The 144,179-nt window shown below is 42.8% G+C and overlaps 4 protein-coding genes across 11 annotated transcripts in view; 1 reads left to right on the top strand and 3 right to left on the bottom strand.

Annotated features, from left to right (window-relative positions):
• The window catches only part of LOC106595257 (serine/threonine-protein kinase B-raf), a 64,800-nt gene extending 4,429 nt beyond the window's left edge, over positions 1-60,371 (bottom strand). The window contains exons 1-19 of one of the 2 annotated variants that reach the window (XM_082964344.1): positions 60,173-60,371; positions 54,377-54,478; positions 50,497-50,784; positions 32,730-32,833; positions 31,606-31,708; positions 30,077-30,225; positions 27,079-27,198; positions 26,515-26,674; positions 23,585-23,624; positions 22,843-22,971; positions 18,773-18,909; positions 17,998-18,200; positions 16,705-16,881; positions 12,391-12,437; positions 10,855-10,973; positions 9,927-10,058; positions 9,573-9,707; positions 5,859-6,009; positions 1-1,883 (exon numbers count right to left, since the gene is read on the bottom strand). The exon at positions 1-1,883 is cut by the window's left edge and continues 4,429 nt beyond it. In XM_082964344.1, the coding sequence (XP_082820470.1) occupies positions 1,861-1,883; positions 5,859-6,009; positions 9,573-9,707; positions 9,927-10,058; positions 10,855-10,973; positions 12,391-12,437; positions 16,705-16,881; positions 17,998-18,200; positions 18,773-18,909; positions 22,843-22,971; positions 23,585-23,624; positions 26,515-26,674; positions 27,079-27,198; positions 30,077-30,225; positions 31,606-31,708; positions 32,730-32,833; positions 50,497-50,784; positions 54,377-54,478; positions 60,173-60,328 (2,475 nt within the window). In that variant the 5' untranslated portion in view covers positions 60,329-60,371 and the 3' untranslated portion in view covers positions 1-1,860. The remainder of the gene's footprint in view (positions 1,884-5,858; positions 6,010-9,572; positions 9,708-9,926; positions 10,059-10,854; positions 10,974-12,390; positions 12,438-16,704; positions 16,882-17,997; positions 18,201-18,772; positions 18,910-22,842; positions 22,972-23,584; positions 23,625-26,514; positions 26,675-27,078; positions 27,199-30,076; positions 30,226-31,605; positions 31,709-32,729; positions 32,834-50,496; positions 50,785-54,376; positions 54,479-60,172) is intronic. The other variant, XM_082964345.1, reaches the window with a different exon arrangement.
• Positions 60,372-65,069: 4,698 nt separating this feature from the next.
• On the bottom strand, positions 65,070-82,092 carry LOC145850206 (small ribosomal subunit protein mS33). Of its 2 annotated transcripts, none has more exons than XM_082964347.1 (3): positions 81,889-82,092; positions 72,054-72,256; positions 65,070-70,519 (listed from the first exon to the last, which is right to left on the bottom strand). In XM_082964347.1, the coding sequence occupies exons 2-3, from the start codon at positions 72,248-72,250 to the stop codon at positions 70,414-70,416; spliced, it is 303 nt and encodes a 100-aa protein (XP_082820473.1). In that variant the 5' UTR covers positions 72,251-72,256; positions 81,889-82,092; the 3' UTR covers positions 65,070-70,413. The 2 variants fall into 2 exon arrangements, with proteins under 2 accessions (XP_082820473.1, XP_082820472.1); XM_082964346.1 differs by having other exon boundaries at positions 72,036-72,256; positions 81,889-82,088.
• A 15,252-nt stretch (positions 82,093-97,344) lies between these two features.
• Positions 97,345-114,510, top strand: LOC123728303 (uncharacterized). Of its 2 annotated transcripts, XM_082964336.1 has the most exons (11): positions 97,345-97,562; positions 97,935-97,996; positions 98,549-98,697; positions 98,892-99,020; positions 99,184-99,295; positions 99,482-99,548; positions 99,644-99,690; positions 109,414-109,595; positions 109,736-109,849; positions 114,010-114,294; positions 114,426-114,510. In XM_082964336.1, exons 1-11 carry the CDS (start codon positions 97,555-97,557, stop codon positions 114,465-114,467), a joined length of 1,197 nt encoding a protein of 398 aa, XP_082820462.1. In that variant the 5' UTR covers positions 97,345-97,554; the 3' UTR covers positions 114,468-114,510. The 2 variants fall into 2 exon arrangements, with proteins under 2 accessions (XP_082820462.1, XP_082820463.1); XM_082964337.1 differs by lacking the exons at positions 99,482-99,548; positions 99,644-99,690 and having other exon boundaries at positions 97,353-97,562.
• A 15,885-nt stretch (positions 114,511-130,395) lies between these two features.
• Positions 130,396-137,329, bottom strand: LOC123723791 (small ribosomal subunit protein mS33). Of its 5 annotated transcripts, none has more exons than XM_082964341.1 (3): positions 137,258-137,329; positions 133,534-133,754; positions 130,396-132,618 (listed from the first exon to the last, which is right to left on the bottom strand). In XM_082964341.1, exons 2-3 carry the CDS (start codon positions 133,746-133,748, stop codon positions 132,513-132,515), a joined length of 321 nt encoding a protein of 106 aa, XP_082820467.1. In that variant the 5' UTR covers positions 133,749-133,754; positions 137,258-137,329; the 3' UTR covers positions 130,396-132,512. The 5 variants fall into 5 exon arrangements, with proteins under 5 accessions (XP_082820467.1, XP_082820469.1, XP_082820468.1 ...); XM_082964343.1 differs by having other exon boundaries at positions 133,552-133,754; XM_082964342.1 differs by having other exon boundaries at positions 133,552-133,754; positions 137,114-137,315.
• Positions 137,330-144,179: the final 6,850 nt, after the last annotated feature.

The raw sequence follows: 144,179 nt of genomic DNA, 5'->3' as shown, positions 1-144,179 counted from the left end.
TCTTGTTTACAGGTGCAAACAGGTGAATTGAGCTTCTGCTTCCTGTGTCTGTGATAAAAAAAACAATATCAAAGTCCACGACAAGAAGAGAAAGTCTCGTTGGTAGGTTATGACATGCACTGCCCAGATAGCTTTTCACCAACAGAATCAGAGGTGTGTGTGTGTGTGTGTGTGTGTGTGTGAGAGATCGGATCGTGTTCTGTGAACATAGCCAAGCTGAGAGGAGAAGCCGAGTCTCGTTGAGGGAGAGCAGTGAAACTTGTAACAGCACAATGCAATGTAAAACCTCAGACTACAAGCAGCTGCTATCTAACATGTAGACTAAAGCAGAACCCTATTCAATCGTTCACTTCCGAGCGGGAATCTTGGGACGTAGCCTGGGATCTTCCTTCCTTCAGACTTCACTCGGACCTTCAGATAGAGGGAGTCCCATTGTACGGTGTTCTTGTAGCTTCCATCCTTCCTCGTACAAACTCACTACAAAAAGTCCGTCCCCCCCCCTTCTCCAAAATAAAGATGGTCAAACGTGTGGCATGTCGGTCAGAGAGACTCCCCGTCCTCCACACCCCTGTAGACTCCGTAATCCCCCCAAAACACCAAGTCTAAAGAGGCACTGGCAGCCATCTTAGATTCACACAGTTTCTTTCTAACAAACCTGTTGATAAAAGCGATGTGCTATCCCTTCAAAATAACAATCCTCGGCTGATTTAAAAAAAAAAAGGTTCTTTATGACGCTAACGTAGCGAGGGTGAGTTCCCCCACTTCTGGTTTTCAGGGGAAAAGGAAGTTAGGTTGAACATTACTGTATACCTGAAAAGCTGATGCTGGCGTTTTCTGGTCGACTCCACATCAGCTATCAAATGATCCAAAACAGGGGTTAAAACATGGAGTTTTGTTGAGGCAAATGACAAGGCAAGATCACGGAGTCTGGCAAAAATGTGGAAAGGGCATCCTTCATTTCGAAAATGGACAGATCTGTGAGAGGCGAGGGAAAGTCTCAGAACCTCTGTCCTTTCAGTGAAGCTTGAGTCGAGTGTATTCGCGTGTGGCCTATCACCGGGTAGGAATGCTTTGTAGTGACAGTAAAAACATTAACGATCTCGCCAACAAAGAAAAGCTCAGAACAGCATCCCCCCCCCACCAATATCCTTAAAATCCCAAAAACAAACAAGAACTGGGGATTTATTTTCTTCAATAAATTAATCTTTCAAGTCCTCTTCCCACAGGGTCGACTCCACCCCCGTGAAATCCAGCTTATCAGCGATTGGCTTAGACCTGGCCCCTTCATCTCAGGTAACCAATGAGCAGGCAGGGAAGAAGTGTGGTTTCCTGTGCCTGTAGCGCCGCCCCTCTTCGTCAGGGAGGGGAATGAGAAGGGGTGTACTGCCCAAACCCTCAACCTCTAACCTCTCTTGACCCCCTAACCCCAATCCTGTCCTTGTGCTCTCAGTTACACTCCTCCTTCATCAGACCTACAGTCAAGAAGTGCTGTTCTCTCCTTTTGCACGATTCCCTTCTTCCTCTGGTTTGGTTTAACATTTCTTCAGTGTGTCTTCATTTGTGTATCTGCTATATGTGTCATTCAAGTTTTTCCTATTTTTTATCAGATTTTGTAAAAGTTTTTTCGATGTGGTGATTCCCCCAGCAGAGAAATCATCTGTAGAACTCCTGAGACGTGGAGCGGAGAGAGGAAGAAGCCGTCTTGTCTCTTCAGGTGTGGGAAGTAGAAAACAGCACGTTCTTTGAGACTAGTATGTTGGTTTTTGGTTAATGGATGAAGAAATCCACGGCAGGAACACAAGACTTGTTGAAGAGTGACGAGGGATGGACTGGCTGACTGGTGGAATCTGGATCAGCATCTTATTTAAATGCTGAAAACTCCCCTGGAAGGAAGAGACCAGAGATACGATCAGTGTGGAAGGAAGGAGAGATATGATCAGGTTGGAAGGAAGGAGAGATATGGTCAGTGTGGAAGGGAGGAGAGAGAAGATCAGGTTGGAAGAGACGAGAGAGACAGCAGCAGTACAGCGTGGAAGGGAGAGAGGAGAGAGACAGCAGCAGTACAGCGTGGAAGGGAGAGAGGAGAGCGACAGCAGCAGTACAGCGTGGAAGGGAGAGAGGAGAGCGACAGCAGCAGTACAGCGTGGAAGGGAGAGAGGAGAGACAGCAGCAGTACAGCGTGGAAGGGAGAGAGGAGAGCGACAGCAGTACAGCGTGGAAGGGAGAGAGGAGAGCGACAGCAGTACAGCGTGGAAGGGAGAGAGGAGAGCGACAGCAGTACAGCGTGGAAGGGAGAGAGGAGAGAGAGACAGCAGTACAGCGTGGAAGGGAGAGAGGAGAGAGAGACAGCAGTACAGCGTGGAAGGGAGAGAGGAGAGAGACAGCAGTACAGCGTGGAAGGGAGAGAGGAGAGAGACAGCAGCAGTACAGCGTGGAAGGGAGAGAGGAGAGAGACAGCAGCAGTACAGCGTGGAAGGGAGAGAGGAGAGAGACAGCGGCAGTACAGCGTGGAAGGGAGAGAGGAGAGAGACAGCGGCAGTACAGCGTGGAAGGGAGAGAGGAGAGAGACAGCAGTACAGCGTGGAAGGGCGAGAGGAGAGAGACAGCAGTACAGCGTGGAAGGGAGAGAGGAGAGAGACAGCAGTACAGCGTGGAAGGGAGAGGAGAGAGAGCAGCAGTAAAAGGGAGAGAGGAGAGAGACAGCAGTACAGCGTGGAAGGGAGAGAGGAGAGAGCAGTACAGCGTGGAAGGGAGAGAGGAGAGAGACAGCAGTACAGCGTGGAAGGGAGAGAGGAGAGAGACAGCAGTACAGCGTGGAAGGGAGAGAGGAGAGACAGCAGTACAGCGTGGAAGGGAGAGAGGAGAGAGACAGCAGTACAGCGTGGAAGGGAGAGAGGAGAGAGACAGCAGTACAGCGTGGAAGGGAGAGAGGAGAGCGACAGCAGTACAGGGTGGAAGGGAGAGAGGAGAGAGACAGCAGTACAGGGTGGAAGGGAGAGAGGAGAGAGAGACAGCAGTACAGGGTGGAAGGGAGAGAGGAGAGAGAGACAGCAGTACAGCGTGGAAGGGAGAGAGGAGAGAGACAGCAGTACAGCGTGGAAGGGAGAGAGGAGAGAGACAGCAGTACAGCGTGGAAGGGAGAGAGGAGAGAGACAGCAGTACAGCGTGGAAGGGAGAGAGGAGAGAGAGACAGCAGTACAGGGTGGAAGGGAGAGAGGAGAGAGAGACAGCAGTACAGCGTGGAAGGGAGAGAGGGACAGCAGTACAGCGTGGAAGGGAGAGAGGGACAGCAGTACAGCGTGGAAGGGAGAGAGGAGAGGGACAGCAGTACAGCGTGGAAGGGAGAGAGGAGAGGGACAGCAGTACAGCGTGGAAGGGAGAGAGGAGAGAGACAGCAGCAGTACAGCGTGGAAGGGAGAGAGAGACAGCAGTACAGCGTGGAAGGGAGAGAGACAGCAGCAGTACAGCGTGGAAGGGAGAGAGACAGCAGCAGTACAGCGTGGAAGGGAGAGAGAGACAGCAGTACAGCGTGGAAGGGAGAGAGAGACAGCAGTACAGCGTGGAAGGGAGAGAGAGACAGCAGTACAGCGTGGAAGGGAGAGAGGAGAGGGACAGCAGTACAGCGTGGAAGGGAGAGAGGAGAGGGACAGCAGTACAGCGTGGAAGGGAGAGAGGAGAGGGACAGCAGTACAGCGTGGAAGGGAGAGAGGAGAGGGACAGCAGTACAGCGTGGAAGGGAGAGAGGAGAGGGACAGCAGTACAGCGTGGAAGGGAGAGAGGAGAGGGACAGCAGTACAGCGTGGAAGGGAGAGAGGGGAGAGACAGCAGTACAGGGTGGAAGGGAGAGAGGAGAGACAGCAGCAGTCCAGCGTGGAAGGGAGAGAGGAGAGACAGCAGCAGTACAGCGTGGAAGGGAGAGAGGAGAGAGACAGCAGTAGTACAGCGTGGAAGGGAGAGAGGAGAGACAGCAGTACAGCGTGGAAGGGAGAGAGGAGAGAGAGCAGCAGCAGTATAGCGTGGAAGGGAGAGAGGAGAGAGAGCAGCAGTACAGCGTGGAAGGGAGAGAGGAGAGAGACAGCAGCAGTACAGCGTGGAAGGGGGAGAGGAGAGAGAGCAGCAGTACAGCGTGGAAGGGAGAGAGGAGAGAGACAGCAGTACAGCGTGCAAGGGAGAGAGGAGAGAGACAGCAGTACAGCGTGGAAGGGAGAGAGGAGAGAGACAGCAGTACAGCGTGGAAGGGAGAGAGGAGAGAGACAGCAGTACAGCGTGGAAGGGAGAGGGGAGAGAGACAGCAGTACAGCGTGGAAGGGCGAGAGGAGAGAGACAGCAGCAGTACAGCGTGGAAGGGCGAGAGGAGAGACAGCAGTACAGCGTGGAAGGGCGAGAGGAGAGAGACAGCAGTACAGCGTGGAAGGGAGAGAGGAGAGAGACAGCAGTACAGCGTGGAAGGGAGAGAGGAGAGAGACAGCAGTACAGCGTGGAAGGGAGAGAGGAGAGGGACAGCAGTACAGCGTGGAAGGGAGAGAGGAGAGGGACAGCAGTACAGCGTGGAAGGGAGAGAGGAGAGAGACAGCAGTACAGCGTGGAAGGGAGAGAGGAGAGGGACAGCAGTACAGCGTGGAAGGGAGAGAGGAGAGGGACAGCAGTACAGCGTGGAAGGGAGAGAGGAGAGAGACAGCAGTACAGCGTGGAAGGGAGAGAGGGGAGAGACAGCAGTACAGGGTGGAAGGGAGAGAGGAGAGACAGCAGCAGTACAGCGTGGAAGGGAGAGAGGAGAGACAGCAGCAGTACAGCGTGGAAGGGAGAGAGGAGAGAGACAGCAGTAGTACAGCGTGGAAGGGAGAGAGGAGAGACAGCAGTACAGCGTGGAAGGGAGAGAGGAGAGAGACAGCAGCAGTACAGCGTGGAAGGGAGAGAGGAGAGAGAGCAGCAGTACAGCGTGGAAGGGAGAGAGGAGAGAGACAGCAGCAGTACAGCGTGGAAGGGGGAGAGGAGAGAGAGCAGCAGTACAGCGTGGAAGGGAGAGAGGAGAGAGACAGCAGTACAGCGTGCAAGGGAGAGAGGAGAGAGACAGCAGTACAGCGTGGAAGGGAGAGAGGAGAGAGACAGCAGTACAGCGTGGAAGGGAGAGAGGAGAGAGACAGCAGTACAGCGTGGAAGGGAGAGAGGAGAGAGACAGCAGTACAGCGTGGAAGGGAGAGAGGAGAGAGACAGCAGTACAGCGTGGAAGGGAGAGAGGAGAGAGACAGCAGTACAGCGTGGAAGGGAGAGAGGAGAGACAGCAGTACAGCGTGGAAGGGAGAGAGGAGAGAGACAGCAGTACAGCGTGCAAGGGAGAGAGGAGAGAGACAGCAGTACAGCGTGGAAGGGAGAGAGGAGAGAGACAGCAGTACAGCGTGGAAGGGAGAGAGGAGAGAGACAGCAGTACAGCGTGGAAGGGAGAGAGGAGAGAGACAGCAGTACAGCGTGGAAGGGAGAGAGAGAGAGAGAGACAGCAGTACAGCGTGGAAGGGAGAGAGGAGAGAGACAGCAGTACAGGGTGGAAGGGAGAGAGGAGAGAGACAGCAGTACAGCGTGGAAGGGAGAGAGGAGAGAGACAGCAGTACAGCGTGGAAGGGAGAGAGGAGAGAGACAGCAGTACAGCGTGGAAGGGAGAGGAGAGAGAGACAGCAGTACAGCGTGGAAGGGAGACAGCAGTTCTGTTCTGATGTGATAAATGAGCCTTATTCATTGTGTCTATGTTACAATCCTATCTATTATTTCGACAGGCCAAATCGTTGATGACAGAATAGTTACGTGAGCACGTTTAAAATGGCAGTAACACTCTTTACATGGAGAGATGATGGGAACCCCCTCACCATATCCCCCCTGTATAGGGGTTTTGGGGGAGGCGCAGGCGTACAGGCTGAAGTCCTCCGTCTGGAACCCGGCTCGGTTCAGTGAGGGTTCCGACGCGGAGCGGTGGATCTTGGGTAAAGAACGCGCCAGAAGCTCAATGGACGCCAGGATCTGACGGAGGAGGTCAGAGGTTAAAAAGAGACGGTCACCACCAACAAGGTTAATAAGTCATCACTAGCCAATCACCTATCTCGAATCACTCGTCTCAAATAGGGACAAAGCTGACAGCAAGTCAGAGAATCTTAGATTCAGGCTGTCAGCAGAACCTCAGCTGGGCTTTCCAGCAGCTTTTAAACACAGTGAGACGTCAGTGTGAATTTATTTCTAATGCTCTGAGGCCACCTGGTGGTGGAACTAACACGTTCTCCTTCATCCATACAAGCAAAACAACTCCAAGGAGGGCTGGCTCGGTCCCCACACAGGTTACCAGCCTTAACCCACACAGGTTACCAGCCTTAACCCACACAGGTTACCAGCCTTAACCCACACAGGTTACCAGCCTTAACCCACACAGGTTACCAGCCTTTTAACCTGTCTGGGCCAGTGGGAGGCTTGCGTCCCACCCTAATCAACAGCCAGTGGAATCGCGTCGCGCTAAATGCAAAACCTCACAAATGCTATAACTTCAATTTCTCAAACATATGACTATTTTACACCGTTTTATAGATACACCTCTCCTGAATCGAACCACGTTGTCCGATTTCAAAAAGGCTTTACAGCAAAAGCAAAACATTAGATTATGTCAGCAGAGTACCCAGCCAGAAATAATCACACAGCCATTTTCAAAGCAACTAGCATGCATCACAAATACCCAAAACACAGCTAAATGCAGCACTAACCTTTGACAACCTTCATCAGATGATACTCCTAGGACATCATGTTACACAACACATGCATTTTTTGTTCGATAAAGTTCATATTTATATATAAAAACAGCATTTTACATCGGCGCATGACGTTCAGAAAATCTTTTCCCTCAAATGCTTCCGATGATCAGCGCTACAATTTACAAAATTACTATTCGAAAACATTGTTAAAATGTAATATTGTCATTCAAAGACTTATAGATTAACATGTCTTGAATGCCATCTCTTTGCCAGATTTAAAAATAACTTTACTGGGAAATCACACTTTGCAATAAACGACGTGGTATGCCCAGAAAAATAGTCTAGGCTATAAATGTTGGAGCCATCTTGGAACGATCAACCATCTAAAATACTATTGTAAATAATCCCTTACCTTTGATTATCTTTATCAGAAGGCACTTCTAGGAATCCCAGGTCCATAACAAATGTAGTTTTGTTCAAAAAAGTTAATAATTTATGTCCCAATAGTGTTAGCGCGCTCCGAAGGCTAGTGAAAATGTACCGTGTGCGTCTGACTTGTCGTCAGGAATGAGCAAAAAAAATATATTTAAGTTCGTTCAAACATGTCAAACGTTGTATAACATAAATCTTTAGGGGCTTTTTCAACCAGGGCTTCAATAATATTCCATTGGGACGGTTGCATTGTCTTTCAAAACGTTTCGAAAAGGGAGAGTACCCATGGGCGCCGACGTCACAATGGTAATGGCCCATCCCCTGTGACCAAGGTAAACATCCTCTCTTTCAGTCAATTTTGATAGGAGACTCAAACCACTTTGTAAAGACTGGGGACATCTAGTGGAAGCCATAGGAAGTGCTAAATGAATCACAAGCCCCTGTGTGTTTCAATGGCAAATGTTTGAAGTGATATCCACACATCAGATTTCAGTTTCCTGTCAGGATTTGTCTCAGGGTTTTGACTGCCATATGAGTTCTGTTATACTCACAGACACCATTCAAACAGTTTTAGAAACTTTAGGGTGTTTTCTATCCAAATCAAACAATTATATGCATATTCTAGTTACTGGGCAGGAGTAGTAACCAGATTTAAATCGGGTACGTTTTTTTATCCGGCCGTGCAAATACTGCCCACTAGCCCTAACAGGTTTTAACCCAGAACAGGTTACCAGCCTTAAAACCCACAACAGGTTACCAGCCTTAAAACCCACAACAGGTTACCAGCCTTAAAACCCACAACAGGTTACCAGCCTTAAAACCCACAACAGGTTACCAGCCTTAAAACCCACAACAGGTTACCAGCCTTAACCCACAACAGGTTACCAGCCTTAACCCACAACAGGTTACCAGCCTTAACCCACAACAGGTTACCAGCCTTAACCCACAACAGGTTACCAGCCTTAACCCACAACAGGTTACCAGCCTTAACCCACAACAGGTTACCAGCCTTAACCCACAACAGGTTACCAGCCTTAACCCACAACAGGTTACCAGCCTTAACCCACAACAGGTTACCAGCCTTAACCCACAACAGGTTACCAGCCTTTTAACCCACAACAGGTTACCAGCCTTTTAACCCACAACAGCTTACCAGCCTTAACCACATGAGCAGGAAGATGTTTCTGTTGAGGTGGATATCTTGGTCATTTTAAAACATTCAGCTCAACCCCTGGCATGTACAGTGAAGAGGCCTCCAGGGTTACCCGGGGGAACAGGGCCCGTCTCCAGCGTTACCCGGGGGAACAGGGTCTCGTCTCCAGGGTTACCCGAGGGAACAGGGTCCCGTCTCCAGGGTTACCCGAGGGAACAGGGTCCCGTCTCCAGGGTTACCCGAGGGAACAGGGTCCCGTCTCCAGGGTTACCCGAGGGAACAGGGTCCCGTCTCCAGCGTTACCCGAGGGAACAGGGTCCCGTCTCCAGGGTTACCCGAGGGAACAGGGTCCCGTCTCCAGGGTTACCCGAGGGAACAGGGTCCCGTCTCCAGGGTTACCCGAGGGAACAGGGTCCCGTCTCCAGGGTTACCCGAGGGAACAGGGTCCCGTCTCCAGGGTTACCCGAGGGAACAGGGTCCCGTCTCCAGGGTTACCCGAGGGAACAGGGTCCCGTCTCCAGGGTTACCCGAGGGAACAGGGTCCCGTCTCCAGGGTTACCCGAGGGAACAGGGTCCCGTCTCCAGGGTTACCCGAGGGAACAGGGTCCCGTCTCCAGGGTTACCCGAGGGAACAGGGTCCCGTCTCCAGGGTTACCCGAGGGAACAGGGTCCCGTCTCCAGGGTTACCCGAGGGAACAGGGTCCCGTCTCCAGGGTTACCCGAGGGAACAGGGTCCCGTCTCCAGGGTTACCTGAGGGAACAGGGGTCCGTCTCCAGGGTTACCCGGGGGAACAGGGTCCCGTCTCCAGGGTTACCCGAGGGAACAGGGTCCCGTCTCCAGGGTTACCCGGGGGAACAGGGGTCCGTCTCCAGGGTTACCTGAGGGAACAGGGTCCCGTCTCCAGGGTTACCCGGGGGAACAGGGGTCCGTCTCCAGCGTTACCTGAGGGAACAGGGTCCCGTCTCCAGGGTTACCCGGGGGAACAGGGGTCCGTCTCCAGGGTTACCTGGGGGAACAGGGTCCCGTCTCCAGGGTTACCCGGGGGAACAGGGGTCCGTCTCCAGCGTTACCTGAGGGAACAGGGTCCCGTCTCCAGGGTTACCCGGGGGAACAGGGGTCCGTCTCCAGGGTTACCTGAGGGAACAGGGTCCCGTCTCCAGGGTTACCTGGGGGAACAGGGTCCCGTCTCCAGGGTTACCCGGGGGAACAGGGTCCGTCTCCAGGGTTACCTGAGGGAACAGGGTCCCGTCTCCAGGGTTACCTGAGGGAACAGGGGCCGTTCCTCTCTCTTCTTCTTCATACAGTCAGCCATCAGCCTCCTCATGGCTTTAGGACAGTTGGAGCGCACCTTACTGAGGTCAGGAGACAGGTAGCCCCGACCCACCATGAAGATTATCTAGAGGAGAGAGGTAGAGGATCAGGTCAGGGGTAGGAGACCTTGCTCAGGTAGGACAGGACCCCAGACATCAACTCATAGAGAACATTATAAATATATAAATAAATATAAATATATAAATAAATATAAATATATAAATAAATAAATAAATATATAAATAAATATAAATATATAAATAAATAAATAAATAAATATATATATAACAGTAGAGATATCTACCTGGTCTCTGTTATTGATGTTGGAGTAGGGCAAGGCCCCAGACATCAACTCATAGAGAACAATCCCGAAGGCGTAAACGTCAGACTGGAAGCTGTAAGGGTTCTTATCCTGCAGGCGGATCACTTCTGGGGCCTACAGACAGACAGGGAGCAGCAGAGTCACACAGTTTACCAGATACACAGCCACACTGGCAGGGTTGGGCTCAATTCCAGTCAAGTCAGGAAGTACACTGACAATTGCAATTCTCGTCCAGGAGGAACATTTGGAATTAGAATTGTTTTGGTTTACTTCCTGAATTGACTTGAACCCTGGGTCTCAAAAGTATTGTCCTTGTTCCTGCCATCATCGCCTCCCTCTCAAACCGCACTGGAGGACAAGATTTGAGGTACCTCCCCCCAGACCATTTCCTCCAATGAGTTGAGGTACCTCCCCCCAGACCATTTCCTCCAATGAGTTGAGGTACCCCCCCCCCCCCCCCCAGACCCTCTCCTCCAATGAGTTTTGAGATGGAGGCCAGAAGAGAGGTGGTAAGGAACTGAGGAAAGACTAATTGTGTCAGAGCTCATGTCACATTCAGACTGATGCATTTATTCACTGTTTTCCTAAAAACAACTGATATCTGATCCTTTCAGAGCAGCTCTGATAACGTACATCACATTCTAATAATGTAGAATAATGTGGTTAGAGGGTTGGGCCAGTAACCGGAAGGTTGCTGGATCGAATTCCCCGAGCTGACAAGGTAAAGAAATCTGTCATTCTGCCCCCGAGCAAGGCAGAAGAGTTTGTGGGTTAAATGCGGAAGACATATTTCAGTTGAATACATTTAGTTGGACAACTGACTAGGTATCCCCCTTTCCCTAGATTGAATTCTCTTGCTAGTTGTTTAGTCTATTCAGGTTCTCCTCTTTATCCCTGCAGTATCACTCACCATCCACAGGATGGAGCCAGAGAGCTGTTCAAACTGGTGGGAGCCGCTCCAGCGTGACTTCACTGTGGCCAGGCCGAAGTCTCCTATCTTCACCGTCAGGTCCTCGTGTAAGAAGATGTCTGGGAGGAGAGGGGTTAAGGAAAAGAGAGAGAGGGGAGCTAGCTCCGTCTGGCGGGAGGGGAGCTAGCTCTCCGTCTGGGGGGAGGGGAGCTAGCTCTCCGTCTGGGGGGAGGGGAGCTAGCTCTCCGTCTGGGGGGAGGGGAGCTAGCTCTCCGTCTGAGGGGAGGGGAGCTAGCTCCGTCTGGGGGGAGGGGAGCTAGCTCCGTCTGGCGGGGGGGGAGCTAGCTCCGTCTGGGGGGAGGGGGGAGCTAGCTCCGTCTGGGGGGGAGCTAGCTCCGTCTGGGGGAGGGGGGAGCTAGCTCCGTCTGGGGGAGAGGGGAGCTAGCTCCGTCTGGGGGAGAGGGGAGCTAGCTCCGTCTGGGGGGGAGAGAGAGGGGAGCTAGCTCCGTCTGGGGGGGAGAGAGAGGGGAGCTAGCTCCGTCTGGGGGGGAGAGAGAGGGGAGCTAGCTCCGTCTGGGGGGAGGAGAGAGGGGAGCTAGCTCCGTCTGGGGGGAGGAGAGAGGGGAGCTAGCTCCGTCTGGGGGGAGGAGAGAGGGGAGCTAGCTCCGTCTGGGGGGAGGAGAGAGGGGAGCTAGCTCCGTCTGGGGGGAGGAGAGAGGGGAGCTAGCTCCGTCTGGGGGGAGGAGAGAGGGGGAGCTAGCTCCGTCTGGGGGGAGGAGAGAGGGGGAGCTAGCTCCGTCTGGGGGGAGGAGAGAGGGGGAGCTAGCTCCGTCTGGGGGGAGGGGAGAGGGGAGCTAGCTCCGTCTGGGGGGAGGGGAGAGGGGAGCTAGCTCCGTCTGGGGGGAGGGGAGAGGGGAGCTAGCTCCGTCTGGGGGGGAGAGAGGAGAGGGGAGCTAGCTCCGTCTGGGGGGAGGGGAGAGGGGAGCTAGCTCCGTCTGGGGGGGAGGAGAGAGGGGAGCTAGCTCCGTCTGGGGGGGAGAGAGGGGGGAGCTAGCTCCGTCTGGGGGGAGAGAGAGGGGAGCTAGCTCCGTCTGGGGGGGAGAGAGAGGGGAGCTAGCTCCGTCTGGGGGGGAGAGAGAGGGGAGCTAGCTCCGTCTGGGGGGAGGAGAGAGGGGAGCTAGCTCCGTCTGGGGGGAGAGAGAACCATGGATGTATCGGCTGGTGGCTGTCCATGCCAATTCATCAACTAACACCCTTGTCTTTCTTGCACCAACACTTGTCTTTGTCTCACCTAGTTCACCTGAAGACGGCTGCACTAACAGGAAGTCCCTCTGGATAACAGCGTCCTGCTAAATGACTCTACAACGTAAAAACAGATCTGAACACAGGACTATATCCTATCAACGACTTGTGATCAGGTGACACAGCAGAGAGAGGTGATTATGACGGCCTCCCTTATAGGTGGGTCAAAGGTCAAACAAGACTGTGAAAGGTGCTTGTTGGAACAGGTGAAAGGTCAGGGGTCAGAGAGGATACTGTTGCTCTTCAGATCTCTGTGGATGATGGATTTGGCGTGCAGATAACTAGGGAGGAAAAACCACAACAATCCCAGGATAGTTAGTACCGTAAATTCTGGACTATAAGCCGCAACTTTTTTCCCCACGCTTTGAACCTCGCTGCTTAAAACAATGACGCGGCTAATATATGGATTTTTCCAGCTTTCAATTTTTTTTTCTCCAAAAAAAAACACATTCTGTGACGTGCTAATTTTTTTGGCGGCATGAAGCTTTCATCAGACCAATGAAATTGCCGAACGGGTTAAGGTCAAACAACTTTTTTGTTTACTGTTAAATTTGTTTACTGTTGTTTACTGATTAAATCGAGCACTCTCAAACTTCCCATCATTCTGATTACGGTAGTCATTTTGTCACCCTCATCATGGCAAAGACACGGAGAAATGCATATGATGCAGCTTTCAAGTTGAAGGCGATTGATCTGGCTGTTGGAAAAGGAAATAGAGCTGCTGCACGGGAGCTTGGTCTTAATGAGTCGATGATAAGACGTTGGAAACAGCAGCGTGAGGAATTGACTCAGTGCAAAAAGACAACTAAAGCTTACTGCTAATTTTTAATTTTTGTTACAAGCCGTGTTTCGTTAAAGCCTATTTATTTTTGTTACAAGCCGTGTTTCGTTAAAGCCTGTATAAAGTTCATTTGTTTCAATGTACCGGTAGGCACCTGCGGCTTATAGACATTCAGTGGGTGCGGCTTATATTCAGGTGCGCTTAATAGTCCGGAAATTACGGTAATCAATAAACAGTACACATGTTTACAGTCCCAGGTTAGTTAGTAATCAAACGTTTACAGTCCCAGGTTAGTTAGTAATCAATAAACATGTTTACAGCCCAGGTTAGTTAGTAATCAATAAACACTGGTACACCAGTCTGTCCATGTTAAGACTCTCCTAACCTCCACTGTACCAGTCTGTCCATGTTAAGCCTCTCCTAACCTCCACTGTACCAGTCTGTCCATGTTAAGACTCTCCTAACCTCCACTGTACCAGTCAGTCCATGTTAAGACTCTCCTAACCTCCACTGTACCAGTCAGTCCATGTTAAGACTAACCTCCACTGTACCAGTCAGTCCTGTTAAGACTCTCCTAACCTCCACTGTACCAGTCAGTCCATGTTAAGACTCTCCTAACCTCCACTGTACCAGTCTGTCCATGTTAAGACTCTAACCTCCACTGTACCAGTCAGTCCATGTTAAGACTCTCCTAACCTCCACTGTACCAGTCAGTCCATGTTAAGACTTCCTAACCTCCACTGTACCAGTCTGTCCATGTTAAGACTCTCCTAACCTCCACTGTACCAGTCTGTCCATGTTAAGACTCTCCTAACCTCCACTGTCCCAGTCTGTCCATGTTAAGACTCTCCTAACCTCCACTGTACCAGTCTGTCCATGTTAAGACTAACCTCCACTGTACCAGTCTGTCCATGTTAAGACCCTCCTAACCTCCACTGTACCAGTCAGTCCATGTTAAGACTGTCCTAACCTCTACTGTACCAGTCTGTCCATGTTAAGACTCTCCTAACCTCCACTGTACCAGTCTGTCCATGTTAAGACTCTCCTAACCTCCACTGTACCAGTCAGTCCATGTTAAGACTCTCCTAACCTCCACTGTACCAGTCAGTCCATGTTAAGACTAACCTCCACTGTACCAGTCTGTCCATGTTAAGACTCTCCTAACCTCCACTGTACCAGTCTGTCCATGTTAAGACTCTCCTAACCTCCACTGTACCAGTCAGTCCATGTTAAGACTCTCCTAACCTCCACTGTACCAGTCAGTCCATGTTAAGACTCTCCTAACCTCCACTGTCCCAGTCTGTCCATGTTAAGACCCTCCTAACCTCCACTGTACCAGTCTGTCCATGTTAAGCCTCTCCTAACCTCCACTGTACCAGTCTGTCCATGTTAAGCCTCTCCTAACCTCCACTGTACCAGTCTGTCCATGTTAAGCCTCTCCTAACCTCCACTGTACCAGTCTGTCCATGTTAAGACTGTCCTAACCTCCACTGTACCAGTCTGTCCATGTTAAGACTGTCCTAACCTCCACTGTACCAGTCTGTCCATGTTAAGACTCTCCTAACCTCCACTGTCCCAGTCAGTCCATGTTAAGCCTCTCCTAACCTCCACTGTACCAGTCAGTCCATGTTAAGCCTCTCCTAACCTCCACTGTACCAGTCTGTCCATGTTAAGACCCTCCTAACCTCCACTGTACCAGTCAGTCCATGTTAAGACTCTCCTAACCTCCACTGTCCCAGTCTGTCCATGTTAAGACCCTCCTAACCTCCACTGTACCAGTCTGTCCATGTTAAGACTCTCCTAACCTCCACTGTACCAGTCTGTCCATGTTAAGACTGTCCTAACCTCCACTGTACCAGTCTGTCCATGTTAAGACTAACCTCCACTGTACCAGTCTGTCCATGTTAAGCCTCTCCTAACCTCCACTGTACCAGTCTGTCCATGTTAAGACTCTCCTAACCTCCACTGTACCAGTCAGTCCATGTTAAGACTCTCCTAACCTCCACTGTACCAGTCAGTCCATGTTAAGACTCTCCTAACCTCCACTGTACCAGTCTGTCCATGTTAAGACTCTCCTAACCTCCACTGTACCAGTCAGTCCATGTTAAGACTAACCTCCACTGTACCAGTCTGTCCATGTTAAGACTCTCCTAACCTCCACTGTACCAGTCAGTCCATGTTAAGACTCTCCTAACCTCCACTGTCCCAGTCAGTCCATGTTAAGACTAACCTCCACTGTACCAGTCTGTCCATGTTAAGACTAACCTCCACTGTACCAGTCAGTCCATGTTAAGACTCTCCTAACCTCCACTGTACCAGTCAGTCCATGTTAAGACTCTCCTAACCTCCACTGTCCCAGTCTGTCCATGTTAAGCCTCTCCTAACCTCCACTGTACTAGTCTGTCCATGTTAAGACTCTCCTAACCTCCACTGTACCAGTCAGTCCATGTTAAGACTCTCCTAACCTCCACTGTACCAGTCTGTCCATGTTAAGCCTCTCCTAACCTCCACTGTACCAGTCTGTCCATGTTAAGCCTCTCCTAACCTCCACTGTACCAGTCAGTCCATGTTAAGACTGTCCTAACCTCCACTGTACCAGTCTGTCCATGTTAAGACTCTCCTAACCTCCACTGTACCAGTCTGTCCATGTTAAGACTCTCCTAACCTCCACTGTACCAGTCAGTCCATGTTAAGACTCTCCTAACCTCCACTGTCCCAGTCAGTCCATGTTAAGCCTCTCCTAACCTCCACTGTACTAGTCTGTCCATGTTAAGACTCTCCTAACCTCCACTGTACCAGTCAGTCCATGTTAAGCCCCACCTCCCGTCCGTCGCCAGAGCCTCCCACCTCCCGTACCAGTCTGTCCATGTTAAGCCTCTCCTAACCTCCACTGTACCAGTCAGTCCATGTTAAGACTGTCCTAACCTCCACTGTACCAGTCTGTCCATGTTAAGACTCTCCTAACCTCCACTGTACCAGTCTGTCCATGTTAAGACTCTCCTAACCTCCACTGTACCAGTCAGTCCATGTTAAGACTCTCCTAACCTCCACTGTACCAGTCTGTCCATGTTAAGACTCTCCTAACCTCCACTGTACCAGTCTGTCCATGTTAAGACTCTCCTAACCTCCACTGTACCAGTCAGTCCATGTTAAGCCTCTCCTAACCTCCACTGTACCAGTCTGTCCATGTTAAGACTCTCCTAACCTCCACTGTACCAGTCTGTCCATGTTAAGACTCTCCTAACCTCCACTGTACCAGTCAGTCCATGTTAAGCCTCTCCTAACCTCCACTGTACTAGTCTGTCCATGTTAAGACTCTCCTAACCTCCACTGTACCAGTCTGTCCATGTTAAGACTAACCTCCACTGTACCAGTCAGTCCATGTTAAGACTCTCCTAACCTCCACTGTACCAGTCTGTCCATGTTAAGCCTCTCCTAACCTCCACTGTCCCAGTCTGTCCATGTTAAGCCTCTCCTAACCTCCACTGTACCAGTCTGTCCATGTTAAGACTCTCCTAACCTCCACTGTACCAGTCTGTCCATGTTAAGACTCTCCTAACCTCCACTGTACCAGTCTGTCCATGTTAAGACTGTCCTAACCTCCACTGTACCAGTCAGTCCATGTTAAGACTCTCCTAACCTCCACTGTACCAGTCAGTCCATGTTAAGATGCATCCCAAATAGCAGCCTATTCCCTATGGTCTGAGACTAGTTCTGGGAACAGGGTGCTAGTCGGGGTGCATCCCGTGTGTTGTGGATTAACTCACTCCATGCCCTGTGCCGTCTGCCGGGCGATGTCTATGAGCTTGATCATCTCAAACTTGGTCTCTATGATGTGTAGGTGGTGGTAGAGGGAGGAGCCCTCACACCACTGGGTCACGATGGCCAGCTGAGGCTTGGTGGTGTAACCCATGAACAACAGGATGTTGACGTGACGCGTCTTCCTGTTAGGGAACAGGGGGAGGACATCAAAACCACTGAGAAGGAGCTTTCAGCTCTCCATCCGGCATGTTATTTCATGGCAAAAACAGAAGCCCCGTTTACACATGACAAAAACAGAAGCCCCGTTTACACATGACAAAAACAGAAGCCCCGTTTACACATGACAAAAACAGAAGCCCCGTTTACACATGGCAAAAACGGAAGCCCCGTTTACACATGGCAAAAACAGAAGCCCCGTTTACACATGGCAAAAACAGAAGCCCCGTTTACGCATGACAAAAACAGAAGCCCCGTTTACACATGACAAAAACGGAAGCCCCGTTTACACATGACAAAAACGGAAGCCCCGTTTACACATGACAAAAACGGAAGCCCCGTTTACACATGACAAAAACGGAAGCCCCGTTTACACATGACAAAAACAGAAGCCCCGTTTACACATGACAAAAACAGAAGCCCCGTTTACGCATGACAAAAACAGAAGCCCCGTTTACGCATGACAAAAACAGAAGCCCCGTTTACACATGGCAAAAACAGAAGCCCCGTTTACACATGGCAAAAACAGAAGCCCCGTTTACACATGGCAAAAACAGAAGCCCCGTTTACACATGACAAAAACAGAAGCCCCGTTTACACATGACAAAAACAGAAGCCCCGTTTACACATGACAAAAACAGAAGCCCCGTTTACACATGACAAAAACAGAAGCCCCGTTTACACATGACAAAAACAGAAGCCCCGTTTACACATGACAAAAACAGAAGCCCCGTTTACACATGACAAAAACAGAAGCCCCGTTTACACATGACAAAAACAGAAGCCCCGTTTACACATGACAAAAACAGAAGCCCCGTTTACACATGGCAAAAACAGAAGCCCCGTTTACACATGACAAAACGGAAGCCCCGTTTACACATGGCAAAAACAGAAGCCCCGTTTACACATGACAAAACAGAAGCCCCGTTATTTCATGACAAAACAGAAGCCCCGTTTACACTATACTTGTCGGTTAGACTGTATATCCCAACACACCTAAGACCTGGAAGGTAGCAGTTAATTACCTCAACATCTGCAGTAAAACTAGTATTCTACATGACTTAACCGTTAATGCGTCTTACCGGAGGACTCCCACTTCGTTCTTAAAGGCCTGTAGCTGCTGTGGGGTGGGAGCTGTAACGTTCAGCATCTTTACCGCCACGTCGCCGTGCCACTTGCCCTTGAAAACGGTTCCAAAGGATCCAGATCCTATCCTCTGACCCAGGGTGATCTGACCTTCTGGGATCTCCCAGTCGTCACTAGAGTCCCGTCTGCCCAGGGTTTTCTACGGAGGGGGGGACACACACACAGAGACGGTTTACTTCCTGCTTTACAACAGAGCCGGTGCAGTCTTAAAGTGGCGGCGCACGGTTGAAGGGCTCTGTGCATTTCACCACACTAATGTGGTTTTTTTACTAGGTCTTTCTCCATCTGAATAGCTGGGCATTTATAGCCATCTTGCCAACTCCTAGTGTCATTGTTTGGCATCTCCATCTTATTGTAAACTTATTGATCCTGCTTTGTGATACACCAATCAGCTCTAAGAAGGTCTGTGTTACTTATACACCAATCAGCTCTAAGAAGGTCTGTGTTACTTATACACCAATCAGCTCTAAGAAGGTCTGTGTTATACACCAATCAGCTCTAAGAAGGTCTGTGTTACTTATACACCAATCAGCTCTAAGAAGGTCTGTGTTACTTATACACCAATCAGCTCTAAGAAGGTCTGTGTTACTTATACACCAATCAGCTCTAAGAAGGTCTGTGTTACTTATACACCAATCAGCTCTAAGAAGGTCTGTGTTATACACCAATCAGCTCTAAGAAGGTCTGTGTTTTGTAGCGGTCGCGTCTCACCATCTTATTGCGGTCGTCAGACGAGGACGATGACTTCCTCTCTCTCTGTGGACACGGAGACTTCTGAGGAGCCTTCACATTGGTCAATGAGCCAGGCAGCGAGGCCGGAGGCGTGGCCGACAGCCCTGCAGTCGACCCTAATTGGAAGTAGGAGAGGGAGGGAGGGGTTAGGGAGGGAGGGAGGGAGGGGGGGTAGGGTGGAGGAGGAAAACAAAACAAAAGATGAGGATGAGAAGAAACGGAGGGCCAACAGAAGGCAGTAGGAGGAGGAAGAGGAGGAAGACAGGGATTGAGTGACAAGAGAAGGGATATGTCCAGTCCCAAAATGACCCCTAGACCCTAAGCCCTAGGATCGACCCCTAGACCCTATGAGGTCGATAATAGGGTCAACCATAGGGTCTAGGGGTCAACCATAGGGCAGGGTTCCCCAATGGGCGATTTTATTTGGCCCCCAAAATGTTCAGATCAAAAATATTTTGTATAAATTGTATTAATAATTTTTCATTAAATTAGACAAAAAGAGAGTGTAAAATCATCAGAAAATGAGTTCAGTGATTTTAAATTTAGGAAATCTGTCCAACTATTCCAACACATAAATAGAGACTGACGTGATCGTATCCCAATGTAATCAAGGTTTGAAATGATTCTGTTTTTCCTGAAATATTATATCTCTCTGTTTGGGATACTTGCGGTTAATTTGCAGCGATACAAATGATTTATAACTATGTTCCAGAAACCATTTACCATCCTCTCAAGGATGGTAAACAAATTGGACCCACTGCTGAATGTAATTGGGGATCCTTGGCGTAGGGTCTAGGGGTCAGTTTGGGATTGGGCCATAGAGTGGGTTTCAGAGAACAGGAGGGTTGAGGGGAGTCAGTGTTGTGTCCTGGGGGTGTTGGAGGTAGGGGGGGTGTCACAGTGGGAGGTGGTACTGATGTTAACAGAACTGATGACTTCTACTCTTGTGGCTAGAGCACAGCACTCTTCTCCTAACCCGTCAAATTCTCCCCAACGGGCCACGTCAAATTCTGCCCAACGTGCCACGTCAAATTCTCCCCAGCGTGCCACGTCAAATTCTGCCCAGCGTGCCACGTCAAATTCTGCCCAGCGTGCCACGTCAAATTCTGCCCAGCGTGCCACGTCAAATTCTGCCCAGCGTGCCACGTCAAATTCTGCCCAACGTGCCACGTCAAATTCTGCCCAGCGTGCCACGTCAAATTCTTCATCTAGCCACAACCGTAGAAGCCATTAGTTCAGAGGAAACCATCAGTGTCACCAGTGTGTGAAGGAGAGGGTGTTGCTGGGATAGGGTGGTGTGGTGCCTGGTGCAGTAGGGAACTCTGGGTAATGTAGTACTTTAACTGCATCCTCTACTTTATAACCAATACGTCTCAATGTGGCTTCCAACATTACATTAAAAAGACAAAAACCTACTCACACTGGAAGGTAGGGACTACACTACACCGTCAACTACAGTCAGCCAATACACTACACCGTCAACTACAGTCAGCCAGTCAATACATTACACCGTCAACTACAGTCAGTCAGTCAATACATTACACCGTCAACTACAGTCAGCCAATGAATACATTACACCGTCAACTACAGTCAGCCAATGAATACATTACACCGTCAACTAGTCAGCCAATGAATACACTACACCGTCAACTACAGTCAGCCAATGACTACACTACACCGTCAACTACAGTCAGCCAATGACTACACTACACCGTCAACTACAGTCAGCCAGATACACTACACCGTCAACTACAGTCAGCCAGTCAATACATTACACCGTCAACTACAGTCAGTCAGTCAATACATTACACCGTCAACTACAGTCAGCCAATGAATACATTACACCGTCAACTAGTCAGCCAATGAATACATTACACCGTCAACTAGTCAGCCAATGAATACATTACACCGTCAACTACAGTTAGCCAATGACTACACTACACCGTCAACTACAGTCAGCCAATGACTACACTACACCGTCAACTACAGTCAGCCAATGACTACACTACACCGTCAACTACAGTCAGCCAATGACTACACTACACCGTCAACTACAGTCAGCCAATGACTACACTACCCCGTCAACTACAGTCAGCCAATGACTACACTACCCCGTCAACTACAGTCAGCCAATGACTACACTACCCCGTCAACTACAGTCAGCCAATACATTCCACTACACCGTCAACTACAGTCAGCCAATACATTCCACTACACCGTCAACTACAGTCAGCCAATACATTCCACCGTCAACTACAGTCAGCCAATACATTCCACCGTCAACTACAGTCAGCCAATACATTCCACCGTCAACTACAGTCAGCCAATACATTCCACCGTCAACTACAGTCAGCCAATACATTCCACCGTCAACTACAGTCAGCCAATGGATACCACCGTCAACTACAATCAGCCAATAAATTACACCGTCAACTACAGTCAGCCAATAACATTACACCGTCAACTACAGTCAGCCAATACATTACACCGTCAACTACAGTCAGCCAATACATTACACCGTCAACTACAGTCAGCCAATACACTACACCGTCAACTACAGTCAGCCAATACATTCCACCGTCAACTACAGTCAGCCAATACATTCCACCGTCAACTACAGTCAGCCAATACATTCCACCGTCAACTACAGTCAGCCAATACATTCCACCGTCAACTACAGTCAGCCAATACATACCACCGTCAACTACAGTCAGCCAATACATTACACCGTCAACTACAGTCAGCCAATACATTACACCGTCAACTACAGTCAGCCAATACACTACACCGTCAACTACAGTCAGCCAATACATTCCACCGTCAACTACAGTCAGCCAATACATTCCACCGTCAACTACAGTCAGCCAATACATTCCACCGTCAACTACAGTCAGCCAATACATTCCACCGTCAACTACAGTCAGCCAATACATTCCACCGTCAACTACAGTCAGCCAATACATTCCACCGTCAACTACAGTCAGCCAATACATTCCACCGTCAACTACAGTCAGCCAACACATTCCACCGTCAACTACAGTCAGCCAACACATTCCACCGTCAACTACAGTCAGCCAACACATTCCACCGTCAACTACAGTCAGCCAACACATTCCACCGTCAACTACAGTCAGCCAATACATTCCACCGTCAACTACAGTCAGCCAATACATTCAACCGTCAACTACAGTCAGCCAATACATTCCACCGTCAACTACAGTCAGCCAATACATTCCACCGTCAACTACAGTCAGCCAATACATTCCACCGTCAACTACAGTCAGCCAATACATTCCACCGTCAACTACAGTCAGCCAATACATTACAGCGTCAACTAGTCAGCCAATACATTACACCGTCAACTACAGTCAGCCAATACATTCCACCGTCAACTACAGTCAGCCAATACATTCCACCGTCAACTACAGTCAGCCAATACATTACACCGCCAACTACAGTCAGCCAATACATTACACCGTCAAGTGGTATGTCAGTTCTGAGGAGGTTTATAAAATGTTCTATACATCTATACTGTACTCTCCTATTCCGTGATCAGAGCCCGGATCCAAAGCATCTCAGACTAGGATCTGGTTTCCCTTCTAGATCATAATGAATGAGACTATATGGACAGATCCTAGATGCACAGTCCTACTCAGAGATGCCTTGTGGACACAGGCCCTGAACACAAAAACCCTCCCATATGAGAGTTTTGGAAGCAGAGGGGGACGGGGGGGGGGGGACGGAAGGACGACGACGGGTAGTGACAGTGTGAGGGATCATGGTCGTGAGAGAAAACGTAAGGAAAGAGGGTGAAGAGTGAAACACAGATGGACAGTGGGAGGGCCAAAACACAGGTGGTGGGTGAGGACACACACACACACACACACACCACAATACACACACCCACAATAACACACACCACAAACACACACACACACACACACACCACAATACACACACGCCACAATATACACACACCACAATACACACACACACACACACACACACCACAATACACACACAGAGGCACACCACAGAAGCCTAGCTACCTCGGTACACAGGCTCGGACTCAAAATCAAAGACTATGTCATTGGGGTAGGAGTATAGGAGGGGGCTTGAGGTCCGTGTTCGGTGCTTCCTCAAGCAGCGGGCGGGTGGGTGGGTCTGCAAGGGGGGGGCTGCAAGGGGGGGAAGAGAGAGACACAGCAGGATCACTGGCCCTGAAGACCAGCTACTGGGCCCACCTGACCCTACTTCTCTATGGTACCTACTGTAGGCCTGATCCAAAATGGACGCCTAGTCACTGTACTGTGCTCTACTTTTGGCCAGAGCCCAATGAGTGCCAATGAGGAGAATGCATGAATCTGGCTCCATGGACCAGTAGAAAGTTGGAGAGTTTTTCCCACACATTATCACTGGCCAAAAGTAGTGCACTAGATAGGGAACCATTTGAGACTGGCCCCATAGTAGGTAGTCTACACTCTTTCAGAGGGAGCATGGACGGGCAGTGGAAATCAGAGAATGTTAGGGGAATAAAAAAAGGGTAGATGGCTCTCTTAAAGGGGAAGTCTCCTTAAAAAGGGACAGAGCCATTGTTTTACAGTCTAAGGACAAATATTCTGAATATGCATCAACAAGACTTGTAGAAATAGAATTCTGACTGGACAAAATGAGCTTCAAGGGCCTTGTAAAACAAGAGAGAAAGAGAACACAGATGCAGGATGTGGGGGACGGGGCGACGGGACGGGGACTTGTTGATTGAATTACTGATGATGATGATAACTTCCTTACCTCCTTCTGACCTCTGTAAACCTTGGTCTCGAATCAAGTCCTGAAAGAGAGAGAGAGGAAATAACAGAGAATCACAATACTGTGAAGACAGCTGGGCATCTAGATTCCAGACAAACGCTACAAGCTGGGTTATATCTTGGTAACTGGTATAACAGTGGAACTGACAGCGTTTTAACTGCTTTGCAGATATGAAAACAGACAAATCATATTAGTAAAAAAAATATATCAAAAATTCCCAGTTTATGCTTACAAAACCAACTTTATAAAGAGGTTTTAAAAACAGGTTACATTTGACTCAAAATGTTATGACGTACACTAAAGGCATTGATGGCAGAACAGATGGATGTAGTTCAATGCACGATTTATATAATAAACCAATACATGTCTTGGTGGTCCAGAAAATATTGCTATCATGTTGTAAATCACAGCGGACATGGTACCATTCAGAATGCACTGTCTCAGTTTCAATGGCTCAATATTTTGGACAAAAAAAAAATAAAGGACGAATGCAACTAAGGCTGGGAATGACAATATAATCAAACTAGCAAGGCCTAATGATCACAAGTCAGCAATAACGTGGCTAATAGGCTAGCGTATCTATTTATGTAGCAAGCTAAAAACACGGAGCCTAACATTAGCTAGCGAGCTAGCTGCTAGGAGGATGTCATGTCATTGGAGAAGTGGGTGACTTTTCCTCCATCTTGTTTTTTCCGGTGGCTACACACAGTTAGAGATGCAGGTGTCATTGGGTAAAAGCTAGCAAGAACTAGAACGGCTTTAAACAGTTAGCATATCTCTCGCATTCGTAAATTCAGAGCGAAGAATAACTGATGAACTTAACGCGCAACACCTGCTGAATATGACCGGGGTCAGTAAACGTAGGCAAAGTAATAGTTAGTCAAGAGCGCTCTAGATAGCATGTAAACGGCTCTGCTAGAGCGCTCTAGATAGCATGTAAACGGCTCTGCTAGAGCGCTCTAGATAACAGGTAAACGGCTCAGCTAGAGCGCTCTAGATAACAGGTAAACGGCTCAGCTAGAGCATTCTAGATAGCGTGTAAACGGCTCTGCTAGAGCGCTCTAGATAGCGTGTAAACGGCTCAGCTAGAGCGCTCTAGATAGCATGTAAACGGCTCTGCTAGAGCGCTCTAGATAGCATGTAAACAGCTCTGCTAGAGCGCTCTAGATAACATGTAAACACCTCTGCTAGGCGGAGTCAGGTTGTCAGAGTAAGGTGTTACTAATTTATGTCTGGAAGTAGCTAGCTAGCTAACAAGGTAGCCAACATTTGACAGTTGGCTTGTGTGCTTGGCTGGGACAAGCATGCATTGTTGGCAGGCAAACTGCAGAAATACGAGGAGGCTACAATTCCTCCATCGATTACCAGTGCAATTTTGACAGACAAAATTAGGTGAAAAAGTTTTAGAGGGTTTATTTAATGTTACTTTGGTAGATCATCTTTCTCTGGCTAGCATTAGCTGTTGATGATGTGTATAACTGAAGGAGAGAGACACTGCCTTGTCATGGTTGTTTGATCAACAGGACTGTAATGTTCCCAAATGTAAGAAATATTTGCAGAAATCCATTCAGGTGTATTTTGTGGCTTTTGGTGAATGTGTTCTATTGATCTAAAGTCGCTCTGTTGCTACTTCCTGTTAACACACAGTCCAGTTCATAGTGAATGATGACAGGTCCTACTTCCTGTTAACACACAGTCCAGTTCATAGTGAATGATGGCAGGTCCTACTGCCTGTAAACACACAGTCCAGTTCATAGTGAATGATGACAGGTCCTACTGCCTGTAAACACACAGTCCAGTTCAAAGTGAATGATGACAGGTCCTACTTCCTGTAAACACACAGTCCAGTTCATAGTGAATGATGACAGGTCCTACTTCCTGTAAACACTCAGTCCAGTTCATAGTGAATGATGACAGGTCCTACTGCCTGTAAACACAGTCCAGTTCAAAGTGAATGATGGCAGGTCTTACTTCCTGTAAACACACAGTCCAGTTCATAGTGAATGATGACAGGTCTTACTTCCTGTAAACACACAGTCCAGTTCATAGTGAATGATGGCAGGTCCTACTTCCTGTAAACACACAGTCCAGTTCAACGTGAATGATGACAGGCCTCTGTGCAAATGGCTTGTTTGTATACTGTAGCTACTGTAGCTCTGATTGGCTATGGTGCACCAGTCTGCGTAAACTCTGGTCCTGGACGAGACAGATGGGATTTTAAATCAGGTTTTATTTCCTGCAGTGTCAATGAACTGTATGAACCATACAGTTAAATGTCCAAAAGCACGGCTGCTTTCCCACTCTATATTGCTATAGAATTTTCACAAATGCCCAAACATTCTATGAATTTATAAAAACATGAAAACGACCGTATCTAAGTGCTCGCTTTAAAAAAAAAAAAGAAGGCTAATATTCTTCCTGGGGCGTATATAAAAAGATTAAGACTTCACGTTGCTAAAAACACTGTCAGTTCCTCTTTAAGTATCTCTTTAAGGGGCTCCCGAGTGGCGCAGCGCTCTAAAGGCATTACATCTCAGTTTCTAGAGGCGGCACTACAGACACCCTGGTTCGATTCCAGGCTGTATCACAACCGTCCGTGATTGGGAGTCCCATAGGGGCGGCGCACAATCGGCCCAGCGTCGTCCAGGTTCGGCCGGTGGTAGGCCGTCATTGTAAATAACAATTTGTTCTCAACTGACTTGCCTGGTTAAAATAAAAGGTTAAATATATACAAGTATGATTACTATGGTGGTATTTGGCCAAGAATTACAGTACACGACTTAACCCAGATGAGCACCCCCTTTAACTAGTGCTGGCACATACACATTGTACATTAGCAGTACTACTTGTCTCCAGCAGGGGGAAGTGTCTGAGCTCTCAGACACACAGACAACAGGAGACGTTGGACTCACGTCTATGTTGACGGGTTCGATGGTGTTGATGTGGACGTTGGGAGCGGAGGACGAGCGGTCTCTCTGTCCAAACTGGTTCCTGTGGTCCTCTTCTCCGGGCCTGAAATTCTGGGGGATAGGGATGGACTTGGACGGGGACACGCTGGTGTGGCACAGGGACCTGGGGGTCAGAGAGACAGAGAGAGAGAGGTCAGAGAGGATGGGTGTTGAAACTCTGGAGGGGGTGGAGATGGACGTGGACAGGGACCTGGGGGTCAGAGAGACAGAGAGGTCAGGGCGGGGTGGGTCAGGGAGAATGGGGGTTGAAATTCTGGGGAGATGGACGTGGACAGGGACCTGGGGGTCAGAGAGCGGTTAAGAGGGGAGGAACAGGGTGGGTCATCTCACTGGGGACATATGGCACAGCATTAGCAGAGATTCCAGTCTACATTGAATCTAGCGAGGAGACACAAGACGATCAAGTCTGTCTGTTTAAGGTAGTCTTAAAAATGGCTTCCTCTCCTCGTCTCCTTTCCTTCAACTGTGCCGAGGTGAGAATGGGATCAGGACAGCTGTGAGACTCACCCGGTGGAGTCGGACGGAGGCAGTGAAGGGTAGACCTCGGACACGGGGGTGGTGCCCTCTGATGACACCTCCTCCTGGGTGATGGGGTGGTGCTCAAAGAACTTCGACACCAGCAACAAACTGCAGCAGAGAGACAACATACAGGTTAGACCTGGTAGAGAGCCCCAACATACAGGTTAGAACTGGTAGAGAGCCCCAACATACAGGTTAGACCTGGTAGAGCCCCAACATACAGGTTAGAACTGGTAGAGCCCCCCAACCTACAGGTTAGAACTGGTAGAGAGCCCCAACCTACAGGTTAGACCTGGTAGAGAGCCCCAACATACAGGTTAGACCTGGTAGAGAGCCCCAACCTACAGGTTAGACCTGGTAGAGCCCCAACATACAGGTTAGACCTGGTAGAGAGCCCCAACATACAGGTTAGAACTGGTAGAGAGCCCCAACATACAGGTTAGACCTGGTAGAGCCCCAACATACAGGTTAGAACTGGTAGAGAGCCCCAACATACAGGTTAGACCTGGTAGAGCCCCCCAACATACAGGTTAGAACTGGTAGAGAGCCCCAACATACAGGTTAGAACTGGTAGAGAGCCCCAACATACAGGTTAGAACTGGTAGAGAGCCCCAACATACAGGTTAGAACTGGTAGAGAGCCCCAACATACAGGTTAGAACTGGTAGAGAGCCCCAACATACAGGTTAGAACTGGTAGAGAGCCCCAACATACAGGTTAGAACTGGTAGAGAGCCCCAACATACAGGTTAGAACTGGTAGAGCCCCCCAACATACAGGTTAGAACTGGTAGAGCGCCCCAACATACAGGTTAGACCTGGTAGAGCCCCAACATACAGGTTAGACCTGGTAGAGCGCCCCAACATACAGGTTAGACCTGGTAGAGCGCCCCAACATACAGGTTAGAACTGGTAGAGGCCCCAACATACAGGTTAGAACTGGTAGAGCCCCCAACATACAGGTTAGAACTGGTAGAGAGCCCCAACATACAGGTTAGAACTGGTAGAGAGCCCCAACATACAGGTTAGAACTGGTAGAGAGCCCCAGCCTACAGGTTAGAACTGGTAGAGAGCCCCAACCTACAGGTTAGACCTGGTAGAGCCCCAACATACAGGTTAGAACTGGTAGAGAGCCCCAACATACAGGTTAGACCTGGTAGAGAGCCCCAACATACAGGTTAGACCTGGTAGAGCCCCAACATACAGGTTAGAACTGGTAGAGAGCCCCAACATACAGGTTAGAACTGGTAGAGAGCCCCAACATACAGGTTAGAACTGGTAGAGAGCCCCAACATACAGGTTAGAACTGGTAGAGCCCCCCAACATACAGGTTAGACCTGGTAGAGCCCCAACATACAGGTTAGACCTGGTAGAGCCCCAACATACAGGTTAGACCTGGTAGAGCCCCAACATACAGGTTAGAACTGGTAGAGCCCCAACATACAGGTTAGAACTGGTAGAGCCCCCAACATACAGGTTAGACCTGGTAGAGAGCCCCAACATACAGGTTAGACCTGGTAGAGAGCCCCAACATACAGGTTAGAACTGGTAGAGGCCCCAACATACAGGTTAGAACTGGTAGAGCCCCAACATACAGGTTAGACCTGGTAGAGCCCCAACATACAGGTTAGAACTGGTAGAGAGCCCCAACATACAGGTTAGACCTGGTAGAGCCCCAACATACAGGTTAGAACTGGTAGAGCCCCCCAACATACAGGTTAGACCTGGTAGAGCCCCAACATACAGGTTAGACCTGGTAGAGCCCCAACATACAGGTTAGAACTGGTAGAGCCCCAACATACAGGTTAGAACTGGTAGAGAGCCCCAACATACAGGTTAGACCTGGTAGAGCCCCAACATACAGGTTAGACCTGGTAGAGCCCCAACATACAGGTTAGAACTGGTAGAGCCCCAACATACAGGTTAGAACTGGTAGAGAGCCCCAACATACAGGTTAGAACTGGTAGAGCCCCCCAACATACAGGTTAGACCTGGTAGAGCCCCAACATACAGGTTAGAACTGGTAGAGCCCCAACATACAGGTTAGAACTGGTAGAGCCCCCCAACATACAGGTTAGAACTGGTAGAGCCCCCCAACATACAGGTTAGAACTGGTAGAGCCCCAACATACAGGTTAGAACTGGTAGAGCCCCCCAACATACAGGTTAGAACTGGTAGAGCCCCAACATACAGGTTAGAACTGGTAGAGCCCCAACATACAGGTTAGAACTGGTAGAGCCCCCAACATACAGGTTAGACCTGGTAGAGAGCCCCAACATACAGGTTAGACCTGGTAGAGAGCCCCAACATACAGGTTAGAACTGGTAGAGCCCCAACATACAGGTTAGAACTGGTAGAGAGCCCCAACATACAGGTTAGAACTGGTAGAGAGCCCCAACATACAGGTTAGAACTGGTAGAGCCCCAACATACAAGTTAGACCTGGTAGAGCCCCCCAACATACAGGTTAGAACTGGTAGAGAGCCCCAACATACAGGTTAGACCTGGTAGAGCCCCAACATACAGGTTAGAACTGGTAGAGCCCCAACATACAGGTTAGAACTGGTAGAGAGCCCCAACATACAGGTTAGAACTGGTAGAGAGCCCCAACATACAGGTTAGAACTGGTAGAGAGCCCCAACATACAGGTTAGACCTGGTAGAGCCCCCCAACATACAGGTTAGACCTGGTAGAGCCCCAACATACAGGTTAGAACTGGTAGAGCCCCAACATACAGGTTAGAACTGGTAGAGAGCCCCAACCTACAGGTTAGACCTGGTAGAGCCCCAACATACAGGTTAGAACTGGGACACTAGCAATACTAGAAGGGGCAGATCAGGCCAAACGTCTGTCTCGGGGACAGGTCAAGTTAACTTCAGTCTCAAACAAGGAAAAAAACGACAGAATTACATGACACATCAAGTTAAAACTGCCCATCCCGTCCACCTTTCCTCAATGAGTTGAATTGATTAATTTGATCGATAACTCACTCTAGCTGGTCGTAGTTGACACACATGAGCGGCACCTCTGTGCTGCAACGTTGGTGAAACTTATAGCCACACGTCTGACATCGGAACCCCTGGAACAGAAGCTTCCGGCAAAAATCGCAGAATGCCAACGTAAAAAAGGTCTTCCTCACCTGGGGAACAGACAGAAACAGAGACAGAAAATAGAGTAGGAAACGTCAGGGAGCAGGGTTGGTTGTACCTTCTGTCCCATCCACGGAGATATACAAAAGTGAGTCGTCTTTCTATGTGCCATCTCCATTTTGAAGTAGTCCATGTTCTTCTTCTATTGTGTTTGAAACAAAAAGTGTAAAGCTAACATTGATTATTTACCGCCACCTGCTGGACTCCTGAACCAACTCTTGTCATAAAATGTAATTGTGGCCACTAGATGGCAGTGCTATAGCTTCGAAAAGACATTTACAAAACCAAAAAGACCATCCAATTTGAAGAAGACAATGCTCCGATCATATGGGAATCCAACCCATTGGATTCACAACCCAGTTGACTAATAAAAACAAAATGGTGGAATCCCTCAAAAGGCGATGTCCCAGGCTAAAACAAGATCTTTTCCATCTAGGAGCCCTCTTTCTACCTCTGTGTTTCTGTTCTTGTCTAACGTACAGTATATGCACGTGCCATTGTGAATGCAGGTGTTCCAATCATTGAGGACATTGGAGGTACATAGTTGCTCTTTCCTTCAGTGAATGAACTTGCTCTGATTTAACAAATAGTTTATTTGCCCGGGTCTACATGCATGGCCAGAAACAAACACGAGGGTCAACTCAACAATGGACTGAACCTTGCACTGTTTTGGACAGTTCATCCTCCTAGTTAAGTCTTTCTAGTGGCGTTTCCCAGTAACATCCCATCCCCAGCTGGTTCCTGAAGTCTAGTTCCATAGTTCTACACTGAACAAAAATATAAAAACGCAACATTTTAAAAAAAAAGTGTTGGTCCCATGTTTCATGAGCTGAAATAAATAATCCCAGAAATGTTTCATACGCACAAAAAGCGTATTTCTTTCAACATGTTGTGTAAAAATCTGTTTACGTCCCCTGTTAGTGAGCATTTCTCCTTTGCCAATATAATCCATCCATCTGACAGGTGTGGCATATCAGGAAGCTGATAAAACAGCATGATCATTACACAGGAGCACCTTGTGCTCCGGACAATAAAAGGCCACTTAAATAAATGTGCAGTTTTGTCACAACAACACAATGTCACAGATGTCTCAAGTTTTGAAGGAATGTGCAATTGGCATGCAAACTGCAGGATTGTCCAACAGAGCAGTTGTCAGAGAATGTAATGTTCATTTCTCTACCATAAGCCTGAGGGGTATTTGTGTTTGTAATAAAGCCCTTTTGTCGGAAAAAAACTCATTCTGATTGGCTGGGCTTGACTCCCAAGTGGGTGGGCCTGGCTGCCAAGTGGGTGGGCCCATGCCCTCCCAGGCCCACCCATGGCTGCACCCCTGCCCAGTCATATGAAATTCTAGTTCCAGTCGTACTCACAAAGTTGTGTGTGGTAAGAGGAACGTTCTCCAGCACTTCCACGTGTAGCTCCTCCCCTGTCAGCCAGGAGATGTCCGTGTCCCAGCCAAGAGGCTTCATCTCTCTGAGACAGGTGACAGGAAGCAGAGTTCACCGGGTCGTGGTTGAGTTTAGTACACACGTGGGTTGTTGTTGATGTTGTTGTTGTAAAAGAGAATGTGTTCTCAATGATTTACCTTGTTCAACAAAGTACAATAAAATAAACTGAATTGTGCGAGTGTGTACCTGTCAATTGCCCTCTCACCGTGTGTACCTGCACATTGCCCTCTCACCGTGTGTACCTGCACATTGCCCTCTCACCGTGTGTACCTGCACATTGCCCTCTCACCGTGTGTACCTGCACATTGCCCTCTCACCGTGTGTACCTGCACATTGCCCTCTCACCGTGTGTACCTGCACATTGCCCTCTCACCGTGTGTACCTGCACATTGCCCTCTCACCGTGTGTACCTGCACATTGCCCTCTCACCGTGTGTACCTGCACATTGCCCTCTCACCGTGTGTACCTGCACATTGCCCTCTCACCGTGTGTACCTGCACATTGCCCTCTCACCGTGTGTACCTGCACATTGCCCTCTCACCGTGTGTACCTGCACATTGCCCTCTCACCGTGTGTACCTGCACATTGCCCTCTCACCGTGTGTACCTGCACATTGCCCTCTCACCGTGTGTACCTGCACATTGCCCTCTCACCGTGTGTACCTGCACATTGCCCTCTCACCGTGTGTACCTGCACATTGCCCTCTCACCGTGTGTACCTGCACATAGCCCTCTCACCGTGTGTACCTGCACATTGCCCTCTCACCGTGTGTACCTGCACATTGCCCTCTCACCGTGTGTACCTGCACATTGCCCTCTCACTGTGTGTACCTGTACATTGCCCTCTCACCGTGTGTACTGTGCTGAAATGATTATAAAGTTGGGCAGGAGCATCAATTGACAGAATGTGGAGATTTTATCTTTTTGGCCAAGGTATACGTGTGTGTGTGTGTGTGTGTGTGTGTGTGTGTGTGTGTGTGTGTGTGTGTGTGTGTGTGTGTGTGTGTGTGTGTGTGTGTGTGTGTGTGTGTGTGTGTGTGTGCTTACCCATCCTGTATCCTGTAGACAGCACAGCACTCAGGGATTAGTCCCCTCATCATTAAAGCCTTCTTCAGAGAGTCTCTGACTGTCATGCCACAGCGGGCTGGGACCTGGGACAGACACAGAGGAACCATACAGTTAGTTTCAGGGACGGAACAGCAGGTATGGACCATATACAGCTGAAGTCAGAAGTTTACATACACCTGAGCCAAATACATTTTAACTCCTGTTTTTCCACAATTCCTGATATTTAATCCTAGTAACAATTCCCTGTCTTAGGTCAGTTAGGATCACCACTTTATTTTAAGAATGTGAAATGCCAGAATAATAGTAGAGAGAATGATTTATTTCAGCTTTTATTTTTTTCATCACATTCCCAGTGGGTCAGAAGTTTACATACACTCAATTAGTATTTGGTAGCATTGCCTTTAAATTGTTTAACTTGGGTCAAACGTTTCAGGTAGCCTTCCACAAGCTTCCCACAATAAGTTGGGTGAATTTTGGCCCATTCCTCCTGACAGAGCTGGTGTAACTGAGTCAGGTTTGTAGGCCTCCTTGCTCGCACACGCTTTTTCAGTTCTGCCCACAAATTTTCTATAGGATTGAGGTCAGGGCTTTGTGATGGCCACTCCAATACCTTGACTTTGTTGTCCTTAAGCCATTTTGCCACAACTTTGGAAGTATGCTTGGGGTCATTGTCCATTTGGAAGACCCATTTGCGACCAAGCTTTAACTTCCTGACTGATGTCTTGAGATGTTGCTTCAATATATCCACATAATTTTCCATCCTCATGATGCCATCTATTTCGTGAAGTGCATCAGACCCTCCTGCAGCAAAGCACCCCCACAACATGATGCTGCCACCCCCGTGCTTCACAGTTGGGATGGTGTTCTTCAGGCTTGCAAGCCTCCCTCTTTTTCCTCCAAACATAACGATGGTCATTATGGCCAAACAGGTCTATTTTTGTTTCATCTGACCAGAGGACATTTCTCCAAAAAGTACAATCTTTGTCCCCATGTGCAGTTGCAAACCGTAGTCTGGCTTTTTTTGAATGGCGGTTTTGGAGCAGTGGTTTCTTCCTTGCTGAGCGGCCTTTCAGGTTATGTCGATATAGGACTCGTTTTACTGTGGATTGTCGTGGAAAATTGCAAGATTATGTTATAATGCTTGTATTGTATTATAATGGGTGTTTTATTCGACCGAATAGAGTATTCTGTTCACTATTGTGTGTGTGTGTTCTACTGAGGATGGGGCCTCTGGGAGATAATACTGACAGAGGAGATTTACGATGTCTTTTGGGTGATAAAACCTAAAGAGCATTCCAGATAACATGAGTTAATGTTTCTGTTCTATACCGTACCAGGGAGAGATGGTTCCAGTTTGGAGTAGGAGGACCAGATACTGGTCTATACAATGAAAACTGTTGACACAGTAATAACTGTCTGCTATGTATTATAGATACCTTTCATACAAATCTTAACCTTGTGACCCATTCTATGTATCTGTGGTTCGTCATGTACGTTGAGAGGGGTGTATCTTGGCTATAAAAGATCTTTGTACTTTTGTGTAATCACTTTTCAATGGTTCATTAGAAATGGTGCACCATTGAAAGTCAAGTGCTTTTGCAAAAGCTCTTAATTATTAAAGATGTAGTTTAAGTATAACTCTGACTGGTGTGTGAAGTTTGTCTCTCTCCTCATTTGGTAATACAGCAATTAACCACCACAGGATATAGATACTTTTGTACCCGTTTCCTCCAGCATCTTCACAAGGTCCTTTGCTGTTGTTCTGGGATTGATTTGCACTTTTCGCACCAAAGTACGTTCATCTCTAGGAGACAGAACGCGTCACCTTCCTGAGCGGTATGACGGCTGCGTGGTCCCATGGTGTTTATACTTGCGTACTATTGTTTGTACAGATGAACGTGGTACCTTCAGGCGTTTGGAAATTGCTCCCAAGGATGAACCAGACTTGTGGAGGTCCACCATTTCTTGGGGGTCTTGGCTGATTTATTTTGGATTTTCTCATGATGTCAAGCAAAGAGGTACTGAGTTTGAAAGTAGGCCTTGAAATTCATCCACAGGTACACCTCCAATTGACTCAAATTATGTCAATTAGCCTATCAGAAGCTTCTAAAGCCATGACATCATTTTCTGGAATTTTCCAAGCTGTTTAAAGGCACAGTCAACTTAGTGTATGTAAACTTCTGACCCACTGGAATTGTGATACAGTGAATTATAAGTGAAATAATCTGTCTGTAAACAATTGTTGGAAAGATGACTTGTGTCATGCACAAAGTAGATGTCCTAACCGACTTGCCAAAACTATAGTTTGTTAACAAGAAATTTGTGGAGTGTTTGAAAAACGAGTTTTAATGACTCCAACCTTGGTGTATGTAAACTTCCGACTTCAACTGTACATAGGCTATACGCATGGTCCAATATGTTCAAATCATTTTACCAACATCCCGCAAGGGCCGAAACTGGTTAAATCAGAATTTCCACGTTATTTCAACCCCCAAAAATATAATGTGGTGATGTTGACTCAACATGGAAAACTGATTGGATTTGTAACATTTAATCAAAGAAATTTCTTTTTTTTTTCTCCACCTAACTTTTAAATTAAAATGACTTTTTTTTGTGTTATTATTTCACGTTGAATTCACGTCAGTTGACAACTCAACCAAAAGTAAATCCAAACTAGACGTCGAAACTGCCGTGCGATGTGATTCGGCTCATTTCTGAAGGTGGAAAGTAGATTTGAAATGGTGTAGAGATGTTTAAACCGTCCAGACAGGCTAGAACACTTTACAATGCAGGAAGATACCACCTAGTCCTAAACAGAAGGGTTTGTTGGTTATCTGTATATGAAATCAGCTATGGCTCAGTTGGTAGAGCATGGTGTGTGCAACGCCAGGGTTGTGGGTTCGATTCCCAAGGGGGGGCCAGTACAAAAAAAATAAATAATAAAAAGAAGCATGATATGAAATGTATGAAATGTATGTATTCACTACTGTAAGTCGCTCTGGATAAGAGTGTCTGCTAAATGACTAAAATGTAAAAAAAAAAAAGCTGAATAACTTAATGCATGACACACTAATATGTCATGCATAATATGCATTCACCTGTACTGTGAATAAGACCTAGTCTACACCTTGATTTACCCTGTTTTAAAAATCAATCATTTATCTTTCAAATACAACACTCCTCTGCATTAGTTCAATGTCATGTTGAAGTATGAATGGCGATAGGAGGAGTAGGCCACACAGCATCAGGCCACACAGCATCAGGCCACACAGCATCAGGCCACACAGCATTAGGCCACACAGCATTAGGCCACACAGCATTAGGCCACACAGCATCAGGCCACACAGCATCAGGCCACACAGCATTAGGCCACACAGCATTAGGCCACACAGCATTAGGCCACACAGCATCAGGCCACACAGCATCAGGCCACACAGCATTAGGCCACACAGCATTAGGCCACACAGCATTAGGCCACACAGCATTAGGCCACACAGCATTAGGCCACACAGCATTACAGGAGAGAAGCAAGCGTACTTCTACCAAAGACACAGACTGGGCTCCAATCACACTGATGGCAACAGAGCTGTGCTTATTATTGTCAATGAGCAAATAGCCTAGCCTAGCATCACAAACCTAAGTCCTGTAGCTAAGTCATCTGTCCTTTAAGCTACATCCCCTTATGTAGCATGACACTTCTAATGAAGACTTGACCTTCCAGTTAAAAAACAGAACAGGAAACTAAATGTATAATACAACACCAACCTCTAGTTGTAATTATGGCAAAAGGCTGTGGTTTTTAAACTGACATACCAAACGATGAGGAAATGCATCAACGCAATAAAGAGTGAAACAATTACAGAGGTAGAGAGTATGCTGCAACCTGCACAGCAGAGGCCCAGGCCAACTCTCCCTAACATCATCAATACAGGCCATCTCTCCCTAACATCATCAATACAGGCCATCTCTCCCTAACATCATCAATACAGGCCAACTCTCCCTAACATCATCAATACAGGCCATCTCTCCCTAACATCATCAATACAGGCCATCTCTCCCTAACATCATCAATACAGGCCATCTCTCCCTAACATCATCAATACAGGCCATCTCTCCCTAACATCATCAATACAGGCCATCTCTCCCTAACATCATCAATACAGGCCATCTCTCCCTAACATCATCAATACAGGCCATCTCTCCCTAACATCATCAAGACAGGCCATCTCTCCCTAACATCATCAAGACAGGCCATCTCTCCCTAACATCATCAAGACAGGCCATCTCTCCCTAACATCATCAATACAGGCCAACTCTCCCTATCATCATCAATACAGGCCATCTCTCCCTAACATCATCAATACAGGCCATCTCTCCCTAACATCATCAATACAGGCCATCTCTCCCTAACATCATCAATACAGGCCATCTCTCCCTAACATCATCAATACAGGCCATCTCTCCCTAACATCATCAATACAGGCCATCTCTCCCTAACATCATCAATACAGACCATCTCTCCCTAACATCATCAATACAGGCCATCTCTCCCAAACTATTGTCTAATATCATCAATACAGGCCATCTCTCCCTAACATCATCAATACAGACCATCTCTCCCTAACATCATCAATACAGGCCATCTCTCCCAAACTATTGTCTAATATCATCAATACAGGCCATCTCTCCCTAACATCATCAATACAGGCCATCTCTCCCTAACATCATCAATACTGGCCATCTCTCCCTAACAACATCAATACAGGCCATCTCTTCCTAACATCATCAATACAGACCATCTCTCCCTAACATCATCAATACAGGCCATCTCTCCCTAACATCATCAATACAGGCCATCTCTCCCTAACATCATCAATACAGGCCATCTCTCCCTAACATCATCAATACAGGCCATCTCTCCCTAACATCATCAATACAGGCCATCTCTCCCCAACATCATCAATACAGGCCATCTCTCCCCAACATCATCAATACAGGCCATCTCTCCCTAACATCATCAATACAGGCCATCTCTCCCTAACATCATCAAGACAGGCCATCTCTCCCTAACATCATCAATACAGGCCATCTCTCCCTAACATCATCAATACAGGCCATCTCTCCCTAACATCATCAATACAGGCCATCTCTCCCTAACATCATCAATACAGGCCAACTCTCCCTAACATCATCAATACAGACCATCTCTCCCTAACATCATCAATACAGGCCATCTCTCCCTAACATCATCAATACAGGCCATCTCTCCCTAACAGCATCAATACAGGCCATCTCTCCCTAACATCATCCATACAGACCATCTCTCCCTAACATCATCAATACAGGCCAAATCTCCCTAACATCATCAATACAGACCATCTCTCCCTAACATCATCAATACAGGCCATCTCTCCCTAACATCATCAATACAGGCCAACTCTCCCTAACATCATCAATACAGGCCAACTCTCCCTAACATCATCAATACAGACCATCTCTCCCTAACATCATCAATACAGGCCATCTCTCCCTAACATCATCAATACAGGCCATCTCTCCCTAACATCATCAATACAGGCCATCTCTCCCTAACATCATCAATACAGGCCATCTCTCCCTAACATCATCAATACAGGCCATCTCTCCCTAACATCATCAATACAGGCCATCTCTCCCTAACATCATCAATACAGGCCATCTCTCCCTAACATCATCAATACAGGCCAACTCTCCCTATCATCATCAATACAGGCCATCTCTCCCTAACATCATCAATACAGGCCATCTCTCCCTAACATCATCAATACAGGCCATCTCTCCCTAACATCATCAATACAGGCCATCTCTCCCTAACATCATCAATACAGGCCATCTCTCCCTAACATCATCAATACAGGCCATCTCTCCCTAACATCATCAATACAGACCATCTCTCCCTAACATCATCAATACAGGCCATCTCTCCCAAACTATTGTCTAATATCATCAATACAGGCCATCTCTCCCTAACATCATCAATACAGACCATCTCTCCCTAACATCATCAATACAGGCCATCTCTCCCAAACTATTGTCTAATATCATCAATACAGGCCATCTCTCCCTAACATCATCAATACAGGCCATCTCTCCCTAACATCATCAATACAGGCCATCTCTCCCTAACATCATCAATACAGACCATCTCTCCCTATCATCATCAATACAGGCCATCTCTCCCTAACATCATCAATACAGGCCATCTCTCCCTAACATCATCAATACAGGCCATCTCTCCCCAACATCATCAATACAGGCCATCTCTCCCCAACATCATCAATACAGGCCATCTCTCCCCAACATCATCAATACAGGCCATCTCTCCCTAACATCATCAATACAGGCCATCTCTCCCTAACATCATCAATACAGGCCATCTCTCCCTAACATCATCAATACAGGCCATCTCTCCCTAACATCATCAATACAGGACATCTCTCCCTAACATCATCAATACAGGCCAACTCTCCCTAACATCATCAATACAGGCCAACTCTCCCTAACATCATCAATACAGACCATCTCTCCCTAACATCATCAATACAGGCCATCTCTCCCTAACATCATCAATACAGGCCATCTCTCCCTAACATCATCAATACAGGCCATCTCTCCCTAACAGCATCAATACAGGCCATCTCTCCCTAACATCATCCATACAGACCATCTCTCCCTAACATCATCAATACAGGCCAAATCTCCCTAACATCATCAATACAGACCCTCTCTCCCTAACATCATCAATACAGGCCATCTCTCCCTAACATCATCAATACAGGCCATCTCTCCCTAACATCATCAATACAGGCCAACTCTCCCTAACATCATCAATACAGACCATCTCTCCCTAACATCATCAATACAGGCCATCTCTCCCTAACAGCATCAATACAGGCCATCTCTCCCTAACATCATCAATACAGGCCATCTCTCCCTAACATCATCAATACAGGCCATCTCTCCCTAACATCATCAATACAGGCCATCTCTCCCTAACATCATCAATACAGGCCATCTCTCCCTAACATCATCAATACAGGCCATCTCTCCCTAACATCATCAATACAGGCCATCTCTCCCTAACATCATCAATACAGGCCATCTCTCCCTAACATCATCAATACAGACCATCTCTCCCTAACATCATCAATACAGGCCATCTCTCCCTAACTATTGTCTAATATCATCAATACAGACCATCTCTCCCTAACTATTGTCTAATATCATCAATACAGGACAGACCATCTCTCCCTAACATCATCAATAGAGACCATCTCTCCCTAACTATTGTCTAATATCATCAATACAGACCATCTCTCCCTAACTATTGTCTAATATCATCAATACAGGACAGACCATCTCTCCCTAACTATTGTCTAATATCATCAATACAGGCCATCTCTCCCTAACTATTGTCTAATATCATCAATACAGACCATCTCTCCCTAACTATTGTCTAATATCATCAATATAGGCCATCTCTCCCTAACTATTGTCTAATATCATCAATACAGGACAGACCATCTCTCCCTAACTATTGTATAATATCATCAATACAGACCATCTCTCCCTAACTATTGTCTAACATCATCAATACAGGCCATCTCTCCCTAACATCATCAATACAGGCCATCTCTCCCTAACATCATCAATACAGGCCATCTCTCCCTAACATCATCAATACAGGCCATCTCTCCCTAACATCATAAATACAGGCCATCTCTCCCTAACATCATAAATACAGGCCATCTCTCCCTAACATCATCAATACAGGCCATCTCTCCCTAACATCATCCATACAGACCATCTCTCCCTAACATCATCAATACAGGCCAAATCTCCCTAACATCATCAATACAGACCCTCTCTCCCTAACATCATCAATACAGGCCATCTCTCCCTAACATCATCAATACAGGCCATCTCTCCCTAACATCATCAATACAGGCCAACTCTCCCTAACATCATCAATACAGACCATCTCTCCCTAACATCATCAATACAGGCCATCTCTCCCTAACAGCATCAATACAGGCCATCTCTCCCTAACATCATCAATACAGGCCATCTCTCCCTAACATCATCAATACAGGCCATCTCTCCCTAACATCATCAATACAGGCCATCTCTCCCTAACATCATCAATACAGGCCATCTCTCCCTAACATCATCAATACAGGCCATCTCTCCCTAACATCATCAATACAGGCCATCTCTCCCTAACATCATCAATACAGGCCATCTCTCCCTAACATCATCAATACAGACCATCTCTCCCTAACATCATCAATACAGGCCATCTCTCCCTAACTATTGTCTAATATCATCAATACAGACCATCTCTCCCTAACTATTGTCTAATATCATCAATACAGGACAGACCATCTCTCCCTAACATCATCAATAGAGACCATCTCTCCCTAACTATTGTCTAATATCATCAATACAGACCATCTCTCCCTAACTATTGTCTAATATCATCAATACAGGACAGACCATCTCTCCCTAACTATTGTCTAATATCATCAATACAGGCCATCTCTCCCTAACTATTGTCTAATATCATCAATACAGACCATCTCTCCCTAACTATTGTCTAATATCATCAATATAGGCCATCTCTCCCTAACTATTGTCTAATATCATCAATACAGGACAGACCATCTCTCCCTAACTATTGTATAATATCATCAATACAGACCATCTCTCCCTAACTATTGTCTAACATCATCAATACAGGCCATCTCTCCCTAACATCATCAATACAGGCCATCTCTCCCTAACATCATCAATACAGGCCATCTCTCCCTAACATCATCAATACAGGCCATCTCTCCCTAACATCATAAATACAGGCCATCTCTCCCTAACATCATAAATACAGGCCATCTCTCCCTAACATCATCAATACAGGCCAACTCTCCCTATCATCATCCATACAGGCCATCTCTCCCTAACATCATCAATACAGGCCATCTCTCCCTAACATCATCAATACAGGCCATCTCTCCCTAACATCATCAATACAGGCCATCTCTCCCTAACATCATCAATACAGGCCATCTCTCCCTAACATCATCAATACAGGCCATCTCTCCCTAACATCATCAATACAGACCATCTCTCCCTAACATCATCAATACAGGCCATCTCTCCCAAACTATTGTCTAATATCATCAATACAGGCCATCTCTCCCTAACATCATCAATACAGACCATCTCTCCCTAACATCATCAATACAGGCCATCTCTCCCAAACTATTGTCTAATATAATCAATACAGGCCATCTCTCCCTAACATCATCAATACAGGCCATCTCTCCCTAACATCATCAATACAGGCCATCTCTCCCTAACATCATCAATACAGGCCATCTCTCCCTAACATCATCAATACAGACCATCTCTCCCTAACATCATCAATACAGGCCATCTCTCCCTAACATCATCAATACAGGCCATCTCTCCCTAACATCATCAATACAGGCCATCTCTCCCCAACATCATCAATACAGGCCATCTCTCCCTAACATCATCAATACAGGCCATCTCTCCCTAACATCATCAATACAGGCCATCTCTCCCTAACATCATCAATACAGGCCATCTCTCCCTAACATCATCAATACAGGCCATCTCTCCCTAACATCATCAATACAGGCCATCTCTCCCTAACATCATCAATACAGGCCATCTCTCCCTAACATCATCAATACAGGCCATCTCTCCCTAACATCATCAATACAGGCCATCTCTCCCTAACATCATCAATACAGGCCATCTCTCCCTAACAGCATCAATACAGGCCATCTCTCCCTAACATCATCCATACAGACCATCTCTCCCTAACATCATCAATACAGGCCATCTCTCCCTAACATCATCAATACAGACCATCTCTCCCTAACATCATCAATACAGGCCATCTCTCCCTAACATCATCAATACAGGCCATCTCTCCCTAACATCATCAATACAGGCCATCTCTCCCTAACATCATCAATACAGGCCATCTCTCCCTAACATCATCAATACAGGCCATCTCTCCCTAACATCATCAATACAGGCCATCTCTCCCTAACATCATCAATACAGGCCATCTCTCCCTAACATCATCAATACAGGCCATCTCTCCCTAACATCATCAATACAGGCCATCTCTCCCTAACATCATCAATACAGGCCATCTCTCCCTAACATCATCAATACAGGCCATCTCTCCCTAACATCATCAATACAGGCCATCTCTCCCTAACATCATCAATACAGGCCATCTCTCCCTAACATCATCAATACAGGCCATCTCTCCCTAACATCATCAATACAGACCATCTCTCCCTAACATCATCAATACAGGCCATCTCTCCCTAACTATTGTCTAATATCATCAATACAGACCATCTCTCCCTAACTATTGTCTAATATCATCAATACAGGACAGACCATCTCTCCCTAACATCATCAATAGAGACCATCTCTCCCTAACTATTGTCTAATATCATCAATACAGACCATCTCTCCCTAACTATTGTCTAATATCATCAATACAGGACAGACCATCTCTCCCTAACTATTGTCTAATATCATCAATACAGGCCATCTCTCCCTAACTATTGTCTAATATCATCAATACAGACCATCTCTCCCTAACTATTGTCTAATATCATCAATATAGGCCATCTCTCCCTAACTATTGTCTAATATCATCAATACAGACCATCTCTCCCTAACTATTGTCTAATATCATCAATACAGGACAGACCATCTCTCCCTAACTATTGTATAATATCATCAATACAGACCATCTCTCCCTAACTATTGTCTAACATCATCAATACAGGCCATCTCTCCCTAACATCATCAATACAGGCCATCTCTCCCTAACATCATCAATACAGGCCATCTCTCCCTAACATCATCAATACAGGCCATCTCTCCCTAACATCATCAATACAGGCCATCTCTCCCTAACATCATCAATACAGGCCATCTCTCCCTAACATCATAAATACAGGCCATCTCTCCCTAACATCATCAATACAGGCCATCTCTCCCTAACTATTGTCTAATATCATCAATACAGGCCATCTCTCCCTAACTATTGTCTAATATCATCAATACAGACCATCTCTCCCTAACTATTGTCTAACATCATCAATACAGGCCATCTCTCCCTAACATCATCAATACAGGCCATCTCTCCCTAACATCATCAATACAGGCCATCTCTCCCTAACATCATCAATACAGGCCATCTCTCCCTAACATCATCAATACAGGCCATCTCTCCCTAACATCATCAATACAGACCATCTCTCCCTAACATCATCAATACAGGCCATCTCTCCCTAACATCATCAATACAGGCCATCTCTCCCTAACATCATCAATACAGGCCATCTCTCCCTAACATCATCAATACAGGCCATCTCTCCCTAACATCATCAATACAGGCCATCTCTCCCTAACATCAAAACAGACCATCTCTCCCTAACATCATCAATACAGACCATCTCTCCCTAATATCATCAATACAGGCCATCTCTCCCTAACTATTGTCTAATATCATCAATACAGGCCATCTCTCCCTAACATCATCAATACAGGCCATCTCTCCCTAACTATTGTCTAACATGATCAATACAGGCCATCTCTCCCTAACATCATCAATACAGGCCATCTCTCCCTAACATCATCAATACAGGCCATCTCTCCCTAACATCATCAATACAGGCCATCTCTCCCTAACATCATCAATACAGGCCATCTCTCCCTAACATCATCAATACAGGCCATCTCTCCCTAACATCATCAATACAGGCCATCTCTCCCTAACATCATCAATACAGGCCATCTCTCCCTAACATCATCAATACAGGCCATCTCTCCCTAACATCATCAATACAGGCCATCTCTCCCTAACATCATCAATACAGGCCATCTCTCCCTAACATCATCAATACAGGCCATCTCTCCCTAACATCATCAATACAGGCCATCTCTCCCTAACATCATCAATACAGGCCATCTCTCCCTAACATCATCAATACAGGCCATCTCTCCCTAACTATTGTCTAATATCATCAATACAGGCCATCTCTCCCTAACTATTGTCTAATATCATCAATACAGGACCATCTCTCCCTAACTATTGTCTAATATCATCAATACAGGACAGCCATCTCTCCCTAACTATTGTCTAATATCATCAATACAGGACCATCTCTCCCTAACTATTGTCTAATATCATCAATACAGGCCATCTCTCCCTAACTATTGTCTAATATCATCAATACAGACCATCTCTCCCTAACTATTGTCTAATATCATCAATACAGGCCATCTCTCCCTAACTATTGTCTAATATCATCAATACAGACCATCTCTCCCTAACTATTGTCTAATATCATCAATACAGGCCATCTCTCCCTAACATCATCAATACAGGCCATCTCTCCCTAACTATCATCAATACAGAGCCATCTCTCCCTAACTATTGTCTAACATCATCAATACAGACCATCTCTCCCTAACTATTGTCTAACATCATCAATACAGGCCATCTCTCCCTAACATCATCAATACAGGCCATCTCTCCCTAACATCATCAATACAGGCCATCTCTCCCTAACATCATCAATACAGGCCATCTCTCCCTAACATCATCAATACAGGCCATCTCTCCCTAACATCATAAATACAGGCCATCTCTCCCTAACATCATCAATACAGGCCATCTCTCCCTAATATCATCAATACAGGCCATCTCTCCCTAACTATTGTCTAATCATCAATACAGACCATCTCTCCCTAACTATTGTCTACATCATCAATACAGGCCATCTCTCCCTAACATCATCAATACAGGCCATCTCTCCCTAACATCATCAATACAGGCCATCTCTCCCTAACATCATCAATACAGGCCATCTCTCCCTAACATCATCAATACAGGCCATCTCTCCCTAACATCATCAATACAGACCATCTCTCCCTAACATCATCAATACAGGCCATCTCTCCCTAACATCATCAATACAGGCCATCTCTCCCTAACATCATCAATACAGGCCATCTCTCCCTAACATCATCAATACAGGCCATCTCTCCCTAACATCATCAATACAGGCCATCTCTCCCTAACATCATCAATACAGGCCATCTCTCCCTAACATCAAAACAGACCATCTCTCCCTAACATCATCAATACAGACCATCTCTCCCTAATATCATCAATACAGGCCATCTCTCCCTAACTATTGTCTAATATCATCAATACAGGCCATCTCTCCCTAACATCATCAATACAGGCCATCTCTCCCTAACTATTGTCTAACATGATCAATACAGGCCATCTCTCCCTAACATCATCAATACAGGCCATCTCTCCCTAACTATTGTCTAATATCATCAATACAGACCATCTCTCCCTAACTATTGTCTAATATCATCAATACAGGACAGACCATCTCTCCCTAACTATTGTCTAACATCATCAATACAGGCCATCTCTCCCTAACATCATCAATACAGGCCATCTCTCCCTAACATCATCAATACAGGCCATCTCTCCCTAACATCATCAATACAGGCCATCTCTCCCTAACATCATCAATACAGGCCATCTCTCCCTAACTATCATGTCTAATATCAGGCCATCTCTCCCTAACATCATCAATACAGGCCATCTCTCCCTAACTATTGTCTAACATCATCAATACAGGCCATCTCTCCCTAACATCATCAATACAGGCCATCTCTCCCTAACATCATCAATACAGGCCATCTCTCCCTAACATCATCAATACAGGCCATCTCTCCCTAACATCATCAATACAGGCCATCTCTCCCTAACTATTGTCTAATATCATCAATACAGACCATCTCTCCCTAACTATTGTCTAATATCATCAATACAGGACAGACCATCTCTCCCTAACTATTGTCTAATATCATCAATACAGGCCATCTCTCCCTAACTATTGTCTAATATCATCAATACAGGCCATCTCTCCCTTACTATTGTCTAATATCATCAATACAGACCATCTCTCCCTAACATCATCAATACAGGCCATCTCTCCCTAACATCATCAATACAGGCCATCTCTCCCTAACATCATCAATACAGGCCATCTCTCCCTAACATCATCAATACAGGCCATCTCTCCCTAACATCATCAATACAGGCCATCTCTCCCTAACATCATCAATACAGGCCATCTCTCCCTAACATCATCAATACAGGCCATCTCTCCCTAACATCATCAATACAGGCCATCTCTCCCTAACATCATCAATACAGGCCATCTCTCCCTAACATCATCAATACAGACCATCTCTCCCTAATATCATCAATACAGGCCATCTCTCCCTAACTATTGTCTAATATCATCAATACAGGCCATCTCTCCCTAACATCATCAATACAGGCCATCTCTCCCTAACTATTGTCTAACATCATCAATACAGGGCATCTCTCCCTAACATCATCAATACAGGCCATCTCTCCCTAACATCATCAATACAGGCCATCTCTCCCTAACATCATCAATACAGGCCATCTATCCCTAACTATTGTCTAATATCATCAATACAGGACAGACCATCTCTCCCTAACTATTGTCGAATATCATCAATACAGGACAGACCATCTCTCCCTAACTATTGTCTAATATCATCAATACAGGACAGGCCATCTCTCCCTAACTAGTGTCTAACATCATCAATACAGGACAGGCCATCTCTCCCTAACTATTGTCTAATATCATCAATACAGACCATCTCTCCTTAACATCAATACAGGCCATCTCTCCCTAACTATTGTCTAATATCATCAATACAGACCATCTCTCCCTAACTATTGTCTAATATCATCAATACAGGACAGGCCATCTCTCCCTAACTATTGTCTAATATGATCAATACAGACCATCTCTCCCTAACATCATCAATACAGGCCATCTCTCCCTAACATCATCAATACAGGCCATCTCTCCCTAACATCATCAATACAGGCCATCTCTCCCTAACATCATCAATACAGACCATCTCTCCCTAATATCATCAATACAGGCCATCTCTCCCTAACTATTGTCTAATATCATCAATACAGGCCATCTCTCCCTAACATCATCAATACAGGCCATCTCTCCCTAACTATTGCATCAATACAGGCCATCTCTCCCTAACATCATCAATACAGGCCATCTCTCCCTAACATCATCAATACAGGCCATCTCTCCCTAACATCATCAATACAGGCCATCTCTCCCTAACATCATCAATACAGGCCATCTCTCCCTAACATCATCAATACAGGCCATCTCTCCACTAACATCATCAATACAGGCCATCTCTCCCTAACATCATCAATACAGGCCATCTCTCCCTAACATCATCAATACAGGCCATCTCTCCCTAACATCATCAATACAGGCCATCTCTCCCTAACATCATCAATACAGGCCATCTCTCCCTAACATCATCAATACAGGCCATCTCTCCCTAACATCATCAATACAGGCCATCTCTCCCTAACATCATCAATACAGGCCATCTCTCCCTAACATCATCAATACAGGCCATCTCTCCCTAACATCATCAATACAGGCCATCTCTCCCTAACATCATCAATACAGGCCATCTCTCCCTAACATCATCAATACAGGCCATCTCTCCCTAACATCATCAATACAGGCCATCTCTCCCTAATATCATCAATACAGGCAATCTCTCCCTAACTATTGTCTAATATCATCAATACAGGCCATCTCTCCCTAACATCATCAATACAGGCCATCTCTCCCTAACATCATCAATACAGGCCATCTCTCCCTAACTATTGTCTAATATCATCAATACAGACCATCTCTCCCTAACTATTGTCTAATATCATCAATACAGGACAGACCATCTCTCCCTAACTATTGTCTAATATCATCAATACAGGCCATCTCTCCCTAACTATTGTCTAACATCATCAATACAGGCCATCTCTCCCTAACTATTGTCTAATATCATCAATACAGGCCATCTCTCCCTTACTATTGTCTAATATCATCAATACAGACAATCTCTCCATAACAATTGTCTAATATCATCAATACAGGCCATCTCTCCCTAACATCATCAATACAGGCCATCTCTCCCTAACATCATCAATACAGACCATCTCTCCCTAATATCATCAATACAGGCCATCTCTCCCTAATATCATCAATACAGGCCATCTCTCCCTAACTATTGTCTAATATCATCAATACAGGCCATCTCTCCCTAACATCATCAATACAGGCCATCTCTCCCTAACTATTGTCTAACATCATCAATACAGGCCATCTCTCCCTAACATCATCAATACAGGCCATCTCTCCCTAACATCATCAATACAGGCCATCTCTCCCTAACATCATCAATACAGGCCATCTCTCCCTAACATCATCAATACAGGCCATCTATCCCTAACTATTGTCTAATATCATCAATACAGACCATCTCTCCCTAACTATTGTCTAATATCATCAATACAGACCATCTCTCCCTAACTATTGTCTAATATCATCAATACAGGACAGGCCATCTCTCCCTAACTAGTGTCTAACATCATCAGTACAGGACAGGCCATCTCTCCCTAACTATTGTCTAATATCATCAATACAGACCATCTCTCCTTAACATCAATACAGGCCATCTCTCCCTAACTATTGTCTAATATCATCAATACAGACCATCTCTCCCTAACTATTGTCTAATATCATCAATACAGGACAGGCCATCTCTCCCTAACTATTGTCTAATATCATCAATACAGGCCATCTCTCCCTAACTATTGTCTAACATCATCAATACAGGACAGACCATCTCTCCCTAACTATTGTCTAATATCATCAATACAGGCCATCTCTCCCTAACTATTGTCTAATATCATCAATACAGACCATCTCTCCCTAACTATTGTCTAATATCATCAATACAGGCCATCTCTCCCTAACTATTGTCTAATATCATCAATACAGACCATCTCTCCCTAACTATTGCCTAATATCATCAATACAGACCATCTCTCCCTAACTATTGTCTAATATCATCAATACAGGACAGGCCATCTCTCCCTAACTATTGTATAATATCATCAATACAGGCCATCTCTCCCTAACATCATCAATACAGACCATCTCTCCCTAACATCATCAATACAGACCATCTCTCCCTAACTATTGTCTAATATCATCAATACAGGCCATCTCTCCCTAACTATTGTCTAACATCATCAATACAGACCATCTCTCCCTAACTATTGTCTAATATCATCAATACAGGACAGACCATCTCTCCCTAACTATTGTCTAACATCATCAATACAGGCCATCTCTCCCTAACTATTGTCTAATATCATCAATACAGGCAATCTCTCCCTAACTATTGTCTAATATCATCAATACAGGACAGGCCATGTCTCCCTAACCACTCCCATAGCCCCCCCTAACCCCTCCCATAGCCCCCCCTAACCCCTCCCATAGCATTCCCATAGCCCCCTAACCCCTCCCATAGGCCCCCCTAACCCCTTCCATAGCCCTCCCATAGCCCCCCTAACCCCTCCCATAGCCCCCCTAACCCCTCCCATAGCCCCCCCCCCCATAGCCCCCCTAACCCCTCCCATAGCCTACACCAAGTGGTATATGTATTATAACCACTCGTTACTCACCACGGTCCGCTGTTTGTTGGGCAGGAACACCCTGACGATGGGTTTCTGAGGGGAGCGGGGATTGGCCCGTCCGTCTGTAGGGGTCTGGAGGACAGCCAGGGTGTTTGGGGCGGAGGGGAGAAGGAACTGGGTGCCCCCGGATCCCCCAGAACAGCTCAAACCCCCATCTAGGAGGGAAGGGGGCGTAGGAGAGGAGGAGTAGAAGTCTGTCCCGTTTCCCATGGCCTCCAGCAGCTGCTGCTCCCTCTGCTGCAGAGCATCCAGCTTACTGGTGTACTCCTCATAGGCCTACAGAGAGAATTCACAAATTTTTTTAAACATCCATCACGAGTCAAAAGTTCAGACACACATACTCATTCCAGGGTTTTTTTCTCCTCACTATTTTCTACATTGTAGAATTAGTGAAGACATCAAAACTATGAAATAACACGTATGAAATCATGTAGTAACCAAAAAAAAAAAAAAAGTGTTAAACAAAATCTAAATATATTTTAGATTTGAGATTCTTCAAAGTAGCCACCCTTTGCCATGATCACAGCTTTGCACACTCTTGGCATTCTCTCAACCAGCTTCACCTGGAATGCTTTTACAACAGTCTTGAAGGAGTTCCCACATATGCTGAGCACTTTCTGGCTGCTTTTCCTTCACTCTGCGGTCCAACTCATCCCAAACCATCTCAATTGGGTTGAGGTCGAGGGATTGTGGAGACCAGGTCATCTGACGCAGCACTCCATCACTCTCCTTCTTGGTCAAATAGCCCTTACACAGCCTGGAGGTGTGTTGGGTCATTGTCCTGTTGAAAAACAAATTATAGTCCCACTAAGCACAAACCAGATGGGATGCTGCGGTAGCCATGCAGGTTAAGCGTACCTTGAATTCTAAATAAATCACAGACAGTGGCACCAGCAAAGCATCCCCACACCATCACACCTCCTCCTCCATGCTTCACGGTGGGAACCACACATGCGGAGATCATCCATTCACCTACTCTGCGTCTCACAAAGACACGGCGGTTGGAATCAAAAATCTCAAATTTGGACTCATCAGATCAAAGGACAGATTTCCACCGGTGTAATGTCCATTGCTCGTGTTTCTTGGCCCAAGCAAGTCTCTTCTTATTGGTGTCCTTAAGTAGTGGTTTCTTTGCAGCAATTCGACCATGAAGGCCTGATTCACGCAGTCTCCTCTGAACAGTTGATGTTGAGATGTGTCTAACTTGAACTCTGAGAAGCATTTATTTGGGCTGCAATCCGAGGTGAGGTTAACTCTAATGAACTTATCCTCTGCAGCAGAGGTAACTCTGGGTATTCATTTCCTGTGGCGGTCCTCATGAGACATTTTCATCATAGGGCTTGATGGTTTTTGTGACAGAAATTTTCCAGATTGACTGACCTTCATGTCTTAAAGTAATGATGGACTGTCGTTTTTCTTTGCTTATTTGAGCTGTTCTTTCCATAATATGGACTTGGTCTTTTACCATACAGGGCTATCTTCTGTATAGCACCCCTACCTTGTCACAACACAACTGATTGGCTCAAAAGCATTAAGGAAAGACATTCCACAAACTAACAAGGCACACAAGTTAATTGAAATGCATTGCAGGTGACTACCTTCATGAAGCAGGTTGAGAGAACACCAAGAGTGTGCAAAGCTGTCTTCAAGGCAAAGGGTGGCTACTTAAACATTAAATATTTGGATTTGTTTAACACTTTTTTGGTTACTACATGATTCCATGTTAGTTATTTCATAGTTTTGATATCTTCACTATTATTCTACAATGTAGAAAATAGCAAAAATAAAGAAAAACCCTTGAATGAGTAGATGTGTCCAAACTATTGTCTGGTACTGTATCTATATACACACACATCTCTATATACATAATGTGTACACACACGCCTCCCTCTGCTGCAGAGCATCCAGCTTACTGGTGTACTCGCCACACAGGGTAACTCACCTCCAGATATATGGCCGGAGGGTTACATTCTCCTCACAGGGTAACTCACCTCCAGATATATGGCCGGAGGGTTTACATTCTCCTCACAGGGTAACTCACCTCCAGATATATGGCCGGAGGGTTTACATTCTCCTCACAGGGTAACTCACCTCCAGATATATGGCCGGAGGGTTTACATTCTCCTCACAGGGTAACTCACCTCCAGATATATGGCCGGAGGGTTTACATTCTCCTCACAGGGTAACTCACCTCCAGATATATGGCCGGAGGGTTACATTCTCCTCACAGGGTAACTCACCTCCAGATATATGGCCGGAGGGTTACATTCTCCTCACAGGGTAACTCACCTCCAGATATATGGCCGGAGGGTTACATTCTCCTCACAGGGTAACTCACCTCCAGATATATGGCCGGAGGGTTTACATTCTCCTCACAGGGTAACTCACCTCCAGATATATGGCCGGAGGGTTTACATTCTCCTCACAGGGTAACTCACCTCCAGATATATGGCCGGAGGGTTACATTCTCCTCACAGGGTAACTCACCTCCAGATATATGGCCGGAGGGTTACATTCTCCTCACAGGGTAACTCACCTCCAGATATATGGCCGGAGGGTTTACATTCTCCTCACAGGGTAACTCACCTCCAGATATATGGCCGGAGGGTTACATTCTCCTCACAGGGTAACTCACCTCCAGATATATGGCCGGAGGGTTACATTCTCCTCACAGGGTAACTCACCTCCAGATATATGGCCGGAGGGTTACATTCTCCTCACAGGGTAACTCACCTCCAGATATATGGCCGGAGGGTTACATTCTCCTCACAGGGTAACTCACCTCCAGATATATGGCCGGAGGGTTACATTCTCCTCACAGGGTAACTCACCTCCAGATATATGGCCGGAGGGTTACATTCTCCTCACAGGGTAACTCACCTCCAGATATATGGCCGGAGGGTTACATTCTCCTCACAGGGTAACTCACCTCCAGATATATGGCCGGAGGGTTTACATTCTCCTCACAGGGTAACTCACCTCCAGATATATGGCCGGAGGGTTTACATTCTCCTCACAGGGTAACTCACCTCCAGATATATGGCCGGAGGGTTTACATTCTCCTCACAGGGTAACTCACCTCCAGATATATGGCCGGAGGGTTACATTCTCCTCACAGGGTAACTCACCTCCAGATATATGGCCGGAGGGTTTACATTCTCCTCACAGGGTAACTCACCTCCAGATATATGGCCGGAGGGTTACATTCTCCTCACAGGGTAACTCACCTCCAGATATATGGCCGGAGGGTTACATCTCCTCACAGGGTAACTCACCTCCAGATATATGGCCGGAGGGTTACATTCTCCTCACAGGGTAACTCACCTCCAGATATATGGCCGGAGGGTTACATTCTCCTCACAGGGTAACTCACCTCAGATATATGGCCGGAGGGTTACATTCTCCTCACAGGGTAACTCACCTCCAGATATATGGCCGGAGGGTTTACATTCTCCTCACAGGGTAACTCACCTCCAGATATATGGCCGGAGGGTTTACATTCTCCTCACAGGGTAACTCACCTCCAGATATATGGCCGGAGGGTTACATTCTCCTCACAGGGTAACTCACCTCCAGATATATGGCCGGAGGGTTTACATTCTCCTCACAGGGTAACTCACCTCCAGATATATGGCCGGAGGGTTTACATTCTCCTCACAGGGTAACTCACCTCCAGATATATGGCCGGAGGGTTTACATTCTCCTCACAGGGTAACTCACCTCCAGATATATGGCCGGAGGGTTTACATTCTCCTCACAGGGTAACTCACCTCCAGATATATGGCCGGAGGGTTACATTCTCCTCACAGGGTAACTCACCTCCAGATATATGGCCGGAGGGTTACATTCTCCTCACAGGGTAACTCACCTCCAGATATATGGCCGGAGGGTTACATTCTCCACCAAACTTGTCCAGTAGTGCCTCTAAGTGCTCCTGTGTCAGCTTGATCATCTGTTTGATATTCCAGATCTAAGGACACAAAACACACACTTTAATTATGAAAGTCACATCATACCGTTATATAGCCTACTTGCATTGACTGAAATGGTCACTATAGACATTGCAGAGGCATAGCATGTCTATGTTCCAAATGGAGCCCTATTCCCTATATAGTGCACTACTTTAGACCAGAGCCCTATATAGTACACTACTTTAGACCAGAGCCCTATTCCCTATATAGTGCACTACTTTAGACCAGAGCCCTATTCCCTATATAGTACACTACTTTAGACCAGAGCCCTATTCCCTATATAGTACACTACTATAGACCAGAGCCCTATTCCCTATATAGTGCACTACTTTAGACCAGAGCCCCATTCCCTATATAGTGCACTACTTTAGACCAGAGCCCTATTCCCTATATAGTGCACTACTTTAGACCAGAGCCCTATTCCCTATATAGTGCACTACTTTAGACCAGAGCCCTATTCCCTATATAGTGCACTACTTTAGACCAGAGCCCTATTCCCTATATAGTGCACTACTATAGACCCAGAGCCCTATTCCCTATATAGTGCACTACTTTAGACCAGAGCCCTATTCCCTATATAGTACACTACTTTAGACCAGAGCCCTATTCCCTATACAGTACACTACTATAGACCAGAGCCCTATTCCCTATATAGTGCACTACTATAGACCAGAGCCCTATTCCCTATATAGTACACTACTATAGACCAGAGCCCTATTCCCTATATAGTGCACTACTATAGACCAGAGCCCTATTCCCTATATAGTACACTACTTTAGACCAGAGCCCTATTCCCTATACAGTACACTACTATAGACCAGAGCCCTATTCCCTATGTAGTGCACTACTATAGACCAGAGCCCTATTCCCTATATAGTGCACTACTATAGACCAGAGCCCTATTCAGTGCACTACTTTAGACCAGAGCCCTATTCCCTACATAGGGCTCTGGTCTAAAGTAGTGCACTATGGGTCCCTATGGGTCGTGGTGAAAAGTAGAGCACTAGGCTAAAAATAAAAGGACTAGGGTGCTGTTTTGGAAGCATTAGACACTAGTAGTGGAAGACTAAGCTAATTGTTGTTCTTACTGGTCGCTGCCCAACTTCACAACCGACCGGCAACATTAAAATCTAAATCATTACACAACTGACAGTCTCAATGAAATCACAAATCACTGTTAGTCTCCTCTCCACCCTGGGAGAGCAGGGTCAGTCTCCTCTCCACCCTGGGAGAGCAGGGTCAGTCTCCTCTCCACCCTGGGAGAGCAGGGGGGGTCAGTCTCCTCTCCACCCTGGGAGAGCAGGGTCAGTCTCCTCTCCACCCTGGGAGAGCAGGGTCAGTCTCCTCTCCACCCTGGGAGAGCAGGGTCAGTCTCCTCTCCACCCTGGGACAGCAGGGGGTCAGTCTCCTCTCCACCCTGGGAGAGCGGGGGGGGGGGGGGGGGTCAGTCTCCTCTCCACCCTGGGAGAGCAGGGGGGGGGGGGGTCAGTCTCCTCTCCACCCTGGGAGAGCGGGGGGGGGTCAGTCTCCTCTCCACCCTCAGCCATGTCTTCCACACAACAACCACCAGATAAAATGCAATGCTTGTCTTTGTATAGACAGTATACCAGCATAACAAACCAATCCCTCTTTAGGGGTTTCAGTTAGTATACGTGTTCAATGTAAGAAAATGCTTCATAAACCAGTGTCTCTACCGTGGGCCATGGATCCTAAAATAACCAGTCACACCAACCTTCCCCATCACTGGTTAAATGCATGGAAGCATCTGTACATCCAGAGAGTAGGCCTAGAACTAAGACAAGCCCCCCCCCCCCCCTGCCCTCAGATATTCAGAACGTGATTTGACATTAGGGCTGTCTCGAAAAAGCCAAACCAAATCCTTTCTAGCATTTTAGGGGTCTCATTGAAAATGATCAAAAGGATCGTAAACTACATAAGAGTTTGATTCTCTGATCAATCTTGAGTGGTTTGAGTACCGTACACATTCTTTATGAGCACAAATGTATTTGTATGTACAGTGCCTTCGGAAAGTACTCAGACCCCTTGACTTTTTACACATTTTGTTACGTTACAGCCTTATTCTAAAATCGCTTAAAATACTCAGCAATCTACACACAATACCCCATAATGACATCACAATACCCCATAATGACATCACAACACCCCATAATGACATCACAACACCCCATAATGACATCACAATACCCCATAATGACATCACAATACCCCATAATGACATCACAATATCCCATAATGACAAAGCCAAAACAGGTTTTTAGAAATGTATTAAAAACAAAACAGAAATTAGCTTATTAACATAAGTATTTAGACCCTTTGCTATGAGACTCGAGAATGAGCTCAGGTGCATCCTGTTTGCATTGATCATCCTTCAGATGTTTCTACAACTTGATTGGAGTCCACCTGTGGTAAATTCTATTGATTGGACATGATTTGGAAAGGCACATAACTGTCTATAAAAAGGTCCCACAGTTGACAGGGCATGTCAGAGCAAAAACCAAGCCATGAAGTCGATGGAATTGTCCATAGACCTCCGAGACAGGATTGCGTTGAGGCACATATCTGGGGAAGGGTACCAAAAAATGTCAGCAGCATTGAAGGTCCCCAAGTGCCCTCCATCATTCTTAAAATGGAAGAAGTTTGGAACCACCAAGACTCTTCATAGAGCTGGCTGCCCGGCCAAACTGAGCAATCAGGGTAGAAGGTCCTTGGTCAGGCAGGTGACCAAGAACCTGACTGTCACTGACAGAGCTACAGAGTTCCTCTGTGGAGATGGGAGAACCTTCCAAAAGGACAATCATCTCTGCAGCACTCCACTAATCAGGCCTTAATGGTAGAGTGGCCAGACGGAAGCCACTCCTCAGTAAAAGGCATATGACAGCCTGCTTGGAGTTTGCCAAACAGGCACTTGAAGGACTTTCAGACTATGAGAAACAAGATTCTCTGGTCTGATGAAACCAAGATTGAACTCTTTGGCCTGAATGCCAAGCGTTGCGTCTGGAGGAAACCTGGTACTATCCCTATGGTGAAGCATGGTGGTGGCAGCATCATGCTGTGGGAATGTTTTTCAGCGGCAGGGCCTGGGAGACTAGTCAGGATCGAGGGAAAGATGAACGGAGCAAAGTACAGAGAGATCCTTGATGAAAACCTGCTCCAGAGCGCTCAGACTGGGGCGAAGGTTCACCTTCCAACAGGACAACGACCCTAAGCACACAGACAAGACAACGCAGGAGTGACTTCGGGACAAGTCTCTAAAATGTCCTTGAGTGGCCCAGCCAGAGCCCGGACTTGAACCCGATCAAACATCTCTGGAGAGACCTGAAAATACCTGTGCAGCGATGCTACCCATCCAACCTGACAGACCTTGAGAGGATCTGCAGAGAAGAATGGGAGGAACTCCCACTTTTAATACGGTATGACTACTCGCATAAAAACCGTGGATAGAAACGTGAGGCCGCAGAGTACTGTTTCATGAAAATAACTCCAAATGCGCACATCATGTGCATATCTGGGGCAGGTGGATGTGAGACCTCTGGACTCTTAATGCTGTTTGGCCTCAGTCTGGACAATGTTTTACTGTTTTGGGGCAATAGAATTCAAATTCAATGACATTCTCTGATTCTATGACCATTAAAGAGATCCTCCGGTACTTTTTAGCCAGTAGTTCTGAAAGTAGAGCTCACTAGCCAATAGTGGTTGTGGAGAATATTGAGTACTACGTCACATTGGAACAGATATGTGCACCACGTCATTACTCTCTCCACTCTGCATCTTGATTCGTTGTCACTCAAATGGCGAGGGGCTGAAGCTCATTGGCTAGAAATCAAATTGCTAAGGGGGCTAGCCCACGTGGGAGGAGGGGTAGTGGGGGGGGGGGAAAAATGGCACAGCACAGCTTCCAGAAATACTGTCGCTTTCAAACTCGGGATTCCGTGTCTCATTAAGGTAAGACAGTATTTCTTGCGCATAGATTATGCATGTATGAACTACACATTGACACATCCAGCCCAAAGCTGGAGGTTTCAAAAATACTTTCTAGTAGCCCAAATTCTGGAGGCTGTCTAACTGTTCTATTTGAATTCTGTTTGATTATATGTGCATTCTATGTGCATTCTATTTGAATTCGGTTTGATTCTATGTGCATTCTATGTGCATTCTATTTGAATTCGGTTTGATTCTATGTGCACTCTATTTGAATTCTATTTGATTCTATGTGCATTCTATTTGAATTCAATGTGCATTCTATTTGATTCTATGTGCATTCTATTTGATTCTATGTGCATTCTATTTGATTCTATGTGCATTCTATTTGAATTCTGTTGACTGCTGAATGGGGGGCAATATTATTCACTCAGCTCGGAAGATATCCTGAAGATTTACAGATATCCCGCGCGGACAAAATTTCAACAGAATAAAGATATTGTATTTATTGTGAAGGCATACAATAACATCAGTCAAGCACTTTTGGGAAGGAGAAAGTTTAGCTACCTGAGTATACCTTTAAAACAAAACAAAAAAATCTGACTAATTAGGCCTACTAATTGATCTAATTACCTGGATCCCAGGTGAATTGGTTTATGAGTTCTACTGTAACCAGAGAAACCACTAGTATCAACAGCAGGTTAGTCAAGGTCCCAAAGTAAAGCTGACAGAGAATTGATTGAGGATTTTGGTTTGGCTCTTTGCACAACTTACAGATTTTTCTATTTGACTAATAAATACAATATGATGCAATTGTGATATTGGCATCATTTTTATCTTATGGTCAATTGGATAAGCCTGATATGTCACTCACAAAATACCTCTTGACTGTTGCATGATGTCCTTTATTTTAATTTCATGTCTTCGATACAGGCCTTCTTGCATTGAAACCAAAAATATTTTTGAAAATAGCTGTTAAAATATGGTTTAACTTTACATAAATGTAACGTTAGCTAGGAGCATATCATTTGAGCCATGATGATGGAAGAGGCCTAGCTAGCGTATGACTATTACAAATCGTGCGCTAATAATTCTGCATGAACCTCCATATCAATGATTTATATTGTAAAATAATGTACATTTTATCAAGCAAAACAAAGCCGATCTTTGCACCGACATATCAGCTCCCGTCGACAGACAGCCCACGAAGGGGATTCTCTGTATCGAATAGACGGAAACCGTAAATCCCTGATGAATTGTTCAGAAATAGAAATAAGTTTGTCAGTTCGCTATATGGATATAAAACGAGGCATTATCAACCCGTACGCGGTAGATCGGTGAAGCCAGCCGGTGCCAGCTAGCAAACAGAGAGCTGGATGCAGCAGCCGCCGCAGAGAGAGAGAGAGAGAGAGAGAGAGAGAGAGAGACCTGCTGGAGAGAAGAAGAAAAAAAACTCGAAAAGCAAATGAAATATAGGCAGGCCTGAAATAAACATTGGCGTCAGCGGATATATAACTTGATCAATGTAGTCTAACGCAAAATGCACCTTAAGGAATAACGGCAAATGCAAAGAGGACGAAGGACACGTTAGTGATGGAAATCATTTCCATTTTAGTGCATCATTTCGCCCCCTGCAATGCATCCCCACGATCCATATTACAGCCGGTGTTTCCTAAAGATCCTCATCCAGTTACCTCCACTCGGTACCCCCGTCTCACCATGCCCAGCTTCACCCCCGTCTCCCCGGTCCATACCTCCTCGTCCTGCGGACATTCTGGGATCCCCACCGAACAGGCTGGGTCCAGGCAGGCTCCCAGCTCCTCCAGTCCCCGCTCCCGCTCCGGGTCTCGGTCCATCGTGTCACCGTTGAAGACGGGCGGTGGGGACTCGGCGTTACTCAACGCCGCCATTTTAAACTGCGAGTAACTGAGTGGAAAAGAATCGAGGAGAGGAGACAGGAGGGGGAGACATATTCAAGAAATGTAGCTGGCTGGTGAAGCACTGGGATGTGATGCTTTGGGGGTACACGGGGAAATTAGGGTACCACTTTCCTCCTTTCTCTGTCAGTGACCATTGTTTTAATAAGTCAATAACGAGTATTTCATTTGTTTCAGTGAGCGCATATGATTTTTGCTGACTGATTAGTAGCTGGTCCAATTACAACTGCATCAAGTGCACCTGCCAAATAAAAAGCAGCCCAAAAAATACAAAAAAAACATTTACCACAAAAACAACTGTATAGCACCAACCTGTGTAGGTCTCCCACCATACACAGACATGCAAACCAAACTGTAGCTGAGATTTTACCTCCAGTAGTTCAAACCGACCAGAGAGGAAAAAGGAGAAACTAGAGGGGTAAATGTGTCTCCTCCAGCAGGTGGCGTATTTTCGTCCGCCAGACGAGGAGTATCTGTACGGAGACCAACGGAGCCGCAGGAAATGAAAAACCAGTGAAGAACAAACACCAATGTAAATACAACCCATATTTATGTTGATTTATTTTCCCTTTTTTTTGTACTTTAACTATTTACACATCGTTACAACACTGTATATATACATAATATGACATTTGAAATTAATGTATTATTTTTGAACTTTTGTGAGTGTAATGTTTACTGTTAATTTTTTATTGTTTATTTCACTTTTGTTTATTATCTATTTCACTTGCTTTGGCAATGTTAACATATGTTTACCATGCCAATAAAGCACCTTAAATTGAAATTGAATTGATTATCTGTACTCTGTCAGAGATACGATGCAGAGACAGATCCTTACCAAGTACAGGCTGAGTGACCACCAAATGGCAATAGAAACAGGCAGACATAACAAGACATGGCTACCCAAAGAGGAGTGTGTATGTGGTCACTGCACGACAGGCAGGTAGAAACAGAGATGCACTTTCTCCTTTACTGGGAGAAATATTCCTCACCAAGAGATTCATTATTCGTAGAAATTACTACATTTATTCCACATTTGATCTTATTTAAACCCAGAGGAAAAACAACAAATACTCATGGGTGAAGGAGCAACGGCTCCTATTGCAGCCAAATATGTATTTGCCTGCCATAGCCTGAGAGACACTGAATAATTAACTTAATTATTATTATGGTTGTGGTTATTATTCCAAATAGTAGTGGTACGGGTAGTAAGGGTGATGATAATGATATCAGTGTAATTAATGGTGGTTGTGGTGGTGGTGGTATAGTACTGTAGTAGTAATGATGGTGCTAGTTGTAGTACTGATGTAATGGTGGTTGTGGTAGTGGTGGTATAGTACTGTAGTAGTAATGATGGTGCTAGTTGTAGTACTGATGTAATGGTGGTAGTGGTGGTATAGTACTGTAGTAGTAATGATGGTGCTAGTTGTAGTACTGATGTAATGGTGGTTGTGGTAGTGGTGGTATAGTACTGTAGTAGTAATGATGGTGCTGGTTGTAGTACTGATGTAATGGTGGTTGTGGTAGTGGTGGTATAGTACTGTAGTAGTAATGATGGTGCTAGTTGTAGTACTGATGTAATGGTGGTTGTGGTAGTGGTGGTATAGTACTGTAGTAGTAATGATGGTGCTAGTTGTAGTACTGATGTAATGGTGGTTGTGGTTGTGGTGGTATAGTACTGTAGTAGTAATGATGGTGCTGGTTGTAGTACTGATGTAATGGTGGTTGTGGTAGTGGTGGTATAGTACTGTAGTAGTAATGATGGTGCTAGTTGTAGTACTGATGTAATGGTGGTTGTGGTGGTGGTGGTATAGTACTGTAGTAGTAATGATGGTGCTGGTTGTAGTACTGATGTAATGGTGGTTGTGGTAGTGGTGGTATAGTACTGTAGTAGTAATGATGGTGCTGGTTGTAGTACTGATGTAATGGTGGTTGTGGTAGTGGTGGTATAGTACTGTAGTAGTAATGATGGTGCTGGTTGTAGTACTGATGTAATGGTGGTTGTGGTAGTGGTGGTATAGTACTGTAGTAGTAATGATGGTGCTAGTTGTAGTACTGATGTAATGGTGGTTGTGGTAGTGGTGGTATAGTACTGTAGTAGTAATGATGGTGCTAGTTGTAGTACTGATGTAATGGTGGTTGTGGTAGTGGTGGTATAGTACTGTAGTAGTAATGATGGTGCTAGTTGTAGTACTGATGTAATGGTGGTTGTGGTAGTGGTGGTATAGTACTGTAGTAGTAATGATGGTGCTAGTTGTAGTACTGATGTAATGGTGGTTGTGGTAGTGGTGGTATAGTACTGTAGTAGTAATGATGGTGCTGGTTGTAGTACTGATGTAATGGTGGTTGTGGTAGTGGTGGTATAGTACTGTAGTAGTAATGATGGTGCTAGTTGTAGTACTGATGTAATGGTGGTTGTGGTAGTGGTGGTATAGTACTGTAGTAGTAATGATGGTGCTGGTTGTAGTACTGATGTAATGGTGGTTGTGGTAGTGGTGGTATAGTACTGTAGTAGTAATGATGGTGCTGGTTGTAGTACTGATGTAATGGTGGTTGTGGTAGTGGTGGTATAGTACTGTAGTAGTAATGATGGTGCTGGTTGTAGTACTGATGTAATGGTGGTTGTGGTAGTGGTGGTATAGTACTGTAGTAGTAATGATGGTGCTGGTTGTAGTACTGATGTAATGGTGGTTGTGGTAGTGGTGGTATAGTACTGTAGTAGTAATGATGGTGCTGGTTGTAGTACTGATGTAATGGTGGTTGTGGTAGTGGTGGTATAGTACTGTAGTAGTAATGATGGTGCTGGTTGTAGTACTGATGAGTTAGTTGTAGTTTCATTTTCCATGTTTAGCCTTTTTTCGTCCCTATTTATTTATTATTTTTCTACTATTAATTGTTACCATTTTATTAGTTTTATTTGTATTATTTATTACCATTTGATATTATTATTCTGCATTATTTTATAAACAATTTATATTGTATACATTGTTGCTTTGGCAATATTGACGCAATGTTTTTCATGCCAATAAAGCAGCTTGAAATTGAATTTGATTTGACTAACCTAACGTGGCAGGCGTAAAATAATACATTTGAGTGTCGACTTTGGTCAACAAAAAAGTGTAATGGCTTATTTGCTACGTGAGGCTTATTTGATTGAATAGAAGATTTGTAATGTTTAGGTTGTTACGAGCGTGCTGATATAAGTAGAACACGTGACATCCCGGCAACTTTGAGAAAAAATAACACTTTATATCAGTTTATCCCGGTTCTTGACAGTCCTATTCACGACGCGTCTCACTCTCCACGTAATACAGACTGGTGACGTCAACAACCCTCATCGAATATTCAACAAAATATTCAAATAAACTAGATGTATCCACCAATCCAAAGAGAGGTGGGAGGGTGACAGGCTGTCTTTCCCGCCCTATGGACAACAGTTTCAATTGTCAGGGTGGAGACGTACAGTAGGTATCTCTTCATTTTATCTGAATCTCTGGTCTAAACCAAACTGCAGGTTTAATCTGTAGGCAAGTCAACTATTACAATTATACTGAACAAAAATATAAACGCAACATGCAACAATTTCAAAGATTTTACTGAGTTTCAGTTCATGTAAGGAAATCAGTCAATTGAAATAAATTAATTAGGACCTAATCTATCAATTTCATGACTAGGAATAAAGATATGCATCTGTTGGTCACAGAAACCTTTAAAAAATAAAAGGTAGGGGTGTGGATCAGAAAACCAGTCAGTCAGCCACCATTTGCCTCATGCAGCACGACACATCTCCTTCACATAGAGTTGATCAGGTTGTTGATTGCGGCCTGTTGGAATGTTGTCTCACTCCTCTTCAACGGCTGTGTGAAATTACTGGATATTGGCGGGAACTGGAACACGCTGTCGTACACGTCGATCCAGGGCATCCCAAACATGCTCAACGGGTGTCATGTCTGGTGAGTATGCAGGCCATGGAAGAACTGGGACATTTTCAGCTTCCAGGAATTGTGTACAGATCCTAGCGACATGGGGCCGTGCATTATCATGCTGAGACATGAGGTGATGGAGGAGGATGAATGGCATGACAATGGGCCTCAGGATTTTGTCACGGAATCTCTGTGCATTTAAATTGGCATTGATAAAATGCTATTGTTTTCACTGTCCGTAGCTTATACCTACACATACCATAACCCAACCAGCACCTTGGGCACTCTGTTCACAAGGTTGACATCAGCAAACCGCTTGCACACACAACACCATACACGTGGTTGTGCATTGCGAGGCCGGTTGGACATCAGCAAACCGCTTGCACACACAACACCATACACGTGGTTGTGCATTGCGAGGCCGGTTGGACGTACTGCCAAATTCTTTAAAAACGACATTGGAGGTGGCTTATGGTAGAGAAATACACATTAAATTCTCTGGCAACAGCTCTGGTGGACATTCCAACAGTCAACATGCCAATTACACGCTCCCTCAAAAGTTGAGATATCTGTGGCATTGTTGTGTAACAAAACTGCACATTTAAGAGTGGCCTTTCATTGTCCCCAGCACAAGGTGCACCTGTGTAACGATCATTCTGTTTAATCAGCTTCTTGATATGCCACTCCTGTCAGGTAGATGTGTAATCTCGGTAAAGGAGAACTGCTCACTAACAGGGATGTAAACACATTTGAGTCTAGCATTGGAGAGAAATAAGCTTTTTGTGCATATGGAACATTTCTGGGATCTTTTATTTCAGCTCATGGAACCAACACCTTACATGTTGCGTTTATATTTTTGTTCAGTGTACAAGGGCTGCATCTCCTCATCTCTCCTTTGACCCTACGACACACCATGCTGAGTGCACACCAGCGGGGAACATAGTCAAAAACAACACATCTTACAAGTCAAGTCCTACATTCACGGACTGAAACCTATCATTGGGGTTATGTTAAATGTTTTATCGTGGACATAATAATCAAGCAGCTGAACAAATTACACAAGATTATGGTTCAGAGAGAGAGAGAAGGGCTCTGGTCTATAGTAGTGCACTATATAGGGAATAGGGCTCTGGTCTATAGTAGTGCACTATATAGGGAATAGGGCTCTGGTCTATAGTAGTGCACTATATAGGGAATAGGGCTCTGTCTATAGTAGTACACTATATAGGGAATAGGGCTCTGGTCTATAGTAGTGTACTATATAGGGAATAGGGCTCTGGTCTATAGTAGTGCACTATATAGGGAATAGGGCTCTGGTCTATAGTAGTGCACTATATAGGGAATAGGGCTCTGTCTATAGTAGTACACTATATAGGGAATAGGGCTCTGGTCTATAGTAGTGTACTATATAGGGAATAGGGCTCTGGTCTACAGTAGTGTACTATATAGGGAATAGTGCTCTGGTCTATAGTAGTGCACTATATAGGGAATAGGGCTCTGGTCTATAGTAGTGCACTATATAGGGAATAGGGCTCTGGTCTATAGTAGTGCACTATATAGGGAATAGGGCTCTGGTCTATAGTAGTGCACTATATAGGGAATAGGGCTCTGGTCTAAAGTAGGGCACTATATAGGGAATAGGGCTCTGGTCTATAGTAGTACACTATATAGGGAATAGGGCTCTGGTCTATAGTAGTGTACTATATAGGGAATAGGGCTCTGGTCTATAGTAGTGCACTATATAGCGAATAGGGCTCTGGTCTATAGTAGTGCACTATATAGGGAATAGGGCTCTGGTCTATAGTAGTGCACTATATAGGGAATAGGGTTCTGGTCTATAGTAGTGCACTATATAGGGAATAGGGCTCTGGTCTATAGTAGTGTACTATATAGGGAATAGGGCTCTGGTCTATAGTAGTGCACTATATAGGGAATAGGGCTCTGGTCTATAGTAGTGTACTATATAGGGAATAGGGCTCTGGTCTATAGTAGTGCACTATATAGGGAATAGGGCTCTGGTCTATAGTAGTGTACTATATAGGGAATAGGGCTCTGGTCTATAGTAGTGTACTATATAGGGAATAGGGCTCTGGTCTATAGTAGTACACTATATAGGGAATAGGGCTCTGGTCTATAGTAGTACACTATATAGGGAATAGGGCTCTGGTCTATAGTAGTGCACTATATAGGGAATAGGGCTCTGGTCTATAGTAGTGCACTATATAGGGAATAGGGCTCTGGTCTATAGTAGTGTACTATATAGGGAATAGGTCTCTGGTCTATAGTAGTACACTATATAGGGAATAGGGCTCTGGTCTAAAGTAGTGCACTATATAGGGAATAGGGCTCTGGTCTATAGTAGTACACTATATAGGGAATAGGGCCCTGGTCTATAGTAGTACACTATATAGGGAATAGGGCTCTGGTCTATAGTAGTGTACTATATAGGGAATAGGGCTCTGGTCTATAGTAGTGCACTATATAGGGAATAGGGCTCTGGTCTATAGTAGTGCACTATATAGGGAATAGGGCTCTGTCTATAGTAGTGCACTATATAGGGAATAGGGCTCTGGTCTATAGTAGTGTACTATATAGGGAATAGGGCTCTGGTCTATAGTAGTGCACTATATAGGGAATAGGGCTCTGGTCTATAGTAGTGCACTATATAGGGAATAGGGCTCTGTCTATAGTAGTACACTATATAGGGAATAGGGCTCTGGTCTATAGTAGTGTACTATATAGGGAATAGGGCTCTGGTCTACAGTAGTGTACTATATAGGGAATAGTGCTCTGGTCTATAGTAGTGCACTATATAGGGAATAGGGCTCTGGTCTATAGTAGTGCACTATATAGGGAATAGGGCTCTGGTCTATAGTAGTGCACTATATAGGGAATAGGGCTCTGGTCTATAGTAGTGCACTATATAGGGAATAGGGCTCTGGTCTAAAGTAGGGCACTATATAGGGAATAGGGCTCTGGTCTATAGTAGTACACTATATAGGGAATAGGGCTCTGGTCTATAGTAGTGTACTATATAGGGAATAGGGCTCTGGTCTATAGTAGTGCACTATATAGCGAATAGGGCTCTGGTCTATAGTAGTGCACTATATAGGGAATAGGGCTCTGGTCTATAGTAGTGCACTATATAGGGAATAGGGCTCTGGTCTATAGTAGTGTACTATATAGGGAATAGGGCTCTGGTCTATAGTAGTGCACTATATAGGGAATAGGGCTCTGGTCTAAAGTAGTGCACTATATAGGGAATAGGGCTCTGGTCTAAAGTAGTGCACTATATAGGGAATAGGGCTCTGGTCTAAAGTAGTGCACTATATAGGGAATAGGGCTCTGGTCTATAGTAGTGCACTATATAGGGAATAGGGCTCTGGTCTAATGTGGTGCACAACACAGGGAATAGGGCTCTGGTCTAAAGTAGTGCACTACATAGGGAATAGGGCTCTGGTCTAAAGTAGTGCACTATATAGGGAATAGGGCTCTGGTCTAAAGTAGTGCACTACATAGGGAATAGGGCTCTGGTCTATAGTAGTGCACTATATAGGGAATAGGGCTCTGGTCTAAAGTGGTGCACAACACAGGGAATAGGGCTCTGGTCTAAAGTAGTGCACTACATAGGGAATAGGGCTCTGGTCTAAAGTGGTGCACAACACAGGGAATAGGGCTCTGGTCTAAAGTAGTGCACTACATAGGGAATAGGGCTCTGGTCTAAAGTAGTGCACTATGTAGGGAATAGGGCTCTGGTCTAAAGTAGTGCACTATATAGGGAATAGGGCTCTGGTCTAAAGTAGTGCACTATATAGGGAATAGGGCTCTGGTCTATAGTAGTGCACTATATAGGGAATAGGGCTCTGGTCTAATGTGGTGCACAACACAGGGAATAGGGCTCTGGTCTAAAGTAGTGCACTACATAGGGAATAGGGCTCTGGTCTAAAGTAGTGCACTATATAGGGAATAGGGCTCTGGTCTAAAGTAGTGCACTACATAGGGAATAGGGCTCTGGTCTATAGTAGTGCACTATATAGGGAATAGGGCTCTGGTCTAAAGTGGTGCACAACACAGGGAATAGGGCTCTGGTCTAAAGTAGTGCACTACATAGGGAATAGGGCTCTGGTCTAAAGTGGTGCACAACACAGGGAATAGGGCTCTGGTCTAAAGTAGTGCACTACATAGGGAATAGGGCTCTGGTCTAAAGTAGTGCACTATGTAGGGAATAGGGCTCTGGTCTAAAGTAGTGCACTACATAGGGAATAGGGCTCTGGTCTAAAGTAGTGCACTATATAGGGAATAGGGCTCTGGTCTATAGTAGTGCACTATATAGGGAATAGGGCTCTGGTCTAAAGTAGTGCACTATATAGGGAATAGGGCTCTGGTCTAAAGTAGTGCACTATATAGGGAATAGGGCTCTGGTCTAAAGTAGTGCACTACATAGGGAATAGGGCTCTGGTCTAAAGTAGTGCACTATATAGGGAATAGGGCTCTGGTCTAAATTAGTTCACTACATAGGGCTCTGGTCTAAAGTAGTGCACTATATAGGGAATAGGGTTCTGGTCTAAAGTAGTGCACTACATAGGGAATAGGGCTCTGGTCTAAAGTAGTGCACTATATAGGGAATAGGGCTCTGGTCTATAGTAATGCACTACATAGGGAATAGGCTCTGGTCTAAAGTAGTGCACTACATAGGGAATAGGGCTCTGGTCTAAAGTAGTGCACTACATAGGGAATAGGGCTCTGGTCTAAAGTAGTGCACTACATAGGGAATATGGTGGCATTGTTGGACGTAACCAGTCAGTCTCTGGACAAGACCCACTACACCAGTTAACATGTGTATCAAGGTGATCTGAACACACACATGGCTTTATGAACGGTGTGTGTAGCAGCAACATTAAAACATATCCACGTATTGAGTGACATCCAAATCCAACCACCCTCTGAGACTAGTTTTTCAACAGTTATGAGTTTCTCCTGTCAGACTAAATACATAGAAATATAATGAATAGAACCAGAGTCTCCATTCAAGTCAAGGATTCAGACATTCTATTTCTATCTACTCAGTCCTATCCGATAGGAGAAATACAGATCACTTTTGAAAAACTGGGCCCTGGGCATCAAGTCATCAAGGGATCAGGTCAGAACAGGTTTTAATGGGTTTCCTGTAGTTACACTAAGTCACTATTAACAACATTGTATAGCACAGTACTTACATGGCAATAAACCAGTCACAAAATGGAGAGAGTCCTCCTACACATCTCAGCAGATTTGTTGACAGTATTGTATTCATGACACCTGGTGTTACTCAGAACAGATGTAAAATCAGCAGCTTTGGCTCAGCCAATAGGAACATACTAGCATCACAATGACATGTACTGATGCCCTCCAGGTCTCCTTCACCTATTCACTGTACAGATGGTATGAGAACGGAAAGCTGCTAACAACGCGGATACAATTGAAACCTAAATGAAACATCTTGTAAAGCAATGAACAGAAATGTTTTATGTACCAAACACACAGCGATCAAAGACTGGTCACTTGTCAGACAGGATGTTCTGTGATGGGATATGAAAGGATCCTCTCAACACATCATCATCATCATCATCAGCTGTTACAAGGGTCCATTTAATATGAACATCCTGAGTGGGGTCACATGTTACCGATGTGAACACAGTTAGGGAGGCCATTCCTCTGGTGTCCCAAAGCAAACGAGGCCTGTTGTGATTCCCCCATAGGTCCTATATGACAGGGAAAGGCTGGGTTTACCCATAGGTTCTATATGACAGGGAAAGGCTGGGTTTAGCCATAGGTCCTATATGACAGGGCAAGGCTGGGTTTACCCATAGGTCCTATATGACAGGGAAAGGCTGGGTTTACCCATAGGTTCTATATGACAGGGAAAGGCTGGGTTTAGCCATAGGTTCTATATGACAGGGAAAGGCTGGGTTTAGCCATAGGTCCTATATGACAGGGAAAGGCTGGGTTTAGCCATAGGTCCTATATGACAGGGAAAGGCTGGGTTTACCCATAGGTCCTATATGACAGGGAAAGGCTGGGTTTACCCATAGGTTCTATATGACAGGGAAAGGCTGGGTTTAGCCATAGGTCCTATATGACAGGGAAAGGAAGTGCTTATTTCTTCTTGGTGGCTCTCTTTCCTTCGCCCTTCTTGGGTTTCCCCTTGCCTCGTAGTTTCCTCAACCGCCGCATCTCCTCCTTGAAGTCCTCGTGCTCATCTCTGGTGGGGAAACAGGGAGGAAATGGTGTTACTGAGGTAAGCAGCATTAGTAATAAACTAAAAGGACGTGTTCAGAAGAACAGAGACAAACAGGGTCTAGAAAACTGTCTGGTTAGAACACAGAGACAAACAGGGTCTAGAAAACTGTCTGGTTAGAACACAGAGACAAACAGGTTCTAGAAAACTGTCTGGTTAGAACACAGAGACAAACAGGGTCTAGAAAACTGTCTGGTTAGAACACAGAGACAAACAGGGTCTAGAAAACTGTCTGGTTAGAACACAGAGACAAACAGGGTCTAGAAAACTGTCTGGTTAGAGCACAGAGACAAACAGGGTCTAGAAAACTGTCTGGTTAGAGCACAGAGACAAACAGGGTCTAGAAAACTGTCTGGTTAGAACACAGAGACAAACAGGGTCTAGAAAACTGTCTGGTTAGAACACAGAGACAAACAGGTTCTAGAAAACTGTCTGGTTAGAACACAGAGACAAACAGGGTCTAGAAAACTGTCTGGTTAGAACACAGAGACAAACAGGGTCTAGAAAACTGTCTGGTTAGAACACAGAGACAAACAGGGTCTAGAAAACTGTCTGGTTAGAGCACAGAGACAAACAGGTTCTAGAAAACTGTCTGGTTAGAGCACAGAGACAAACAGGTTCTAGAAAACTGTCTGGTTAGAACACAGAGACAAACAGGGTCTACAAAACTGTCTGGTTAGAACACAGAGACAAACAGGGTCTAGAAAACTGTCTGGTTGGAACACAAACAGGGTCTAGAAGACTGTCAGGTTAGAACACAGAGACAAACAGGGTCTAGAAAACTGTCTGGTTAGAACACAGAGACAAACAGGGTCTAGAAAACTGTCTGGTTGGAACACAAACAGGGTCTAGAAGACTGTCAGGTTAGAACACAGAGACAAACAGGGTCTAGAAAACTGTCTGGTTAGAACACAGAGACAAACAGGGTCTAGAAAACTGTCTGGTTAGAACACAGAGACAAACAGGGTCTAGAAAACTGTCTGGTTAGAGCACAGAGACAAACAGGGTCTAGAAAACTGTCTGGTTAGAGCACAGAGACAAACAGGGTCTAGAAAACTGTCTGGTTAGAACACAGAGACAAACAGGGTCTAGAAAACTGTCTGGTTAGAACACAGAGACAAACAGGTTCTAGAAAACTGTCTGGTTAGAACACAGAGACAAACAGGGTCTAGAAAACTGTCTGGTTAGAACACAGAGACAAACAGGGTCTAGAAAACTGTCTGGTTAGAACACAGAGACAAACAGGGTCTAGAAAACTGTCTGGTTAGAACACAGAGACAAACAGGGTCTAGAAGACTGTAATTTCACTGTCTGTGGTTAGCCAGAAGGACCTTCTAAAGCCTCTAGAAGTGGTTCTGGCTAGAGTAGGGCTGTATACATTATTACACAATGCCAAACACAGACATGCCAAAAGAACCCAGATCCCTTTCCCATGAATAGGCCTATGGATCTATTCAGCCCATCGTCACGTCATGTCTACCTGAAGAGTCCCATGTACCGTAGCTTCTGTGTAAGGGCATAGTAGATCTTGTGTTGAGGGTACCAGTCGTACACCTCCTTTTTCTGGGCCATGGGCGGCTCCTTGAACAGCTGGACCACCTTCATGGACTTGTTGTCCGTCGGACGCGCCACACCCCCAAAGATACGTGCGCTGAGACGTGCCATACGCACAGCGTAGTTGGACAGGCTGGCCATAGCTAGCTGAAATACAAGAGGAAAGAGAAGCAGCAAATATTAGTTACAAATATGTCCTCAAAAAATAAACAACTTCTATAGACGGGTTAGCTGACAACGTCACAAAACATGATCGCTTCAAATGGGGCAGAAATCTGTGTTGTGATTCTGGTTGGCCAGATAGCTAGCAACAACGACAGGAAGCTGGCATGTAGGGAATCGTAGGTGGCTCGTTTCAGCTAGTTTCATCTTCTTCTCGATGCCACGTCTTGTTTTGAGGTGTTCTGACTGATGTCTGACCTACGCTAATATGGCTAAAATTCACCCGCTACCTTGCCAACAACTGTAACGATGTATTTGACACAACAAGTGCAGATGTATATATTTTCAATAAACATCAGAGACGAAATATAGTTTACATGTTGTCAACACTCTAAACTGAACAAGAATCTGGGCTTACAGGAGACGTTGAATACAGTCATTCTCTGTTAAGCCCAAGAAGCAGCCATTTAACAGCTTGTCGAACTTAACGTCGAAATAAGCATCAAATCCACCTTTTCTGCACCTCCAATAAAATCCCTTTTTACTGCCACGCGCAGATTGGCTGATCCAGCAGATGGAAAGGTCATTGATTATATCCAGAGAGGAACAAACACAGAGCAAGAGGTTTCACTCTTGACAAAATCTATCAAAAAAGAAAAAGCCCAATAAGTTTCTACGAGCTTATTTTGGCCCTAAGCTTGTCGACCTTTGTGACAACGATTCCTAATGGTAGAGCAGAGGCATGAGCATCTCCTAATTAAAGAAGATCTCCGTTTTATCACCTACAACAGTATAGGAACATAAAATCTAAATTGGTTGTATAAACCTGCTCTACCCAGAACGTAAAAATATTCCACCTGCCCTACCCAGAACGTAAAAAATATTCCACCTGCCCTTCCCAGAACGTAAAAAATATTCCACCTGCCCTTCCCAGAACGTAAAAATATTCTACCTGCTCTACCAAGAACGTAAAAATATTCCACCTGCTCTACCCAGAACGTAATAATATTCCACCTGCTCTACCCAGAACGTAATAATATTCCACCTGCCCTACCCAGAACTTAATAATATTCCACGTGCTCTACCCAGAACGTAATAATATTCCACGTGCTCTACCCAGAATGTAATATAGATTCTTTCCAGAAAAGGCATTTTTTCAGTTGCTTGCATCTTTTTATTCAGACCTTATTTGGAAGTACATAAAGGTCGTGACGGCAGTAATGATGATAGTTGCCCAGAGAAACTCCATTCTTTGGAAGCTAATTCCCATATATATTTTGACATTATTAAGCTTGAAAAGCTGGTGAATGGCTGTTTCCTGGGTTTAAAGTGGAACTGACTGCATTTTAGCAACATGAAATCTTATTAAAATCTGTTCATATACAACCCATGAATATCTGACAAGCGAGCGCTTGGTCATATGGCCATTTTCACATTTTCATGAATGTTTGGGCATTTGCGAAAATTCCATAGCAATATAGAGTGGGAAAGTGGCCTTGCGTATGGACAATTTAATAGACACTGCAGTAAATAAACCATCTTTCTTGTCCAGGACCAGAGTCTATGCAGACTGGTGCACCATAGCCAATCAGAACTACAGTAGGACTATATACAAACATGCCATTTGCACACAGGCCTGCCATCATTCACTATGAACTGGACTGTGTGTTTACAGGCAGTAGGGCCTGCCATCATTCACTATGAACTGGATTGTGTGTTAACAGGCAGTAGGGCCTGTCATCATTCACTATGAACTGGATTGTGTGTTTACAGGAAGTAGCAACAGAGCGACTTTAGATCAATAGAACACATTCCCCAAAAGCCACAAAATACACCTGAATGGATTTCTGCAAATACCAGGGAGTCCTCTTACATTTTGGGAACTTCACAGTCCTGTTGATCAAACAATCATGACAAGGTAGGCCATCTTTTCACTATATACACACACATCAACAAGATCAACATCTAATGCTAGTCAACAAAGCAAGATTAGCGTAAAACCCTCTCAAAGTGTTTTTTAGCTAGTTTGCCATCAAAATTGCACTGTTAGGGCCTCCTGAGTGGTCTAAGGCTAGATGTGCCACTAGAGATTCTGGGTTCGAGTCCAGGCTCTGTCGCAGACGGCCGCGACCGGGACACCCATGGGGCGGCGTACAATTGGCCGGGTTAGGGGAGGGTTTGGCCGGCAGGGATGTTCTTGTCCCATCGCGCTCTAGCAACTCCTGTGGCGGTGCGGGCGTAGTGCACGCTGACACAGTCACCAGGTGTACGGTGTTTCCTCCGTCACTTTGGTGCGGCTAGCTTCCGGGTTAAGCGGGCATTGTGCGCCATGGCTCTCGACCTTCGACTCTCCCGTGTCTGTACGGGAGTTGCAGCGATGGGACAAGACTGTAACTACCAATTGGACACCACGAAATCGGGGAGAAAAATAAATAAATACTAAAAACAATTTGCACTGATAAGCAATAGAGAATTGTAGCCTCCTCGCCTTTCTGCAGCTTGCCTTCCAACAGTGCATGCTTGTCCCAACCAAACACCCAAGCTAAAGTTGGCTTGCTAGCTACTTCCAGACACATAATGAGAGAACACCTCACTCTGATCATTTGACTCCCCCTAGCAGACCTGGTTAGGTTGTTTACATGTTATGCAGCATTTTTTTTACTAACTTCCTTTCTTTGCCTACATTTACTGACACCAGTCATATTCAGCAGGTGTTGCACGTTGGTATCATCAGTTATTCAGCGCTCTGGCACGCTCAGACGAGAGTGCTCTGAAATCGAAGTAGATAATCAGAGTGAATTTGTAAAACGCAAGAGATATGCTAACTGGATAACAGTCGTTCAATTTCAGAATAGCGAAGCGATTAACATGTCTTGCTAGCTAACCAAATGACACCTGCATCCATATCTCTGTAGCCACCGGAAAATTCAGTCACTCACCCACTCCTCCGATGACATCCTCCTAGCAGCTAGCTATCTAGCTAAGTTCAGTCTCTGTGTTTTAGCTTGCTACATAGATAGATTCGCTAGCCTATCAGCCACATTTTAACTGACTTGTGATCATGGGCCTTGGCCTTACTAGTTTGAATCAAATTTTATTGGTCACATACACATGGTTAGCAGATGTTAATGCGAGTGTAGCAAAATGCATGTTCTTCTAGCTCCAACAGTGCAGTAATATCTAACAATTCCCCAACAACTACCTAATACACACAAATCTAAAGGTTTGGAGCGAGCAGTCGCACCACGCTTCGCTCCACAGGTAATATTCCACTTCGCTACATTACAACGGCTTGATTTGTTTGATCTGAGCAATTCTTCTTAGCTAGCTACATAGCCGTCTTTGTATCAAAGATAATTGTGTAGTTTAGAGTAACTGAGTAATTATCGAGGCTAGCTATCTTCGTCCTCCTAACGTAGTCAACACTGCTAGCTGCTAGCTAGCTAGTCATCACTGTTAGCTAGCCAACTTCTACCGACTAGCAGCACCGCAGAAACTATTACATTACAACGCAACGACTTGATTAGTGTGGTGTTAGTGTTAGTTAGCCAGCTACATAGTTGTCTGTGCTGTCTCTGTATCTAAGATAATTGTGTAGTTTGAGTTTGAGTATTATCGAGGTGTGCTAGCCAGCCGCGACGTGGCGCCAGACTTACTCAACACACCTAGTCATCATTAACCCACTGCCAGATAGCCATCCGTTACCGACTAGCAGCGCTGTAGTTACTAATACTTCACAACGGAACGATTTGACTAGTGCAGTGTTACCTAGCTAGCTACCTAGTTGTCTTTGTCATAGCTTGATAATTGTTCATTGATAATTGTTAGCTAGCCAGCCATCGAGGTTAGCTAGCCAGCTATTTCCGTCCCCCGCGACGCCATTTTTCCTAACCTAGCCAACTATTACCGACGAGCAGCATTGTTGAAACTAAATACACTACAAGGAACGTCTTGATTAGTGTTATGTTAGCTAGCTAGCTACAAAGTTGCTTTGTATCATGACAAGGTGTAGTACTGAAACTACCGAGGTTACCTAGCCAGCTACACGTTCAAAGTCAACAACGCAGCCACTGCTAGCTAGCCTACTCCACCAGCCAGCAGTACTGTATCATTTTAGTCAATAACATTTTTGCAACGTAAGCTTAACTTCCTGAACATTCGAGACGTGTAGTCCACTTGTCACTCCAATCTCATTTGCATTAGCGTAGCCTCTTCTGTAGCTTGTCTACTATGTGTCTGCCTATCCCTGTTCTCTCTCCTCTGCACAGGCCATACAAACGCTCCACACCGCGTGGCCGCTGCCGCTCTAACCTGGTGGTCCCAGCGCGCACGACCCACGTGGAGTTCCAGGTCTCCGGCAGCCTCTGGAACTGCCGGTCTGCGGCCAACAAGGCTGAGTTCATCTCAGCCTATGCTACCCTCCAGTCCCTAGACTTCCTGGCGCTGACGGAAACATGGATCACCACAGATAACACTGCTACTCCTACTGCTCTCTCCTCGTCTGACTACGTGTTCTCGCATACCCCTAGAGCATCGAGCCAGCGGGGTGGTGGCACTGGAATCCTCATCTCTCCCAAGTGGACATTCTCTCTTTCTCCCCTGACCCATCTGTCTATCTCCTCATTTGAATTCCATGCTGTCACAGTTACCAGCCCTTTCAAGCTTAACATCCTTATCATTTATCGCCCTCCAGGTTCCCTTGGAGAGTTCATCAATAAGCTTGACGCCTTGATAAGTTCCTTTCCTGAGGATGGCTCACCTCTCACAGTTCTGGGTGACTTTAACCTCCCCACGTCTACCTTCGACTCATTCCTCTCTGCCTCCTTCTTTCCACTCCTCTCCTCTTTCGACCTCACCCTCTCACCTTCCCCCCCTACTCACAAGGCAGGCAATACGCTTGACCTCATCTTTACTAGATGCTGTTCTTCCACTAATCTCATTGCAACTCCCCTCCAAGTCTCCGACCACTACCTTGTATCCTTTTCCCTCTCGCTCTCATCCAACACTTCTCACTCTCCCCCTACTCGGATGGTATTGCGCCGTCCCAACCTTCGCTCTCTCTCTCCCGCTACTCTCTCCTCTTCCATCCTATCATCTCTTCCCTCTGCTCAAACCTTCTCCAACCTATCTCCTGATTCTGCCTCCTCAACCCTCCTCTCCTCCCTCTCTGCATCCTTTGATTTCCTCTGTCCCCTATCCTCCAGGCCGGCTCGGTCCTCCCCTCCTGCTCCGTGGCTCGACGACTCACTGCGAGCTCACAGAACAGGGCTCCGGGCAGCCGAGCGGAAATGGAGGAAAACTCGCCTCCCTGCGGACCTGGCATCCTTTCACTCCCTCCTCTCTACATTTTCCTCTTCTGTCTCTGCTGCTAAAGCCACTTTCTACCACTCTAAACTCCAAGCATCTGCCTCTAACCCTAGGAAGCTCTTTGCTACCTTCTCCTCCCTCCTGAATCCTCCTCCCCCCTCCCCCCCCCCCCCTCCTCCCTCTCTGCGGATGACTTCGTCAACCATTTTGAAAAGAAGGTTGACGACATCCGATCCTCGTTTGCTAAGTCAAACGACACTGCTGGTCCTGCTCACACTGCCCTACCCTGTGCTTTGACCTCTTTCTCCCCTCTCTCTCCAGATGAAATCTCGCGTCTTGTGACGGCCGGCCGCCCAACAACCTGCCCACTTGACCCTATCCCCTCCTCTCTTCTCCAGACCATTTCCGGAGACCTTCTCCCCTACCTCACCTCGCTCATCAACGCATCCTTGACCGCTGGCTACGTCCCTTCCGTCTTCAAGAGAGCGAGAGTTGCACCCCTTCTGAAAAAACCTACACTCGATCCCTCCGATGTCAACAACTACAGGCCAGTATCCCTTCTTTCCTTTCTCTCCAAAACTCTTGAACGCGCCGTGCTTGGCCAGCTCTCTTGCTATCTCTCTCAGAATGACCTTCTTGATCCTAATCAGTCAGGTTTCAAGACTGGGCATTCAACTGAGACTGCTCTTCTCTGTGTCACGGAGGCTCTCCGCACTGCTAAAGCTAACTCTCTCTCCTCTGCTCTCATCCTTCTAGACCTATCTGCTGCCTTTGATACCGTGAACCATCAGATCCTCCTCTCCACCCTCTCCGAGCTGGGCATCTCCGGCACCGCGCACGCTTGGATTGCGTCCTACCTGACAGGTCGCTCCTACCAGGTGGCGTGGCGAGAATCTGTCTCCGCACCACGTGCTCTCACCACTGGTGTCCCCCAGGGCTCTGTTCTTGGCCCACTCCTATTCTCGCTATACACCAAGTCACTTGGCTTTGTCATATCCTCACATGGTCTCTCATATCATTGCTACGCAGATGACACACAATTAATCTTCTCCTTTCCCCCTTCTGACAACCAGGGGTCGAATCGCATCTCTGCATGTCTGGCAGACATATCAGTGTGGATGACGGATCACCACCTCAAGCTGAACCTCGGCAAGACGGAGCTGCTCTTCCTCCCGGGGAAGGACTGCCCGTTCCATGATCTCGCCATCACGGTTGACAACTCCCTTGTGTCCTCCTCCCAGAGTGCTAAGAGCCTTGGCGTGACCCTGGACAACACCCTGTCGTTCTCCACCAACATCAAGGCGGTGACCCGATCCTGTAGGTTCATGCTCTACAACATTCGCAGAGTACGACCCTGCCTCACACAGGAAGCGGCGCAGGTCCTAATCCAGGCACTTGTCATCTCCCGTCTGGATTACTGCAACTCGCTGTTGGCTGGGCTCCCTGCCTGTGCCATTAAACCCCTACAACTCATCCAGAACGCCGCAGCCCGTCTGGTGTTCAACCTTCCCAAGTTCTCTCACGTCACCCCGCTCCTCCGCTCTCTCCACTGGCTTCCAGTCGAAGCTCGCATCCGCTACAAGACCATGGTGCTTGCCTACGGAGCTGTGAGGGGAACGGCACCTCCGTACCTTCAGGCTCTGATCAGGCCCTACACCCAAACAAGGGCACTCCGTTCATCCACCCCTGGCCTGCTCGCCTCCCTACCTCTGAGGAAGCACAGTTCCCGCTCAGCCCAGTCAAAACTGTTCGCTGCTCTGGCACCCCAATGGTGGAACAAGCTCCCTCACGACGCCAGGACAGCGGAGTCAATCACCACCTTCCGGAGACACCTGAAACCCCACCTCTTCAAGGAATACCTGGGATAGGATAAAGTAATCCTTCTAACCCCCCCCTTAAAAGATTTAGATGCACTATTGTAAAGTGGTTGTTCCACTGGATATTATAGGTGAATGCACCAATTTGTAAGTCGCTCTGGATAAGAGCGTCTGCTAAATGACTAAAATGTAAATGTAAATGTAATATGTACATGATCTACTGCATCCATGTACATGAATATGTACATGGATGAGCGATGGCTGAGCAGCATCGGCAAGGTGCAGTAGATGGTATAAAATACAGTATATACATGTGATATGAGTAATGTAAGATATGTAAACATTATTAAAGTGGCATTGTATAAAGTGACTAGTGATCCATTTATTAAAGTGTCCAGTGATTGGGTCTCAGTGTAGGCAGAAGCCTCTCTGAGTTAGTGATTGCTGTTTAGCAGTCTGATGGCCTTGAGATTGAAAAACTGCTTCTATCTCTCGGTGATCATATTGACATTCCCAGCCGTAGTTACATTTGTCCGTTTTTGTCCAAAAAATATCGAGCCATTGAAACAGAAACAGTGCATTCCGAATGGTACCAGGTCCGCTGTGATTTACAACATGATAGCAATATTTTCTGGACCACCAAGACATGTATTGGTTTATTATATAAATCATGTATTGAACTGCATCTATCTATTCTGACAACAGTGCCTTGGTGTACGGCATGGAATGTTAAGTCAAATATAACCTATTTATAAAACCTCTTATGAAGTTGGTTTCGTAGCATAAAAGTGTGAATTTGATATTTTTGACTGATATTATGATTATCTGTTTTCAATGGCATAAAGTACTTAAGTAGTACTTTTAAGTATTTTTACTTAAGTAGTTTTTTGGGGGTATCTGTACTTTACTATTTAAATTTGTCAACTTTTACTTTACTACATTCCTAAAGAAAATTATGTATTTTCTACTCTGTACATTTTCCCTGACAACCAAAAGTACTCGTTGCATTTTGAATGCATAGCAGGACAGGAAAATTATCTAATTCATGCACTTAAAGAGAAAATCCCTTGTCATCCCTACTGCATCTGATCAGGCAGACTCACTAAACACAAATGCTTTGTTTGTATATTATGTCTGAGTGTTGGGGTGTGCCCCTGGCTATCAGTCAATAAAAATAAAAATACAAATTGAATTGTGCCGTCTGGTTTGCTTAATATAAGGAATTTGAAATGAGTTATACTTTAACTTTTGATACTTAAGTATATTTAAATCCAAAACCCTTTTTTACTTTTACTCAAGTAGGATTTTACTTGGTGACTTTCACTTGAGTCATTTTCTATAAAAGGAATCTTTACTTTTACTCAAGTATAACAATTGGGTACTTTTCCCACCACTGTGTGTTTCATATCTGCAAAGTAGTTCCTCTTTAAATAGTCCAAGTGCCACCCACCAAAAATGTGTTGGACCTTCCGTCTGACTACGCAATCCACTGTTTCATCAGCCCAGCCAGGCAATTTATAAACTTGATCTCCACTATAAAAAGCATCTAGACATTATCTCACATTTCTTTTAGATTAACAATTAGTTTTAAACAGCAGAGATTTGTATAAACCTTGCCGTCTCTCCGACATTTGCTAAATTGATTCAATATTCAAATTCCACCTCCAGCTGTCCCATATCATAGTAATGAACGGGGGAGTTGGGACGAGACAGACAGCGTTTCTCAGCCAGTTGAAATCATGAATCAGCTGGCATCATTTTTATGGATATATAAAAATACATTTAAAATGAAATAAAAAGAAGGTCCAACTAAAGGAATTGCAGCAGTCTTTCTGGCTCCAGTGTTTGAAGTGATTGTAGTTGTGTTGTCTGCTAGCTGCTCTGAACAACAGGGGTCCTGACCAGAGAGAACATTTTCTATGCCAGGAGAAACCGCACCTCATTAGCTCATTGTTATGGACGTATCCAAATAAAATGTCACTAGAAAAACTGATTAAACAAATGCCAAATGTAGCTAGTGTTACTGTTTTTGACCTGACTAAGTTAGCCGTAGTTGGCTAGCTAACAAAACAAGAGAGAAGAACGGTTATGTCGGGTCTAACACCCGTACCAATATCCTCCAAAAACACCAGCTTCTCGGGTATTTTTTCATTTAAATAAACACTGTATGGTTCAAAACTTGTAAAAGTGGCCATTTATTTTTTTAATAAAAGTTACTTAAAGTTAGCATTGAAATCCCAGCGCATATTGGGCCTTGGATTAAAATAATAATCGCCATATTGAACGTCTTGTGTAAAACCCAGTATTTCCCCCCATAGTAGCTAAACAACCAACCCGTTAATGAAACAGCTTCATGGTTTTAAAACCAATGGAAAAATCATAGCCAACAAACACACCATAAAGTTGATGATCAGTGTGAAAACATGCACCAGACAGAGGAAAGCACATACTGAATAACAAAATGGCTCACTGTGTCCACAGCCAAATACAGACCTGGAATCACCGCGACGTGTGGACTGGCTTTGTTATATCCAATGTTGATATGTTACCATGTTCTACACGATAATGGTATACCTTGCTACTCAGTATGTGTGTCACTAGTAGTTATTATTGTATTTCGTTAAATATGTCGCTAACCTTCAAGCATGCCACCACTGCTATTCTTCGATGAGGTTTAACGGCGGGTTGGCATCCAATACATGTTGCATTACCGCCACCTACTAGACTGGAGTATAACTCCCTTATAGTTGGCTTGAAAATGTCAAATAAATACATTAATACCCCTACACTCACTAAAAACCCACCACCTTAATCCACTATTTAAATCTATCTAGTTCTACTTCAGACCAACAGCCTGAAAGGACGGGACACCACCACTCAACACACCCTGTAACTCTTCTGAGGTAAAGTCTTGTACACTCAAATACCTCACTGCAGCTGCCACCACAACCTCAACATCCAGAGACTTACGTTCCATCCCTACAGTACAGTTGATAACCATTGCTATAAATGCTAAAAATCCAATCTTACTGAAGCATACTGTACCAGTCAAAAGTTTGGACACACCGGCTCATTCAAGGGTTTTTCTTTATTTGTACTATTTTCTACATTGTAGAATAATAGTGAAGATGTCAAAACTATGAAATAACACATATGGAATCATGTAGTAACCAAAAGTGTTAAACAAATCAAAATATATTTTAGATTCTTCAAAGTAGCCACCTTATGCCTTGATGCACCTTATGCCTTGATGACAGCTTTGCACACTCTTGGCATTCTCTCAACCAGCTTAACCTGGAATGCTTTTCCAACAGTCTTGAAGGAGTTCCCACATATGCTGAGCACTTGTTGGCTGCTTTTCCTTCGACTCTGCGGTCCAACTCATCCCAAACCATCTCAATTGGGTTGAGGTCGGGGTGATTGTGGGGGCCAGGTCATCTGATGCAACACTCCATCACTCTCCGTCTGTGGTCAAATAGCCCTTACACAGCCTGGAGGTGTGTTGGGTCATTGTCCTGTTGAAAAACAAATGATCGTCCCCACTAAGCCCAAACCAGATGGGACGGCGTATTGCTGCAGAATGCTGTGGTAGCCATGCTGGTTAAGTGTGCCTTGAATTCAAAATAAATCACAGACTGCAAAGCATCCCCACACAATTGCACTTCCTCCTCCATGCTTCACGGTGGGAACCATACATGCAGAGATCATCCAGTCACCTACTCTGGTCTCACAAAGACAAGGTGGTTGGAACTAAAAATCTCAAATTTGGACTCATCAGACCAAAGGACAGATGAGCATGTTTTGAAACTAATCGTGAACGTTTATGATGTGTTGGCTATGCTCTTTTGCACACCAGTATTTCTACTTGCACATTATCATCTGCACATCTATCATTCCAGTGTTAATTTACTAAATTGTAATTACTTGCTACTATGGCCTATTTATTGCCTTACCTCCTCACGCCATTTGCACCCACTGTATATAGACGTTCTTTTTTTTCTATTGTGTTATTGACTGTATAGTGTCCCTTGGACTGTTTAAAGTGGAACTGACAGCGTTTTAATAACTACTTTGCAGTCAAAAATATCAAATTCTCAGTTTATGCTCAGAAACCAGGTTTTAAAAATAGGTTATATTTGACTCAACATTCCATGACACACATGAAGGCATTGTTTTTGGTCGGCCAAAACATATTGCTATCACAATGTAAATTACAGCTGCCCTGGTACATTGTTCCTTCCTCCATTCGATATATACTGTTTCACTTTCAACGACTCAATATTTTGGACAGAATTTGACGAATGTAACTAAGGCTGGGAATGTCAATACAATCAAACTAGTAAGGCCAAGGCCAGTGGTCACAAGTCAGTTAAAATGTGGCTGATAGGCTAGCGTATCTATTTATGTAGCAAGCTAAAACACAGAGACTGAACTTAGCTAGCTGCTAGGAGGATGTCATCGGAGGAGTGGGTGAGTGACTGAATTTTCCGGTGGCTACAGAGATGGGGATGCAGGTGTCATTTGGTTTGCTAGCAAGACATGTTCATCGTTTAGCTATTCTGAAATTGAACGACTGTTATCCAGTTAGCATATCTCTTGCGTTTTGCAAATTCACTCTTGACTATTGTTAAGGCTGCATGTGTTCGAATCTGATATAGGAACAAAGAGTCAATTATATTTTATACTAATGTCAATATTTATTCATCAGTTAATAAATGGTAAATGCAAATTCCGTATATACGGGTTCACTGTAACATCACGCAGGATGAAAACAGAGAAGTCCCAACACCCCAACATCCCCTTGACTTATACTCTAACAGAGATAGTTCCTGTTTGCGAACAGGCCTGTTAGAGTAGAGGCTCAGCATGGTTTAAACTTACTGGCCTATCGCTGGTGTTGGCGCTAAAGCTAGTCCAGCCCCTTAGCGCTGTAGCTCCGTGGTCATCTTTGCAGAAGCAGGGTCTCGGGTTGGCGCTCTCGTTGTTTGCACTGAAGTTTCCTGTTATGTTCTTTCTCAGTGTATTTCCATTGTTCTTTCACACTCTTTAAGCTGTTGCATTTAACACAGTTTAGATCGCACCCCACTTCCCTCGCATGCTCACATCTATGCATAGCACAAGTTCTTCAGTTTATTATACTCCATTATACTTAATAGCTTAAAAGTATAGCTTAAAGCTTAGCGCCCCATTATGAAGGGCCAAATCTCACAATATTTACTTCGATTTCAGAGCACTCTCGCCAGAGCGCAAAATAACTGATGAATTGACCAATGCAACACCTGCTGAATATGACTGGTGTCAGTAAATGTAGGCAATGAAAGTAAGTCAGTCACAAACATGCTAAATAACATGCAAACAGCCTAACAAGGGTGTTTGCATTCTGGGGTGAGTCAAATGGGCAGAGTGAGGTGTTCTCTCATTTGTGTAGCTAGCTAGCCAACTTTTATTTTTTATTTAACCTTTATTTAACTAGGCAAGTCAGTTAAGAACAAATTCTTCTTTACAAGGACGGCCTAGGAACAGTCTGTTAACCTCTATGGGCTACTCAACAGCCAGTTGAATCCTGTGGCGCGTTATTCAAATACCTTAAATATGATATTACTTCAATTTTTCAAAAATATGACTATTTTACACCATTTTAAAGATAAGACTCTCGTTAATCTAACCACACTGTCCGATTTCAAAAAGGCTTTACAACGAAAGCAAAACATAAGATTATGTCAGCAGAGTACCGAGCCAGAAATAATCAGACACCCATTTTTCAAGCTAGCATATAATGTCACAAAAACCAAAACCACAGCTAAATGCAGCACTAACCTTTGATCTTCATCAGATGACAAACCTAGGACATTATGTTATACAATACATGCATGTTTTGTTCAATCAAGTTCATATTTATATCAAAAACCAGCTTTTTACATTAGCATGTGACTAGCATGTGACTAGCATTCCCACCGAACACTGCCGGTGAATTTACTAAATTACTCACGATAAACGTTCACAAAAAGCATAACAATTATTTTAAGAATTATAGATACAGAACTCCTCTATGCACTCGATATGTCCGATTTTAAAATAGCTTTTCGGTGAAAGCACATTTTGCAATATTCTCAGTAGATAGCCCGGCATCACAGGGCTAGCTATTTAGACACCTAGCAGGTTTAGCACTCATCAAAGTCAGATTTACTATAAGAAAAATGTTATTACCTTTGTTGTCTTCGTCAGAATGCACTCCCAGGACTTCTACTTCAATAACAAATGTTGGTTTGGTTCAAAATGATCCATCGTTATATCCAAACAGCTGCGTTTTGTATGTGCGTTCTAGACACTATCCTAAAGGGTAACTAAGGGTGACGAGCATGGCGCAATTCGTGACAAAAGAATTCTAAATATTCCATTACCGTACTTCGAAGCATGTCAACCGCTGTTTAAAATCAATTTTTATGCCATTTTTCTCATAAAAAAGCGATAATATTCCGACCGGGAATCTGCGTTTAGATAAACAGACAAAAGAAAAGAAAGCATTCGGTCGACGCGGGCGCGCGCCTAAGCCCATAGTACTCTGAGTGGCCACTTGCCAAAAGCGATAAAGTGTTTCAGCCAGAGCCTGCCTCGATATCGTTCAACTTTTTCCCGGGCTCTGAGACCCTATGGAAGACGTAGGAAGTGTCACGTTATTGCACAGATCCTGAGTCTTCAATAAAAAGAGCCAAGATGAAACACTACTTCTCAGACAGGCCACTTCCTGCTTGAAATCTTCTCAGGTTTTGGCCTGCCATAGGAGTTCTGTTATACTCACAGACACCATTCAAACAGTTTTAGAAACTTTAGGGTGTTTTCTATCCAAAGCCAATAATTATATGCATATTCTAGTTACTGGGCAGGAGTAGTAACCAGATTAAATCGGGTACGTTTTTTTATCCAGCTGTGTCAATACTGCCCCCTAGCCCTAACAGGTTTTAACTGCCTTGTTCAGGGGCAGATTTTTACCTTGTCAACAGATTTTTAACCTTGTCAGCTCAGGGACTTGATCCACCAACCTTTCGGTTACTGGCCCAACACTCTAACCACTAGGTTACCTGCCGCCCAACTTTAGCCAGTTAGCCTGGGTGCTTGGTTGGGACAAGCATGCATTGGCAGGCAAGCAGCAGAAGGACGAGGAGGCTACAATTCCCCGTTGCTTATCAGTGCAGGTTTGATGACCAACTCGCTGAAACAGTTTGAGAGGGTTTATCTAATGTTCCTCCATTAGATTTGAGATAATCTTGCTCTGACTAGCATTAGTTGTTGATCTTGTTGTCGATGTGCATATAGGAAAAGATAGCCTACCTTGTCATGATTGTTTGATCAACAGGACTATAAAAGTTCCCAAATGTAAGAGGACTCCCATGGTATTTACATATTTACAGAAATCCATTCAGGTGTATTTTGTGGCTTTTGGTGAATGTGTTCTATTGACCTAAAGTCGCTATGTTGCTACTTCCTGTAAACACACAGTCCAGTTCATAGTGAATGATGACAGGCCCTACTTCCTGTAAACACACAGTCCAGTTCATAGTGAATGATGGCAGGCCCTACTGCCTGTAAACACAGTCCAGTTCATAGTGAATGATGACAGGCCTGTGTGCAAATGGCATGTTTGTATATAGTCCTACTGTAGTTCTGATTGGCTATGGTGCACCAGTCTGCATAGACTCTGGTCCTGGACAAGAAAGATGGTTTATTTACTGCAGTGTCTATTAAATTGTCCAAACGCAAGGCCACTTTCCCACTCTATATTGCTATGGAATTTTCACAAATGACTTACTATACATAATTCCCAAACATTCTATGAATTTATGAAACCGTGAAAATTACCAAATCTAAGTGCTCTCTTGTCAGAAATTCCTGGGTTGTAAATGAACAGATTTTAATATGATTTCATGTTTCTAAAGCGCAGTCAGTTCCACTTTAAACCAAGGAAGCAGCCTTTCAATTTGACATTCACCAGCTTTTCAAGCTTAATAATGTCAAAATATATATGGGAATTAGCTTCCAGAGAATGGAGTTTCTCTGAGCAACTATCGTCATTACTGCCGTCACGACCTTTATGTACTTCCAAATAAGGTCTGAATAAAAAGATGCAAGCAACTAAAAAAATGCCTTGTCTGGAAAGAATCTATATTACGTTCTGGGTAGAGCAGGTGGAATGTTATTACGTTCTGGGTAGGGCACGTGGAATATTATTACGTTCTGGGTAGGGCAGGTGGAATATTATTACGTTCTGGGTAGAGCAGGTGGAATATTTTGACGTTCTGGGTAGGGCAGGTGGAATATTATTACGTTCTGGGTAGAGCAGGTGGAATATTATTACGTTCTGGGTAGGGCAGGTGGAATATTATTACGTTCTGGGTAGGGCAGGTGGAATATTATTACGTTCTGGGTAGGGCAGGTGGAATATTATTACGTTCTGGGTAGGGCAGGTGGAATATTATTACGTTCTGGGTAGAGCAGGTGGAATATTATTACGTTCTGGGTAGGGCAGGTGGAATATTATTACGTTCTGGGTAGGGCAGGTGGAATATTATTACGTTCTGGGTAGAGCAGGTGGAATATTATTACGTTCTGGGTAGGGCAGGTGGAATGTTATTACGTTCTGGGTAGGGCAGGTGGAATGTTATTACGTTCTGGGTAGAGCAGGTGGAATATTATTACGTTCTGGGTAGAGCAGGTGGAATATTATTACGTTCTGGGTAGGGCAGGTGGAATATTATTACGTTCTGGGTAGGGCAGGTGGAATATTATTACGTTCTGGGTAGGGCAGGTGGATTATTATTACGTTCTGGGTAGGGCAGGTGGAATATTATTACGTTCTGGGTAGGGCAGGTGGAATATTATTACGTTCTGGGTAGAGCAGGTGGAATATTATTACGTTCTGGGTAGGGCAGGTGGAATATTATTATAAGTTGGTGGTTGGAGACATCCCTCTAGTGGTGTGGGGGCTGTGCTTTGGCAAAGTGGGTGGGGTTATATCCTGCCTGTTTGGCCCTGTCCGGGGGTATCATCGGATGGGGCCACAGTGTCTTCTGATCCCTCCTGTCTCAGCCTCCAGTATTTATGCTGCAGTAGTTTATGTGTCGGGGGGCTAGGGTCAGTCTGTTACATCTGGAGTATTTCTCTTGTCTTATCCGGTGTCCTGAGTGAATTTAAATATGCTCTCTCTAATTCTATCTTTCTCTCTTTCTGTCTTTCTCTCAGAGGACCTGAGCCCTAGGACCATGCCTCAGGACTACCTGGTATGATGACTCCTTGCTGTCCCCAGTCCACCTGGCTGTGCTGCTGCTCCAGTTTCAACTGTTCTGCCTGCGGCTATGGAACCCTGACCCGTTCACCGGACGTGCTTGTTGCACCCTCGACAACTACTATGATTATTATTATTTGACCATGCTGGTCATTTATGAACATTTTAACGTCTTGACCATGTTCTGTTATAATATCCACCCTGCATAGCCAGAAGAGGACTGGCCACCCCTCATAGCCTGGTTCCTCTCTAGGTTTCTTCCTAGGTTTTTGGCCTTTCTAGGGAGTTTTTCCTAGGGAGTTTTTCCTAGCCACCGTGCTTCTTTCACATGCTTTGCTTGCTGTTTGGGGTTTTAGGCTGGGTTTCTGTACAGCACTTGGAGATATCAGCTGATGTACGAAGGGCTATATAAATAAATTTGATTTGATATAAACTGAGAAATTCTCGCAACAAGTCATGGTACTTGATACTTTTAATAAACACTCCTTTCTATTTCCTTAATGTTACCCGTTAGATCATTTTCAGAGATGACATCACTTCTATGGGCTAGGTGGGACGGTAGCGTCCCACCTGCGGGACACAGCCAGTGAAATATCAGGGCGGCAAATTGAAAAACAACAAAATGTAATAATTCAGCTTTCTCAAACATACGACTATTTTAAACCATTTTAAAGATACACGTCTCCTTGATGTAACCACATTGTCCGATTTCAAAAAGGCTTTACAGCGAAAGCAAAACATTAGATTATGTTAGGAGAGTACATAGACAATGTCAATAAAACCCAAAACACAGTGAAATGAAGCACTAACCTTTGACGATCCTCATCAGATGACACTCCTAGGACATTATGTTACACAATACATGTATGTTTTGTTCCATAAAGTTCATATTTATATCAAAAAACAGCATTTTGCATTGGCGCGTGACATTCAGAAAATATTTTGCCTCCAATACTGCCTGTGAATCAGCACAGCAATTTACAAAAATTGTCATCATAAACGTTGATAAAATATTAAACTGTTATTCAAAGAATTATAGATGAACATCTCCTTTATGCAACCGCTGTGACAGATTTCAAAAAGGCTTCACGGGGAAAGCACACTTTGCAATAATCTGAGTACTGCCCTCAGAAAAATACACCAGGCTATACAGATACCCGCCATTTTGGAGTCATTTAAAATCATAAATAGCATTAGAAATATTCACTTACCTTTGATCTTCATCAGAAGGCACTTCCAGGAATCCCAGGTCCACAAATGTTGTTTTGTTCGATAAAGTCCATAATTTATGTCCAAATAACTCCTTGTTGTTTGTGCGTTCAGTAAGCTAATCCAAATGTAGGAAGCGCACAGAAAATTTCACGACAAAAAGTTATATTTACGTTCGTTGAAACATGTCAAACGTTGGAAAACATCAATCTTTAGGGCCTTTTTAACTTAGAACTTCAATAATATTCCAACCGGACGATTCCAGTGTCTTGAAAAACGTTTTGGAACACAACTACCTCCTCACATGAATGCGCGTAATTGTGGCCTGTCATTCTCTCGGTCATCAGACTCCAGGAGGTCTTGATCGCTCTCTGTTGACTGCAAAAGCCTGAAACACGTTCTAAAGACTGTTGACATATAGTGGAAGCCTTAGTAAGTGCAAATTGAACCCTAAGTCACTGTATACTGAATAGGCCCAGTCTTGAAAAACTACAATCCACTTCCTGGTTGGATTTTTTCTCAGGTTTTTGCCTGCCATATGAGTTCTGTTATACTCAGACACCATTCAAACAGTTTTAGAAACTTCAGAGTGTTTTCTATCCAAATCTACTAATAATATGCATATTCTAGTCTCTGAGCCAGAGTAGTAACCTGTTTTAAATTGGGTACGTTTTTCATCCGGCCGTGAAAATACTGCCCCCTAGCCCAGACAGGATAACAGAGATGTACTGTACACAGTTACTAATGGTGAGCACCAATAAGGATGTGAACAAGTCACATTGTGATATTGGTTCATCGTTGCTGTTACCCTACACTATTATGAAAGAGAGCAAACATGACTGTTCCTGGAGGAACAAAACCATCTCATAGGCCTTCAACGTAGCATACTTAACGGCCTGCTGATGGGCCATCAACAAGCTTCCCATTGCTTTCAAACTGGTTCAGAGGTTCAACTGGATAAAACCAACAAATTATAGTCCCACTAAGAGCAAACCAACAACCATTAGCTTTGGTTCCAACAAACCCAGACCCATCGGAAAATCCCAACCCCATGACCCAACTAGCAATTTGGATCAGTCTGTTGTTATCACAATGGCATGCATAAAAAAGGGGCATTTTCTTACAGTTTGTTTGCTATAGTGAAATCAAGGTTTGATTATTTGTTCCATAGTATTTTTTCCATTTGGTTTGGTTGTTTTCACATTGTGAAAAAATGGTTTAACAAACTACAATACTTAATCAAAACCATATGTGTGTATCGGACGTCACACTACTTGCTTAGTGAGTACCAGTTCTTCCTGACTTGGCTCACACTTGGAGCCTGTTGGACGTACTACCAAATTCTTTAAAAAAACATTGGAGGCGGCTTATGTTAGAGAAATGAACATTCAATTCTCTGGCAGTAGCTCTGGTGGAGTCAGCATGCCAATTGCACACTCCCTCAAAACATGAGACATCTGTAGCATTGTGTTGTGTGACAAAACTACACATTTTAGAGTGGCCTTTTATTGTCCCCAGCAGAAGGTGCACCTGTGTAATGATCTTTAATCAGCTTCTTGATATGACACACCTGTCAGGTGGATGGATATCTTGGCAAATGAGAAATGCTCACCAACAGGGATGTAAACACATTTGTGCACAACATTTGAGAGAAATAACATTTCTGAGATGTTTTATTTCAGTTCATGAAACATGGGACCAACACTTTACATGCTGCGTTTACTCACTGAGTGTACAAAACATTAAGGACACTGTCTTTCCATGACATAAACTGACAGGTGAATCCAGGTGAAAGCTATGATCCCTTACTGATGTCACTTACTAAATCCACTTCAATCAGTGTAGATGAAGGGGAGGAGACAGGTTAAAGAAGGATTTATGACTCGAGAGAATTGAGACATGGATTGCATATGTGTGCCATTCAAAGGGTGAATGGAAAAAACAAAAGATTTAAGTGTCTTTGAACGGGGTTTGGTAGTAGGTGAGAGGCTCATCGGTTTGTGTCAAGAATTGCAACGTTGCTGGGTTTTTCATGCTCAACAGTTTCCAATGTGTATTAAGGTTAAACCATCATGTATTGGTTCTCTCATTGTGTCTGTGAGTAGGCTATCCATGAACTATCCATTAACAATTATGTTTGTTGAAATAAAGTTATGCCGACAGAAAATTCCCAGTTGTCCTAATGGGAAATCAGCATGCAGTTGTCTGGACTTCACAAAGCCATGGAAGTGAACAGACAATGAAACACTGACACAGTTGCAATGTTATTCCCAATGGATTGGCTGAGTTGCTGAAAACATCGGACTCCTCTTCCTGGTGGCAAAACAAATTAACCTTCTGCACGTGTGTGTGGGATTCTCTACTTTATAATATTTTTCTCCCTCTGCTGCCGCTTCCCCCTCCTGTGTGTGTGTGAAGTTGGGAGAGTTAGTTAAGTGTTCAGGATGGATATTGTTTTTTAATAATCTTTAGATACAGTGTTATTACTATTATAATACTCATAAAGGCTGCTATTCTACTTGGAATGTAAATAAAAAAATATAGAGGAAACCATTTGTCCACAACACAACAGTCTTTGATCCGTTCTCAGCTTGCATGTCTCACAGCATCTGTAACATCAATGGTTTTTAGCTCTATGGAAGAGGCATCGGATTCGCTAGCACACCCTCAGGTTATTCATAAAACCAATATGATGTATAATTACGTTACTCATAAAAATCGATATGATATTGATTTCAGTTTGAAAAAAATGCAACTGACATCGATATAGAGTTTCCATATCGGTGCCCAACACTAAGAGCTACACAGATACTGTATGTGTATTATGTATACTGTACAGCCACAGTTGTCATTAATCATTGTACTATGTCTTTCTACTCATACAGCCTGAGTAAGCCCATATTCAGGAGCAGAGTACAGAACATCGTCTCTCCAGAAAGGTGTGTATCAGTATTTTACTGTCCCATCATTCACCATTTGGCTGGCAACCCAAACTCCATGCTCCTGGCCAAACTCTACGCCACGCCCATGGGCGTTAGTTTCTTCACCGCAATGAATCTGGCTCTGAGTACATCAGCAACAATTTCTAGAACAAAATAATTAGTGGAATTTTAATGTCGTTTTTTTTATCCACATGGATGAAAATCTCTTGCACATTTAACTGCCAACCCAGACCCAACCCCTTCCCCTCCCCAAACACAAGGACACAGACAAACAGTTAAATATTCCACCAGACCAGCCATCAAACCGCAGACTCCAATCTCAAGCAGACAAAATCCATTTATCAACAGACAACATGCAAAAAAAACTCTAGATCACCGCTATTCTACACACAGAGACACATACAAAGCTCTTCCTCACCTTGCATTTGGCAAATTTGGCCATAACACCATCCTCTTAATTTCTGTTTACAAGCAAAAACTAAAACAAGATGTACCAGCGATACGGAAGTTGTCCATAGCAGACAGTAAGTTTCAGGACTGTTTTGCACCGATTGGATTATGCATCGACAACGTCGTCCCCACAGTGACCGTACGTACATATCCTAAACAACAGTCATGGATTAAAGGCAACATCTGCACTAAGCTAAAGGCTAGAGCTACCGCTTTCAAAGAGTGGGACACTAATCCAGAAATCTCACAAAGTCCTCAGACGAACCATCAAACAGGCAAAGCATCAATACAGGATTAAGATTGAATCCTACTACACCGGCTCTGTTGCTCGTCAGATGTGGCAGGGCTTGGAAACTATTACGGATTATAAAGGGAAACCCAGACGCAAGCTGCACCAGTGACGCGAGCCTAACAACCAAGCTAAATGCCTTCTATGCTCGCTTCGAGGCAAGCAACACTGAACCATGAATGAGAGCACCAGCTGTTATGTACAACTGTGTGATTACACTCTCCGTAGCCAATGTGAGTAAGACCTTTAAACAGGTTAACATTCACAAGGCTGCAGGACAGGGATGGATTACCACGACATGTACTCAGAGCATGCGCTGACCAGCTGGCAAGTATCTTCACTGACCTTTCTCTCTCTTTGAGTCAACTACTCACCATATTTTATGCACTGTAGTGCTAGCTAGCTGTAGCTTATGTGTTCAGTACAAGATTAATTATCTGACCCTTGGATTGGGTGGACAACATGTCATTTCATGCTGCAAGAGCTCTGAAGGGTTGGAGGACGTCTTCCGGAAGTTTTCATAATTACTGTGTAAGTCTATGGAAGGGGGTTAGAACCATGAGTCTCCTAGGTTTTGTATTGAAGTCAATGTACCCACCATTGTGCTACCCTACAGAGTGCTGTTGAGGCTACTGTAGACCTTCATTGCAAAACAGTGTGTTTTAATAAATTATTTGGTGACATGTGAATGCATTTACTATAGTTTATCTAAAAATGATAACTTTTATAAATGTTTTTAAAAAATCATGAAATTCACTGAGGAGGACGGTTCTCTCCTTCCTCCTTCTGAGGAACCACTGCAGTCTGAAAAGGTTTTGGATTTTGTTTAACACTGTAGGATGAAAAGCCTTCCCACTGGGCACAGGCATCAGTTCAACGTCTAATATTGATTTATATTATTGGATATAGGTTAAAAGGTTACAACATTCCTTAACTTTTTACAAATCCAATCAGGTTTCCACATTGATTCAACGTCATCACATTTATTTATTTTGTTGAATTGACGTGGAAACAACGTTGATTTAACCCGTTTTTTTTGCCCAGTGGGTTATTTGTTGAATTGACATGGAAACAACATTGATTCAACCAGTTTTTTGCCGAGTGGGTCATTTGCAGATTTCCCAGGGTGCCTTTCAAGTACATGTTTGTGTTACCAGTACCACCCATGAGTGTGTTTGCATTCAAAGGCTTTCAGTCCTGTAGCCTTCACCAAGTTTGAGCCTAATTTAATATTGCATGATTCAATTCTTTATAACAATACATGACATACTGTATGTTGCCCTAAGACTGGTGTAGACTTCTTACTCAGAATGCTTTACAGCTGTAATAGCTGCCAAAGGGTCTTCTACCAAGTATTCACTCTTGAGGTGTGAAGACAAACACAATCAAGACATCTTCATTTTAAATTTGTTATTTTGTGTGGCTCTGTAGGGAAAAAAATCTAATTTAATCCCTTTTTAGATTTAATTTCACGGCAGCAAAATCTGACAACTGTGGTGTGTACACTTTCACTAGGTACTGTAGGTCTATGGTGCAGCTATTACTGACAGGCACGAGAGAGAGAGAGAGAGAGAGAGAGAGAGAGAGAGAGAGATCCTACTGGACCGCAAGCTAATAGTGTTAGTCAAATTATGTTTTTATTCATAGCTGGGCCCGAATACGATAGGTGCAAGACGATTTACACGCAAGAGGAGGGAGAAAGGGTGAAATTGATCGATTGCCTGGGGGATAATCTGCCCAAAATTTTGGGTGGACATTCTCGGAATGTTAGCTCAGCTGCGGCAGCTTGAACCGGTCCGCCACTCCCCTGAAACTCTCCTGCCTCAGGGAGGACTACACCCTATTTTCGTCCACCTCTGTGAGGCACTAGAGGAGCCAAGCCCTCACACAGTATCTGCAACAAAATAAGAAACTGTTAGCTCGGTCTTTCAGCTAAAAACACTCAACAATTTTGAGGAATCTGTTATTCATTGGTGTTGTTGCATTACTGGACAATTGCAATGCAAAATCTGCCAGTAGAGCATCAGTAGCCTATTGATAGGCAGCTTACATAGGTTTACGTTGCAGAATATCTTTAATAGTATAACTTATGAGGATGGTGTTACTAAATTAATGAATAAATTGGTAAATTATTGGTAAATCATAACTTTCTACATCTGGACATTGAAATATGTATTTACCTTTATTTTCATATTCACTACCGTTCAAAAGTTTGGGGTCACGTAGAAATGTCCTTGTTTTTGGAAGAAAAGCTCATTTTTGGTCCATTACAATAACATGAAATTGATCAGAAATACTGTGTAGACATTGTTAATGTTGTAAATTACTATTGTAGCTGGAAACATGTTATTATTTATGGAATATATACATAGGCGAATTGAGGCCCATTATCAGCAACCATCACTCCTGTGTTCCAATGGCACGTTGTGTTCGCTAATCCAAGTTTATCATTTTAAAAGGCTAATTGATCATTAGAAAACCCTTTTGCAATTATGTTAGCACAGCTGAAAAACTGTCATGTTGATTAAAGAAGCAATAAAACTGGCCTTCTTTAGACTAGTTGAGTATCTGGAGCATCAGCATTTGTGGGTTGGACTACAGGCTTAAAATGGCCAGAAACAAAGAACTTTCTTCTGAAACTCATCAGTCTATTCCATGTGAGAAATTGCCAAGAAACTGAGGGGTACGCTCTGTGTCTTCTGTCAGAGCAGGAGATGTGTTGTTAGAACTAGCAGGATGTTGATGTGATTCTAGTCTGTCAGAACAGGAGATGTGTTGTTAGAACTAGCAGGATGTTGATGTGGTTCTAGTCTGTCAGAACAGGAGATGTGTTGTTAGAACTAGCAGGATGTTGATGTGATTCTAGTCTGTCAGAACAGGAGATGTGGTGTTAGAACTAGCAGGATGTTGATGTGATTCTAGTCTGTCAGAACAGGAGATGTGTTGTTAGAACTAGCAGGATGTTGATGTGATTCTAGTCTGTCAGAACAGGAGATGTGTTGTTAGAACTAGCAGGATGTTGATGTGATTCTAGTCTGTCAGAACAGGAGATGTGTTGTTAGAACTAGCAGGATGTTGATGTGATTCTAGTCTGTCAGAGCAGGAGATGTGTTGTTAGAACTAGCAGGATGTTGATGTGATTCTAGTCTGTCAGAACAGGAGATGTGTTGTTAGAACTAGCAGGATGTTGATGTGATTCTAGTCTGTCAGAACAGGAGATGTGTTGTTAGAACTAGCAGGATGTTGATGTGATTCTAGTCTGTCAGAGCAGGAGATGTGTTGTTAGAACTAGCAGGATGTTGATGTGATTCTAGTCTGTCAGAACAGGAGATGTGTTGTTAGAACTAGCAGGATGTTGATGTGATTCTAGTCTGTCAGAACAGGAGATGTGTTGTTAGAACTAGCAGGATGTTGATGTGATTCTAGTCTGTCAGAACAGGAGATGTGTTGTTAGAACTAGCAGGATGTTGATGTGATTCTAGTCTGTCAGAACAGGAGATGTGTTGTTAGAACTAGCAGGATGTTGATGTGATTCTAGTCTGTCAGAACAGGAGATGTGTTGTTAGAACTAGCAGGATGTTGATGTGATTCTAGTCTGTCAGAACAGGAGATGTGTTGTTAGAACTAGCAGGATGTTGATGTGATTCTAGTCTGTCAGAACAGGAGATGTGTTGTTAGAACTAGCAGGTTGTTGATGTGATTCTAGTCTGACTGATAATGAGAGTGGGCAGGGCTGATGCTTTTAGGACACACCCACTAGTGTAGAGAGGACGATATGGGCTGGCCGCTGTTCTGCAGTACCTTATGCTTTCCTCATCTCTTCCCCTCACATCATCTCATTTCACTCCTCCTGCTCCTCAACAGTGACTAATCCAAGCCAGAAGCAGGTAGAAAAGAGCAGATGTTCTGAGGTATCCTACCAGGACCGAGCTACTACTACTGTCACTGTGTTACTAGCTAGCTCAGGTACTTTCAACATTCTCTGATCTATGTACAGGTAATGTACTACGTTACAGATGGAGCTGCTCTGTTATGTCATGTTAACTTATGTCACTTAAAAGTTGTGTTATGTTTTGTCATGTTATGTTACGCAATATCATATTAAATTAAGTTATGTTAAATGCATAATGTACGATTCTAGCGCAATGACTGGAAGTCTACAGGTACATTAGCAATGCTACCGTACCTGGAGACTTCACAGTCATTGTGCTAATGCTAGATAGCATTTGCTCGTGAAACAACCACTACCTTCCTTCATAATGCACACAGAGACGTTAAAATGGTATTCATGATCCCTTTAACACTATTAAAGGTTATTAAATGTAAAGCTAAGTTGTTATGTAATATAATATCATTGTTTCCTCTGTAGATCGGTTGGTAGGATGTCTCTGCTGCTTTGTTGGGCAGTGATGGCTCTGCACCTCGCAACAGGCAAATATAAAAGTTGAAACTTGAAATGAAACAGTGTGTGTGTAAATAGTTTAATTCAATGATAAAGAACACCCTCTGTGTTCTGTAATTAAAAAACCATGTAACCTTTATTTAACTAGGCAGGTCAGGTAACTCTTTATCCACAATATAGCAGGTGGTGTAAAGCCATAACACATACGTTTTTCCAGTATCAGACTTTGATTGATAATGTCAAAGGCCACACTGAAGTCTAACAAAACAGCTCCCACAATCTTTTTATCATGATTTTCACTCAGCCAATCATCAACCATTTTTGTAAGCGTCGTACATGTTCAATATCCACCTCTATAAGCATGCTGAAAGTCTGTTGTCAATTTGTTAACTGTAAAATTGCATTGTATCTGGTCAAACACAACTCTAAATGCTATAAAGTATTTGAGGTGCTACTTCATCTAGTTTATTTTGCACTTTTGGGATTATTCCATTAATTGCTTTAATGTACCAGGTAAACTAAGTCAACCACAGCTCTTTAACAGTACATACTGTCGGTGTGTGTTGTTGTTGTTGTTCCAGGGGTGGATGCTGCCTCGGGGGTGGTGAACACTACAGAGGAGGAGGTGGAAGGGGTGGACTCCCAGTCACCATGCCCAGCCGGGTGGCATCAGAATGAGCATCGCTGCTTCTCCTTCTACCCCGTCTGGGCCACCTGGGCCACTGCAGAGGTAACACTTGTAACAGGGAGAGACAATTACTAATTACTACTACTATTTCACAACCATTGATACTTCAAGACTAGCAAGCACACATTTACTTCAGAAAATATCAATTTCTAGCCTGCATTGATCTTTGCTCCCTGAGGTACTGCCTGGGCTTTAGCTCAGCGGGCTAACACAGTGTTTTCTGGCTGTCCCTCTAGTCGTACTGCTCCCAGCACAGAGGGAACCTGGTGTCGGTTCACAGCCCTGGTCAACAGATGTTTGTCCAGGATCTGGTCAGGAGACACACATACCAGCCGGTCTGGATAGGAGGCTATGACGCAGCTCAGGTAAACTGGGTCAGTAATTCATCAGTCAGTCAGTCTGTCAATCAATCTGTCAAATGTCTACAGGTTACACAGGAAATAGCTCAATGTACTTTCTGTTTAAAAACAAAAAGTAGTGGAATCAATCAATCAATCAATCAATCAATCAATGGTTTTCTGTGATAAGGAGGGGATGTGGCTGTGGAGTGACGGCTCAGCTGTTGACAGTTTTTACTGGGAGGAGGATGAGCCCAGTAACTCTGGACAGGGGGAGAACTGTATGGAGCTACACACAGGAGGTACACACACACACACACACACACACACACACACACACACACACACACACACACACACACACACACACACACACACACACACACACACACACACACACACACACACACACACCCACACACACACACACACACACACACACACATCACACATAACTGAAGTGTGATTTGTTGTTGCCTTGACAACAGGTGGGCAGGGCTGGAATGACGTGTCCTGTGGAGAGCTGAGGTTCTATGTGTGTTCTATGGAGACAAGGTAGCAGGACAACACTGTCTTGTATCTGGACATGTTCTTACAGAGACCATATTAACACTAAATTACATTCATGTATTTTTTTCATTTTCTTTTAGATCTGGTTTAGCAGCATTACCAAGTCAGAAAAAAGCACACGAGAGAGGTAGGAATTGTTTTGTCCCATTGCCTAGGCTTGACAGATGAAGAGATCAAGAAGTTTCTGATGTCTGATAGTGGTTAGTTACAGGTGCAGCTCCTTGTTGATTGGCACTCTGACATTAAGAAGATGACAGCTGTCTGATGATTAATGACACTTGTGAACGCATTTCCTTTAAAACGTGTTGACCGGTCTGGAATTGTTTTTAAACTATTAAGCTTTTTGTCCTCCTAGAAAATCTCTTCCTCTTTAATGGGATATCTTCAACATTATAAAGCTCCCTTTATTTAAATCTCCCATTTTAAATCTGACTTCCAACATTCTGTTCACTCAAAACAATGTGACTTTGACACGAATCAGCTATTTTGACCCCTTTCCCAGTAGCTTCGACAAAAACGTAGAGCATATTATTAGTCTACTCTGCTATTCAAATCTAAAATTAGAACAGAAATAACTTTTACCAGTCAAACTATACAGCTGTTTTGGTAACTGCATCAACTAGTTTAATGTAGCTAACTTCCTACTGTTGAATTAACTGCTATAGAACTAGTTTAATGTAGCTAACTTCCCACTGTTGAATTAACTGCTATAGAACTAGTTTAATGTAGCTAACTTCCTACTGTTGAATTAACTGCTATAGAACTAGTTTAATGTAGCTAACTTCCTACTGTTGAATTAACTGCTATAGAACTAGTTTAATGTAGCTAACTTCCCACTGTTGAATTAACTGCTATATAACTAGTTTAATGTAGCTAACTTCCTACTGTTGAATTAACTGCTACATTCCTACTGTTGAATTAACTGCTATAGAACTAGTTTAATGTAGCTAACTTCCCACTGTTGAATTAACTGCTATAGCTAACTTCCCACTGTTGAATTAACTGCTATAGCTAACTTCCTACTGTTGAATTAACTGTAGCTAAGATCCCACTGTTGAATTAACTGCTATAGAACTAGTTTAATGTAGCTAACTTCCCACTGTTGAATTAACTGCTATAGAACTAGTTTAATGTAGCTAACTTCCCACTGTTGAATTAACTGCTATAGAACTAGTTTAATGTAGCTAACTTCCCACTGTTGAATTAACTGCTATAGAACTAGTTTAATGTAGCTAACTTCCCACTGTTGAATTAACTGCTATAGAACTAGTTTAATGTAGCTAACTTCCCACTGTTGAATTAACTGCTATATAACTAGTTTAATGTAGCTAACTTCCCACTGTTGAATTAACTGCTATAGAACTAGTTTAATGTAGCTAACTTCCCACTGTTGAATTAACTGCTATAGAACTAGTTTAATGTAGCTAACTTCCCACTGTTGAATTAACTGCTATAGAACTAGTTTAATGTAGCTAACTTCCTACTGTTGAATTAACTGCTATAGAACTAGTTTAATGTAGCTAACTTCCCACTGTTGAATTAACTGCTATAGAACTAGTTTAATGTAGCTAACTTCCCACTGTTGAATTAACTGCTATAGAACTAGTTTAATGTAGCTAACTTCCTACTGTTGAATTAACTGCTATAGAACTAGTTTAATGTAGCTAACTTCCCACTGTTGAATTAACTGCTATAGAACTAGTTTAATGTAGCTAACTTCCCACTGTTGAATTAACTGCTATAGAACTAGTTTAATGTAGCTAACTTCCCACTGTTGAATTAACTGCTATAGAACTAGTTTAATGTAGCTAACTTCCCACTGTTGAATTAACTGCTATATAACTAGTTTAATGTAGCTAACTTCCCACTGTTGAATTAACTGCTATAGAACTAGTTTAATGTAGCTAACTTCCCACTGTTGAATTAACTGCTATAGAACTAGTTTAATGTAGCTAACTTCCTACTGTTGAATTAACTGCTATAGAACTAGTTTAATGTAGCTAACTTCCCACTGTTGAATTAACTGCTATAGAACTAGTTTAATGTAGCTAACTTCCCACTGTTGAATTAACTGCTATAGAACTAGTTTAATGTAGCTAACTTCCCACTGTTGAATTAACTGCTATAGAACTAGTTTAATGTAGCTAACTTCCTACTGTTGAATTAACTGCTATAGAACTAGTTTAATGTAGCTAACTTCCTACTGTTGAATTAACTGCTATAGAACTAGTTTAATGTAGCTAACTTCCCACTGTTGAATTAACTGCTATAGAACTAGTTTAATGTAGCTAACTTCCCACTGTTGAATTAACTGCTATAGAACTAGTTTAATGTAGCTAACTTCCCACTGTTGAATTAACTGCTATAGAACTAGTTTAATGTAGCTAACTTCCCACTGTTGAATTAACTGCTATAGAACTAGTTTAATGTAGCTAACTTCCCACTGTTGAATTAACTGCTATAGAACTAGTTTAATGTAGCTAACTTCCTACTGTTGAATTAACTGCTATAGAGCTAGTTTAATGTAGCTAACTTCCCACTGTTGAATTAACTGCTATCGAACTAGTTTAATGTAGCTAACTTCCCACTGTTGAATTAACTGCTATAGAACTAGTTTAATGTAGCTAACTTCCCACTGTTGAATTAACTGCTATAGAACTAGTTTAATGTAGCTAACTTCCACTGTTGAATTAACTGCTATAGAACTAGTTTAATGTAGCTAACTTCCCACTGTTGAATTAACTGCTATAGAACTAGTTTAATGTAGCTAACTTCCCACTGTTGAATTAACTGCTATAGAACTAGTTTAATGTAGCTAACTTCCCACTGTTGAATTAACTGCTATAGAACTAGTTTAATGTAGCTAACTTCCCACTGTTGAATTAACTGCTATAGAACTAGTTTAATGTAGCTAACATCCCACTGTTGAATTAACTGCTATATAACTAGTTTAATGTAGCTAACTTCCCACTGTTGAATTAACTGCTATAGAACTAGTTTAATGTAGCTAACTTCCCACTGTTGAATTAACTGCTATAGAACTAGTTTAATGTAGCTAACTTCCCACTGTTGAATTAACTGCTATAGAACTAGTTTAATGTAGCTAACTTCCCACTGTTGAATTAACTGCTATAGAACTAGTTTAATGTAGCTAACTTCCCACTGTTGAATTAACTGCTATAGAACTAGTTTAATGTAGCTAACTTCCCACTGTTGAATTAACTGCTATAGAACTAGTTTAATGTAGCTAACTTCCCACTGTTGAATTAACTGCTATAGAACTAGTTTAATGTAGCTAACTTCCCACTGTTGAATTAACTGCTATAGAACTAGTTTAATGTAGCTAACTTCCCACTGTTGAATTAACTGCTATAGAACTAGTTTAATGTAGCTAACTTCCCACTGTTGAATTAACTGCTATAGAACTAGTTTAATGTAGCTAACTTCCCACTGTTGAATTAACTGCTATAGAACTAGTTTAATGTAGCTAACTTCCTACTGTTGAATTAACTGCTATAGAACTAGTTTAATGTAGCTAACTTCCCACTGTTGAATTAACTGCTATAGAACTAGTTTAATGTAGCTAACTTCCCACTGTTGAATTAACTGCTATAGAACTAGTTTAATGTAGCTAACTTCCCACTGTTGAATTAACTGCTATAGAACTAGTTTAATGTAGCTAACTTCCCACTGTTGAATTAACTGCTATAGAACTAGTTTAATGTAGCTAACTTCCCACTGTTGAATTAACTGCTATAGAACTAGTTTAATGTAGCTAACTTCCTACTGTTGAATTAACTGCTATAGAACTAGTTTAATGTAGCTAACTTCCCACTGTTGAATTAACTGCTATAGAACTAGTTTAATGTAGCTAACTTCCCACTGTTGAATTAACTGCTATAGAACTAGTTTAATGTAGCTAACTTCCTACTGTTGAATTAACTGCTATATAACTAGTTTAATGTAGCTAACTTCCCACTGTTGAATTAACTGCTATAGAACTAGTTTAATGTAGCTAACTTCCCACTGTTGAATTAACTGCTATAGAACTAGTTTAATGTAGCTAACTTCCCACTGTTGAATTAACTGCTATAGAACTAGTTTAATGTAGCTAACTTCCCACTGTTGAATTAACTGCTATAGAACTAGTTTAATGTAGCTAACTTCCCACTGTTGAATTAACTGCTATAGAACTAGTTTAATGTAGCTAACTTCCCACTGTTGAATTAACTGCTATATAACTAGTTTAATGTAGCTAACTTCCCACTGTTGAATTAACTGCTATAGAACTAGTTTAATGTAGCTAACTTCCCACTGTTGAATTAACTGCTATAGAACTAGTTTAATGTAGCTAACTTCCCACTGTTGAATTAACTGCTATAGAACTAGTTTAATGTAGCTAACTTCCCACTGTTGAATTAACTGCTATAGAACTAGTTTAATGTAGCTAACTTCCTACTGTTGAATTAACTGCTATATAACTAGTTTAATGTAGCTAACTTCCCACTGTTGAATTAACTGCTATAGAACTAGTTTAATGTAGCTAACTTCCCACTGTTGAATTAACTGCTATAGAACTAGTTTAATGTAGCTAACTTCCCACTGTTGAATTAACTGCTATAGAACTAGTTTAATGTAGCTAACTTCCCACTGTTGAATTAACTGCTATAGAACTAGTTTAATGTAGCTAACTTCCCACTGTTGAATTAACTGCTATAGAACTAGTTTAATGTAGCTAACTTCCCACTGTTGAATTAACTGCTATAGAACTAGTTTAATGTAGCTAACTTCCCACTGTTGAATTAACTGCTATAGAACTAGTTTAATGTAGCTAACTTCCCACTGTTGAATTAACTGCTATAGAACTAGTTTAATGTAGCTAACTTCCCACTGTTGAATTAACTGCTATAGAACTAGTTTAATGTAGCTAACTTCCCACTGTTGAATTAACTGCTATAGAACTAGTTTAATGTAGCTAACTTCCCACTGTTGAATTAACTGCTATAGAACTAGTTTAATGTAGCTAACTTCCCACTGTTGAATTAACTGCTATAGAACTAGTTTAATGTAGCTAACTTCCCACTGTTGAATTAACTGCTATAGAACTAGTTTAATGTAGCTAACTTCCCACTGTTGAATTAACTGCTATATAACTAGTTTAATGTAGCTAACTTCCCACTGTTGAATTAACTGCTATAGAACTAGTTTAATGTAGCTAACTTCCCACTGTTGAATTAACTGCTATAGAACTAGTTTAATGTAGCTAACTTCCCACTGTTGAATTAACTGCTATAGAACTAGTTTAATGTAGCTAACTTCCCACTGTTGAATTAACTGCTATAGAACTAGTTTAATGTAGCTAACTTCCCACTGTTGAATTAACTGCTATAGAACTAGTTTAATGTAGCTAACTTCCTACTGTTGAATTAACTGCTATAGAACTAGTTTAATGTAGCTAACTTCCCACTGTTGAATTAACTGCTATAGAACTAGTTTAATGTAGCTAACTTCCCACTGTTGAATTAACTGCTATAGAACTAGTTTAATGTAGCTAACTTCCCACTGTTGAATTAACTGCTATAGAACTAGTTTAATGTAGCTAACTTCCCACTGTTGAATTAACTGCTATAGAACTAGTTTAATGTAGCTAACTTCCCACTGTTGAATTAACTGCTATAGAACTAGTTTAATGTAGCTAACTTCCCACTGTTGAATTAACTGCTATAGAACTAGTTTAATGTAGCTAACTTCCCACTGTTGAATTAACTGCTATAGAACTAGTTTAATGTAGCTAACTTCCCACTGTTGAATTAACTGCTATAGAACTAGTTTAATGTAGCTAACTTCCCACTGTTGAATTAACTGCTATAGAACTAGTTTAATGTAGCTAACTTCCCACTGTTGAATTAACTGCTATAGAACTAGTTTAATGTAGCTAACTTCCCACTGTTGAATTAACTGCTATATAACTAGTTTAATGTAGCTAACTTCCCACTGTTGAATTAACTGCTATAGAACTAGTTTAATGTAGCTAACTTCCCACTGTTGAATTAACTGCTATAGAACTAGTTTAATGTAGCTAACTTCCCACTGTTGAATTAACTGCTATATAACTAGTTTAATGTAGCTAACTTCCCACTGTTGAATTAACTGCTATAGAACTAGTTTAATGTAGCTAACTTCCCACTGTTGAATTAACTGCTATAGAACTAGTTTAATGTAGCTAACTTCCCACTGTTGAATTAACTGCTATAGAACTAGTTTAATGTAGCTAACTTCCCACTGTTGAATTAACTGCTATAGAACTAGTTTAATGTAGCTAACTTCCCACTGTTGAATTAACTGCTATATAACTAGTTTAATGTAGCTAACTTCCCACTGTTGAATTAACTGCTATAGAACTAGTTTAATGTAGCTAACTTCCTACTGTTGAATTAACTGCTATAGAACTAGTTTAATGTAGCTAACTTCCCACTGTTGAATTAACTGCTATAGAACTAGTTTAATGTAGCTAACTTCCCACTGTTGAATTAACTGCTATAGAACTAGTTTAATGTAGCTAACTTCCCACTGTTGAATTAACTGCTATAGAACTAGTTTAATGTAGCTAACTTCCCACTGTTGAATTAACTGCTATAGAACTAGTTTAATGTAGCTAACTTCCCACTGTTGAATTAACTGCTATAGAACTAGTTTAATGTAGCTAACTTCCCACTGTTGAATTAACTGCTATAGAACTAGTTTAATGTAGCTAACTTCCTACTGTTGAATTAACTGCTATATAACTAGTTTAATGTAGCTAACTTCCCACTGTTGAATTAACTGCTATAGAACTAGTTTAATGTAGCTAACTTCCCACTGTTGAATTAACTGCTATAGAACTAGTTTAATGTAGCTAACTTCCCACTGTTGAATTAACTGCTATAGAACTAGTTTAATGTAGCTAACTTCCCACTGTTGAATTAACTGCTATAGAACTAGTTTAATGTAGCTAACTTCCCACTGTTGAATTAACTGCTATAGAACTAGTTTAATGTAGCTAACTTCCCACTGTTGAATTAACTGCTATAGAACTAGTTTAATGTAGCTAACTTCCCACTGTTGAATTAACTGCTATAGAACTAGTTTAATGTAGCTAACTTCCCACTGTTGAATTAACTGCTATAGAACTAGTTTAATGTAGCTAACTTCCCACTGTTGAATTAACTGCTATAGAACTAGTTTAATGTAGCTAACTTCCCACTGTTGAATTAACTGCTATAGAACTAGTTTAATGTAGCTAACTTCCCACTGTTGAATTAACTGCTATAGAACTAGTTTAATGTAGCTAACTTCCCACTGTTGAATTAACTGCTATAGAACTAGTTTAATGTAGCTAACTTCCCACTGTTGAATTAACTGCTATAGAACTAGTTTAATGTAGCTAACTTCCCACTGTTGAATTAACTGCTATAGAACTAGTTTAATGTAGCTAACTTCCTACTGTTGAATTAACTGCTATATAACTAGTTTAATGTAGCTAACTTCCCACTGTTGAATTAACTGCTATAGAACTAGTTTAATGTAGCTAACTTCCCACTGTTGAATTAACTGCTATAGAACTAGTTTAATGTAGCTAACTTCCCACTGTTGAATTAACTGCTATAGAACTAGTTTAATGTAGCTAACTTCCCACTGTTGAATTAACTGCTATATAACTAGTTTAATGTAGCTAACTTCCCACTGTTGAATTAACTGCTATAGAACTAGTTTAATGTAGCTAACTTCCCACTGTTGAATTAACTGCTATAGAACTAGTTTAATGTAGCTAACTTCCCACTGTTGAATTAACTGCTATAGAACTAGTTTAATGTAGCTAACTTCCCACTGTTGAATTAACTGCTATAGAACTAGTTTAATGTAGCTAACTTCCCACTGTTGAATTAACTGCTATAGAACTAGTTTAATGTAGCTAACTTCCTACTGTTGAATTAACTGCTATATAACTAGTTTAATGTAGCTAACTTCCCACTGTTGAATTAACTGCTATATAACTAGTTTAATGTAGCTAACTTCCCACTGTTGAATTAACTGCTATAGAACTAGTTTAATGTAGCTAACTTCCCACTGTTGAATTAACTGCTATAGAACTAGTTTAATGTAGCTAACTTCCTACTGTTGAATTAACTGCTATATAACTAGTTTAATGTAGCTAACTTCCCACTGTTGAATTAACTGCTATAGAACTAGTTTAATGTAGCTAACTTCCCACTGTTGAATTAACTGCTATAGAACTAGTTTAATGTAGCTAACTTCCCACTGTTGAATTAACTGCTATAGAACTAGTTTAATGTAGCTAACTTCCCACTGTTGAATTAACTGCTATAAACTAGTTTAATGTAGCTAACTTCCCACTGTTGAATTAACTGCTATAGAACTAGTTTAATGTAGCTAACTTCCCACTGTTGAATTAACTGCTATAGAACTAGTTTAATGTAGCTAACTTCCCACTGTTGAATTAACTGCATAACTAGTTTAATGTAGCTAACTTCCCACTGTTGAATTAACTGCTATAGAACTAGTTTAATGTAGCTAACTTCCCACTGTTGAATTAACTGCTATAGAACTAGTTTAATGTAGCTAACTTCCTACTGTTGAATTAACTGCTATAGAACTAGTTTAATGTAGCTAACTTCCCACTGTTGAATTAACTGCTATATAACTAGTTTAATGTAGCTAACTTCCCACTGTTGAATTAACTGCTATAGAACTAGTTTAATGTAGCTAACTTCCCACTGTTGAATTAACTGCTATAGAATGTAGTACTCCCACTGTTGAATTAACTGCTATAGAACTAGTTTAATGTAGCTAACTTCCCACTGTTGAATTAACTGCTATAGAACTAGTTTAATGTAGCTAACTTCCCACTGTTGAATTAACTGCTATAGAACTAGTTTAATGTAGCTAACTTCCTACTGTTGAATTAACTGCTATATAACTAGTTTAATGTAGCTAACTTCCCACTGTTGAATTAACTGCTATAGAACTAGTTTAATGTAGCTAACTTCCCACTGTTGAATTAACTGCTATAGAACTAGTTTAATGTAGCTAACTTCCCACTGTTGAATTAACTGCTATATAACTAGTTTAATGTAGCTAACTTCCCACTGTTGAATTAACTGCTATATAACTAGTTTAATGTAGCTAACTTCCCACTGTTGAATTAACTGCTATAGAACTAGTTTAATGTAGCTAACTTCCTACTGTTGAATTAACTGCTATAGAACTAGTTTAATGTAGCTAACTTCCCACTGTTGAATTAACTGCTATAGAACTAGTTTAATGTAGCTAACTTCCCACTGTTGAATTAACTGCTATAGAACTAGTTTAATGTAGCTAACTTCCCACTGTTGAATTAACTGCTATAGAACTAGTTTAATGTAGCTAACTTCCCACTGTTGAATTAACTGCTATAGAACTAGTTTAATGTAGCTAACTTCCTACTGTTGAATTAACTGCTATAGAACTAGTTTAATGTAGCTAACATCCCACTGTTGAATTAACTGCTATAGAACTAGTTTAATGTAGCTAACTTCCCACTGATGAATTAACTGCTATAGAACTAGCAATGTGAAACATGTATTTTTAGATGAAACACTGATTAAGTTTGGTGAATAAGTGACTGTATGATTGTATGTGTTGTAATTGTCAAATAAAAAAATTTCTCCGAGTTTTGAAACAACTGTATTTTTTAAAACTGTTTTGAGTTTCGTACAAAGCGTTGCTAAAATGTACCACATACTTGTGAAAACTGCACCAAAGCAATGAAAAATATATATATCTCTTTCTCTCTCCTCCCTCCCTCCCCCAGAGCTGGTTGAAGAGGTGAGTATTTATGACGTCCTGTGGGAGACCAGTAAGAGAGTAGCAGATGAGACCCTCTACTCAGCCTTCCTCAGAGGGATGTATTCCAGACGTCTGCCTGCCCACTGCTATGCTGACTTCTGCCACCAGGAGATGCTATACCTGGACAGAGTCATCACCATGCTGCAGGTGAAAAGAAAATACATTAAATAAAACAAATACCGTAACGTTTTACTTACTATGACTGTGATACGTGGTTGTCATCCCTAGCTATCTTAAGATAAGTTGCTCTGTGTGTGTAAATGTGTGTATGCGTGTGTGTGAGCCAGGTGCTGATCAGAACAGTCCAGGGTCCTCCAGACATCATGCAGTTTCTCCAGAGAACACATCAACGCTACCAGGAGTCTCTGAAGGAGGCCCAGAACCAAACTCCACCACACCTGGTAAGAAGCTGTTATAACAATCACCCTTAATATACCATTTAAGATAATATGAAATTTAAGATAATATTTCTTAATATACCACTTAAGATAATATTTCTTAATATACAATTTAAGAGAATATATCTTAATATACAATTTAAGAGAATATATCTTAATATACAGTATATTACTGTCACGTCCTGGCCAGTATAAGGTTAATTGTTTTTGTAGTTTGGTCAGGACGTGGCAGAGGGTATTTGTTTTATGTGGTTCGGGGTGTTGTGTTTGTGTAAAGGGTGTTTGATTTAGTATTTCCGGGTTTTGGTTTATGTTTAGTAATTCTATGGTTAGTCTAGGTTGTGTGTTTCTATGTTTGGTTGATTGGGGTTGGGACTCTCAGTTGAAGGCAGGTGTTGTCTATCTGCCTTTGATTGAGAGTCCCATATATTAGGGTGTGTTTGTATGTGTTATTTGTGGGTGATTATTCTGTGTATAGCCTTGTGCCTTACCAGACTGTTTATTTGTCGAGTGTTCGTTTTTTCGTTATTTGGTATGTTCATTTTTGAGAGTAATTAAAAATCAAGATGAGCATTCACGTACCTGCTGCGTTTTGGTCCTCATTCACCGACAACAACCGTGACAATTACGCAGTAACTAAAGCTTAATAATAGCTCACCATACCAAACCTTAACAAACATTTCTTAACTTTATTAAGGTAATATCTCAAGTAAATCAAGTCATTGTTTATAGGGAAAATACAAGCAGAAGAGTGAATGTAAACCTGGGAAAAAATGCACTTCCCTCCACTGTGCCCAATAAAATACCATACAACCCTCCCCAAAGCAAAAAAACATTGACAACCCTGCCCTATTTTGGACCCCCCCCTCCCAACCTGTAAATGTAGATCTGTCCCATAGACTATAGAAAAGTAGGTAGTCTTTGAATTTGTAGTCTCACTCAACCCTCACACTTTCACCACTGCATTTCATATACAGTTTCTGTAGCCAAGTCTCCCTCTTTTCCTCAGAGAAAATGGCTTGATTCTACTGTTCAAAAGACATGACCCATAACACCGGTGCTATGTTTTTTAATTTTTATCATGATTCATTCATAAAGCATATCGCGGGCCGTTCTAAAACTAGGCTACTTGTGGACCGGACCGTTAACCATTTGTTTAGGCTACATCTTGATCAGTCATGTTACCTCATTAGCTAGCAATAGTTAACTACCTACGGGTGCGTTCAGCAGGATCAAGAATAAACATGCCTCTCTGATTGATGAAAAAGGAATAACGGCGGTAATATTCATAGAATTTCTGTCTTCGGTCTCATTTTATGTAGTGTCGTGTTGTCTCTCTTGTTGTGTGTGTGTGTGTGTGTGTGTGTGTATATACAGTTGAAGTCGGAAGTTTACATACACTTAGGTTATGTTAACAGACTATAGTTATTGCAAGATGGTTAGGACATCTACTTTGTGCATGACACAAGTCATTTTTCCAACAATTGTTTACAGACACATTATTTCACTTATAACTCACTGTATCACAATTCCAGTGGGTCAGAAGTTTACATACACTAAGTTGACTGCATTTAAACAGCTTGGAAAATTCCTGAAAATGATGTCATGGCTTTAGAAGCATCTGATAGGCTAATTGACATCATTTTAGTCAATTGGAGGTGTACCTGTGGATGTATTTAAAGGCCTACCTTCAAACTCAGTGCCTCTTTGCTTGACATCATGGGAAAATCAAAAGAAATCAGTCAAGACCTCAGAAAACAAATTGGAGACCTCCACAAGTCTGGTTCATCCTTGGGAGCAATTTCCAAACGCCTGAAGGTACGCATCCGTCATACTGCTAAGGAAGGAGATGTGTTCTGTCTCCTAGAGATGAACTTACTTTGGTGCGAGAAGTGCAAATTAACCCCAGAACAACAGCAAAGGACCTGGTGAAGATGCTGGAGAAAATGGGTAGAAAAGTATCTATATCCACAGCAAAACGAGTCCTATATCGACATAACATGAAAGGCCACTCAGCAAGGAAGAAGCCACTGCTCCAAAACCGCCATAAAAAAAGGTGGCAGCATGATGTTGTGGGGGTGCTTTGCTGCAGGAGAGGCACTGAGTTTGAGGCCTTGAAATACATCCACAAGTATATCTCCAATTGACTCAAATGATGTAAATTAGCCTATCAGTCCACAGTTATCTTCTGGATGACTCTCAAAAAACTTGGTTCGACCACAAACCCAAGGGCTCTTTTAAATGTAACCAGTGCAACCATTGCAGAAATATTGCACAGAAAAAGTGTTTTGTTGAGACTGCTTCCAAAATGGAGTATTACGCCAAGCATTTCATTAACTGCAAAACCACTCATGTCATCTATAGATTGGAATGTCCACAGTGCAAGGTGTTCTAAATTGGACGGACAAAGAGACGCCTTCAAGACCGCTTAGCGGAACACAAGTATGCCATACGGGTAGGCAATAAAGACTACCCCATGGCAAGGCACTACAAGTCCTTACACCATGGCAACCCTGCCTCCCTACAAGCTATGGGTATTGATCATGTTCCGGCCTCTATTAGAAAAGGGGACCGTCTTAAACAGTTAAACCAAAGGGAAAGTTTTGGGATTTATAAACTACAGGCCACTAAGTACCCTGGTTTAAATGAAGATATGGATTTCCCACCCTTCCTGTAGGGTCGTGATAAGTCAATTTGCTGTCATCTAGTGGACAATTTGCTCAATTGCCCTCAGCTATGTTTAGACTGTTGTTCATGTTTGGCTGTGGTCTAGTGTACTATGGAATATATTTCTTTCTTATTCTTCACACTTCTCCCAGTCATATTTAAGGTTAGAACTACCTTTCTAAGTGTTCTGATACTTCTAGCTTGGAGTTGTATTTTTATGATAACATAGCTACAGTATTTCACTTTTTAATGTGCATAGTATTGCTTACTAGGTGTGTCCAATCAATTTTGTAACCACTCCCTCTTCAAATTATGGCTAATTGGAAAAGCTGTTCAAAAGAGGACATTGTATTATTTCTTTGTACTCCCTGACGAAGGCCATGCAGGCGAAACACGTCGGATTTTTAAAACTTTTTCTATTGAACATGCCATACAAATAAAGGTATTTTAATTAATTATATGAAGAGTGCCTTGGTCCTCCTTTCTTTTTGATGACCAATTCACCCCTTTTGCCAAAGAGCACCTTCTGTCTACCAAAATGTACTATTGTGTACCTTAGTAGCGCTTCCCTTCCTCATCTTTCTACTAGCCTATCAGAAGCTTCCAAAGCCATGACATCATTTTCTGGAATTTTCCCAAGTGTTTAAAGGCACAGTCAACTTAGTGTATGTAAACTTCTGACCCACTGGAATTGTGATACAGTGAGATAGATATAAGTGAAATAAATCTGTTTGTAAACAATTGTTGGAAAAATTACTTGTGTCATGCACAAAGTAGATGTCCTAACCGACCTGCCAAAACTATAGTTTGTTGACAAGAAATTTGTGGAGTGGTTGAAAAACGAGTTTTAATGACTCCAACCTAAGTGTATGTAAACTTCCGACTTCAACTGTATCTACTTCAAATACCTTACTATTATCTGTCCTGATGCATAGTCACTTTACCCTGCCTCCATGTACATACTGTATCAACCTCAAATGCCTTATACCTCTGCACATTGATCTGGTACTGGTACTCCCTGTATATAGCTCCACATTGATCTGGTACTGGTGTTCCCTGTATACAGCTCCACATTGATCTGGTGCTGGTATTCCCTGTATATAGCTCCAAATTGATCTGGTACTTCCTGTATATAGCTCCACAATGATCTGGTACTGTTACTTCCTGTATATAGCTCCACATTGATCTGGTACTGGTACTTCCTGTATATAGTTCCACATTTATTTTATTCCTCCTGTTACTTTTATTTGTGCTATTATGTTTTAACTCTGCATCGTTGGGAAGGGCTTGTAAGCATTTCACAGTAAAGTCTACACCAGTTGTATTCAGCGCATGTGACAAATAAATGTAATTCGATTTTCCTCATCCTCCGCCTGCCTACAGAACCGGTCCTCCATCCAGCCCTCTGCAGCTGTGTTTCAGTACCTTCACACCTTCCATAACCACATAGTAAACTTCCTGTCTCTTCCTCCTCCTCCTCCTCCTCCTGCCTACAGAACCTGTCCTCCATCCAGCCCTCTGCAGCCGTGCATCAGTACCTCCAGAGCTTCCATGACATTGTGAATGAGGAGCCCATCTACTGGCTGGTGTCTCTGCTGCCCAGAGCCCTGCTCAGACCTTACCTGGCAAAGAACCTGCCCCTGGGAGAGAGGACCAGACCAGGCCCCAGGCCCTGCCTCTACCCCTGGCTAAGCCTCTTCCCCTGCCCCTGCTACCAGTGGGGGAGAGGACATGAAGTCAGACCAGAGGAACCAGAAAGACAAGTCAGGGGCATATTACAGGTATCTTGAAGTTTATAGCCTATGGAGGTTTATAGTGTCTCAACTCAACTCACAAAACATTGTTGTGTTTAATCTTGTCAAGTGTGGTGATATTGTGGAGTGACTCTTTTCTAACCTGTTTCTCTCTCCAGGCCTCTACTGGAGAAGTACCAGGATGTGATAGATGTCTATAAGGCTGTCAACATCTTGAGAGTCCAGATGATCAACGAGAAGGCTCTCTTCACCTCCAGGTGCGGTTAGCCTGACTTAGGTCTACAGTTAGCCCGACTTAGGTCTACAGTTAGGCCCGACTTAGGTCTACAGTTAGCCCGACTTAGGTCTACAGTTAGCTCGACTTAGGTCTACAGTTAGCCTGGTCCTGCTATCTCATTCTACAGTTAGCCAGGTCCTGCTTACTAAGTATACAGTTAGCTTGGTCCTGCTTACTAAGTATACAGTTAGCTTGGTCCTGCTAAACAAGTCTTGCCAAGTCTCCCTCGCAAAACAGGCTCTCAACCCTACGGACCTCCATAGCCTGGGTGCCAGTCTAATTAGTGATATCATTCTATTCCTTGTCAACATAATTTGGCATATGACATAGAGTACAGGAAGTGGAATCCCAACCAGGGAATTTGGTTTGTTGAAGTTGTGGGAACGTACATTTTTGGTTTACCATTGATTCTGGGGAGGAAGCAATAACTTTACTTAATTCATGCATCCCAATAGATGGTCTCATCTAACATGTGCTCCTGATATTTGAATGAATCCTCCACCTTGCTCGGCGGTAGGTACTTGTCGTCTCATTGGTCTGAACTTTGACTCGGTCCGTATCTCACCATCTGCTCCGTTATCCATCTCTCTAGAGTTCTGGTGATTAAACCTCTCGCACACGGGACCAAACAACAACCACACAACCCAAACACACTCATACAGGTGAAAGCAGCCCATAATACAGTTCCTACAACACTTTTCCATTTCCCAAACATGAGCTGTGTTATCAGAAATGTACGTACAGCAATGAACCTAATCATTCTACCTACACCATCCTCTTTGCCCGTATCATTTCAAGAGTCAGTCTATTTTACCAGGTCATGAGGGAAGTGGCGGATATTTTTATTTATTGTCAACTACCAAAATAATATAGTGTTAAAGCCTTCACATATTTGATTCATAACTTTGTATTCATCTGGAACCTCCCTTAGGATGCCAATAGCATCCATTTATTCAAAGCTATTCCCGTCCTGGTCAAAACTCCTCCTGTGCCTTCTTTAGCCTCCTATAACTGGTCTCTGATAACTAATTCGAACTGGTTGAACCAATATCCCCAGGGCGCAAGTTCCTAACCACCCTTTGTGGTCATTTTCTGTCGTATGCGTCCTTTGCTGGTACTAGCCCACCCTTCATCAGTTATAGGTGCTATGAGGTTACACATTTTCTCCTGTGCTTTCAAACCTAAGTCAGTCGCATCAACGATTACCTTTCCAGCCATTAAAATCATATTTTTTCTCGGTGCCCTTCTTGTATCTATAACACTGGCATTCATCCGGAATTTAGGTGAACCGAGGTGGGTTGGCTGAGTACTTCAATCTGGCCAACCCCAAATTCCTGTACAGTTGTCTGCTTCCCCAGGAAGTTGTTTAATGTTTACCTTAAATTCTACATCTTGATCTTCTTTGATTCCTTATTCTGTACGTCACTCATCAGTGTATTATATAGTTTATCTTCTACTTCTTCTCAATGACAATGGTATCCTATGATTAGTACCAGTAGGTGGTGGATCTGAATATATCAGAAAGATTAGACTATGATGCAGCTCAGAGTTTCTACTCTTCCCAAAAACCGTCAACCCTCTCCTGCCCTTAGTCTCTCTGCTTGGTACCACCCCATACTCACACCTCTAGGAGCACACACAGTGATGAACGGTCGGGATAGGAAATCTTTGTTAAGGAGGTAACCCCCGGACCTTGTTGGTTCTCGGTTCTTCTCCTAACTCTGTGTGTGATCAGCAGTGTTCATATGTGTACATACCTTCTTGCAGTGGGTAACGTGGACCCAAGTGACTCTCTCAGCTTTTCTAATGGCAAAGGCAATGGTTTAACAGCACCTGGTATGGGCCTTCCCAACGGGACTGCTTCCAGTTTTTTCTCCTCAGGGACTGGATCCACACCCAGTCTCCTAGTTGGATTGAGTGAATCACCTTCTCTTGTAATTCACCTGTTGGACACAAAATCTTGGACATACGGGTTTGGTTAACAAACAGTCTTCTCATGTGCTCTGCTAGTATTTCTTCAACGTCTTTGTCTACCTGTTCTGGTATCTCTAACTCTGGCATTCTATAGGCTCTACCTGATTAGCTAAACTGTCATCCATCATTTAAAAAGATAGATCCCAGTATCAACACTAGGGATTATATCTTGTCCTAATATTTTAGCTACCATAATCATGTCCACCAAGTAAGTTGGGAACGCTTCTACCCATTTGCTATACTTATCTGTTATTGTTAAACACCCCTTCTTCCCCTCAATTCGGAATAGTTCAATAAGTCCATTTCCAAATGTTGGAATGGAAATTCTACAAAAAATGTTTTTGTTCTAGTAGCATCCTATCCTGTTCTATCGCCTGCTCTACCATACTCCCCCTTTTTATACATGGCTCAAGCCATGTATCAATTTTACTGCATATCTAAACAATGTCTTTGGTAAGATCAGTAAATTATCCTTATTTCAGCCCTTCTCTTGTAGGATTGCCCCCTTTCATTTTACACATGTCCAATTCTCCCTGGGGCATTCATCCTTAGTTACCCTGTAACAATTCTCTACCAAGTGTCTTAAGATTTATCTGTGCTGCTTTGTGTGGTTTTAAATGCCTATGTGCTTGTCTGTGTAAATAGTTATATCTCTCCTGATAGAATTTACCAAACATAAACTTAAAATCAAAACTAAAATACATGCCAATGGAGCTGATAGGATATTAATACATGGAGTGACTATCTAAACGAACCTAACTAAATTATCCTTCTATCTTCTATTCTTATGTATTTTCTGTCTCTCCCAGTGTCATTTATGTCCTCACCTGTTTATAATTTAACTATGCTGGTCGTCACTCACTAACCGTTATCTAATTCTTCTGTTTCACTTTTATCTTCTCTTCCTTGCTTATGCTCTCCTCCTTCTACTTCCAACTCATCAAGGTCTCAGCATTGCAGGGGAGTACTAAATGTCTCATTGTCTTATTCCATAGCTACTTAAATGTATCTCAATACCCTCAATGATCCTGGATTACCTACAGATGTCATATATTCCTATCCTGTTGGCTTAGAATATATCCTAATGCTTGACATAAGTCTACCATTATTAAACTTACTCACAACAAAATATAATACTATTATATCAATTCCACAGCCTTGTTTTGTTAAATCTCTTACACTGCTTTCAACCACAGCTGACTTCCAAAGGGAAAATAAACGTATCTAGATCATGTAAAAAATATTCCTAATTATCAAATGATATTCACATAACATAATCAGATCAAAATGACTAATCTGAACTTCTCCACAAAGAAAAATTATTGTACCCTTATCGTCATTCTATCTTCTCATTGGTTCAAATTATCACTTGTGTCTAAGAACTTTAACTCCATCATAATTATCAGTTCTCCAAATTTCCTTAAAATCAGTATCACAAATGACCCTAAATTCACCATCCAAATGGCTTTTCATTGCGGCTGATCAGACCACAAAAGGAAAAGTCACCAGAGGGGTAAAAAGTCATACCCCCTTTTCAGAACCGTGTTTCTTACTATATTAGACAAATGAAAGCTAATAACTTCATTTACATTTTGTATCTCAAGTTCCCAGAACATTCCCTATTAAAAGAATTTCACGTGCTTAATTAAAACTCAGAAAACAAAACTTCAAAATGCCATGTGTGTATACCCCTTTAAGATATCCTGTCCCTAGGAATTTTTCTCAAAAGAGCTAAGCGCTCCTTTTTCCATAAAATAACCACTTGGTCAGCATTTCCTCATACTACACCGATTCAGAAACCCAAAAATGAACTACAAACAAAACCTAAAAATGCTTATAATTCCATTGTACTCCCCCCAATCATTAGTTTTAAACTTAATTGAACATGCGCTACCCTTGGATACAATACTGTATTTCAATCTATGAAACCCCATATTTTAATGTACTATTTGACTAATTTGACCCAAGATTGCTTAAAACCTTAAAACCCCTTCAGTTTGTCTGCAAACCGGCCCATTCTGTTTGCTAGGAATACCCTGCCATTATACACAACTGTGTTTAATGTGCACCGTCCCTGTAAATATAAAATTAACTCCACCTGTACTTCACTTTAACCTCTATGGGACCGGCGGGACGAATTCGTCCCACCTACGTAACAGCCACTGCCAGCCTGTGGCGCGATTTTCAAAATCTTCAAAATCCTATTACTTCAATTTCTCAAACATATGACTATTTTACAGCCATTTAAAGATAAGACTCTCGTTAATCTAACCACACTGTCCGATTTCAAAAAGGCTTTACAACGAAAGCAAAACATTAGATTATGTCAGCAGAGTACCAAGCCAGAAATAATCAGACACCCATTTTTCAAGCCAGCATATAATGTCACCAAAACCCAGAAGACAGCTAAATGCAGCACTCACCTTTGATGATCTTCATCAGATGACAACCCTAGGACATTATGTTATACAATACATGCATGTTTTGTTCAATCAAGTTCATATTTATATCAAAAACCAGCTTTTTACATTAGCATGTGACGTTCAGAACTAGCATACCCCCCGCAAACTTACGGGGAATTCGCTAACATTTTACTAAATTACTCACGATAAACGTTCACAAAAAGCATAACAATTATTTTAAGAATTATAGATACAGACCTCCTCTATGCACTCGATATGTCCGATTTTAAAATAGCTTTTTGGTGAAAGCACATTTTGCAATATTCTAAGTACATAGCCCAGGCATCACGGGCTCGCTATTTAGACACCCGGCAAGTTTAGCACTCACCATAATCATATTTACTATTATAAAAATGTCATTACCTTTTGTTGTCTTCGTCAGAATGCACACCCAGGACGTCTACTTCAATAACAAATGTTGGTTTGGTCCAAAATAATCCATCGTTATATCCGAATAGCGGCGTTTTGTTCGTGCGTTCCAGACACTATCCGAAATAGTAAAGAAGTGTCGCGCGCTTGGCGCAATTCCTGACAATAAAATTCAAAGTATTCCATTGCCGTACGTCGAAGCATGTCAACCGCTGTTTAAAATCAATTTTTACGTCATTTTTCTCGTAGAAAAGCGATAATATTCCGACAGGGAATCTCCTTTTCGGCAAACAGAGGAAAAAATCCCAAAGGCGGGGGCGGTCGGGGTCACACGCATAAGCTAGTGTCTCTTGATGGGCCACTTGAGAAAGGCGATAATGTGTTTCAGCCTGGGGCTGGAATGACGACATTCTCTTTTTTCCCGGGCTCTGAGAGCCTATGGACGACGTGGGAAGTGTCACGTTAGAGCAGAGATCCTTAGTAAATGATAGAGATGGCAAAGAAGTTCCAGAAATGGTCAGACAGGCCACTTCCTGTAAAGGAATCTCTCAGGTTTTGACCTGCCATTTGAGTTCTGTTATACTCACAGACACCATTCAAACAGTTTTAGAAAATTTAGGGTGTTTTCTATCCATATGTAATAAGTATATGCATATTCTAGTTACTGAGTAGGAGTGGTAACCAGATTAAATCGGGTATGTTTTTTATCCAGCTGTGTCAATGCTGCCCCCTAGCCCTAACAGGTTAATGACTTGATATTTTTCCATGCAATGTTCAATTCACTGGTGTTACTAAACAATCAATACCACGAACCAATAACCAGAATTCATCACAAAACAAAACGCTTCTTTCCCGCCAAACATAGCCCAGCGATTACCTCTTTTCAAACAGCGTTCTGCCTTTCCTCTATCGCAAGATTAAAACCAATGTTCCAACTGTGTCTCTCTTTCGGCTTCACACTTATGAAATGTCTATGACCTTATATGTACCATGTAAATCGCCAAATTTATATAATTTATATTATGGCTAGGGGGCAGTATTTTCACAGCCGGATAAAAAACGTACCCGATTTAATCTGATTATTACTCCTGCCCAGAAACTAGAATATGCATATAATTATTAGCTTTGGATAGAAAACACTCCAAAGTTTCTAAAACTGTTTGAATGGTGTCTGTGAGTATAACAGAACTCATTTGGCAGGCCAAAACCTGAGAAGATTCTATACAGGAAGTGCCCTGTCTGACAATTTCTTGCCCTTCTTGATTATCTCTATCCATTACAGGGGATCTCTGCTGTTACGTGACACTTCCTACGGCTCCTATGGGCTCTCAGAAGGCAGCAAAAAGCTGAATCGTGGCTTTACAGGCTCTGGCTGAAAAAAAGTAGCGCGTTTGGATAGTGGCTGGTCACAGTACTGTGAGACGCAGGCGCGTGCCCGAGTCGACCCCATGCTTTGTTTTCTTTCGTCTGTTTACCTAAACGCAGATTCCCGGTCGGAATATTATCGCTTTTTTACGAGAAAAATGGCATAAAAATTGATTTTAAACAGCGGTTGACATGCTTCGAAGTACGGTAATGGAATATTTAGAAATCTTTTGTCACGAAATGCGCCATGCTCGTGACCCTTATTTACACTTCGGAGAGTGTCTTGAACGCACGAACAAAACGCCGCTATTTGGATATAACTATGGATTATTTTGAACCAAAACAACATTTGCTATTGAAGTAGCAGTCCTGGGAGTGCATTCTGATGAAGAACACCAAAGGTAATCAAACTTTTGTAATAGTAAATCGGAGTTTGGTCAGGGCTAAACTTGGTGGGTGTCTAAATAGCTAGCCGTGATGGCTGGGCTATCTACTCAGAATATTGCAAAATGTGCTTTCACCGAAAAGCTATTTTAAAATCGGACACCTCGATTGCACAAAGGAGTTCTGTATCTATAAATCTTAAAATAATTGTTATGTTTTTTGTGAACGTTTATCGTGAGTAATTTAGTAAATTCACCGGAGGTTTGCGGGGGGTATGCTAGTTCTGAACGTCACATGCTAATGTAAAAAGCTGGTTTTTGATATAAATATGAACTTGATTGAACAAAACATGCATGTATTGTATAACATAATGTCCTAGGTGTGTCATCTGATGAAGATCATCAATGGTTAGTGCTGCATTTAGCTGTGGTTTTGTTTTTTGTGACATTATATGCTAGCTTGAAAAATGGGTGTCTGATTATTTCTGGCTGGGTACTCTGCTGACATAATCTAATGTTTTGCTTTCGTTGTAAAGCCTTTTTGAAATCGGACAGTGTGGTTAGATTAACGAGAGTCTTGTCTTTAAAATGGTGTAAAATAGTCATATGTTTGAAAAATTGACGTTTTTGCATTTTTGAGGAATTTGAATAACGCGCCACCTAGCCCATAGAGGTTAATCACCAGGACTCTAGAGAGATCGATGACGCAGCAGATGGTGAGATATGGACCAATTCCGAGCTCCGATCAGTGGGATGGCGAATGCGGGCCTCCAGGCCAGGAAGATGGCTCCGTTTCTTTTAATCATGAGGAGCCAATGTTTGATGAACCAATTTTCAACGTTTTGATTGAATTTTCAACGTTTTGATAGACTGTTCCTTTAATGAAAATGATGATGAAAATCCTGAATCGAAGTTTCATAATTGGAAAGAGGCCTAGGACTGTCATTGATGGGTATAGGAGGAATAATTATGTATTAGTCTTGTTAAATCCTTGTATCACAATTAAATTCCATATAGCGTGTGATTATTGTATTTCCATATACATTTTACATTTACATTTTAGTCATTTAGCAGACGCTCTTATCCAGAGCGACTTACAAATTGGTGCATTCACCTTATAATATCCAGTGGAACAACCACTTTACAATAGTGCATCTAAATCTTTTAAGGGGGGGTTAGAAGGATTACTTTATCCTATCCCAGGTATTCCTTGAAGAGCTGGTGATTGAGTCCGCTGTCCTGGCGTCGTGAGGGAGCTTGTTCCACCATTGGGGTGCCAGAGCAGCGAACAGTTTTGACTGGGATGAGCGGGAACTGTGCTTCCTCAGAGGTAGGGAGGCGAGCAGGCCAGAGGTGGATGAACGGAGTGCCCTTGTTTGGGTGTAGGGCCTGATCAGAGCCTGAAGGTACGGAGGTGCCGTTCCCCTCACAGCTCCGTAGGCAAGCACCATGGTCTTGTAGCGGATGCGAGCTTCGACTGGAAGCCAGTGGAGAGAGCGGAGGAGCGGGGTGACGTGAGAGAACTTGGGAAGGTTGAACACCAGACGGGCTGCGGCGTTCTGGATGAGTTGTAGGGGTTTAATGGCACAGGCAGGGAGCCCAGCCAACAGCGAGTTGCAGTAATCCAGACGGGAGATGACAAGTGCCTGGATTAGGACCTGCGCCGCTTCCTGTGTGAGGCAGGGTCGTACTCTGCGAATGTTGTAGAGCATGAACCTACAGGATCGGGTCACCGCCTTGATGTTGGTGGAGAACGACAGGGTGTTGTCCAGGGTCACGCCAAGGCTCTTAGCACTCTGGGAGGAGGACACAAGGGAGTTGTCAACCGTGATGGCGAGATCATGGAACGGGCAGTCCTTCCCCGGGAGGAAGAGCAGCTCCGTCTTGCCGTGTGATTATTGTATTTCCATATAGCGTGAGATTATTAGTGATTACTTATAGCATGTGATCATCATGGTGAATTAGTGAATCATTTAAGGGTGGAATTGATAAGAGAATTATCTAATAAAGGTAAATTAATCAATAAACCACGATGAATTATTAGTCATACAGCAGGTTTAATGAATAATCAATGTAATGATCAATGTAGGGATCGATTAGTCTGATTAGTTCCGGAAAGTCCAGGAACCACTGGAGAGGGAAAGAAATGTGTGTATGCAATTAGTATAGCTACAGAAGCAGATGGTCAAGGGAGTAAAACCTCAGAGAGTTCCTAACCTTGAAGGAAAGGAACAGGCTGAGCCAGAAGGTGATAAACAGTGTGAGAAGTTTATGGGGGTTGCAGGTCACCAACGGATTGTGTGTAAATGCATGTGCGTAAGTAAGCAAGAACTATATAATGACTGTTTTGTTATCCTGACGCCAGAACGTTCTCTGAATAAAGCTACAGAAACCTTTTGCAGAAAGCTGAGTCCTTGCCTAATTATTTTAACCCATTGTCTTAAAAACCTTGGGCATTAGTCAAGGCGAATTGATTATTGATTATTATCATCAAGATATAAAATTCCTTTAACATTTATCAATTAATTTGCTGTTTCAATGTTTAAATGTTTGATGGTGTAGAATGGTTTGATTTATTGATTTTGTTGATATCTGGTATTTGTCAAGTGTACGAACACCAAGTTTAGATAGGTGGGTTAGAAGCGGGGTGATTTATCAATTATTTTTGTGTTGGTCGGAAAATAAATACGGGGATAATACAGTAAAACAAAAACATGACTACCAGTGAAGAAGCGGAAAGAGTATTAAAGGCTCTAAAATCCACGCTCGAAATCAATGGAGGGAAGGAATGGAAGAGACGAGGAGAGAAACTCTGTATGGAATGGATAGAGGATGGTTGTGTATTGTCCCCTGATGGAGTTCCCACAGAAGGTGAGCCAGGTAGAATACTGGGAGCATTGAAGCTAATAAAGCTAATAATTATATGCATATTCTAGTTTCTGGGCAGGAGTAGTAACCAGATTAAATCGGGTACGTTTTTTTATCCAGCCGTGCAAATACTGCCCCTTATCCCCAACAGGTTAATGTTGCTGATCAATTTGAATGTATTATTATTTATTGATTATATTTTATTTTATTTTTCAGTATCAAATGGTCCAAAAATGTTTACAGTTTAAATAAGGCTTGAATTTTTTTTTAAATTTCAGGCAAATTGATGCACTTTAAGTCTTTTCTGTTACAGACTAAAAAACAATGTTAATAAAGTTATTCTTTGTTGTAAGTTGATCTATATTTCTTTCTTTTTTCTTTTTTTGTTTTCTTTAATGTTAATAAGGATACAATGTTATGCAGAGGTGTACTTATAACAATTTTATAGACAAATGATACTATTTACAGTTGCGGCGGAGAGTTGGGGGGCGCGGTTGGAATATTGTCCGGTTGGAATATTATCGCTATTTTACGAGACAAATACCATAAAAATTGATTTTAAACAGCGTTTGACATGCTTCTAAGAACGGTGATGGAACATTTTGGATTTTTTGTTCTCGAAATGCGCTCGCGCGTTACCTTTGGATATTGACCTGAACGCACGAACAAAACGGAGGTATTTGGACATAACTATGGATTATTTCGAACAAAATCAACATTTGTTGTGGAAGTAGCAGTCCTGGAAGTGCATTCTGAGGAAGATCAGCAAAGGTAATACAATATTTCTAATACTAATTCTGAGTTTAGGTGACCCCGAAGTTGGCGGGTGTCTGAATAGCTAGCTGTGATGGCTGAGCTATGTACTCAGAATATTGAAAAATGTGCTTTCTCCGTAAAGCTATTTTAAAATCTGACACCGCGGTTGCATAAAGGAGTAGTCTATCTATGATTCTTAAAATAATTGTTATGTATTTTGTCAAGGTTTATGATGAGTATTTTTGTAAATTCACCAGAAGTTTTTGGTGGGAAGTTTTTGATTTTAGAAACTTTAGAGTGTTTTCTATCCAACGGTGTTGCTTCCAGTTTTTTCTCCTCAGGGACTGGATCCACACCCAGTCTCCTGGTTGGATTGAGTGAATCACCTTCTCCTGTAATTCACCTGTTGGACACAAAATCTTGGACATACGGGTTTGGTTAACAAACAGTCTTCTCATGTGCTCTGCTAGTATTTCTTCAACTTCTATGTCTACCTGTTCTGGTATCTCTAACTCTGGCATTCTATAGGCTCTACTTGATTAGCTAAAATGTCATCCATCATTTAAAGAGATGGCTCCTAGTAAACCAACTCTAGGGATAATATCTTGACTTAATATTTTAGCTACCATAATCATGTCCACCAAGTAAGTTGGGAACGCTTCTACCCATTTGCTATACTTATCTATTATTGTTAAACACCCCTTCTTCCCCTCAATTCGGAATAGTTCAATAAGTCCAATTCCAAATGTTGGAATGGATCTTCTTACAAAGAAATTGTTTAAGTAATTATCCTTTAGGCCATCACTCTTTCCTAACTACTCTACTATACTTCCCTCCCCTTGATACATTGCTTAGCCTATGTATCAATATTGCTGCGTATCCATACAATGTCTTTGGTAGGATAAGTAAATTATCCTTATGTCAGACCTTCTCTTGTAGGATGCCCCCTTTCATTTTCCACATGTCCAATTCTCCCTGGGGCCTTCATCCTCAGATATTCTGTAACAATTCTCTGTCAAGTGTTTTATCTTCTTTAAGATTTATCTGTGCTGCTTTGTATGGTTTTAAATGTCTATGTGCTTGTCTGTGTAAATAGTAACTTTTCTCTCCTTTCTTATTTCACCGGTTCTAGTCAATGCTACTATTTCGGCCTACTGTGCAGAATAGCGTCTGAGCAATGGTTCAGTGTCTAACACCTGAAACCAACTAAGCTTTCATTTCCCTTTTAGTTAGGGTAACAATTACTTTCAACAAAATTATACTAATCTCCTCCTAGCGAATTTACCAAACATAAACTTAAAATCAAAACTAAAATACATGCCTGCCAATGGAGCCGATAGTCTCTCCATTAATTAATATCCTAGAGCTTTAGTGAACCAAATTCTCTTCCTATCTACTCCTGCTGTCCCCCTTCTTTCTTCCTGCTTCTCCCCAACCCTCAAGGTTTCAGCATTGCAAGGGAGGATTTCTCCATCTTCCCTTCTATCTGTCTCCTACTTTTTCTCATAATATGGGTTGTTTCCAAATATTGACTAAATGTCTCATTGTCTCCTTGATTTCACTCCTGAGTTTTAGAAAAATCAACCTGTCTAGATATTGCATATCTACTTAAATGTATCTCGTTACCCTCAATAATCTTTGATCACCTACAGATGTCATATATCCCTGTCCTGTTGACATAAGTCTATCATTATTAAACTTATTCACAACAAAATATAGTAATACTATTATATCAATTCCACAGCCTTGTTGTGTTAAATGTCTTACACTGAATTCAACAACAGCTGACTTCCTAAGAGAAAATAAACGTATCTAGATCATGTAAAAAATACCCCTGCTACTGGTCAAAATATTTTCAAATCACATAATCAGATCAAAATGACTAATCTGATTTACTCCACCAAGAAAAATTATTTTACCCTTATTGTTCTAGGAAAATAGACTTAAAGAAGCCTACCCTTAGTCTAAGGCTTTGCCCTTTTAGTCTTCTCATTGTTTCAAATTATCAATTGTGTCTAAGAACTTTAACTCTATCATAATTATCAGTTCTACAAATTCCCTTAAAATCAATATCACCAATGACCTTAAATTCACCATCCAAATGGCTTTTCAATGTGGCTGATCAGACCACACAGGAAAAGTCACCAGAGGGGTCAAAAGTCATACCACCCTTTCAGAACCGTGTTTCTTACTACATTAAACAAATTAAAGCTAAGAACTTTATCTACATTTTGTATCCCAGGTTCCCAGAACATTCCCTATCAAAATAATTTCACGTTTTTAATTAAACTAAGAAAACAAAACTTCCAAAATGCCATGTGTGTATACCCCTTTAAGATATCCTGTCCCTAGGAATTTGTTATTATTTTGTTTTCAAAGAGAGCTAAGCGCTTCTTTTTCCATAAAATAACCACTTGGTCAGCGTTTCATCCTATCACACTGATTCAAAAACCCCAAAGTTGACTATAAACAAAACCTAATAATATTTATAATTCCATTGTACTCCCCCCATCATTAGTTTTAAACTTCCTCAATGGCTTATGTGATTGAACATGCTTTTCTGTGGGCGCCTGACCTTCTCTCTGTATTTGTCTCGACCCCGTCTTTGGCCTCTCTTATTTCCCTCATCTGCTAGCCCCCACCCTAGGAGGTTCTGTTTGGTGGCACGATTTATCTCGGGACGCATTCCACTGAGGAAAGCAATTTTTAATTCCTGATAATACGGGGCATCAAATCCATCCACTACCGGGGGTTCTATTAACCCACTATTAGCATTGGACACGTCCTTTAATCTCTCTAGGTATTGGCTTATAGTCTTATGAAATGTCCAAGGGTTTAAAAAAAATATCATGTATATCGCCACAATTCTGTCACAATTATTAATTTCCACTCTTTATAATTCATTTAGATTTAAGTAACTGCATTTTCCTTGATTCCGTCATTCAAATACAACTCCCATTCTCTATAAATCCTTTAAGCAGGCCATTCAGACCACAAACAACGTACTTTATCGAATTCGCCTCGCTATTATTTTCAAAGAATCTGTCTTCCTATTTAAACTAAACAAGCTATCAAAACATTTGGTTTCTATCTTAAACAAACACTAACAACCGTATCGTTCCAGTCAAAACATAACAATAATTTAATTTTAGTCCCATGAGCTGGGATCAGTACACGGGTCCCCCGCATGCCAGGCAAGAATTCTACCACTGAACCACAATGCTATTGTTCATGTTTACAATTTCGGTAGTTGTGTCCTACTCGGTCACAATGTTCACAGGGTGTTTTACAGTCTCTGGCGAAATGTCCTGTTCTATCGCAATTAAAACACCGCTTCTTTCCGTCTTTGTCAGCGCGACTCCCTGTTTTCCCCCTTCTGTCTACAGAGTCTCTTCTCCTCCCTGCTATTTCCCCTAGGGTTGCTATCAGGTACTCTGCTTTTTTCTGTTCTTTTTTAATCCTGTTGTTTTTACCATGCTGCTCATAGTGAACGGCATATCTCTTCACCTCTGCCAGAGTTGCTGTTCCCCATCCTACTAGAGTCCTTTTTATGGCACGACTTATCTCTGGGCGCATTCCACTGAGGAAAGCTATTTTCAGTTGCTGGTGATATGCTGTATCGTTCCCCTGGGCTACCGGTGGCTCTATTAACCCACTGTTGGCATTGAATACCTCCTTTAATCTCTCTAGGTATTGACTTATAGTCTCATTGTCTTCTTGTTTACATTCGTGGACCTTAGAGAAATCTGCATGTCGGTGATAGTGGTCCCTCAGATTATTACACAGCTGTGTGATTTTCTCGACATACTGTCCATCTATCGCCCAGGGCAATACCACCAAATCATTATGTCCAGGTACCCACTGTCCCCGGACCGCTGCCCAGTCCTTCCCCACCAGCTGTCTTACTGCTCTCTCAATCTCCCCTGTGTCTAGATTAAAGCTGGCTGCTAGACCTTCCAGATCTCTTCTGAACCCTTCTATACCTGTCTTAGGATGCACTACACCCTCTACGGCTCGGACCACATCTCTCTGTGTCCATGCCCTGTATACATCCAGAGTGGCCTGCGCCCCATCATCCCCAGCCCGTGGGTTTGGCAATGCTATCATAGGGTACTGGCCACTCTCTCCATCCTCTCTCAACTTCAGTAGCTCCTCTCTCTCCTTACCCTGTTCTTCCAGCAGCCTTCTCAGGGCTTTGACTGCCCTGTCCTCTTCACTATCTACATGTCTATGTTCTACCATTAACTCTAGCTTTTCTACATCTAAACGTCCATCAAATTCATACTTATTTCTCCATTTTGGGTCAAAATAAATGTTCCTTTTATCCTTAGATTCAATATATCTCTCATATATCTCTCTTAATTCCAGGACCTCCTTCGAGGATTTACCACCCATATTATTCAATTGCTTTCCTTGTTATTATGCTTATTCTCACAATCTATGGGTGTGCTTTTATTGTATATTTTTAATAGTTCCTGACTACTTCCCATATACCCCTAATAGTCCCAGACTATTTCCCATATATTTTTAGTAGTCCCAGACTATTTCCCATATATTTTTAGTAGTCCCAGACTACTTCCCATATATATTTAGTAGTCCCAGACTACTTCCCATATATTTTTAGTAGTCCCAGACTACTTCCCATACATTTTTAGTAGTCCCAGACTACTTCCCATACATTTTTAGTAGTCCCAGACTATTTCCCATATATTTTTAGTAGTCCCAGACTACTTCCCATATATTTTTAGTAGTCCCAGACTACTTCCCATATATTTTTAGTAGTCCCAGACTACTTCCCATATATTTTTAGTAGTCCCAGACTATTTCCCATATATTTTTAGTAGTCCCAGACTACTTCCCATATATTTTGAATAGTCCCAGACTACTTCCCATATATTTTGAATAGTCCCAGACTATTTCCCATATATTTTTAGTAGTCCCAGACTACTTCCCATATATTTTTAGTAGTCCCAGACTACTTCCCATATATTTTTAGTAGTACCAGACTATTTCCCATATATTTTTAGTAGTCCCAGACTACTTCCCATATATTTTGAATAGTCCCAGACTACTTCCCATATATTTTTAGTAGTCCCAGACTACGTCCCAGACAACTTCCCATATATTTTTAGTAGTCCCAGACTACATCCCATATCTTTTGAATAGTCCCAGACTATATCGATACGGGGTAGTTTATTTTTAGTAATGGCCTCAACTACTACGAGTCATTACGGACCTGTCCGTTTCCGAATAGTCCCAGACTACTTCCTATATTTAAAATCCTCCCTCACCTTTATCTTGACCAAAGCTTTATAGGAATTTTTAGTAAGTTTAGAATTTAACCCCAAAATAATGAATAAAGATTACTGACCTTATCTTGCAGCTGAGAATTCAATGTTCGTAGAATCTCGTCACCACCTCTGTCGCGTACCAGTTTGCCACCGGCCTGTAAAGAACCCACAGTAAAGGGCCAGGTCTTTGATTTACAGATATTTCATCCGCACGGTTTCAGTGTCTCCTTGGAACGACAGCGGCAGTTTGAGATCCGGCTCGAATAGGACCAATTGTTATAGGAATTTTATATCTTGATGATAATAATCAATAATCAATTCGCCTTGACTAATGCCCAAGGTTTGTAAGACAATGGGTTAAAATAATTAGGCAAGGACTCAGCTTTCTGCAAAAGGTTTCTGTAGCTTTATTCAGAGAACGGTCTGGTGTCAGGATAACAAAACAGTCATTATATAGTTCTTGCTAACTTACGCACATGCATTTACACACAATCCGTTGGTGACCTGCAACCCCCATAAACTTCACACTGTTTATCACCTTCTGGCTCAGCCTGTTCCTTTCCTCCAAGGTTAGGAACTCTCTGAGGTTTTACTCCCTTGACCATCTGCTTCTCTATCTCTCTATACTAATTGCATACACACATTTCTTTCCCTCTCCAGTGGTTCCTGGACTTTCCGGAACGAATCAAACTAATCGATCCCTACATTGATCATTCATTAACCATGCACTATGACTAATAATTCATCATGGTTTATTGATTCATTTACCTTTATTAGATAATTCTCTTATCAACTATATAGGGAACAGGGCTCTGGTCTAAAGTGGTGCACAACACAGGGAATAGGGCTCTGGTCTAAAGTAGTGCACTACATAGGGAATAAGGCTCTGGTCTATAGTAGTGCACTACATAGGGAATAGGGCTCTGGTCTAAAGTAGTGCACTACATAGGGAATAGGGCTCTGGTCTAAAGTAGTGCACTACATAGGGAATATGGTGGCATTGTTGGACGTAACCAGTCAGTCTCTGGACAAGACCCACTACACCAGTTAACATGTGTATCAAGGTGATCTGAACACACACATGGCTTTATGAACGGTGTGTGTAGCAGCAACATTAAAACATATCCACGTATTGAGTGACATCCAAATCCAACCACCCTCTGAGACTAGTTTTTCAACAGTTATGAGTTTCTCCTGTCAGACTAAATACATAGAAATATAATGAATAGAACCAGAGTCTCCATTCAAGTCAAGGATTCAGACATTCTATTTCTATCTACTCAGTCCTATCCGATAGGAGAAATACAGATCACTTTTGAAAAACTGGGCCCTGGGCATCAAGTCATCAAGGGATCAGGTCAGAACAGGTTTTAATGGGTTTCCTGTAGTTACACTAAGTCACTATTAACAACATTGTATAACACAGTACTTACATGGCAATTAACCAGTCACAAAATGGAGAGAGTCCTCCTACACATCTCAGCAGATTTGTTGACAGTATTGTATTCATGACACCTGGTGTTACTCAGAACAGATGTAAAATCAGCAGCTTTGTCTCAGCCAATAGGAACATACTAGCATCACAATGACATGTACTGATGCCCTCCAGGTCTCCTTCACCTATTCACTGTACAGATGGTATGAGAACGGAAAGCTGCTAACAACGCGGATACAATTTAAACCTAAATGAAACATCTTGTAAAGCAATGAACAGAAATGTTTTCTGTACCAAACACACAGCGATCAAAGACTGGTCACTTGTCAGACAGGATGTTCTGTGATGGGATATGAAAGGATCCTCTCAACACATCATCATCATCATCATCAGCTGTTACAAGGGTCCATTTAATATGAACATCCTGAGTGGGGTCACATGTTACCGATGTGAACACAGTTAGGGAGGCCATTCCTCTGGTGTCCCAAAGCAAACGAGGCCTGTTGTGATTCCCCCATAGGTCCTATATGACAGGGAAAGGCTGGGTTTACCCATAGGTCCTATATGACAGGGAAAGGCTGGGTTTACCCATAGGTTCTATATGACAGGGAAAGGCTGGGTTTACCCATAGGTTCTATATGACAGGGAAAGGCTGGGTTTAGCCATAGGTTCTATATGACAGGGAAAGGCTGGGTTTAGCCATAGGTTCTATATGACAGGGAAAGGCTGGGTTTAGCCATAGGTCCTATATGACAGGGAAAGGCTGGGTTTAGCCATAGGTTCTATATGACAGGGAAAGGCTGGGTTTAGCCATAGGTTCTATATGACAGGGAAAGGCTGGGTTTAGCCATAGGTCCTATATGACAGGGAAAGGCTGGGTTTAGCCATAGGTTCTATATGACAGGGAAAGGCTGGGTTTAGCCATAGGTTCTATATGACAGGGAAAGGCTGGGTTTAGCCATAGGTCCTATATGACAGGGAAAGGCTGGGTTTACCCATAGGTCCTATATGACAGGGAAAGGCTGGGTTTACCCATAGGTTCTATATGACAGGGAAAGGAAGTGCTTATTTCTTCTTGGTGGCTCTCTTTCCTTCGCCCTTCTTGGGTTTCCCCTTGCCTCGTAGTTTCCTCAACCGCCGCATCTCCTCCTTGAAGTCCTCGTGCTCATCTCTGGTGGGGAAACAGGGAGAAATGGTGTTACTGAGGTAAGCAGCATTAGTACTAAACTAAAAGGACGTGTTCAGAAGAACAGAGACAAACAGGGTCTAGAAAACTGTCTGCTTAGAACACAGAGACAAACAGGGTCTAGAAAACTGTCTGGTTAGAACACAGAGACAAACAGGGTCTAGAAGACTGTCTGGTTAGAACACAGAGACAAACAGGTTCTAGAAAACTGTCTGGTTGGAACACAAACAGGGTCTAGAAAACTGTCTGGTTAGAACACAAACAGGGTCTAGAAAACTGTCTGGTTAGAACACAGAGACAAACAGGGTCTAGAAAACTGTCTGGTTAGAGCACAGAGACAAACAGGGTCTAGAAGACTGTCTGGTTAGAGCACAGAGACAAACAGGGTCTAGAAGACTGTCTGGTTAGAACACAGAGACAAACAGGGTCTAGAAAACTGTCTGATTAGAACACAGAGACAAACAGGGTCTAGAAAACTGTCTGGTTAGAACACAGAGACAAACAGGGTCTAGAAAACTGTCTGGTTAGAACACAGAGACAAACAGGTTCTAGAAAACTGTCTGGTTAGAACACAGAGACAAACAGGGTCTAGAAAACTGTCTGGTTAGAACACAGAGACAAACAGGGTCTAGAAAACTGTCTGGTTAGAACACAGAGACAAACAGGGTCTAGAAAACTGTCTGGTTAGAACACAGAGACAAACAGGGTCTAGAAGACTGTAATTTCACTGTCTGTGGTTAGCCAGAAGGACCTTCTAAAGCCTCTAGAAGTGGTTCTGGCTAGAGTAGGGCTGTATACATTATTACACAATGCCAAACACAGACATGCCAAAAGAACCCAGATCCCTTTCCCATGAATAGGCCTATGGATCTATTCAGCCCATCGTCACGTCATGTCTACCTGAAGAGTCCCATGTACCGTAGCTTCTGTGTAAGGGCATAGTAGATCTTGTGTTGAGGGTACCAGTCGTACACCTCCTTTTTCTGGGCCATGGGCGGCTCCTTGAACAGCTGGACCACCTTCATGGACTTGTTGTCCGTCGGACGCGCCACATCCCCAAAGATACGTGCGCTGAGACGTGCCATACGCACAGCGTAGTTGGACAGGCTGGCCATAGCTAGCTGAAATACAAGAGGAAAGAGAAGCAGCAAATATTAGTTACAAATATGTCCTCAAAAAATAAACAACTTCTATAGACGGGTTAGCTGACAACGTCACAAAACATGATCGCTTCAAATGGGGCAGAAATCTGTGTTGTGATTCTGGTTGGCCAGATAGCTAGAGTGTGGATGACGGATCACCACCTCAAGCTGAACCTCGGCAAGACGGAGCTGCTCTTCCTCCCGGGGAAGGACTGCCCGTTCCATGATCTCGCCATCACGGTTGACAACTCCCTTGTGTCCTCCTCCCAGAGTGCTAAGAGCCTTGGCGTGACCCTGGACAACACCCTGTCGTTCTCCACCAACATCAAGGCGGTGACCCGATCCTGTAGGTTCATGCTCTACAACATTCGCAGAGTATGACCCTGCCTCACACAGGAAGCGGCGCAGGTCCTAATCCAGGCACTTGTCATCTCCCGTCTGGATTACTGCAACTCGCTGTTGGCTGGGCTCCCTGCCTGTGCCATTAAACCCCTACAACTCATCCAGAACGCCGCAGCCCGTCTGGTGTTCAACCTTCCCAAGTTCTCTCACGTCACCCCGCTCCTCCGCTCTCTCCACTGGCTTCCAGTCGAAGCTCGCATCCGCTACAAGACCATGGTGCTTGCCTACGGAGCTGTGAGGGGAACGGCACCTCCGTACCTTCAGGCTCTGATCAGGCCCTACACCCAAACAAGGGCACTGCGTTCATCCACCACTGGCCTGCTGGCCCCCCACCTCTGAGGAAGCACAGTTCCCGCTCAACCCAGTCAAAACTGTTCGCTGCTCTGGCACCCCAATGGTGGAACAAGCTCCCTCACGACGCCAGGACAGCGGAGTCAATCACCACCTTCCGGAGACACCTGAAACCCCACCTCTTCAAGGAATACCTGGGATAGGATAAAGTAATCCTTCTAACCCCCCCCTTAAAATATTTAGATGCACTATTGTAAAGTGGTTGTTCCACTGGATATTATAGGTGAATGCACCAATTTGTAAGTCGCTCTGGATAAGAGCGTCTGCTAAATGACTAAAATGTAAATGTAAATGTAATATGTACATGATCTACTGCATCCATGTACATGAATATGTACATGGATGAGCGATGGCTGAGCAGCATCAACAAGGTGCAGTAGATGGTATAAAATACAGTATATACATGTGATATGAGTAATGTAAGATATGTAAACAATATTAAAGTGGCATTGTATAAAGTGACTAGTGATCCATTTATTAAAGTGTCCAGTGATTGGGTCTCAGTGTAGGCAGAAGCCTCTCTGAGTTAGTGATTGCTGTTTAGCAGTCTGATGACCTTGAGATTGAAAAACAGCTTCTATCTCTCGGTGATCATATTGACATTCCCAGCCGTAGTTACATTTGTCCGTTTTTGTCCAAAAAATATCGAGCCATTGAAACAGAAACAGTGCATTCCGAATGGTACCAGGTCCGCTGTGATTTACAACATGATAGCAATATTTTCTGGACCACCAAGACATGTATTGGTTTATTATATAAATCATGTATTGAACTGCATCTATCTATTCTGACAACAGTGCCTTGGTGTACGGCATGGAATGTTAAGTCAAATATAACCTATTTATAAAACCTCTTATGAAGTTGGTTTCGTAGCATAAAACTGGGAATATGATATTTTTTACTGATATTATGATTGTCTGTTTTCAGTGGCGTAAAGTACTTAAGTAGTACTTTAAAGTATTTTTACTTAAGTAGTTTTTTGGGGTATCTGTACTTTACTATTTAAATTTGTCAACTTTTACTTTACTACATTCCTAAAGAAAATCATGTACTTTCTACTCCGTACATTTTCCCTGACAACCAAAAGTACTCGTTGCATTTTGAATGCATAGCAGGACAGGAAAATTATCTAATTCATGCACTTAAAGAGAAAATCCCTTGTCATCCCTACTGCATCTGATCAGGCAGACTCACTAAACACAAAGGCTTTGTTTGTATATTATGTCTGAGTGTTGGGGTGTGCCCCTGGCTATCAGTCAATAAAAATAAAAATAAAAATGTAATTGTGCCGTCTGGTTTGCTTAATATAAGGAATTTGAAATGAGTTATACTTTAACTTTTGATACTTAAGTATATTTAAATCCAAAACCCTTTTTTACTTTTACTCAAGTAGGATTTTACTTGGTGACTTTCACTTGAGTCATTTTCTATAAAAGGAATCTTTACTTTTACTCAAGTATAACAATTGGGTACTTTTTCCACCACTGTGTGTTTCATATCTGCAAAGTAGTTCCTCTTTAAATAGTCCAAGTGCCACCCACCAAAAATGTGTTGGACCTTCCGTCTGACTACACAATCCACTGTTTCATCAGCCCAGCCAGGCAATTTATAAACTTGATCTCCACTATAAAAAGCATCTAGACATTATCTCACATTTCTTTTAGATTAACAATTAGTTTTAAACAGCAGAGATTTGTATAAACCTTGCTGTCTCTCCGACATTTGCTAAATTGATTCAATATTCAAATTCCACCTCCAGCTGTCCCATATCATAGTAATGAACAAGTAGAAGTCGCGACCAGACAGACAGCGTTTCTCAGCCAGTTGAAATCATGAATCAGCTGGCATCATTTTTATGGATATATAAAAATACATTTAAAATGAAATAAAAAGAAGGTCCAACTAAAGGAATTGCAGCAGTCTTTCTGGCTCCAGTGTTTGAAGTGATTGTAGTTGTGTTGTCTGCTAGCTGCTCTGAACAACAGGGGTCCTGACCAGAGAGAACATTTTCTATGCCAGGAGAAACCTCACCTCATTAACTCATTGTTATGGACGTATCCAAATAAAATGTCACTAGAAAACTGATTAAACAAATGCCAAATGTAGCTAGTGTTATTGTTTTTGACCTGACTAAGTTAGCCGTAGTTGGCTAGCTAGCAAAACAAGAGAGAAGAACGGTTATGTCGGGTCTAACACCCGTACCAATATCCTCCAAAAACACCAGCTTCTCGGGCATTTTTTCATTTAAATAAACACTGTATGGTTCAAAACTTGTAAAAGTGGCCATTTATTTTTTTAATAAAAGTTACTTAAAGTTAGCATTGAAATCCCAGCGCATATTGGGCCTTGGATTAAAATAATAATCGCCATATTGAACGTCTTGTGTAAAACCCAGTATTTCCCCCCATAGTAGCTAAACAACCAACCCGTTAATGAAACAGCTTCATGGTTTTAAAACCAATGGAAAAATCATAGCCAACAAACACACCATAAAGTTGATGATCAGTGTGAAAACATGCACCAGACAGAGGAAAGCACATACTGAATAACAAAATGGCTCACTGTGTCCACAGCCAAATACAGACCTGGAATCACCGCGACGTGTGGACTGGCTTTGTTATATCCAATGTTGATATGTTACCATGTTCTACACGATAATGGTATACCTTGCTACTCAGTATGTGTGTCACTAGTAGTTATTATTGTATTTCGTTAAATATGTCGCTAACCTTCAAGCATGCCACCACTGCTATTCTTCGATGAGGTTTAACGGCGGGTTGGCATCCAATACATGTTGCATTACCGCCACCTACTAGACTGGAGTATAACTCCCTTATAGTTGGCTTGAAAATGTCAAATAAATACATTAATACCCCTACACTCACTAAAAACCACCACCTTAATCCACTATTTAAATCTATCTACTTCTACTTCAGACCAACAGCCTGAAAGGACGGGACACCACCACTCAACACACCCTGTAACTCTTCTGAGGTAAAGTCTTGTACACTCAAATACCTCACTGCAGCTGCCACCACAACCTCAACATCCAGAGACTTACGTTCCATCCCTACAGTACAGTTGATAACCATTGCTATAAATGCTAAAAATCCAATCTTACTGAAGCATACTGTACCAGTCAAAAGTTTGGACACACCGGCTCATTCAAGGGTTTTTCTTTATTTGTACTATTTTCTACATTGTAGAATAATAGTGAAGATGTCAAATCTATGAAATAACACATATGGAATCATGTAGTAACCAAAAGTGTTAAACAAATCAAAATATATTTTAGATTCTTCAAAGTAGCCACCTTATGCCTTGATGACAGCTTTGCACACTCTTGGCATTCTCTCAACCAGCTTAACCTGGAATGCTTTTCCAACAGTCTTGAAGGAGTTCCCACATATGCTGAGCACTTGTTGGCTGCTTTTCCTTCACTCTGCGGTCCAACTCATCCCAAACCATCTCAATTGGGTTGAGGTCGGGTGATTGTGGAGGCCAGTTCATCTGATGCAACACTCCATCACTCTCCTTCTTGGTCAAATAGCCCTTACACAGCCTGGAGGTGTGTTGGGTCATTGTCCTGTTGAAAAACAAATGATAGTCCCACTAAACCCAAACCAGATGGGATGGCGTATCACTGCAGTATGCTTTGGTAGCCATGCTGGTTAAGTGTGCCTTGAATTCAAAATAAATCACAGACTGCAAAGCATCCCAACACAATTACACTTCCTCCTCCATGCTTCACAGTGGGAACCACACATGCAGAGATCATCCAGTCACCTACTCTGGTCTCACAAAGACAAGGTGGTTGGAACTAAAAATCTCAAATTTGGACTCATCAGACCAAAGGACAGATGAGCATGTTTTGAAACTGATCATGAACGTTTATGATGTGTTGGCTATGCTCTTTTGCACACCAGTATTTCCACTTGCACATTATCATCTGCACATCTATCACTCCAGTGTTAATTTACTAAATTGTAATTACTTGCTACTATGGCCTATTTATTGCGTTACCTCCTCACGCCATTTGCACCCACTGTATATAGACTTTCTTTTTTTTCCTATTGTGTTATTGACTGTACGCTTGTTTATTCCATGTGTAACTCTGTGTTGTTGTTTGTGTCGCACTGCTTTGCTTTATCTTGGCCAGGTCGCAGTTGTAAATGAGAACTTGTTCTCAACTAGCCTACCTGGTTAAATAAAGTTTAAATAAAAATGTGATTGGTATTAAACCATGACCAATGAAGCTTTTTGATAATCGGGTTGGTTGTTTAGAAACTATGTGGCAAAGTTCAACATAGTGATTGTTATTTTAGTCCAAGGGCCACAAATACATCGGTAACGTATGTTTCTTCAGGTATTGCAAGGACGGACACCGAACGCACAAATCGTTCTGTGTGCAACAAAAGTAACCAAGGTAAAACGACAACGCCGGAACGTTGTTAAGGAAATAACCCAAGATGCACTATGATTTCCATGCCGCAAATCTCCGCTGTTGAAAACTAAATTGTAGTCTAAAAGAAATGTGAGATAATGTCTAGATGCTTTTTATAGTGGAGATCAAGTTTATAAATTGCCTGGCTGGGTTGATGAGACAGTGGATTGATTGTGCAGTCAGATCTTTATTTAGTATATATTTTTTTAAATAGATTTTTCATATATATTTTTTTATTATAACATTTCAAATTACAATACAAACGTAGGACATCAATACATGTATATTTTCTCTGAAGAAACATAAAATGACATTAAAAGTAAGAAATAAATAAAAAAAACACAAAAATGTACTTTCAAAAGTTAAAGTTAATATAATCAAATAAAGGCCAGGGGTTACAGTTGTACAAACATATGATAGAGTTGTAAGAATACAGTGTTTTTTTTGTTATTGATGAATTCTAGAAATTTTATTAAATATTGGATTTCAACTAAAAAATGTATTGCATTTGGGGACAGATTTCAAATATTTGTTTTTGTGTATATTAAATTTACCAGAGAGAATGAGGAATGAATGACTAATTCAGTGGTTTTGTTTTCATTTGAATAATAACATTACATTTTTCATTGTAAATACCTGGGTCTTATTGATTAAATAACAAATGTACATACTTAACTCGCTCCAAAATAACTTCACAGAGTCACACTCATAAAAAAAAATTGTAAAACAGTTTCCCCTTCTTTATCACAGAAAAGGCATATTTATTGTAAGTCCATGAGTAGACAAGATATTGCAAGGGTATATTTTGTGCAAGATTTTAAAGTGAATTTCTTTTACTTTATTTGATTTGAACAAAAAAAATGTGTGAGGGAGCAACCAAGCTTTCTTCCATTAAATTTCAGTAATATATGCGTTCCAGAAGATTTTCCATCAAGGAGGGATCTTGTTGTTGGAGTGAAAAAGTATTATTACATTTCCTATCCAGCAGGGGGCAACCTTCTAACATAAATTGTGCATCTATCTTGACGTGTTTTCCAAAACACAAATCAGATTTAATTAATTGAGTTAATCCTGAAGGTATTGCGTTGCATATAGAATTAATTATTTATAATGTATTGGTAAATTATATGTTTCTAAGACCTTCCTATAAGATAGTATATTCCCTTCTTTATCAAAAAAATCAAGCACAAATATAATATTTATTACAAACCACTTAAGAACAAAGACTTGGTTTTTTAACAACAGTATCTTTGTTGTTCCACAGAAGTGCCTTGTGTGGTTGAAGAGTTGTAGACAACATCGTTTCCAGGATAGAAGAGCCAGTTCATGAAATTTGGACAGTTTGATGGGTAATTCTGCTGGAGAATAATTGCACATCCACAAAAAAATTGAAGACCACCCCATTTCATAAAAATATGACAGGGAATGAAGAACCATATAGATTCAGAGCGAAGCATACAGCTTTTTATCCAGTTTACCTTTAAAAAAGGTATTGTTGATATCAATGAATTCTAGTACATCAAGCCCACCATAAGCTCTATGGTTTGATATTACAGACTTATTAAGTTTGCGTCGTTTATTTTTCCATATAAAGTCTAGGAAAGTTTTGTTGATATCCTTGCTGGTTTGATCAGATAGGGATAGAGCATGGTAGACAAACCGTGACAGACCATCTGCTTTGGACAGTAAAACCCTTCCAATAATAGAGAGAGAAATTGAGATGTTGACGGACAATATGATTTTTCGCCATGTGCACCCCTAAATATTTCACATTACCTTTCACTGGAATATTCTCAACAGATTGGTAATTTGAGTTATTATGGGACAATATTTCGCATTTATTTAAGTTAAGTTCCAGACCAGAAGCAGAAGATAATGATTTGATAATATTAAGTCCAATTGCAACTTGATTCTTGTCTTTTAGAAGCAGAGCTGTATCGTCTCCTAATTGAGATATTTGTATTTATTTTCCAAAAATTGAAATACCTTGTAATTCAAGGGTTGTTTAAAATGCTAATAAATAGTAATTCTACAACTAAAAGGAATAAGAAAGCTGAAAAAGGGCAACCCTGGCGTACACTACGGTGAATATTAAATATTTGAGATGTTCTATTATGATTCATCTTAACACAATTAATATCGTTATAAAAACAGATCGATCACAGAGAAAAGCTAGTACCGAAACCAAACGTGTGCAACGAATGTATTAGGGACTTGTGTTCTATTGTATAAAATGCTTTACAAAAGTTGAGGAATATTATAATACTGTCGGAGTCAACTGAATCAGCGCGAACAATCAAGTCTAAAACTAAACTAACGTTACAGCTGATGTGGCGACATTTCATGAAACCAATTTGGGTTTCATTAATAAGGTGGTTTTTGGCCCATTTTAAGTCTATTAGCTTATGCTAAAGTTATCAATTTATTATCTGTATTTAATAATCTAATAGGTCTCCAATTAGAACAACACATTTTTGGTGAGTGTCCCTTGGACTGTTTAAAGTGGAACTGACAGCGTTTTAACTACTTTGCAGTCAAAAATATCAAATTCTCAGTTTATGCTCAGAAACCAGGTTTTAAAAATAGGTTATATTTGACTCAACATTCCATGACACACATGAAGGCATTGTTTTTGGTAGGCCAAAACATATTGCTATCACATTGTAAATTACAGCTGCCCTGGTACATTGTTCCTTCCTCCATTCGATATATACTGTTTCACTTTCAACGACTCAATATTTTGGACAGAATTTGACGAATGTAACTAAGGCTGGGAATGTCAATACAATCAAACTAGTAAGGCCAAGGCCAGTGATCACAAGTCAGTTAAAATGTGGCTGATAGGCTAGCGTATCTATTTATGTAGCAAGCTAAAACACAGAGACTGAACTTAGCTAGATAGCTAGCTGCTAGGAGGATGTCATCGGAGGAGTGGGTGAGTGACTGAATTTTCCGGTGGCTACAGAGATGGGGATGCAGGTGTCATTTGGTTTGCTAGCAAGACATGTTCATCGTTTAGCTATTCTGAAATTGAACGACTGTTATCCAGTTAGCATATCTCTTGCGTTTTGCAAATTCACTCTTGACTATTGTTAAGGCTGCATGTGTTCGAATCTGATATAGGAACAAAGAGTCAATTATATTTTATACTAATGTCAATATTTATTCAGCAGTTAATAAATGGTAAATGCAAATTCCGTATATACGGGTTCACTGTAACATCACGCAGGATGAAAACAGAGAAGTCCCAACACCCCAACATCCCCTTGACTTATACTCTAACAGAGATAGTTCCTGTTTGCGAACAGGCCTATTAGAGTAGAGGCTCAGCATGGTTTAAACTTACTGGCCTATCGCTGGTGTTGGCGCTAAAGCTAGTCCAGCCCCTTAGCGCTGTAGCTCCGTGGTCATCTTTGCAGAAGCAGGGTCTCGGGTTGGCGCTCTCGTTGTTTGCACTGAAGTTTCCTGTTATGTTCTTTCTCAGTGTATTTCCATTGTTCTTTCACACTCTTTAAGCTGTTGCATTTAACACAGTTTAGATCGCACCCCACTTCCCTCGCATGCTCATATCTATGCATAGCACAAGTTCTTCAGTTTATTATACTCCATTATACTTAATAGCTTAAAAGTATAGCTTAAAGCTTAGCGCCCCATTATGAAGGGCCAAATCTCACAATATCTACTTAGATTTCAGAGCACTCTCGCCAGAGCGCAAAATAACTGATGAATTCACCAATGCAACACCTGCTGAATAAGACTGGTGTCAGTAAATGTAGGCAATGAAAGTAAGTTAATCACAAACATGCTAAATAACATGCAAACAGCCTAACAAGGGTGTTTGCATTCTGGGGTGAGTCAAATGGGCAGAGTGAGGTGTTCTCTCATTTGTGTAGCTAGCTAGCCAACTTTTATTTTTTATTTAACCTTTATTTAACTAGGCAAGTCAGTTAAGAACAAATTCTTCTTTACAAGGACGGCCTAGGAACAGTCTGTTAACCTCTATGGGCTACTCAACAGCCAGTTGAATCCTGTGGCACGTTATTCAAATACCTTAGATATGATATTACTTCAATTTTTCAAAAATATGACTATTTTACACCATTTGAAAGATAAGACTCTCGTTAATCTAACCACACTGTCCGATTTCAAAAAGGCTTTACAACGAAAGTAAAACATTAGATTATGTCAGCAGAGTACCGAGCCAGAAATAATCAGACACCCATTTTTCAAGCTAGCATATAATGTCACAAAAACCAAAACCACAGCTAAATGCAGCACTAACCTTTGATCTTCATCAGATGACAACCCTAGGACATTATGTTATACAATACATGCATGTTTTGTTCAATCAAGTTCATATTTATATCAAAAACCAGCTTTTCACATTAGCATGTGACTAGCATGTGACTAGCATTCCCACCGAACACTGCCGGTGAATTTACTAAATTACTCACGATAAACGTTCACAAAAAGCATAACAATTATTTTAAGAATTATAGATACAGAACTCCTCTATGCACTCGATATGTCCGATTTTAAAATAGCTTTTCGGTGAAAGCACATTTTGCAATATTCTCAGTAGATAGCCCGGCATCACAGGGCTAGCTATTTAGACACCTAGCAGGTTTAGCACTCATCAAAGTCAGATTTACTATAAGAAAAATGTTATTACCTTTGTTGTCTTCGTCAGAATGCACTCACAGGACTTCTACTTCAATAACAAATGTTGGTTTGGTTCAAAATAATCCATCGTTATATCCAAACAGCGGCGTTTTGTTCGTGCGTTCTAGACACTATCCTAAAGGGTAACTAAGGGTGACCAGCATTGCGCAATTCGTGACAAAAGAATTCTAAATATTACATTACCGTACTTCGAAGCATGTCAACCGCTGTTTAAAATCAATTTTTATGCAATTTTTCTCATAAAAAAGCGATAATATTCTGACCGGGAATCTGCGTTTAAATAAACAGACAAAAGAAAAGAAAGCATTCGGTCGACGCGGGCGCGCGCCTAAGCCCATAGTACTCTGAGTGGCCACTTGCCAAAAGCGATAAAGTGTTTCAGCCAGAGCCTGCCTCGATATCGTTCAACTTTTTCCCGGGCTCTGAGACCCTATGGAAGACGTAGGAAGTGTCACGTTATTGCACAGATCCTGAGTCTTCAATAAAAAGAGCCAAGATGAAACACTACTTCTCAGACAGGCCAC

Source organism: Salmo salar, chromosome 17, assembly GCF_965601325.2.
Source record: "Salmo salar chromosome 17, fSalSal1, whole genome shotgun sequence".
NCBI classification, from domain to species: Eukaryota; Metazoa; Chordata; class Actinopteri; order Salmoniformes; family Salmonidae; genus Salmo; species Salmo salar.
The sequence above is the reverse complement of the archived record's forward strand: the minus strand, read 5'-3'. Positions and strand labels throughout refer to the sequence as shown.

Excerpts from the sequence above, each read along its gene's own strand:
- LOC123728303 (XM_082964336.1), top strand. Across the intron at positions 98,698-98,891 it reads CCACCTGGGCCACTGCAGAG|TCGTACTGCTCCCAGCACAG; the intron begins GTAACACTTGTA and ends CTGTCCCTCTAG. Across the intron at positions 99,296-99,481 it reads TATGGAGCTACACACAGGAG|GTGGGCAGGGCTGGAATGAC; the intron begins GTACACACACAC and ends CCTTGACAACAG.
- LOC123723791 (XM_082964341.1), bottom strand. The coding sequence starts at position 133,748 with ATGGCCAGCCTGTCCAACTACGCTGTGCGTATGGCACGTCTCAGCGCA. Across the intron at positions 132,619-133,533 it reads CGGTACATGGGACTCTTCAG|AGATGAGCACGAGGACTTCA; the intron begins GTAGACATGACG and ends TTTCCCCACCAG.
- LOC145850206 (XM_082964346.1), bottom strand. The coding sequence starts at position 72,250 with ATGGCCAGCCTGTCCAACTACGCTGTGCGTATGGCACGTCTCAGCGCA. Across the intron at positions 70,520-72,035 it reads CGGTACATGGGACTCTTCAG|AGATGAGCACGAGGACTTCA; the intron begins GTAGACATGACG and ends TTTCCCCACCAG.